The following is a 121,858-nucleotide window of genomic DNA, read 5'->3' on the forward strand; positions in this document are numbered from 1 at the left end:
TTTTTTTATGATTTGCTCAGTGTATTAAAGAAATAAAATGGACAGTAATTAATAGCCCATAAATTGGAGTTATACTGGTCACAAAATAATCTAAAAATGATTTAGATGACTTTTTAGAATTGTCTAAAAGAATTGCTTATTTATAGCAATGTACAACAACAATTGATTCTCTAATTGGGCGTGTGTTTACAACTGCAGTCGTGTGTGGCCAGGCTCTGATGAGTTTGAACCGATTTGAAATAGTAAAACCAGGGCTGCCATGCTCCCAAGGTAGAAGGCTTCTGCTCCTGGTTGCAAATATCCAGTACCTTTCAGACATCATATCTTGAATGGATTTGTTATTCTTAACAGAGTTTGGCTTCAGCTGCAAGAAATGCCTCTACTTTCTCAAGCTGAAAGTCTGAAGCTGTACCAAGAAACAGATTTTGTGTGTCTGACTTTGTCAAACAATCCATTCGCATGTGGGGTATTTTGTTGTGTGTGTGTGTGTTTTTGTTTTGTTTTGTTTTGTGGGGGTTTATGTGTGTATGTGTGTGGCGGCACGGGTGTCTTCTTTGTTCTTTGTATCATAACGAATCTAAAATTAATCAAAATAATTTAAAAAAAACAATCCATTTGTCCGTCCACTGTCTGAACCAGCGGTCACTGAGCAAGATGCAGCGTACATCCTAGGTTCCCCAGGACAACACAGAGACACACAGGACACCATGCACACACACTCACACCTTAGGACAATTCATGGACTAATGGACCTAAAGGTCATGGTTTTTGGACTGTGGCATCAAGCCGCAGTACCCGGGAGAATGCATGCATGCAGGAGAACATGGAACCCACCTGGAGAAAGACTCCAATCGGGGATTTGAATCCACAATGCACCCAAGACAACAGGGTGACCATGCACCTGCTTCACTGTGCAGCCCTGTCAAAGAATCAGTTTGTGGGTGTTTTCTAGAGCTGCTCTGTTTTTTTGTCCTGTGGGTCTTTGTGCTTGGTTGGTTGGGGTTTTGCTTCTGCTTGTTTTTGTTGAATGAAAATAACTTAACTGTTGTTTCAACTAACATAACAAGACTACATTTGTCATGAGATGAAGGACCCAAATACCTCTGACAAACAGTGTACCAGACAAGGTGCAGCTGTCTTATACAATAGAGCGCATCACCCCAGTTCTAAAAACCTTCCACTGGCTCTCTATAGCTCAGAGAATAGACTTTAAAATTCTTCTCTTGGTTGATAAATCACTGAATGGCTTGGCATCAAAATACATTAAAGATCTGTAGTCGCATCAACTTTCCAGAGAACTCAGGTCTTGTGGTTCCAGTCTACTCTGCTTCACCAGAACCAAACATGGACAAGTAAGATTTAGTTTTTATGCTCTTTTAATCTGAAGAAAAAAAAAAAACTTCTAGAAAACTGCTGAGACCCTGAGTTAGAGTTATCTTTGAATCATAATAACTGGAATGACTAGTAGACTAATGCATGATTATTAGTGGATGTTATATAGGTACTTCAAATTATTTTTGTCACTTCCATTTAATGGTTTTTGTTTGTTTCCTGTTATGTTTTTATCATCTGACTCCTTATGTTGCTGCTAATATCGATCTGCTTGCTGCTTCATAGCCTGTACTGTACACTAACTTGGCCAGATGTTTGACCCTGGATTCTTCTTCTGAGGCAACCACTAGAGAAGGAGGGACCGGGGTTCGAACCGGCAACGTCTCTTTACAAAATGTTGTCTTTAAATCAAACAAACACACAAAAAAACAACCAAAAAAATAAAATGCATTTCCGGAGCTCCACACATTTCCATAACTGATGTGATCCCAGTTGGCTGTAGCAGCGCTCATTAATCAGTTGGAGATCAGTTCTTTAGGCAAGCTGTTGGTGAACATGGGGAATATCAAAATAAACGCGCTTTTGATCCCAGGTTGAAGTGATTTTAGCGCCTTTCCGAGAAGCTCACCAGCGTCCACAGACACCGTGCGGGGACTCTCTTCAGAGTAAGGGTGGACAGTAGACGAACGTCCTGCTGCAACCGCCGGCCAAAACAACGGAGCGTGCTTTTAATTTGACGGTTGTTGGCGGAAACTATGCGCGTTCACATTCCGACTTGATCAGTTTGGAGATGAGTTGTAATGGATGTTGATATCGCCGTTTGAAAGTACAGCGTGGGACCGCGGTGAAAAGATGAGGCAGTCGGTAACGTCGTTGTTGCCGGTGTAACGAGGCGGTTCTGCTCGCTTTATGCGGTGAATATTTACCGGCGAGGGTTCCAGCTGGCTGGCCGGTGTTCCTCCCAGCGGCGGGAGCGGAGCAGTTGTTCAGCTTGGAGCCGCTGAACAAAGAGCTTTTCTTCCCCGGACCATTGTTACCGTGCAGGGCGCCTGAAACTGATTCCGAACTGGTTTCGGACGGTTAAAGTAAGCCAACTGTTAGCTTCAGTCCTACAGGCGCGTGTTGGTGAAATGACTTTAGCCTGGTGTACTTTTAACCAACACACGATAAGAAGGCTACATGTTTGTTGCCCAACACTGATTTCTGCTCCCAACTAACTGGATTAATGTCGCCCGCACGTCAATTTAGATTTACTTTGTGCGATTTAGAGTGAGTTAGAAACTTCCGACGCGCTCGGTGGAGTTCAAGCATGAGTGTAAACAAACTGCTCTCTCCAAGGGGAACCTAAACGTAACCAGGAGAGGAAATGTTCCCTGATAATATACGCTTTTATTTATTCCATTTTTAAGGCTTCCTTGTTGTTGAATGCCAAACAACAGCCGCTGGTCACCACAGCCTGCTGCTTTGTAGGAATAGAGCGCCAAACTCTACTCTAAAATTGTTCAGTTTATTTTCGTACTGCTGTTTGTACAGAAACAGCAGAACAAATGTTTAACACACTAGAGGACTGGATATGACATTATAGTCTCCTTCATGTAGCGGCTGTATATCTGCTGAAGAGGTGAAGCTGTAGTACTTCACTATTGTTGAAGAAGTTTCTCTTTTTTAAAGTAGATGGAAGTAGATAGAGTTAAATCTGCTTGAATAGTGTAGTGTCAAATGTTTCAATCCTTGAGTTTATTATTACTATGTTTTGTCTGAAGGATATTGTGGACTGATTAAAAGTGGGTAAGACAAACTGACAGGTCTTCAGAAAGCCTTGAGAAGTGTTATTCTGTAAAGGAAGATGACCGTTCAGACCGATCTTGGCTCTGGTTCTGCTGGAGGTTTTATACATGTTAAGTGGAGTTGTTCCTTTGAGGTATTGCTGCAGAGTTAGTGTCTGGATTAAATCCATCTTTACCAAAAGGCCTTTAAACTGAATTTGTCTGCATTATGTTAGAACTGGGATGCATGTTCTAGCCTGTTTACAGGCTAGAATCTGTTTGCATGCTTGTATTGTATTAAATTAGACATTTCTGTAAGTTAATTGGTTCTGTTTGTTTTTATGAAGAGATTTCCTGTGAATTTGTCGCTTTATAAATAAGCAGAAGTGAATTGATCAAGAAAGTACTGAAACAATATGGCTGCTTGAAAGCAGAATACAGTTGATAAGGCATAGATGAATACTTTCTGATGAATCTGTTTATCTGATAAATAAAAATGTTATATTTAAAATAAAATTTGTTGTCAGCCATGAGAGTAACCTTGTGTTGTTTTTTGAAATAATATTGACATTGATAAAAGTAAAAAAGTATGAACTGTCAGATATTTCAAGGTTGATACATTTCTTTCTATCTATCTAATCTGAAATTTACAGTAATGATGTAGAATATTATCTGCTTACCTTTATTTTAAAAATAGACTTGTCACTGCGAACTATTCCTACTTCTATGAAAATAATTTCCTTAGGTAAAAAAACAATACAGATTAAGATCTTGCTGAATTTTACATAGGCTTTAAACGCTTATTGAGCAAAATATGACCATTTTTGATCTGTAACAAGTATGACAAACTGGCATTAGCTGCTTGGGTACAGCCTACAGTTATCTGGTGAACACACATGCTTGTTAGCTGTAGAATTGAAAACTGCAATGCCTTAATAATAGTGCTGGGTGCTCCTTTAGTTTCCACACCATGACTGTCTCAGTTTTCTTAGAAGGAGGGGAACGGCATTGGGACCCGATGACGTACTCCTGGAGGCATGGGAGTTTATGATTTGGTTGTTGCAACAAAATCTTGAAGACTGAGAAATGGAGGGAAGGTGTTCTGGTGTCGGTTATTGAGAAGAAGTATAGAATTGTGACAAGTATGGAGGAAATACACAAATGGGTTTTCCTCCATACCTCCAGGGGAAAAAACTCCAGGTTTGGAATTTTTCATACCTGGAGTTGTACGAAAAACGACTCCAGGTATGAATTTGTTTTTTTATACAACTCCAGGTATGAGCTGTATGAAAAACAACTTGTGAAGCTGTGGAAAAGATTAGCAGAAGCCAGACTTGGGTCAGAAGTGAGCAGCAGAACAGTTTCATGCCAGAATTACAGATGCAAGTTTTTACTTGAAAGATGCTGATGGAGTGTACAGAAAAGGCCAGCGAGACCTGCACTGTGTATTTCTAGATTTCAAGAAAACTAAATCTAGTTTGACAAGGTTCAAGGCTCTGTGGATTATGATGTATGCAGATGACATTTTGATTTGGAGTTAAAGCAGAGAACAGGTAGAGAAAACGATGGAGGTGGAGTTATGAACTGGAAAAGAGAGAAAAGATGATTCCTCTTTCACTCTTCACTCAGGTCCGGTTTGGACACGTTCAGGGGAGAGACAGTTGGAGTGAAGGTACAGGAGAAGACGGGACTAAATGGAGACATATGATTGGCTGTGGTGACCTGAAGAAAAAAAAACCTGAAAGAAAAGATGGAGAAACCTTTAACTGTATCTAGATACCAATACCTAGATCCATCTGTCTGCTTTTGGAACGTTCTGTGCCTCTGTAGATATGGTGGTAGAGATGTTTCATGTAACTTCGATTCCAGTCCTCCCAGCTGATTTCGGGTTTTAAGCTGGACTTTTCCCAATGTTGCTTCTTGCTTATTATCTGAAGATGCTCAGGTGTGTCTGAAGGGCAACATTTAAAAAGGAATGATCCTGGTTCATCAGCCACCGGACTCATTGACTCTGCTGTATTTCTATATTTGAACACTCTTTCAGATTCATGCGGTTGTACTTTGCTGTTGTGTTGACAGGTTTGGGGCGGCCTGTGCTCCAGTCATGACCTCTGGGAATGGGAGCACTGACAGCAGCCAGCACAATGGAGACAGCAAAACAGCTCAGCAGGCCATAGACAATTCCCACATCCTGACGCACCTGATCGAAGGCTTCGTTATCCAGGAAGGTGCCGAGCCGTTCCCTGTGAGTACCGGGTCGTGCATTGGTCTGTTGGGGAATATCAGCAGTAACAGAGATTTGGGAACCTTTTCTGACATGCAGCTTCACAGCTAAAGTCATTTCTGACATGCAGTAATGAAGGCTGGCTTGATTAGGGGCAAGTCTTTATTTCCAAATGTCATTGGTGGTAATCCTTCAGGGAATTTTTCTTGTTTTGATGCCTCAGAATGCTTTAATCTTCTTTAGATATGCAAAGCTCTTTTTGTTTCAACAATCTAATGCTATTAGCACCGTCTTAAGCTGAGCTCATGCCAGCAGTTCACTATACTTGGCATTTTTATCAATCAGGTGAATCAATACATTTCTTTTCTGTAGGTGGAGCGTCCATCTTTTTCTATAGAGAGCCTCCGGAGACGGGCAGCAGATTCAAAGATGGATGGCCTATCTTCCAAGGGTAAACGTTTTTCTTTGTTTTTGTTTTTAGATCAGTAGTAAAGTTCATTTTCCATCTGACCGTCCGTCCAGACAGACAGACAGACAGACGGGTGTACAGGTATAGCCAACAAATCCGTATTCTAAGAAAACGTCTGTGGAATACATCAGGGAGATGTGCTGGTAACTGTGAGTTCTTCATCCTTGAACTGCAGTTTTGTTCTCCAGTTGTGCTGCACAATGTAAGTAACAGTGAATTGGAATAGAGTTGTTGAAAAGTGTCTTTCCTTGCTTTTCTCCTTGTTTTTCCTCATCTCAAGAAGAGTCTTCCAGTTCAAGAGAAGGAAAACTGGGGAGTCATCCGACAGTGACTTTGTGTGCTGTTTGTGTGTCCTCTCAGAGCTAAAGGCCCAGCAGGAGCCCATGTTGACCTGTGAACTTTGCGGTAAGGTGGACTTTGCCTACATCTTCAAAAGATCCAAGAGGTTCTGCTCCACAGTGTGTGCTAAACGGTGAGTCCGATTTATTTTTCTTTCTGAGGTTTTTTTTTTTTTTTTTTTTTGCTCTGATTCGGATCTATCCACAATTATCCAAATAAAATCTCAACTTTATTGGGGAGTTCTGGCAAACATTGAGTCATAAACATACAACTGTAAGGTCAAAATGACCTTATTTGAACCCTACTAGTCATACTATTACTACAAAAAAAAAAAGTTTTATGACTCTGTTAACTTAGATCTTTTTTTCAATATTCTCAAATATTCCTGTAGCTACAATGTGGGATGCACAAAGAGAATGGGTCTCTTCCCGAACCGCAGAACCAGCCTAGAGAACCTGAAGAGACGACCGTTGAATGGGAATTACAAAAACAGCAGCTTGGACTCTAAAAAGAAGGTGAGACATTTTATTTGACATGTTGCCGTGTGACTGGCAACCCTCCTGACCCCATTGGGGACAAGGGTGAACTGAAAATGGATGGATGGATGGATGGATATATATATATATATGTATATATATATATACATATTGTCTGTGGAACTGTCTGCACACGCTGCTCAACGTACTAATGACGGAGAAACAACTCACCTTTCCAGGAAAACTGTTTATCCGCTGCTATCTGCTGTTGGCCTTGCTAACTAGCCTTAGCATTCACAGCAGGCTCTGACATGGCAGAGAAGCTACTGTTAGCTTCGGACAAACTGTCTACTCTGAAGCTGACCTCTGGTTTTGGTTCACGGTTCAAATGTTGGAATGAGCTGATTTCCACGTTTCTGTCAGATTGCTCCCTCTGCTGGTCACACTGTTCACCCTGCACACGGAGAGTCCAGTCAGTGTTCAGATCTGTCCGGCTATAGAAGAGTCCCGTCACCCCCCCTGTCTGCGGCCCCTCGGGTTCCTGCGGTGCAGACCCCCGACCTCCCGCCGCACCCACACAGCGATCCGGGTCAGTGGAACATCCAGGACGTCTATGGGTTCATATCCTCCCTGCCAGGTGGGTGCGGCACGCTGATCCTTCGGCATGATGACAGGTTTTGCTCCGGTTAGAAGAATTGCTGTGCAACAATTAAGTTCGGTCATATTTTTTATTAAACTAAAACTTGTGCGCACAAATTTGAGTTTATTGAAGATTTTCTTGACTGTAGCAGAGACAGAGTTATACTTACAGGTTCAAATATACGGGGGTATTTAGTCAGCCAATAATTGTGCAAGTTCTCAGAGAGGCCTGTAATTGACATCGTAGGTAGACCTCAACCATGAGAGACAAAATGAGAAAACCTAAGTAGAAAATCACATTGTCTGGATTTTTAAGAATTTATTTGCAAATTATGGTGGAATAAGTATTTGGTCAATAACAAACAAGCAAGATTTCTGTAACTTCTTCTTTAAGAGGCTCCTCTATCCTCCACTCCTTACCTTTAGAAATGACACCTGTTTGAACTTATCAGTATAAAAGACACATGTACACAACCTCAAGTTGTTTGTGTTGCGTCGTTGACTTTACAGCAAACCCTCACAGCAAAGGTCCATGAAGCCACAGTAGACAGAAAAAACTCCCCTATAACAGGAAGAAACCTCCAGCTGAATCAGAACTGGGCTCAGTTCAAGTGGCCAGAAGCAGCCAGAGGTTTGAGAAGATGGAGCAGAATGCACATCAAGAAACAGATCAACTAGTTTTGAAGTCGTTTTCTTTGTTAATGTAAAGTAGGAAGTCATTAGCAGGCGAGGGAGAATCTTTAGCTCCTGAAAGCATCATCTCAGCTCATGCTTTCCTTCAGGAAGACCCTCTATGAAAAGAAAAACAGAAAAACATAAAGCTAACAGTTAAAATTACAGCACACATTGCAAATTGTAGAGTAGTAGAACAAGAAAGTTCCAGAGCGATGGAAAAGATGTCCTCTAGCAACTTAAACCATGTCAGGTTCAAACGGGCCACTGTAGATAGAAAAAAGGAGTAAATTTCAGCAAAAAAAAAATTGAAAAAAAAAAGAAATTAGGATCTCAGGAATTTTCTACAAAACAAGGACATTTCTGAGCTTGAAAAAAACTAAAATATTTAGTTCGATCTCAGAAATCCTCTAGAATTTTTTTTTAGAAATTTCTGAGTTTCAAAATAAGAAAATGTTCAACATTTTTTCTTGAAAAAAGATTGAAATTAATTGTAAAATTTCAGAGGTTTTTGGCAGAAATCAACAGATCGACGTTTTTTCCCCCCCTATCTACAATGGCCCTAATAAGCCTCTGTGTTTCACAGCTGAACAGACACAGGTGAATGAAAAGCGCTACATCGCACCCTGACATGACGGTTGTCATTGTTGTTGGTCGCAGGCTGTCTGGAGATTGCAGAGGAGTTCCGCTCTCAGGAGATTGACGGGCAGGCTCTGCTTCTGCTGAAGGAGGACCACCTCATGGGAACCATGAACATCAAACTGGGCCCAGCTCTGAAAATCTTCGCTCAGATCAGCATGCTCAAAGACTCGTAGCTCGTCTCTGTTACTGCCCGGACACAGCAGGCCTGCTCAGGAGCTTCACATATCCGTCATGACCTCAAAGACTCTCTCAGTGTTTCCTCGTCTCACCTCTTACACGTTCACACTACTTCAGGGACTAAAGGCATTCTCTGCTGGAGACAGATGCTGGTTTCAAGAATCCACGTAGATTTGATGACCATCCAGAAGGTTCACTCCTTGCTTCAGGTCAGCAGCAGTATGATGTCTTCACTAAAGACACTTGCTTGATCAGAATCAGATCGGGACTTTCTCTGTGCTTTGTGTGCAAATGTACTAGCATGACTAATGGCTTAACCTGCACAAGTCACTTCCCTGTTAAACAGCAGAAAACTACTAAAGTAACGCTGCCTTCCACCGTGGGCTGATTACAGTGTACCAGTTAGAACCACCAGGTGGCGGTTGGACCGTCAGCCAGCTGTCAGTCCGGTCCCCGTGTCCCAGCCTGTGGACATGGTGGAGGACAAAGACGGTGGGGCATTTTCTCCCGGCTGTCTTGAGGTAATGTGTTTCCAGCTGTTTGATAATCATTGCTCTGTCCTGCTGTGTTCTCAGACAATGTGTTGTCATGCTCCATGACAACACGCTGGACATTCAGGAACAAAGTCTCTTCAATCACAGTCTGTGTTTTCTCACTGCTTTGTTAAAGTTGCTGTATGTAACTTTAGAACAAAAGTTGTTGTTTTTTTTGTTTGTTTTTTTTTACATATTTGCTGAAGCTGTCAGTATGCTTTGACAGTATGGTATGAGGCAATCTGTGAAAAAATGTTTGAACTCCTCTGCCTTTTCCCAGTGCTGTCTAGGAACAACCAATCAGAGCCAGGTCTCTCCCCACTTTGCTTTGTGCTAAGATGCAGCTCCTGTTCGGTCTAGTTAGCGTGACTATCAATGACGGTGGATAAACGGTTTTCCTGTAATAGCAAGTTGTTTCTCCACCGTTAACATGTTGAACAGCATTGATTGACAGCACTAAGACCCTCCTCCTGGCTGTGATTGGTTGCTTTTAACTGGGAGTGGTGCATTTCTGCAGAGGCAACTGCAGAGGCAACAGTCTCAGGGAAGAGATGGAGAAGATCTAACTTTTCACAGATTATCTCTCTCATACTGTATTTGAACAAATTCCCACATCTGGAAATATTCAGGTTCATTCTGGTTTCGCTCACAATCAGACGATGATGAATCTGACAGCTGTTTTCTGCTGCACTCTTAGAAACTGACCCACAGCTCAGAATGACACTGAACACTGTGACACACAAGCTGTGATTATTTGTTGTTGTATTGATTCTCTACTTCTCTGCATAATGACAGGAGAGCTACCAAAATTCTACGGTAGGACTAAAAACCTGAAGATTTAATGTGAAAATCCTTAAGTTCTGCTTTGCATCTGCTGTTTTGTCGATGAATGATCTGGCTGTAAATGTTCCGTTCGCTTCCTCCGGTGCTGCTCTGACTCAGAGCAAGAAACAGAATTTTTTTTTTTCCCCCCCAGGCAATTGTATGAAAGTCTATGCACACAAATGTGACTGCAATAAGTGCATGTGGGAGTGGAGAGATAAAGCTGCCAAAATCATGGCTTTATTTTGTGTATTCTCTCTTGTGTATGAGAGAATACACAAGAAGGAGGAGGGAAAAAAAGAAAAAAAAGACTGCCTGTTTGTTTGGTCATCAAGCCTTTACCAAAGTCATGTGGAACTGAAGCCAGAGATGCTCTGCTGACATACTGCTAGATGTGAATGGTGACGCTCTCCTCTAGAGTAGACTATGTTTCAGTCCTTGGACATGAACACACTTAAATAAAGTCAGTAGATTTGTTCTTTACATCTGACTTACTGTTTTTATTTTAATGGTGGTGAATATCTGCAGGAACTCTGGAGATTTGTCTAACACTACATTAACTTGCATGCAACTTTTCAGCAAGATGTAGAAGCCCATCTTAAATTAATAATTACTGAAGTGCTAGTTCTGCTGGCAGATTTTTCCCCCATGCCAAAAAATAACTCAGATTTTTGCAGCTGAATCTATAAATACCAAAGATGACAGTTTGACAGAAAATAACACTGGTTCTAGCCTGTATTTTAGGAGCTTTTTGAACCTAAATGACTCAGTTTTCACAGATTCTTATTAATGATTTATTAAAGATTCCTCTTGCTGCTTCTTTTTGCATCGTGAACATTTTACCTTTAACCTTTTTCGTCTGAGGGTTCCCATCAGCAAAGGATTAAACTATGTGCTAAAGAATCACATAGTTTAATGTTCTTTCTTGAAGAAAGTGACAATACAATGCCATATTTTAATAAGTGATTTATTCTCCCCAAAATAAACCCAAATCAAACTTTTAAGCACAAATACTTCAAATACAAAGCATTGGGATTATTGCAAATGTTCAATAAATTAACTTATTTCTTCATTCAGACATATTCAGTAGTTCACATTAAAGAAGAAATGAAAAACAAACCCATAAAGAGAAACGGAGCAAAAATAAATCACCCGGCAAGTGAAAACCGAAGGAAAAGGACCTAAAAATCAGAGTGAAGCCAAGTGGAACTTCCATGTGTGAACACAGGAATCAGTTTTAATGTTCTGGGAAGGGGGAAAAGCCCAAAGAAGATTTAATATACTCTGCGTTCCCAGAATAATCTATTTCACAAATACAGCGAGGAAGCTGTCCATCAGGGTCCAGTTCCTAAGCGAGTCTGATGTTGGGGCTTAAATCCAGACTAGAGGTCAGGAAACCTGAGCGACACGTTCAGAGAAACCTCCAGAGCTCGAGTAAAACTAGACAAACCAGGCAGAACATGACTTGTGAAAGCTGGTGCTGGTTAGATGTTATGAGAAATGCTGAAAAATGAGAAGTAGAGATGGTAAACTGGAGAAAGGTTACATGCTTCAGGTTCAAAGAAAATGATGGAAAAGGCTAAATACGAGCTAACGAGCCATCAGAGGACGGACTTTGTTAGCATGAGAAGCTAAACACAGCGGCTGCCAGTCAACCAAAGGAAGGAGTCGTGTTCACCGACTTCCACAGTCTTGCCTGGGATTCTCCGTCAGAGTCCTGCTTGAAGCACAGAACTACAGCCACAATTCGTCTAGAACTCACCACAGTCACATTTCTTCACATTTTCTCAGCCAGAACCAGATTTTCACTTTTTCTCTCTCTGGAGAAATCTTAAGTCACTCTTCTGCTGTGGTGTAGTTTCACAATAGGCCTGAAAGTTATGCCACAAGTTGGTCATTATCATAACATGCATATTGTAAAGATGTGCAGTGCCAGATTGGATGATATTAAGTGCAGCAGCAAAGTGGTCATAAGGTGGACAAATCTCTGCCTCTTGGTTGATAGGTGAATTTGACCGACTGTTTCACTGACATGCCTCAGAAACGGGAACCGTGAAATAAATAAATGTACATCTGATTAACTATCTTATATTACAAGTGTGTATTTAAATTACTTAATGGCATATGTAATCATCTGATTAAGAGTTTATTTATTTTATGGTGAATTTATTTAATGACTTAATGTATTAATTTTGTCCTTTTTAATCCTCCATAGACGTGCCTGATCCAGCCCTCCCTACATTTGATCAACAGTCCTTTGTCGTGTCTGTAGTGTTTTACACAGAAAAATTATAATTACATATACCAACTTGACAAACAATTAATTCAAAATCATATTTAGGCACTTTAACATCAGCATCAAACTATTTACCCTAATATTTTTTGTTATACTAAAACCAGAAAGATAACTTGGCTTTTAAATATTTTTTTCTGCACAACGCCATTAAAAATCATGCCTGCTTATCACACTGAAGCTAGGTTTAAAGAAGTAAACGGTGAAAGGAAACCATTGCATGCTGCAATGGTCCTAATGAAATGTGTGAAAGGTAAACAGAAGACTGAAATTGCTGGTTTCCACCTGGATCGCCTGGCATAGATTCAGCTCTTCCTGTTTGACCTGGAGGCTCACACCACCACGTCTGAAACAATCAAGACGTTTTTTTTTTAAAGGCTTAATCTAGAGACTCTTCTACAGAAGACCGGTTTCATATTCAATTCTAACTCACAACTTGTGATTTTTTTCAAAAAAAACCCCACAATTTCAGTATACATATACTGAATACTCATGCAGAGTAAAACAAATTATTTTTATGAACGCTATTGTTAATTCCGGCCCTGTGGTTTGGTTTCCCAGCTGATTTCTGGGCAATATTCCGCCATGTTGGATGTTATTTTACATAAAACACAGCAGCTGAGTTGGACGTCAGAGGATTTAGAATCAGAACGAACAGCAAACGAACGAACCCACCCACCATGTCAATATGTCCACAACAACAACAGCAGCAGCAAACCTGCGCTGAAGCTACGGTTAAGCGACCTCAGAGGAGTCGCGGCAGTCGTCTTCTCTTTTGCTGGAGACCTGGTGGAGTCAGAGCGGAGTGTTAGAACAGGTGAGGCATGGCGGAAACTGTCTGCCCCCACCCCTGACTACACACAGACAGAATGGCAGAAGAGGAAGAGGAGGGGGAGGAGGAAGAGGAAAGGGTGTGAGCAGTAAAGAACCAAAGCCACAGGTTTGTTGTTAATTTAATTATGTGATTCAATATAAAACATTTTGAAAAAAGGCAGAAAAAAAAGAGCAGAAAGAGTCCAAGCAGAGAGACAGAGCAGTTCATGCATTCAGAGTCCAGCCCGTCTCAAGAGTGCGGCAGGTCCGCCCAGCTGCTTGGGACCACAGCTGGAAACAGCAACTGACAGCCAGAAGCATCTATGCAGGTCTACACCCTCCTCAGAGAGGAAACAGAAACCTGTGAAGGGCTCCAACATGTTGACCTCAACCTGCCTCCTGATGAATCCCAGAATCCTCTCTGAGGACGTTCCTCCAGATGACTCCCTGATCGCCAGGTTCTGATCCCTGATCACAGTCACTCAAGAGTTACGCTCAGAGTAGCTCAGTGATCACACTGAGCATCAACGGTGTGTGTGGGTGTGTGTGTGTGGGGCATTCGTGTCTAGTTTAGAGGTGAGGAACAAACAGATTTGTCTGCATTAAGACAATCAATATAGTTCTGGAAGAACTATATTTAGCTGTAATAATGATAATAAATTTCACATGTAGTGTTTCCAACATATAATGGAGTATTAGGGCCAGGCCAAGAATGCTTTTTCACTTCAAGAACATCGTATTACAAAAAGTCATATGACATGAAAGTCACGACAATACACGAATAAAGTAATAATACTAACAGAATGTGGTTGTATAGTAGAATGAAGTGGTCATTTTATGAGAATTTCTCCATGAAAAATGATCAAAAAATAAAATGGGGAATGTTAAGCAACTTGTGAAGTTATATTTTAGTATTGGTTTTACAAATGAAGAGATACTTAATCTTTAAACACATCAGAGTTAAACTATTATGAGCAGCAAGATTTTGAAACAATTCTGCAAACAGAGTATATTTTAAAGAAAGAATCGGGGACTGGCTGAGCTGCTTACGTTAGGTCGTAATAGTTATCAAAGCTTTTTTCTCATTAAAACAACTTTTTTAACTTTCATCTGCTAATGTTGCATCTTTATAATACCAATATTATGACTTTGTTGTAATTTGAAAAAAATTAAAAATTGGCCCCAACACTCCGTGGTCCCAACAAGGTTTTAGGTGTCTGATTCTGTGAAGTATATTTGCGCTTTTCACAAAGACTTGGACAGGACTCACTGGAGTAGGACTCTGTACTGGATTATAGAACCGATCAGCTGATTCTGGCACGAAGATGGGAATCAATCAGCCCAGTTAAAGATGATAACCGAACCCCAACCTGGTCTGGACAGATCTGCAGTAATGGAGGATTCTGATCCAGTCCATCCAAGCACTCAGACGTTCTAGTAATCTTTTGAACTGGTCTGGATCAACAGTTCCAAAACCTTCTCTGATAACTTTACTGCTGTTTTCCAACATTTTCAGTCCAGTTGTTCAACATGTCTGAATATCCTAAACTTTGGGGATGTAAAAAATTAGAGCTAGGAGTTCTAAGAAAAGAAAAGAAAAACCTCTCTCTGACGTGTTGCTTCAGAAAGTCTGGAGAACTACAAATGAGGACGTCTTTAAAACATTACAAGAACGTCTGATTGCTGGGAAGAAAAGAGCAGAAAAAGTGGGGTCGACCAGGACTACTGGATGTTCTGATTTACTCTGAAAACCATCAGATGATGACCTTCATAAAAATGTAACACGTCTTCCAACAAACTCAAACTGGCAGAGATGAACAGCAAAATATTGGCAAAGGAAAAGATTTCTTGTGCTTGTTGTCCTTCCACAGCGACCAACGTTTCTTTCCGATCCACGGCGGACGTGAAGAGAGCAGGAAGTGTGCTAACGAGATGCTGGAAGCCGGACGTGTAGCCGATCTTAGAAAAAAAGGATTCAGCTTGGATCGTTGCAGAGCACCAAGTCCTTCCACCCAGAACCAACGCTGACCAAATCACCTCTCAACAGAGGGGGATAAAAAGGAAAGTGTTTAAGGCTATGGCGCCCCGCTCTGGTGTTCACTCACACAAACTCATTTCAAACCAAGAGCCCCAAAGAGAGAGTGAGCAGAGAGAGAACACGCTGGACACAAACAAGAGAGCAGATCAGAGTGAAGTTGGCTTTTGTCAGCACCGTTTATACCTTGCTCCTGAAGAGAGGCTTGGCGCCGGGGCCACAGTACTCGTTGTAGATGAGTTTAAACAGGAAGAGGTGGAACAGGGTGATGAGCGACGCCACACTGAACCAGAACAGAAAGGGCAGGCCGGGGTATCTGTTTGCCATGTGCTCCTCGTGAGCCAGAATGGCCTTGAGGTGCAGCGTGTGGCGCAGGTCCTGCAGGTGGCGCAGGTCGGTGGAGATGTAGAGCAGCGGCGTGATGGGCTGGGTCACCATGACGGGGAACGTGTGGCCTTTGACCTCGGAGGTGAGCTCGACAGGCTCGTTGAGGCAGCCGGCCTCGCAGGCGTACAGCTTGACTGCCGCCTCCTGCTGCCGCACCGACAGGTGCAGGAAGGGCTTCCCCTCACCGTCCAGCAACACGGCCAGGTTGATCAGATCCTGGTTGTAGTGGATCCCCCGCAGGGCGTAGCTGTTGTGCAGCACGTCCGGGTCGGCCTGGAACTGGAGGTGGTTCTCTGTGAACTGGAGGCCGCCGAAGCTGAGCACCATGCCCTGCATGGCCCCGTGGGCGCCGGCGGCAACCAGCACCTTGCAGCCCCTCTTCTGCAGGGTTAGGGTCCACAGCGTGACCAGCTGCAAGATCTGAGCCGTGTTGCTCACACGCTCGGGCCACAGGTTCTCGGCGTGCATGGTGGCGTGGCCGCTGAAGCAGTGGTCGGCGTAGTTGAGGCTGGACACGAGGCGCGCGCGCTCCTCCGCGCTCGGCCGCTGGTCGAGCAGAGGGGCCGTGGAGGAGGACAGGATGTAGTAGAGGGTGTTGTTCACGGTGCGGCTGGATGGCGTGTTGGAGTCCGTAATCTTTCTCATTTCGATACCTGAATTCAACAGACAGAAGTTCATCTGGTCAGCAGCTGGGTTTCCGTTCCAAATGTTTGTTGATATTCTGCTTATGTCAACACAACAGAGCCTATTTCACAGGCTCATTACCTTATTTGAGATTTAACAGATGTACAAAAAATGTTTACTAGTATTTATTCATTTATTTTTTGGCTTGTTGATTTAAAACGCCCTGCGACAGACTGGCGATCTGTCCAGGGTGTACCCTGCCTCTCACCCAGAACGTTAGCTGGTGATAGGCCCCAACACCTCCCGACCCCACTAGGGACAAGGGTGTAAGAAAACGGATGGATGGATGCTTTTAAAACTATAGTTGTGTGATTAAGCATTGTCAACAATCTCTTCCAGTAGTACAGTTAACCAGTAATGTTTTTACAATTCCTGTCAAGGTAACATTTTTCAATGCAAAAAACACGAACTGCTGGTGGACCACCCTGGCACCCCGATCACCGAACTTAGCAAGTTCTCTGGGGGTGGCCCTGAGGAGTGCACTGATGAACTGGTCTTAATTTTCAGAGATTGGTGATCGGAAGACACTTAAATGTGAAGACGATCTTATCCACCTATCTTATCTACCTGAGCAAAGGTCTAAAAATCAACCACTGTCCTCTATTGTTCTGCTGTGAGAGAGGCTTGACTGACGGACCCACACACCAGGTCAGGTCTGTAGTTAACTGCCATCCCACAGTTGCCAACTCTGGGACTTTCTTTCTAAATATAGCAACATTTCAGACAAAAATATTTGAATGGCAGGTCAGGCTTTGTGAAGATTAGTGATCAGCCAGAAAACTGTAACTGGGGCACTTCTACTTGATTGTGCTATAAAATTGGACCATGTGTCTAAAATATATAAAACCTGAGCTCCTTTCAGAACTTCAGGAAACTTGGAAGGAGGGCATAAATGATTGAGTGATGGGCTGACAGTTTAGCATAGATCTGGATGATGTTTGGCTCAAAATAGTAAAAACACAAGAGTCAGAGAGCTGCTTACCTGAGCTAAAGAGGTCCATCCAGGCCTGCTGGTGTTTCTGAACCAGCTCCTTCACGTCAGCCCTCAGAAGTTCCTCCATCTCCTTCTTGGCACCATCCCTGAGGCTGCTGAAGGTCGCCTCCAGCTTCGAGGACTCGATGGGCTCTGAGGTCCAGACCACAGACAGGATGTTGTCCGAGTACTCGGATTTTGCAGCGACCTGGATCCTGTTCTTCAGCTTTCTGGTGACAACCACCACCAGCACGACCTGGCTGTTCTCCACCTGCACCGTCCCGGAGGACAGCTCCACCTCCCTGTCGTCGAGCGTGTCCACGCTGGATGAAAACCTGCTCCTCGATCCTGGGCTGCTGGGTGTTATGTCCACGTTAGCGACCCGATCTGAGGGGTTGTTGATGTGGATTCGTTGTAGGTACACATTGGGTCGGCTCCGGTGGGCGATGAACTCCTCTCGGATGGACACGCAGTCCAGAGCGGACTGCACAGCGGCCGGCGAGGCGCACCGGACCGAGAGCACTGCTCCCTTCCGGTACCCCAGCAAGTAAGCTTCAGCCTCGGCCCGTCTCCCCACAAGGTGGACGTTGACCCTCGGAGAGTGTTCGGTTTGGTGAACCGGGGCTGAGCCCGGCTGTGAAGACGAGGCCACCCACAACTTGTTGGCGTCCACATCGATGAGAATATGGCCGTTCCCCGTCACGAAAGGCGTGTCCAGCGGATCCGAGTGGGTGCTGTAGAGCCCCTCTCCCCGATCAGCTATGGACTTCCACTTGTGGATCTCACTCTGGAGGCACTCCCCCGCCGCACCTCCGGGCACAGCCGAACCGCCCAGGAACGTCCACCTGCGCTCTGCCCCCAGGTACCAGTAGAAGATGAGGAAGAGGAGCAGTCCGATGAGGACCCTTCGCGCCCAGCTACTCGACAACAAGCCCGGTAGACCCTTCAGTCTCTGCTGCAGCCACATTTTATGTTCAAACAACGGAAGCCCAGATGCGAGTCTGCGTGTAAACACGACACCCCGAGTGCTTACGGGTCGCTTTAAAGTCTTGCATTCATTTCAGGTGTCGGATTCTGTTCAGGAAGCTACATTTATGGTGTTAGCTCAGGTTCCGACAGGCAGAGATGAGTCTAAGGAGCTGCATTAACTTTAAGGTTCAGTTTCCTCAGCTGAAGGTAAACTGAAAGTGTTCCATTCAGTTTAGTTGTCAGGCTCCACCGGGGGGGGATAGCTTAGCTAAGTAGCTAGCACTGAGAACCAACTCAGTGGAACATTTCTTTCTCCCATCTTTTTAACTCTGACATTCTTCACCAAGTAAGCACGAAGCTCATCAAAATATCACGTCTAAAATATTTTAGTTGCGTTAGTTTCTCAACCCGAAAACAAATCACCTGACGTTGTAGTAGAGTCCAACGGCTGTCACTTCCGGTGGTCTCTTCTTCCTCTTTCTTCTTCTGTAGCTTTTTCTGGCAGTTTACATACATGGTGCATTACCGCCATCAACTGGACGGAGATGTAATTCAGAAATTCGTTTTATCCTATATATCTTCTAACCTTAAAAATAACTATATAATATACATACTTTAAATCTCACACACACACACATACATACATACTAAGTCCTCTCAACTAATTTTGTATATTTTAAATATTTTATAAGTGCCTGAATTATATCATTTGATTGCTGCTTCCCTAATAAATTATCCAGAGTTACTGAAATCCCCATTATCCTTTCCATTTTATTTCTTCTCTCTTATATATTTTCTAAAATAAATCAACACATGTTCTACTCCTTGTTTCTCAATTCTTCTTTTACTTCTCCTTCTTCTTTCATGGTGTTTACTGGCAGTTTACAGACTTAGTATATTACCTTCATCAACTGGACGGAGGTGTAATCCAGAAATTCATTTTATCCTATATCTTTAATACCCTAAAAGAGGGACGTCAAACTCCAGTCCTCAAGGGCCGGTGTCCTGCAACTTTTAGACGTGTCTCTGCTGCACCACCTGAATAGAATAATTAGGTCGTTAGCAAGGCTCTGGAGAACTGATCTACACATGGTGGAGGTAAGTAACTCATTTCATTCCAGTGTTTTGTACCTGTGGCACATCTAAAAACTGCAGGGCACCGGCCCTTGTGGACTGGAGTTTGACACCTGTGCCCTAAAATAACTACACACACACACACACACACACACTAAAACCTCTCAGTTAATTTTTTTTTTCTTTTAAATATTTCAGTGGTCTCTTCTTTTTCCCTTTACTGTGATTGTAGTTTCAGTGTCTTACCGCCTCCATCTGGAGTCACTGAGTTCTTCAGTTCACACAGTTCTTCAGATGAGATTGGAATATTCCTTTTAAATCCGGATGCGGGATATATGGTCTCATACTAAGAAAAATGTGTTTGCATTATCTCGGTTCTTCTTTTCACAGTTTAAATTATGTTTTAGTTAAATTATTCTGACCAATACATGGAGGTGGGCAGCAACTACATGCATTCACCTCAGTAACTTTTTGAGTAAAAAGAAGTACAGCATTCTGTTGAAATTAGATTTCTTGTATAAATTCAGGCTTTATTGCTCTAAGTTTAGGTTCTTTTCTTTTGGTTGAGGCTTTCAGTTCAGTCAATAAACATACTGTATCTACTGGCACTGTCTGTGTTCTTCTAACACAGTGCAGACAATATTTGACTTACTTTTGGATACGTCAGATATTACTTATTGTAAAGTACTGAGTTCAAAAACTTTAATATATTTAGAAATAAACAGATTGATTTGAAAATGTTTCTTTGTCTGAATTTGTTATTTTGAATGAACACCTTAAAAAAACAACCACCACACCGCTGACTTCACCACTACTTCTCTACTTCAGTTAAACTCCACCCAGTGTTGTGCTGCATCACTATCACTGTCACATGATCAAACGAATAACATAACTTCCTGTGCCCTCCAGCACCCAAAAAAACAAATGGCAAAAAGATGGAAGTAAATATCGGTTCTTAATATTGGTTCAGTTTTAGTCATCCGACTGATATTGATGTGTTAAAATAATTAATATATTGTCCATCCCTACTAAATAGTTCTGTAAATGACCTAATCATTTGATTTTGGTGTCTAAAAGATGCAGGACAGTGGCTTTGGAGGAACATGCCTTAAATATCTCACTCTTAGACTGCTTACTAATGGTTCCTCGAATTCCCAAAAGTAGAAAAAAAGATCAGGGCATAATGTTGCTTTGATTTTAACTTAATTTTTTTGAATATATTCATCTTTCAAAACTCCTATAAATGGTGTGTTTTACTGTTTGTTGTGGCCTTTGGGACATCTCCTAACAATTAAGCAGTTATTGGTTTTTTGGTATGCTAACAATTCACACTAAATGGTTCATATGGTCTTGTTAGCAATATGAGTCTTCAGTTGATGGTGGCACATGCTTTTTTGGTAGGATTTTTAACATGAGTTCTATATCAAAGAAAACAATGAAAAGACAAACTGTCTTTGCAAATGTGTTATTTCCAGCAAAGTAGTTCACACACAGCTTCTTACAGCCCAGAGCACAGAGCTCTGGATAACAAAGATTACACGCTTTCTTTTATACGCTCAATTGCACCAGCAGCAAATTAAGTGTATCTAGATCAGAACACACTGGAAGACAAGCATATTGGGGAAAAACAATCCCAAATATGGGAAGCAGTTCTGAAATCTGAACAGTGACAGGAAGGTAACAACAAGACAGTTAGTCCTCAATCTCCTGCTGATTACACACAGTTCACTCAGAAGAAGAAGTGCTGATCATGGCATCAAGGTAAATGAGCAAAAGTAGTCAATGCGGAAATTAGGTCGTTTTCTTGTAATTCAAGACCAATTTTCCCAGCAAGCTGCCGAGCACAGAAGCCCAAAATTAAAACAATGAGGCGTTCACTCAGCCTTTAGGAAAGTGTCGTACACTGTAAAATGTAAAAGTAAAGTGTACTCAAAAAGAAAAGTGACCTGAACTCATTCCAGCTTAGTCTGTTGACTATACTAACTTAAACTTAGCAAAGACAACTTTCTACTGAGGCAAGTAATCAAACTCATCAGCAGCAAGTAACCCGAACTTGGAGTTATGAGTGAGCAAAACGCATCTACATAACCAGCAAAAAACTCGGCATCATTCGGCAGCTTTCGTTGAACGCACATGCGCATTGGACACTGACGAGTGACGACGTGTTTGTAAGAAGCGCCAAACTGTCAACAATACGGCGGTTGCTGCAGCTAAGTTTGGTCACGGTAAGTCCCACTGTTTTTTAGCAAACTTATATTCGTTATCTCGGCCGTATAATTCATCCGTAAGTCCAGGTTTTGAGGTTAACTTTATGTGTAATAATTTAGCGATGCCTGGGACTAACGTTAGTCGAAAATATCATGTTTATGTAGTGGCAACAAGATGGAGCGGCAGAGCAAAAAATACGGTGGCCGACAGGTGCAAATGCGCAGCAAAAGAGAAAACATGCAAACAAAAAAAAAGACACCCCCGAATGAAATGCAGCAAACAAAAAGAGAGACGCAAATAAAAAAGAAGACGCCCCCGAATGAAATGCAGCAAACAAAAAAGAAAACACCCCCGAATGAAATGCAGCAAATAAAAAGTGTTGAAAACGGAAGTGCTCCAGACCACTAGGGGGAGTCAAAGAAAATAGTATTCATTTCTATGGGACCAGATGCAAGATTCAGAGAAAGAAATTTGAAAGAAAGTAAAGGTACGTATTACTATATTTCTTTTCAGATACGCCGTCTTTTATAAAATACACGTAGCCGCTGTACTGTTATAGAAGGCTTATGATGAGTAGACTGCCATAGGTAGGGCAGCTGTAAACTGTAGGAGAAGCAGCCGTGATGAAGAAGTGTAGGGTCACCAGATTTGGGTTTCTAAAAAGGAGGACACTTCTTTTTTTGTTGGCGGGGGGTAGAATCGGCGGACACACATGCGCCAACGGGGGGTGGAGATTGGGGAGACGGGGGGTGGGGGGGTAGAACCAGCAGTAGCAAGCTAAATCAGCTGTGTGAAGCTGACACCCCACCCACGTCAAAAAATTCAGCAAATAGTCTGAATGGTTAGTGCTCCGTTTGTGCAGGTTTGTGCCGTTAAAATTTTCGTTTGTGCAGTTTTGGTTTCTGAGATATTAAAAGTTATTTTTTAGGTCATCTAGAGTTCACCATCCCCCCATATGCTCCAAAACAAACCAAAGTGGGCTAGTTCGTTAGTGCTCCGTTTGTGCAGGTTTGTGCCGTTGAAATTTTCGTTTGTGCAGCTTTCGTCTTTGAGATATTAACAGTTATAATTTTGGCCGATGACGTCACCATCACCCCATCTTGCGCCAAAACAAACCAAAGTGCGCTAGTTCTTTTAATTCTTCAGATTTTCAGCTGTTGTACAATGTGTACCTTTTGTTTTGAACTTCAATAAAGACTTAGAACAAGAAAAAATGTGTCTCATTTCAAGTAATGTTTCAAGATAGCAATGTTTTCTCACGAACGTAGCGTTCTCTCCACAATAATTGAATCCTGCTAATAAAGGACATGCAGCCCTGACTCTAACGTAATGTGTATAACCTGTTCAACTGTGCTTTGATTTCGGAGGTGGTCTGAACAATTATATTCACATTGTTGACGTACTGTCTGCTGATTATGCAGCAAACGTGTAAAAAATATACATTAGCCTATAACGGTTCAAAAAATAGAGAAAAAAAGTATAATAATAATAATAATTATATAGCAATAATTATAATAATGTATAATTAAATTGCATTTTCAAAACAGTCACTTTCATGGTTCATTACTTCTCAATTAGGATAGAAACCCTTTGCCTCACACTACAGATATTTGGGTGTGTCAATAGCAAACCATGAGGCACATGCAACTTCATAAAAAAACAAAAAGACAATTACCAGATATTGTCTTACTCTAACTGTATACACGATTTATAATACCTTTTCTACCAAAACATAGCAACATCAATTGCATAAAAACGACACAAATTGTATTCTAGCAGTGTCTGCACACTTAAAATAGTCTTGAATTTAAAAATATCTAGTTGGTTTTCCCAGTTTAATTTCTAACATTTAAGCTAATTAAAAATATATATATATAATATTTGTCAGCAGGAACCCTGGAGACCCACAGATTTTAGAGTAAATTAATAACCTGCATGCAAATCAGTTGGAGTTATGTAACCTCTAATCATGTCAGTGTTGCTCTTTTGTTTGCTGAGTGTCTGCATGACTGACAATGTTTCACTTCTGATTTCTACATTCTTTTGTAATGTCTTTATAGGAAGAGTTGTAGCTGGGGGGTTTTTCGGTCAAATTAAGAGTGTTAGTGTTTTGTCCTGAAATCACGATAGAATAGCTACAGTCATAATTGGCTTAAATTGACACAAGCATTTCTCAGCTGTCAAAGTCCCTCTTCTTGGTTGTTGTTAAATTTCCTCTTTGATCTGGAGGTATTAAGTAGATTCCCCACATAAAATGACCTGCACATAAACAAAGGTTGCACTTTATTTATTTATTTATTTTTTGTCCGTAGCAGCAACACAGTACACAACCTGACAAAAAAGAATTTTGGAAGACTTTGCAAATACGCATATTTACACTTTGAAACGCTGACTCCGACAGGTTTAAGATGCATGGCACTCCCAACGCTGCTCACCACAGCTGTCCTCCAGTGCTTAAGTTGTTGGGGCTGCGGAGTGATTCAGAAGGGCTACAATTTGTTCCATGTTGTCACATATAAGCCCAGGGAAGGAAATGGTTAGATGGCTCCGATCAGTCTGCTTGGCCAACACTGAACAACTCCAAATATTCCATGATATATGCTTTTAGTGCTAGGAAGACGTTTAATGCCAGGTGGGAGAAAAGTAAAAGGGAGGGAACATGCCTTAGAGCAGACAAGTGGGCAGTGGATTAAATTTATGCGCCGGAAATCTGCTGAATAATCCACACATACAGTCGATTTTGATCTAATTTGGGTTCATAAAGGTTTCTTATAGTGTGCTTTTCACTCATTCTAAGCATTTTGAGGGTTTTTTTGCAATATGATAACATTGGCCAAAATATTACAGCTTCATCATATTTTCACAAAATGTCAAAGGAAAATATATGACATGATGGAATAGCTTTTATTAAAAATGGAATAGAAAAAGGTTGTTTTTGGGGCCTGCCATGCAAAGGGGTGCTATTATTTTTAATAATGACTCTGAGCAGTTACACTCTGAGAGTCATTATTAGACTGAGGGCAGCCAGACTAGTTTATTTTGCTAACTTATATTTAGCTAATTATTATTGCTGAGGGGCACAAACAGGCCTTCTGACATACAGATTAAAAATAAATAATTTTAAAAAAAATTGTTTTTTGAAAAAGAAATTTTAAAAAGGGCACTAGGGGCATCACGGATCAGGCACTCTGCACGTGCCTGATTAAACTCTACAAGTGGAGAAGATTAACTGTTTAATAATCTGACTGAATCAAACACATTTTAACAATATTCCTTTCTTGATGAATAACAAATCCTGTAAGTTTGAAAATATTTGCTCATTATTTGTCAAATTTATTTGGGATGAATTATTTCAGCTTCATGAATTAATCTGCTCCCCTTCATAACATGGGAACAGAGAACAGATATTATTAACTCTGTTTATTTGAATGATAATTATTTTTCCCTAAAATTGATCACTGAGAGAAGCAGGACTGGATCTTCACACATACACACAGATGTTACTCTGTTGAATGAACGAGTTAGCATTAGCTAGCATGTCGTCAATCAGTTTATCACAGAGTAATTTATTCTAACTCTCGGTTCTGTCTTAATGAGCCATCAGTACTAAATGCAGGTGAGTCCATAAATGAGACAACATGCCCCAAACGTCGGATATTAGCTATAAACTAGCGATATTAAAGCCATTTTGTTCGTGGTAACATCAATGAGAGATATATTTACCGATAAACCGAGTTCCGTCTGCATAACCCCCCACCCCTAAAAAAAACCTAAATACCGCGCTATTCATATTTAGCGAGCAAAGGACAAATAAAATAATTTCTCCCTATTCTGGTCACAATCAGAGGAAAATGAAGCTGTAGCTTCCCCTATCACGGCATTTAACAAACAAAACCTTCAGAAATAATAAAAAATGTAACAAAATAAAAAGCAGCGGGTTGAGGCGCTAAAAATAGACCTGACGGACGCCGCAAGGCTGCGGGAGTTGCGCGGGGCGAAGAGAAGCGATCTGCGGTGGCTCCACTTGTAAATGATTTAATTATCCCATCTGTAAAAAGTTTAAATATAGTCTGACATGCGCAGTAAAGTAGCTCCTGACAGAACGTGACTTCATACTGAGGATATGACGCTGCTGTGTGGGCGGTTTGATGTCTATGACGTATGGACAGACGTCATAGGTCAAGGTCTTTATTTGCTTTTTTTCCCCCCTAAACATCACTTTGCACTCATTCTTCACAGAACCTGCTGTTTTTGCTAGTGTTGAAAATTATCTTCAACCTGACAAATAATGATTAAAAATAGTCAGAGTTCACCATCTGAGACCCACAACGTCACCGTTTTGGATAGATCGCCCTCATTCATGGAACCAGCCGACAGTGAGCCAAAGTCTAAGACTAAAGGTCTGACAGGAGAGATCAAGAGGTTTTTCAGGAATTTCTTTGCTAGACATTCAGCAAAGGTGGCTCCACTGATCATCCAAGTGGAAGACATAAAAATGTCAGAAGGCGAGGCTTCGCTTTCGGACATTAAAGGGTGCGTAGCGCAGCTTGCCAAAGACAACAAGGAAACGACGGCCATGGCAGCTGATATTCCTAAAGAAATCAAGACAACCGCAGAGCTACAGGAAGAGGAGAAAGACCAGTCCGTCTACAAAGCAGAGGAAGACCAGTCCCTCTGCGAACCTGAGGAAGACCAGTCCCTCAGCGAAGCAGAGGAAGACAAGTCCCTCAGCGAAGCAGAGGAAGACCAGTCCCTCAGCGAAGCAGAGAAAGACAAGTCCCTCAGCGAAGCAGAGGAAGACAAGTCCCTCTGCGAACGTGAGGAAGACCAGTCCCTCAGCGAACCTGAGGAAGACAAGTCCCTCAGCAAAGCAGAGAAAGACCAGTCCCTCTGCGAACCTGAGGAAGACAAGTCCCTCTGCGAACCTGAGGAAGACAAGTCCCTCAGCAAAGCAGAGAAAGACCAGTCCCTCTGCGAACCTGAGGAAGACCAGTCCCTCTGCGAACCTGAGGAAGACCAGTCCCTCTGCGAACTTGAGGAAGACAAGTCCCTCTGCGAACCTGAGGAAGACCAGTCCCTCTGCGAACCTGAGGAAGACAAGTCCCTCTGCGAACCTGAGGAAGACAAGTCCCTCTGCGAACCTGGGGAAGACCAGTCCCTCAGCAAACCAGAGGAAGACCAGTCCCTCAGCAAACCAGAGGAAGACCAGTCCCTCAGCGAAGCAGAGGAAGACCAGTCCCTCAGCGAAGCAGAGGAAGACCAGTCCCTCAACGAAGCAGAGGAAGACCAGTCCCTCAGCGAAGCAGAGGAAGACCAGTCCCTCAACGAAGCAGAGGAAGACCAGTCCCTCAACGAAGCAGAGGAAGACCAGTCCCTCAGGGAATCAGAGGAAGACCAGTCCCTCAGGGAATCAGAGGAAGACCAGTCCCTCAGGGAATCAGAGGAAGACCAGTCCCTCAGCGAAGCAGAGGAAGACCAGTCCCTCAGCGAAGCAGAGGAAGACCAGTCCCTCAGCGAAGCAGAGGAAGACCAGTCCCTCAACGAAGCAGAGGAAGACCAGTCCCTCAACGAAGCAGAGGAAGACCAGTCCCTCAGGGAATCAGAGGAAGACCAGTCCCTCAGGGAATCAGAGGAAGACCAGTCCCTCAACGAAGCAGAGGAAGACCAGTCCGAAGAGATATATATGAGAAGGACTGCTGTAAGAAATCTTGTCAGAGCAGTTATCCAACAGATTGTTGACAAGACAGGAAACAGCCATTACCCTTTATTTCAATATAATTATATCTGTGATCGACTCTTTAAGAAACTCTGGGTTGAAACAAAACCCAGAGTTCTGAAAATGAGCCCAGAAAAGATTGCACTCCAGGGGACCACCATCTTTAAAGACCTGATGAAGGAGTGCAAAAACGTAGAGTACATCCTCCTTGTCCTGGAGGCAGGGACCCCAATACTACAAAGAAATGTCCTGGTAACGATGGCAAACAGACTACAGCCGCAGTGGAACCCCTTTAAGTCAGTGAGAAAGGCTTTCAGGGAAGTGGTACAAAACCTGCGACAAAACCTACACAGGCTTATCATTTGTAAATGAGTTACAGCGAAATGTAAAGCCTGAAACTCAGGAAAAGTTAGTATAGTTATTGTTTGTAAATGAGTTTTAGTAGTTATTTAGTAGTTAGATCATTTTATACATGTTCATTTTTAGTAGTTAGGTCATTTTATACTTGTTCATTTCTAGTAGTTAGGTCATTTTATACACGTTCATTTTTAGTAGTTAGATCATTTTATACTTGTTCAATTTTTAGTAGTTAGGTCATTTTATACATGTTCATTTTTAGTAGTTAGATCATTTTATACTTGTTCAATTTTTAGTAGTTAGGTCATTTTATACATGTTCATTTTTAGTAGTTAGGTCATTTTATACTTGTTAAATTTTTAGTAGTTAGGTCATTTTATACTTGTTCATGTTTAGCAGTTAGAAACCCAGAGTAAAGAGTGTCTCATTTTGCTAAAACATCTGCCTCAACATCTGTGCAGTGAATCCTGTAGGACTGGTTTTTATTTCTGGTCCTCCAGAATCGCAATGTGGCAGCTTTCGTACAGCGTAGTTCAGTTTTTCTGTCCGTCTTCCTTTAACTTCAGATCGTCTTCTCTCCAGGGACTCATCCCAGATGTTTCTCCCAGTTCTCCCAGGTCCCATCTCCTCTCCCTGCATGAACATCATGGCGTAAACGTTTCCACCTGAGACTCTTTCCAGGTTCCAAGGTGAAGCCAAGGTCAACTGATTTAGTTTTGCTCTGAATACCTGGATGTCTGCTGGAGTCATTTCCAGGTTTTTCATGGACATCATTCACTCTTCTTGATGTTTTGTCCTCCATTGTTGCAGGAACTGAAATGTTTTCCTTTTATTTTAGCATATAGCTAAAATGCTAAATTCTATTTAGCTAAATGCTAAAATTAGCATTAAAATTTTAGCTAAATGCTAAAATTAGCATTTAAATTTTAGCTAAATGCTAAAATTAGCATTTAGCTAAAATTAGCAAATGCTAAAATTAGTGTTAGCAATGCTAAATTTAGCTAATCTTAGCATTAACAAAAATTTGCTAAATGCTAAATTAGCTAATTAGCACTAAGCTAAAATGCTAATTAGCTCAATTAGCATTTTGACTAATATTAGCCAAAATGCGAAACGTCTTGGCTAATGCTAACGTTTAGCAAAAACGTTAGCATTTTTGCTAATTTTAGCTCATACGCTCATTTTAAGACGCTGAATGGCGCAAGTCCATGTCAGTCGATGTTCTCGTGATTCTCCTCATGCCGTCGATCGTGCTGCAGCTTTCTATGGCGTCGATGTTAACTTTCAGCGTCGGAACGCCGGGTCCAGACTGACGGGCGCACTTTGGCAGGCCCCATTTAATTTTCTTCAGAAATTTTCTAGTTTTTTAATGCTGCTGAAATATGACATACTGATCATTACAGATACAATATTGCCAACTATAACCATTCAAGTGCATAATGTTTACATGTATAACAAGTTAATATTAATTGATCAGTTTGTCAGGTTATCTGCTGAGAAAACCATTCAGACAACAACGGCTTTAAAAACACGACAAGTATTTCCAATCAACTGTCTTAAAATATTATTGATCGGCTTCAGGCAGCCGTCAAGCAGCTAAAGGAATGTCTGGTCGCTCCACTTTCTTTATCATTGTATTAAAATGATTTGAACTAGAAATCTACAGATCTGGCTTTTCCTGGCTGATATGAGCATCTGCTTTTCCCATTTAGACTCCAATCTGCCAATTTCAATTCATGATCTTTACACCATTTAATGCTAAAAACTGAATAGTCCAGTATTGACAATCCTGCTCTGTTTCCTGTCCTTTTTCTGACAGGAGTGGCGCATGCTGTGACTTTCTGCGGCTGCAGCTTATCCTCTTCACCGTTTTATTTGTTGGCCGTTCTGAGTTAGCACTTTACATGATCGCACCTGATTGCAACAAGTAGTTATTCGAGGTTTCTGGAACAATTTGCGCACTCTCTCCCAAGCATAGACATTAAGACAACTTATTTAGTTCCTCTTTTTCTGACTTTTCTATGTAAAGCCCAGAGATGGCTGTCCATGAGAACTCCTGCAGATCAGCAGTTTCTGAAGCACCCAGACCAGCATGACTGGCACCAACACAACAACGCATTTGACGTCACTTAAATTCCCATCTCTTCCCGATTCTGACGCTAGAGGTGAAATCACTGTCATCATCTTAATGCCTAAATGTACAAGGATGCTGCTATTTAATTACTGGATTTGCATATGTCATTGAACTGGTCTACCTAATAAAGTGGCCAGTTAATGTGTGCATCTATTTCATCTGCACAAACCTGCACAAACGGAGCACTAACGAACTAGCGCACTTTGGTTTGTTTTGGAGCGATATGGGGGGATGGTGACGTCATCGGCCAAAATTATAACTTTTAATATCTCAAAGACGAAAGTTGCACAAACGAAAATTTCAACGGCACAAACCTGCACAAACGGAGCACTAACGAACTAGCCCACTTTGGTTTGTTTTGGAGCGATATGGGGGGATGGTGAACTCTAGATGACCTAAAAAATAACTTTTAATATCTCAGAAACCAAAACTGCACAAACAAAAATTTTAACGGCACAAACCTGCACAAACGGAGCACTAACCATTCAGACTATTTGCTGAATTTTTTGACGTGGGTGGGGTGTCAGCTTCACACAGCTCAAGAAGCTGATTCTTTGCCATAGTGGCAATGTAATCACAATGCACTGTAAGCTATGTAATGTGTTTTGAGGCAGTTGACCAAAATCCCTAACGATTTTTAAATTCCCCCCGGACATTTTTTTAGGTCTGAAAAGTAGGACATGTCCAGAAAAAAGAGGACGTCTGGTCACCCTAAAGAAGTGTTATGTTGATATGTAATTGTGGTGTTACTTCTATTGTTGTTAGGATCATAAGACCCAGAGGTGTCTCACACCCCCATTGGGATCCTGACCATCATTCCTGAGGACAGGCAGGCCTCCACTGACTCACTGCACCTCCAGTCTTCAAGAACTGCCATCATTTTGGAAGGAAGTCTTGTCATGAATGATCTTGGGAATCTTCCACATGCCATGTGCTTGCTCTTTGGACTTATTTATACTCTGAATTTGGAGTACCCTCAACAACTGAAGTACACCTTTGACTTCATCCAAAGGGTGCTTCTGTCACTTGGACATAAATCCCTAAAACCAAAAATACAATCACTCAAAAATCTTCTGATGCAATGAGTGAATGTGATGTGACATTATGGATCAACGTTGATACCTTTACCCTTATTGGAAAAGTGATTTTTATTTCTTGTTTGATTCTTTTTTTGTTGGAGAGAGCATCATTGCATTTGCAGACTACTAAATGGTTTTATGTTAATGAGGAGAAACATTACTTCACTTCACTACTTCATTATTTACTTTATCAATGTTATGATAAATGTTGGGCTCTAGTATTGAGAATTGAGTTTTTGTTTCACACCAGTCAACAAAGACATTTAAGCAGGAATTCTCAAAGTTTTAAAGACTGAGGGCCATTTGAAGGATTCAATATTAGATTGAAGGCTACCCTAGAAAAAAAGTCGTGTCATTTTTTTCCCTAAAAAAGTCTATGGAAAACTTTGTTTCCAGGTTAGTGTGTATGTAACCACACTTGAGAACCTTGTATTTAAGGTAAACTTGTTTAATTATTAAACATTTTTTTCCATTCAAACTGTTGTCTGTTGGCTCTTCGTTCCAATAACTTAACACTTTTGGTTCATCTTACTTGAACATATCAAGGCAATTGGTTTCCTGATATTTTGCAAGTAATGTGAACTCTTAAACGTGTAAGTATAACTTATTTTTATGAGTACTGCTTAATTGACATAACTCACAATTTGAAGTAGTCATAATTGACATTTTATAGTCAACTTTACTAATGATTTTGAGTTAACGGCACTCAGGTTTACTGCCTTTATCTGAGTGGTCTAAACATAGTTATTTTTAGCAATAACACCTTAAAATGAATTAGCTACTTTACTTGAAGATTTTGAGGCAATCGGTTTCCTAACTTTTTTTAAGTAAAGTGAACTTATTACATTTTACAGTGTATGAGGGGAAGTCTACGTGCAAGGAATCATGTTTTCCAGACAAGAGGACCAGGTCCTCCTTTCCCAAATGTTTTTATCCCACCCACTCATGGAGAGAGGGTGGTTCATTTACATCATGACCTAGTAGTTTTCATTTTAAAAACGCCACTTCAACAAGACTGAAAGTTTTATAATATTTTTTCACGGATGTGAAGGGACCGTTGGTTGCAAAGACAGGAAGAGTGGAATGGTGGGAAGAGGCACACGGGGGTGGTAAAAAAGTCCAGGCAGCTCTGTAGGGTGTACGGTCAGTGAGGCTCTCGGTCTGGGACCAGGCAGCACATAGGAAACCTTCGCACACATTGGGGTTCTGCTATATATTTCGTAAACTCTGATTAACAATGAAACTCGTATGTTTTCCCATCCTTTCATGGATATGTTTATGTGCACTTTCCTCGCTGGTGAACTGTGGAGATCAGCGTATACCGGAGGGTAAGTGGAGCTTTCCGCCGGAGCCCCCGCTCACATTCCCACCGGGTTACGTCGCTCAGGCTGCAGCTACTCTCAGTCTCACCAGCCTCTGTGGCTCCGGGTGAAGTTAAACTCGCTCGGTCTTCTGGTAGTTGCGGTTATATCGGTTCGCTTAGAGAACGTTCCAGCAGATTCGTTCCAGCAGTTAAAACGCGGCAACGCAGTAACGTCAGTTTGGTTAGAAAAATGTGTTTTAGTCGTTACGGGTTTCAGTTTTGGGACTTCCTCATTCCGAATTATTATTACTATTCATGCTAAACTACTTTATCTGGGGACTTTAATAAAAGCTTTTCAATCTACATATAGTGTAGTTTGTGATAAATATATATATTTTAGCTGCTTTCAGCTCAGAACTCAGTCCTGAAGTTAACATCTGACTCACACGTAATAAAAAACTATTTAACTGATTTTAGTGATTCAACCTTGACAGGTTTAAACATGACTGATCTAGTGTACATTGACTGCAAAATCAGATATATGTGAATAATTTATTTGTTCAAAACAAAAACGAGAGTTGCAATGTTTTGAGGATTTAGCATTAAGACAACATTGTATAGTGTCTTGCTGAAGACAGTAGCCTACCTGCCAAACCCAGAATTGATTACAATAGAATGGAGGAAGTTGTTTTATTTTTATTTTATTCCAAAACACAGTCGTAAAATATTTACTAATCCAGTTTAGTTTCCAGTATTTTGAACTATGAATAGTTGAGGCTCCCTATAAGAAATGGTCCTGGCAGAGGCTAACTTCGGCGCCATGAGAATCTCTTCCATGTCGCTGACGTGGACGGGATTCCGCAGAGGACCGAGGGCTCTGGTTAAACATAGCCTCCGACTCCCACAGCTTCTTCTCTACATCATCAAACATCTACAACGTTTAATAGCATTATGGTCGTTTATTGTCAAAGCTTGAACTATGTAGAAGTGATGCTAAAGAAACAAAGAGACCACACGAAATAGTTCTCAGCTAATTGAATCCGTTTCAGAGAGAAGCCCGTCACACTGACTGTATATTTACAATGTTCAGATATTACAGTTATAAATATTCATATCAAATGCGCTTCTTATGTGCTCCTGCTATGTCATTGCAACACCGGCTATCGTTCTCCAGACGTATCTTTTTTTTTTTTAAATTTAGAAGCAAATGATAAAGAAATAAAAAGACTTTCAAAAATAGATAGGTCTACATTTTCTGCAGTTACATTTGGAAATATTTTAAATTCAGTTCATTTGAGTAAAATAGGCAGTTCTGAGTTTTTAGAGGAGCTGGAGTCGATATCCTGCAATGTTTAGATGTGTCTCTATTTTAGCACACATGAGTAACACTGTCATTAGCAGGACTCAGGAGAACTGTTGGACTAGGGATACATCTAAAAGCTGCATGGTGCTAAGACCATGCTTTGATTTTAACTTCATCTTTTTATATTCATTTTTTAAAACTCCTATAAATGGTGTGTTTTACTGTTTTTAACATGAGTTCTAAATCGTGAAGAGACAAACTGTCTTTGCAAATGTATTATTTACAGCAAAGTAGTTTACACACAGAGCTCTGGAAAACAAAGATTACACGCTTTATACACTTAATCACACCGGAAGTGATAAACATCTACATCAAATCGGACTGGAAGACATGCAAATTGGGAAAAACAATCCCAAATTTAGGAAGCAGTTCTGAAATTTGAGCAGTGACGACAGGGTTACAGGACAGTTAGTCAAACAATCTCCTGCTGATCCACAGGACTTCATCTACTGTCCACCTGGTTACACACAGTTCAGTCAGAGAGATAAATGTCAATCGCAGAATAATTTGTCTGACATTGTCAGAGGATTTGGCAAATTTTTCATGGATTCTTAAGTCTACTGCTCAATTTAATGTGATACCACTTAAAGGTTTCCAACTGTATGACACTCAGTGCTTAGAAGCATTGCTACAACAATTAAATAATGAACCAAATAGACATTTTTGGTATTTTTTTTTTTTGTGCTGACATGAAAACAATTCAAGACTTAATTGCTTCTGTTCTGTAAGTTTGGTTTGTGTTTCCTTCTGGTTCTCTGCCAAAGCAAACGTAGCCCTGTGCTTGTGCCCAGAGTCATTTAGCTCAACAGTTTCTTACTTTGTTGTGAACAGACCCGTTATTCTGTGAAGGAGAACCTATAATTTACACCCAAGCAACATTTCAAAGTTGAAACAAACAAGTTTATATGTTTATGTAAAAATTTTTTCTAGAATCTAGAGTATATATTTTGTAGGGCATGAAGCAAACCATTTGACCGCTCTCCCATCTCATCATTTTTTTTCTTCCAGATAAACTTTTAGTTTTGACTGTTGCAACCAAAGAGACAGATGGCTTCAGGCGTTTCCTGAGGTCGGCCAAGCACTTCAACTACACTGTAAAAGTAAGTCACAGCTTCTCTATATCTTTGTGTAAAACAACAACAAAAAAAGAGAAAACACTAATTGTAACTATTTTGTGTTGTTTTTCCAGGTGCTCGGCCAAGGCGAGACGTGGAGGGGAGGTGATTACATGTCGGCTCCAGGAGGAGGTCAGAAGGTTCGCCTGTTGAAAGATGCTGTGGTGGAGATAAAGTCCGAGGACCAGGTCATCCTTTTTATCGACAGGTGGGACTGACTCTCACATTTAACCTTCTTGCTGATTTGTCTATTATTTCCCTTTTGCTTTTATAGCGGAATGTTTCATAGGTCTAAGTGAAGGGCAATACAAAATGAGAACATTTCTCTGAAGATGGTCAACTTCAGAGAAAGTCCAGCTAAAGACATTTAGAAAGCTTAATTGCACTTGTAAACCATCTGGCTGCTTTGAAGGAAAATGGAAAGGAGTCAGAGGTTGAAAGAGTCCTGCATATGTAAAATTAGCCATGTTTAGTTTTATTGTGATGGTTCTCATTTTCTGTACGTTTTTGACAGTGTGTTATAGCCGAAGTGTGTTATAGCCAATAGGTCAATTTGACCACATTCAGGTGAGGTCAAATCACTCTAGTTTTTTTTGTATTCAAAAAAGCTGCAAATCCCAAACGATCCTTTTAAAAGAAACATTCACTGGAAATGTGTTTCGTTCACGTAAACTACATCTCTGGGATAGCAATAGGAAAAAAGCAATATTATTCAAAAACTCTAGTCTTTGAATCTAAAACCACTGGCACCTTAACTACCTTAACTCCTCACATTTATAGCGCTCTTCTCAGCCTTTTTTTTTTTTTCTTCTTCACACAGTGAAGCCAGAGTCGAGCTTTGAATGTTTCCTTCTTTCTCTCCCTTTTTGGCTCAGCTACGACGTGGTTTTTGCCTCGGGTCCTAAAGAGCTTCTCAGGAAGTTCCAGCAGGCCAAACACAAGGTGGTGTTCTCCTCAGAGAGCCTCATCTGGCCAGACAGACACCTGGAGGACAAGTACCCCCATGTCAGGGAGGGCAACAGGTTTCTGGGTTCAGGAGGTGGGTCACCCCGGTTGGATCACGTGGCTCTTACTGCTAACAACTATGATAGGTGGACAAAAGTAATATTTTAGTTCTTTAAATCAGCTAAACATGGATTGTTTTCAGACTGTGTATCTGCTACACTGAAAAACGACAACAGTTTATCCAAGTAAATGTACTGAGTTTATGAAGTCGCCATGCTAAGCAAATGCAAGTAGATTAAGTTTGACAAACTTAATTTGATTACATGTAACAAATTAAGAAGTGCTGTCAATCGATCAGATAATCAGATTAAACAAACTCTGGCACTGTGATTAGTCACGTTTAATCACCATACCTAAACTTTGTAAGCTTGAAATATAAATATCCACACAGTTGTGCACTTGCCACACTGCAACCAATTAAAATGAAAGAAACTATCTGAAAGCAGGGGCTATAATTTCCCATCACTCAACAGAAACTTACTCCGCTTCACACACATACGAGTAGCAGCAAACTTGTGCAGGGGACAACTGACAGATAAGATATATTTTATTTTCTAATTCTTGTTCTTATGCTGCCCTGGAGAACTGCCCATATTGAAAACCAGTACGCTCTCAAAAAATGTTTAAGAAAATGTTTTATTGTCTCAAACCAAACATGTCTGAAGATTCTCAGTTTTCAGGGATTTAACATTCCTGGACGTGCAGCATAAAGCAAGTCGTTTTGATTTAAACATTCATTTAAAAATGTCCCTTCCCAATAATTTCATATGGAACTTGTGCGATGAGGAAACAGTCACTTGTCCTCCTGCAGCCCAGTGAGCAGCATAATTTGTGCATGTGAAATTTCGACGTGCACACTTGGTCCAATGGCGCAACACAAGAAAGTTCTAAAGTGTTCAACTTTTGTTGCTGCCTGCTGCTGCAGAAAACCACCACCTGTCGTCGTTCTCTGTGTGTCAATGCTCTTTGAAATATTCAATTCGGCGTTCTCTATTTAAACTTTCTGCGTCTGACTGGTGTTCCGTGTGCACAGAAGCTGCTGACGTGGCTGCTGGTAGATTTTACAGTCTGGTGAATTGCTGACTGTGGAGCCTGTAAAACTGTGGCTCCAAGCCCTCATTAGTACCGCCGACGTGGAACTGACACACACGCACCCACACCTCCATCGAGTTGTGACTGAAGTCAGGCGGTGTTTTGTTGACTTTATTTGGTTCCCAGGTTTCATGGGCTACCTTCCCAACATCAGAGAGATGGTTGCTAACTGGACGGGAGCAGACAGTGACAGCGACCAGCTCTTCTTCACAAAGCTTTACATAGATCCAGCTAGAAGGGTAAGATATGTGTAATTACAGAAACGAGCCCCTTTAATCAAAGCACTCAGCTACAACTAATGAGACTCCACATGTCCTGCACGTGTTTGATGTTAAAAAGCTGCCGGTGGCACAACTTTTCCTTTTTCAGTCACAGTTCAGCTTGCAGGACGAGAATACACAAATAAATATTTACATGCAAACACGAAGAAGCTGAAAATGTAAACAATCGACTGATCATTTTAACTCACTCGACTGTTTCTAAATGTATTTTCAGAAGGCCTTAAACATCACCCTGGACACAAAGTGCAGGCTGTTCCAGAACCTTCACGGCGCTCTTGGTGAGTGTTTAAAATGAGGCCAAATAAGGAGAGTCTTTCAACACGTCAACCAGCTTTTCACCATTTAGTTTAGTGGCCACATGTCACTCTGACACTAAAGTAGGATTGAAAGCCCATCCCTTTATATTTGTTGCTCTGTTGGGAGGATATGAACCATCATTCTCCTTCCTGGAATAAATAACTATTGGTGTTTTTACCTTTAGTGAGACGTATTAGTTTTCCAGCTAACAGTTTTGTAGATCAGAGGAAGTAAAGCTAAAACCATACATTGTTTGAGTTTCTCTAGATCTTGCTGAGACATTGGTCCCTGAATCCTGGAAATATTCTTCATGTCATAGAAGGCCTTACTTTATTACTGTTTTTATGTGTCTCTGAAGGTTCAGGTCAGAGTTCATCTCTTCACCCAGGTTTTGAGCAGCTGTAATAACTGGAGCTGTGTGCTGACTCTGGATGGTTCCTCTTTAGGTTCACAGATAATGACTTCAACATTGTCTCAGTTCAGCTGGAGAAAGTTCTATACTTTCTCTAAGCAGTGATTGGGTGGCGTCGGAACGACCTGGTGACATCGTAACGTAGAGCCGTGCATCATATGCGTAGTTATGGTAAACAATCTTTTCGCTTCTGATAACCTGAGCTGGTGGGAGTGTAGATGTTAAACAGAAGGGGCTCCAGAATTGAACTTTGGGGTACCCCACATGTGACATAGTGCCATAAAATTCACACTCATCTGCATAAGACCTCCTTGCCTTAGTCGTATCTTGCTAGAATTACTGCAACACTCTGTGTGCCAGTCTTGACAAAGTCTCACCTCAGCAGGTGTGAACCTGTCCAAGACACAGCTGAATGCTTTTAGACTAGAAACAGACGCTGTCAAGCCTGTGCTGATTACAGTAATCCCTCGTTTATCGCGGGGGTTACGTTCCGAAAATGAACCGCGATAAGTGAAATCCGCGAAATAGAAAACTTTTTTTTTTTACAATTAGCAAGGTGCTTTTGTCGGTCCAGGCCGTTTCGTCGACATTATGGGTTTAGGTGATGTTCGAAATTACAAGATAATTTGGCCAACTTAATGTAAATTTGCTGTTGTTTTATGTAATGCATACATAACTGCACGAGACGACAAAATGATAGTACAATTCGTAGCATGTTTTGATACAAGAAGCGGGAGTGAGTTTTTAGCGAATCAGAATGCAGAGCACAATGCACCAAAAAAAAAAAAAAAAAATGCATTATGAAAATCCGCGAAATAGCGAATCCGCGATAAGTGAACCGCGAAGTGGCGAGGGATCACTGTACTACACTCACTGCCTTTCTGTTCATTTCAGGATCCAGTTTAATTCTGTTACACATCCTGTCAGAACTTCAGGTCCACTATTGAGCTGTTGCCAGACAGAGCTTCAGCGGTGGAGCCAACTAATCCATGGAACCACCTTAAATCTCTGTTTAGAAAAAAACCCATTTTATTTTAGGCAGTTATTTTAACGTGTTTATATTTCATAGTTTTATGGCAGTTTATCATGTTGGTTAGCTGTTGCTGCCTTTAAATGTGCCGTAAACATACCACGCCTGTGAGTTTGTCCGGATCCCACATATGGGTTCAAACTGCAGAGGAGCTTCATGCGGGTTCAGCTGTACAGAGCTGCAGGTCGGTCATAATGTTGTGCCTGCTCGGTTCTATTTATGTTTGTCTTTCCAGATGAGGTGGTGCTGAAGTTTGAAGAGGGCCAGAAATGTACAGTATGACACGCTGTCCTCCATGGAAACGGACCAACTAAGGTACTACAGATATCGCTTTCCCCATGAGCAGCAGTCTGTTGGCAGAAGAAGTTTAGCCTGTAAAATATTTTTTAAGCTGTGACTAGAGATGCACAGATCCAATGTTGATACATGCACTGGTTCTGGTACTGAAAAAAAAACTCTAGATGGGTTTGCCTGATCCATATGGGCAAATCCTATCAGAATTCAATGCTCTGTGCTCTGAGCTATTTATTTTACTGTACATTTAGAATTACTAATTGCACTTTCTGAACCAGTTGACAAAAGGTTTGTTGCATTTCATTTTTTACATGTTTGATCAACCTACTGTTTTTGTCAGTTTCAGCTCCTTTCTTGTTTACATTACTTGGGCTGTTGTAGTCCTAGTTGTCCACTGACTGGACAAATTAAAGTTGTGTTGTTTTTATATGTTTGACCAAGCTTGTGAGGCTATCGGTGTATTTAAGTGTGCTGTGCTGGTGCAGAGTTCGCAAATAAATTAGTAATTACGCACATTTATTTCTGTTTTTAAGAAAAGAGAACATTTAAGTCAAGTCAGCCCTGTTTTTCTGTATCAGAATGGCATCGGCCCACACTGAACAGATATCTGTATCGGCTTGAGAAAAGCAGATCGGTGCATGCCCAGTTGTGACGTGATGACCTACAGGAACACGTTTGTTTTCCAGCTCCAGATGAACTACCTGGGTAACTACGTCCCCAACTCGTGGACGTTTGAGACCGGTTGCACCGCTTGCCTCGAGAACCTGCGTCCACTCTCATCCCTGAAGGTCAGCTCAGTTCTCGACCAGCCACAGCTTTTCCAACAAGGTTTTCCATAAAATACATTAAGTCTGCGCAAAACAGTAGTCGGATGAAGTCTGTTGTTGTTTTCTACAGGAAAGTGAGTACCCTCTGGTGGTGATCGGGATCTTCATTCAGCAGCCAACGCCATTTGTATCTGTCTTCTTCGAACGTCTTCTGAAGCTCCAGTACCCGAAGAACAGACTCAAGCTCTTCATTTCCAACCGGGTAACCCCTGATGTACACTTCTCAAAAAATAACACGTCCTACATCACATTGGATAAAAATACTTCAGTTGAAAATCTTTATCTATTACATAGTGGAATGAGTTGAGAACAAAATAGCATGAAATGGCCAGTGTATTGTTATTATCCTGGATTTAGAATCACATCCTAGGCGGATCCAACTTTTTCCTCACTTTCTGAAGTTAAATCAGGCCTTAATGTTCAGTTTTTGAAGACATTAATACGGTAAATAAATTTCAAACATTTTGTTTCTCTTGCTATTGTGGCATTTAGCAAATAGAAATAATAATTTTGGTGATTATAACTACTGTAAAAGGGGAACATAAAGGCAGATTTTGATACGGATGGAAGCCCAGCAGCCTGTAGACCAGCCAGTTCACTGAAGAGTGGCGTCATTAATGTTATTAAAGACTCTAACAGGTAGGCATGTTTCAGTAGTGAAAGGTTCTGAAGTTTGGGTTAAAGGCAGTCGTTTTTTTTTTTTTTTGGCTTCATTGAACTGAAACAGTAGCTCCACGGGACATTGGTTCTCTTTTTATTTCTAACTCTCTCTCAGTCGTGAAAGTGTTTCTGTGGAAGGAACCACTGTGAAGAGAATCGAAACATTATTATTTTTTGTGTGTCAACACTGTATTTAACAGGAAGAAACAATTGCAGTACTCCTGGTGCAAATCCACATTCAGCGGTTCTACAGCTGCCACATTGCGAACATGAACAGTCCTGTCTCTCCTGTTTTGTCTACAGAGAAAAGAGGTGAATGTCCATAAGAAACACATTAAATCTTTTGTTCTTGCAGGAGCCTCATCATGAGCAGCAGGTCAGCTCCTTCCTGCAGAATCATGGGAGTCTGTACCAGGATGTAAAATCCATCCGGCCTGAGGAGCAGATGGATGGAGCAGATGCTCGTGACTTGGCCTTGTGAGTTTCAGTTTATGTTCAAAACATTTTTTAACAACTTCCAGTGTCATGGCAACCACTTTGGCAGCATAGAAAGGTTATCCTGCATCAATAGACATAGAAGCCCCCCTAGTCCAAGTTGCTAATATACTAAAAGTTACTTTCATTCAACAAGAATGAGTGGGAATAAAAGCAAGAAAGGATGAGTCCCATTTAGTTTTACTGCTGCAAAAGCTAGTGTTACGTGTATATGTGCAGGTGATTTTAATTTATTTCTAAACCCAAAAATTTAAATTAGCCGAAAAAAATTTAGAAAGATGGGAGCAGGTGCAATCTATCAACAAAAACCCTTCCTTATTGGAACAAACGAGGCCTATTAACAGGAGATTCACAAAATTCTGGGTGAGGACGCTGAAAAAAACCCTTCAAATACATGAGACAATGATGCTATGAACCAGGGCCTAAAGCTTTCAAGCTGCTTACATGTAAACCTAGGAAGCAACAGGTAGAAAACATAACCTATAAAATGAGACAACTAATAAACTTGAAGAAATTCAGAAATTATGGGGGCCTGCCATAGCAATGCATAGAGAGAGCAGTGAAATGCTCACAGGAATGTTCATTAGTGCACCGCCTTAGCTGTTCGTCTTAGGCGGTGCACTAATATTAGCCTTTACTGTAAAATAAACATTTTAGCTAACTTTTTTCCTCAGGTTAACATCAGCAGAGATATTAGCATTTCACTGCCCCCCAGTAGGCTTTAGCCTTTTCTCCAAAATAAGCATTTTAGCTCTTTTTTTATGTATTATCTATGTTTAGTACACTAAATGGAAGAAGTCAAGACAACATGCTAGTGACAACATGTAGGCTAACATTATCATTCTGGTTAATTTTAGCTTATACACTACTTTTAACATACTTAATGGAGTAAGTCCATGCTGGTCAACATGCTTGTGATTCTCCACATGCTATTTAGTACATTTTAGCTAAGCTTAGCATTAATGCTAACTTTTAGCATCAGAACCCTGAGTTCCAACTAACGGGCACACGTTGGCAAGCCCTGTTTAAGTTTCTTCAGGAATGTTCTAGTTTGAAGAATATTATGCAGTTTTATTCACACAGCCAGACAAAAAGGATGACAAAAGAAATGTAAAAAAAATCTTCTTTTTTTAATTATTACTGAGAATAGACTAAATGTTTTTCAGTTTGTCCCCCATTTGAGGCCAAATGAATTCAAACGCGACATTTTTACTTTAATGAGGCAAAGAGCTTTGGATCTTCACTGATTTACACAAAACTATTTGTTGATTTAAAGTACTAAATTCTTTAAAAAAAGAGAGCGAATCCTCAGCTTATTGTTGAGTGGCTGCAAGAAAAGTTTAACCAAAATGTGGCCTGCAAATACTCATAACAAAACGTTTTGACACCCCTAAACCAACCTGTATTTTCTGTGGTCTCAATAAATCAGAGCAGATCTGACGCCAACTGTTCCGGGGCCCTGGCTTTGCCTGAGCTGTCTACTCCATTTTACAGATGACGGTGCAGAAAACTTCATTGTAGTTGAAATGTTAAAAACCTGCAGAGGGTTAACCTCCCTGGCACCTCTGCTTTGTCTTGCAGTGACATGTGCCGGAAAGACAAGGAGTGTGATTATTTCTTCAACTTGGACATTGAGGTTGTCCTAAAGAACGAGAACACATTGAAAATCTTGATTAAGCAAAACCTGTAAGTACATTTAAAAAAAAAAAAAAAAAAAATTAATTAATTAAAGATCAGATTTTATTCCTGCAGTGCAAACTATAAGGCTTTATTTACTGCTTGTCGCCACGCCCTCATGCCTGAACTTGTCCCCCAGGCCCATCGTGGCGCCCATGATAACTCGAGCGGGCCGACTGTGGAGCAATTTCTGGGGGGCGCTCAGCGAGGACGGCTACTACGCCCGATCTGAGGACTACGTGGACGCCCAAGGACGGAGTGTGAGTTTGCTGGTGTCCCCCAAGGACTTGAATGCTATCTGACTGGGTAGACTGATGATCAAAAAAACAGAAAATTCTGTTTACTTAGATCGATCCAACCACTGGGAAGTTCTAAAGCTGAAACGCCTGAAGTGGTGATTAAAAAAACCCCAATTAAACAGCGATGCTGGAGGGAAAAGTATCGATGAGAGAGAAGGTCAAAGTTGAAGCCAGCTGTAGATCCAGACATGATCAGAGGGAAGACGAAACAGAACCGGTTTCTGGATCAAACCAGAAAACAGACAGTTTTTACTGTCTGTTTTAAAAATATATTATAATAATTAAAGAATATTTCAGTTCAATTAAAAATATTTTATTCTTAAAGGAATGTGCTTTGCTGTCGGGGACTTGCATCATTCAGGTATTTCCGGAGTCGCTGTGGATGGTGATTCTGTGGGCAGGAGGGATTGTTGGTAGCAGTCAGTGTTAAAGCGAATCCGAATAGGCCTCTGACTGAAGACTGTTGCTCATGATATCATGACATGGCAACAGTTTAATGTATGGACGCAATATTTCACAGGTCATGTCCCGCATGACTTCATCAGTCGGTGTCAAGCTCTGCTAGTCCTTCTCATTTGCCTTTGCTGCTCCTGGCCGTGTCAAGATCCATCTTGATTGAAGAAGATGGTTTGAACGTCCTCCTTCTCTCTCCACAGCCATTATTATGCCTCATTTTCAACTCCGCTGAGATTTGGGGGTCAAAGTTCAAGTATTATTTGAGGTTTTGAGAAGCTAACCAGCTGCAACTACTTTTAAAAACATAATCGTAAAAATACAAGAGCACAAATTCTTCCAGCTGCACAGAATCAAAAACCAGAGGAATAACTGTCCAAATAAAGAAAAAAAAAATTATACAAAGAGCTACTCCAACAGGTTGCAACGATTCTAGAATCAGTAAAGAGGGACATTAATACAGTCCTAAAAGGCCTTTTGTAAAAGCCTTGTTCTGTCACGGTCTTTTAGAATCTGCAGCATTCTGTCAGTCTCTTCCTGATGTCGCATCCTTGTTTGCTTTGAAATTCTTTTGCAGGGGCTTGTGGAATGTACCGTACATTTCCAGCGTCTACTTGGTGAAGGCGAGCCTGCTGCAGGCAGAGCTGAAGGACTACCAACTGTTTACCTCAGAGAGCTTAGACCCCGACATGGCTTTCTGCCACAACGTTCGCAGCCAGGTCTTCAGCACAGCAGAGATTCAAAATTACACTCTGATTCAAGGGATTTGTTAAACATTATTATGGAAAGTTTCTCCATAACCTTAAAGCTGCGACTCTGTCTTGTCCTTTTGCCAGGGTGTCTTTATGTACGTAAACAACTTACACACATTTGGCCGCATTCTGTCGACAGAGAAGTACAAGACAGAACATCTTCACAATGATCTGTGGCAGATCTTTGAAAATCCTCTGGTAAGGACGGACGGCCTGGATGGACGGACGGACTGGACGGACGGATAGTGTTGAACTGATCGGAGTGTGGTCTGTCTTTGTGTGTTTCAGGACTGGCAGGAACGTTACATCCACGAGAACTACACCCGCATGATTAAGGACAAACTGATAGAAAATGTGAGAAGCAACTTGAAGCCAGATTCCACAGAGAACCCACCAAACTGAAATGACTCTCTGACCCGGGCTTGATCGTTTCTGTCTCCTCTCCAGCCATGTCCAGATGTTTACTGGTTCCCAGTGTTCACTGATGTGGCCTGTAACCATCTCGTTGAAGAAATGGAACACTTTGGCAAGTGGTCAGGAGGGGGAAATGTGGTAAGCTGTTGCATGGGTGTGTTCATCCTTCACGTTGCATAACCTGCATCAGTGAGGCTCAGAGTGGACATAGCTGCTAGTATTCACCGTCCCTCAGTGATACATTTGGATTGGTTTATTTCCCAGGACACCAGAATCCAGGGGGGCTATGAGAACGTCCCCACCATCGACATCCACATGAACCAGGTCAACTTTGAAAAGGAATGGCAAAAGTTCTTGCTGGAGTTTGTTGCACCCATAACAGAGAAAATGTTCCCTGGGTACTACACCAAGGTGAGACCTCTGAACCCTAAATGATCTGCTGCTAGCTGGGAGGAATGTTGGACCAAAAGTCCTGATCCACCCTCATTTCCTCATCTTTTGCTTCCTAGCAACCAGAGTAAGGCATTCAACTGGTTATGCTCAGTTGTACCCCTGTAGGAGATCCTGAGATCTGAGTTGGATCTGGGCTGACTTTTACATCATTCAGGCAAAAACTGCTCCTGAGCTCAACGAATGACCTGTTAGCTAACAAACATCCGTCCACCTGTGGTGCTTCGATCTGTCCAGGGTCACTGAGGCCTGATTCCACATAGCCATGCTAAACCAATCCGATTGAAAAAATATCTTTAGACTCTGATTCTTTCACACGTTTGTTGTCATTTCTGACAAACATGTCACAAATCCCAGTGATTTAGAGCTGTCAGTGATGAGGCTCCGCTGTAGAGCAGAATACTACAAACAAAGGCGTTGCCAAGGATTTGGGCTCATACCGTTTGTCTTGAAAAGCAACACCTTTTGGGGTTTTCCTGATAATGCTCTGCAGAAGTCAATCAGAAAGTACTTGCTGTGCAGCGTTTTACTTCTTAATACAGTCTAGCCGTTTTTACCTCTGAACAGGAATCGTTGAAGCGATGGAAACAAAATGGCTGCTTCCTGAGCCAGCCTTTACTGCTGCACTGAACTGTGAAAATAAAGACTTCTTCTTGTTAAGATGGTTTAATAGGGATCTGGAAAGCCTCCAGGTGAACTGAATATTTAGAGTTTAGCATCTTTGAAGGAGACACAATGAACTGGGCCAGCCTTTAGCAGAGCTCCTGGAGCAGCTTCTGTTAGGGTATACATGACATCATGTTGTGGCAAAATTCTGACAACTATTAACTCGTTAGTGAAACTAGTAATTGTTTCATGTACTAATAATGAAGACAACACTAAAAGAGTACAGGACACAGGCTGGGATTTTGCACTTTGCACTGTCCTGTAGCGCCACCTTGTGGCCAAACTACAAATTAGCTTTCAAATTAAACAAATTCATGGGGATTTTCTGCATCGGTCCTAAAGCAATGTGAGGCTCGTTTATTGGCTGTTATTTGTAGTAAATTTCAGCAACAAGTCAATTTAGCATTGACACAGTAATGTCTGTGATTACAAACATTACATTGCTAAAATAAAGTGATGGAATTAATAAAGTTCCAGTTCTTAGTTTGGTTTTAGGCTTTTACGTCTGCATGACTGCTGTGTCTGTGTTTGCAGGCTCAGTTTGACTTGGCCTTCATAGTTAGATACAAGCCAGACGAGCAGCCCTTTCTGCGGCCGCATCATGACGCCTCTACATTCACTATAAACATTGCACTCAATCAAGCCGGCGTTGACTACCAGGTAAGCAGACGGTGGCCCTTCTACTCTGCACCTCATAGATTTTGGAGCAATCACAGTCACAGCTCCTGACAACGAGAGAAAAAAGATGAAATCACATGTAAGTGACTGATTATATTGGTTTTTAAAGTTTGACGTCTTTCCAGATTGAGAAATTCTATTTCCGTAAATCAGGGGTCTCAAACTCCAGTCCTCGAGGGCCGCAGTCCTGCAACTTTTAGATGTGCCTCTGCTGCAGCACACCTGAATAGAATAATTAAGGCTCTGGAGAACTGATCTACACAACGTGGAGGTAATTAAGCCATGTGATTCCAGTGTTTTGTACCTGTGGCACATCTAAAAACTGCAGGACTGCGGCCCTCGAGGACTGGAGTTTGACAACCCTGATGTAAATAAAAAACGGTGTGGAGCTTTGATGGCTTTCTGCATCCTTCAGATCTATCAGAACATATCATTTAGGCTTAAATCTCAAAAGCGTTTCTTTCAAACAGGAAAGAAATACTACTCAAAAACTGAATCTGTTTCTGCCAAACTCCAGTCAGAAACATTTCATTTCTTAATGATAATGCCCCTCAGTGGCCTAATGGAAACCCGGGTTTCCTCTTGAAACATGCTGCTGACATCAGGCCAAAGCTTTTTAAGATAAGTTCTTTATCTTTAGAGACTGTTTTCTGGAGGTGTGTTTAGAGTGAAAGCTGTAAAGTGTTTTATGGATGCAGGGTGGTGGATGCCGCTTCCTCCGATACGACTGCTCCGTCCAGGCTCCCCGCAAAGGCTGGGCCCTCATGCACCCCGGCCGCCTCACTCACTACCACGAAGGCCTGCCCACCACTGCGGGGGTCCGCTACATTGCAGTGTCCTTTGTGGATCCCTGAACTTCACCACAGCATATTCCAGACTGTATGGGACACTGTGACGCCCAAAAAAAAAATCAGACATTTTTTAAAAAATTTTTATCTTTGTCTCCAAAACATTTCTAATTAGTTCAATCACCGATACTCTATGTTGACTGTGAGCTGTAGTTCGTCATCATTTACTAACTGAGTTGGGTAAGTTTCAATTCTAACATGTGAAAATACAACAACTTACTGGGAACGTAAAGAAGATGGGGATCTAAAGATTTCTCAATGAATCGTGCCTTATTTGAAGCAGTTTTCCCAGGCTCTCATGTTTCATTGAACGCACCAAAGGGGCAAAATCATGTTAGTTTGGAAGTGGAGAATGACATTTCACCTCAGCTGTGTTCCAGTTAGAGTCCCAGAACTAAACAGAAAAGGAGTGTGAAACCATCCTCCTGACTCTGATTGGTTGTTTCTGACCAACTGGCTGTTTTTCTACAGATGGCAGTAGGACACCAGGGAGGAGATTTGTTCAGTCTCATATCACAACATAGTGACAGTTTTGGCAGATGTGTAAAAAGCAATTTTTTTAAAATAAAAATTGCAACTTTTACTGGATTTGTGGGGATAAATAAAGGAAGTTGGTCAAATACAAAATTATTCTTCAAGAGGCTGTCCCTGGTGGTCAACTGAGATATTGCATGTAGGCCTGCGGCAGTAACAAACTTTGCTGGACAACACATGTCACAGAAATAATGGCCATGATGGATAATATTTCATGACCATATTCAAGTAATATAATAGTAACATAATGTAAGGTCACCCTCTGAAAAACGTGATACTGCAACCCACAAAATGTCATCATTCCCAGTTCGTCCTCAAAGTAAGTTGTAAAAATAAATTGAACAAATGTTATGGGTGCACATGCATCCTGGGATTTGTAGGCCACTGTAATACAGAAGTTTACAAACAGACATCTGATTTTAAACTGAAGATTTATCATGGATTCTCCAGGGACCACCGAGGCTCCAGCTTGGAGTGGATTTAACGAATCGTTTTATTCTCCTTTCAAGTAACTGATCATCCTCTCTGACATCCAGACATTCATCTTAGCAGCAACAATAGCTCACAGCAGGAGGTGAAGTAGGTCGGGGTTTATGGATCAGAATCTCTCAGGAGAAAATCCTTAGTTTTTAGATATATTTAGTTTGATGTTAAGCTTTGCTTAAATCACCAGTGCCTTTTTCTATATCCTAGCTGTTTTACTGAAATACTCCAAAGTAAGTTTATTTATTCTTTTTTAATATATACATGCTAGATGTGAAACAGCTGGACTACCTGCAGATGCTTGGAGTCAGAGCTGCAGTATGGAAATGATCTGTAACACCGTTTGTCTCATTAAGAAGTTGAATGTGTTTTATGGGAGAGGTTTGGAGAAAACTACAATAAAGCGGGGAAGCCAACCAAGATGTTTCAGGCTCCTCACTTTCCTCTCAAAAGCATCAACCTTAAAGGATGAATGGAGTCAAATATTCATACTGGTGTCATTTATACCAACATCACTACCATTCATGTATCAAGGGGAAGAAAAGCTATCCAAGACAAAGCAGGTGATGTGGAAAAAGTAATTCTCCCTTGTTAAATAAAAGGTTTACTATGATTACATTTACAAATCCTCCAATAACCACTAGTTGTTTTTTTTTGTTTTTGTTTTTTAAACTCAGCATCTATCAGTCTGCTTGGGGTTACCAGTGCATTTGGAAGGATTTGGCTCTGGATTGCTCCAGCAAACCTCAGCAAAAACAACAGACATATGTAACATATGTAGACACAGAATGGCTGTGAACCTTTGTAGGAAATACGAAATTACTCCAGGAATGCCAGAACACCTAAAGCTTTTTACTTATTTTTTAATAAATGTAAATGAGCATTTTCGCTTATTTCAGAAAGGGAAATTTATATAGGTTCACTGCACATAATGAAATATCCACAGCCTTTATTTCTTGTAAGATTGCAGCTTACAGTTAAAAGTCAGAATCCTTTTTTTTTTTTTACCAGTTTGTCCACAAAAGAAGCTTTGTTCTCAAAGATATTTAAAACAAGTATAAAATAAAGGCTTTTTTTAAAGTACATACACACAAACAATGTTTTCATAAAAGAGAAAGCCTATACTGAATTAGTGCAACTATGGCATTGACCTATTGGAGAGTCTGTGGGGAAAAACGACTGAATGAGAGAACCAGAACCAGGAGATGACAGCCCAAACCATTATTGGTTATGGAAACTTCAAGCAATGTCATTCTCTCTATTCTTCCTTCAGACTCCAATTTTTAAATAAAATACAACTTGTTTAGCAGATGCACGCTGTATGACTGTTAAAGGCTCAGGTTTGTTGCTGGACAGAAACATTTTTTGATGCTAAACTGCATCTGCACTGTTTGTTTTGAGCCTGAGGAGAGTAAAGGCTGAATTATAGTCACAGGTTTAGTGCATAGTCATTTTCATATTTGTTGTAAGCCACGCAAGAACAGCAACGTTGAAATGGAACACCAAATAATTTTTTTTTGTGGGCTCTAGTGTCCCTTATATGAAGGTAGGCTGACAGGAAAGGGGGAAGGAGAGAGGGGAAGACATGCGGCAAATGTCATCAAGTCCGGGAATTGAACCCACGACGGTCACGTCGAGGACTCAAGACCTCCAAACACGGGTCGCCCCACCAAATCATTTTTGCCAGTTTTGTATTCTGGATTTAGTGACAAGCTAGGATTTCGAATAAAGGTTTTATTACATAAATGTACTACATGTGGAAGTTTACATGTCAAAAACCTAAAAAAAAAATAAAATAAAAAATAAAAAAATTTACCAAGAAACTCACTAGAAATTCAAGATATGAGAGAAAGGTTAGCAGAGATCAAGTAGAACTATAAACAAAAGCGGTTTTCAGCCACCTCATTGCAACAGTTAAAAACTGAAAACATATTTGCAAAAGATGCTGCCATAAAAGAGATCTTGCTTCTTGTTACCGGAAGCGTTTGGAGAAGTTTGGAGACTCTGGCATTGTGAGAGGAACGTCGCTCTTCTTCACGGCGACAGGTTTATAGTGTCTGATGGGCTGAGCTTTGTGGACCTGAAGGCAGGAGGAAATGTCACATGGTAAAGTGGTTCTAAGGCAAATTTAATCAATGCTTCCCACAGTTAGAAATGGATCAATTTGTAGCATGACAGAGATCTCTCCTAATGGTGGAGTCAACATATTACATTTCTGATGTGCATACTTGTTTTAACTCCAGCTTCTGGAGTCGAGAGCGAATCAACTGGAGCCCAGTTTGTAAATGTTAGTGAAAGTCTTAAGAATTTCCCAGTTTGAGTCAACATACAGCTAGATGCGTCACAAAATATGCCCCTCCACCCCGGAAAGGTACAAAATGATTGGATTCCTAAAGCCCCAGACCCAAGTCAGGCAGCCGCAGAGCAACCCAGGCAGGAGCTCACCTGTTCTTGCCGCAGCCTGGCAATCTCCTCCCGCTCTCTCTGCTCTTCCTCCAGCCTCTGCTCTGCCTCCATCCGCGCCCTCAGCATCTCCTTTTCACTGATCAGATGCTCGTACTCCTGCCACTCTTGGGCTCTGCGCTCTGTGGCCAACTGGAAGGGCTCCACCACTGCGGAAGAATCAAAAGTCTTCTCAGAAGGTGCCCAGAATTATGACGGCGAGTCAACAGAAATGGAGAGTGGCGCCACTGAAGACTGCTTCAGCATCATTAACAAGGCTGGAACAGCCTTCAGGACACATGAGCAGGGTTCCTACACAGTCCTCCACTCATAATACAGATCACTAACATTAAAGTCAATGTGTGATGTAGTAAATAGTGAGAAAAAAAAAAAAAAACACAAATAAACTTCTTTAGAAAATCCAAGAAAAAGCAAGTCTGGACAGTCAAATTTTGCAGACTCAGTTTGACTTTAGTTTTCTATGTCAGGGCAGTAATAGAAAACCAGATGTAAAGACGCTCTTTGCGATGCCATCAGACAGTTTCCCATAGTTTTTTATGTGAATAGCCGGCATGTTGTGACTTAAAAGTCACAACTGGGGTAGTCAGAGTTGCTCCCACTTTACCAGGTTGAAGTCTTATTTTTAGAGGGTGTTCCAACTTCCAGCAGAATGTCCCAGTTTCCTACTAAAATAACGTTTTAGTCAGCATTGTGGATTCTGCAATGATTTACAAATACAAAGTTTCCTCAAATCTTCATTTTGGTCTGTGTTTGAGGGTCCAGTGCTTTAGAGTCTGAGAAATAATCTGACAATATGCCACATGTCCTGGCGCCATGTTTAATGATGCATGTAGATGAAAACTTCTGAAACAGATCCCGTGTGCACAATATTTTAAATGATGTGGTGGAGACACTCAGACACAGCTGTGTGTGAACAAGGACTCAGAACATGATTGTTCTTGGTCATTTTCTACAGAACCTGGTAGTTTAGCAATACGACCTCTTGTAGGCAGTAAAGTAATGCCACATCAGTAGCTGAACTACAAGCCTGAGTCATCATCGTTTCACTACAGGCTTGTTTCTTAACTTACCCACTGATGTCCGGTTCTCCTTCTTGGGTCTAAACGGTTCTTTCTGAGTGACTGTGTTGGGCCTGGCTTTGAACGTAGCCGCCTCCTCCTGCTGCTTCTGCTCCTCCTTCACCTGCAGGACACAGGACAGTCAGTCGGCTAGAAGACTCTGCCACGAGTCCCAGGCACAGTCAGCCGTAGGCGGCCTGTCCTACCATCTGCTCCCACTGCCTGAGCCTGCCTGCTCCTCGCTCGTCGATCTGGAGCCTGAAGGGTTCGGGCTTGGTGGGCTCCAGCTTCTTCTTCTCAGGGAGGACCACTGTGTTGAAGTCTGGCAGTGGCTGGGCCTTGAAGTGCGGCACCTGGAACCAGTGCAGCCACACCATGAGCTATATGGACTCTGTAGAGTGACATTTCCAGTTCTGGATTAACGAAACCCCACCTCTTCGTTTTGCAACTCTGCCAGTCTCTTCTCCTTAAGAGCCTGTCTCTCCTTGTCCCTCTGCTCGAATGAGAAGGGACACACCTCCACCTGGTGGCTCTCAGGGAGCTGCGGCTGGAACGGAACCCCAAAGTGGGGGACGGAGACGGCTTTTGCTGGTGAGGGTGGCTTTACCTGAACACAACAACAAGGTCACCAAACTTAAGCGACAGAGTAACAGGTGGCCCAGAAAAGGCAGCCCTTCCTTACCTCCTCAACCTTGCGCTCCATACGGACTCTCTTCTTCAGGGCAAATGCTGGAGACTCTGGTATAGTTGGACCTGCTACCTTCTTCTCAGGTAAGCCCTGCCCACAGGAGAATGTCTGCTTTATAGACGCTTATAATGGTTTGAAGTTCTCCAGATAAGATTGTTCCAGATGAACCCTCTGGAGGGACTCACCACAACACCATCCAGGACCTTCTTGGGCAGGGGGTTTGCTTTGAAACTGTGAGGCTTCTCCCCGTCCTGCGACTTCTTGTTCAACTGTCTCTCCTGAAGTCGTTTCTCGATCTCCAGCTCAAATCCTTCAGGTACCGTGGGCTCCTTCGCTGCTGGCTTCCTCAGCTCCTCAGGGCCTTCCAAAATCTTCTTGTTCAGCTCCAGGGGTTTGATTTTATACCTGAACACACACACACACACAAAACTTCCTTACATGAACTTGTGGGAGGAGTTTGACGCCTGACAGAACTTCCAGCTCTAATGATGAGCTCTTTAGAGACGGGTTCTTACTTCTGAAGTTTCTCCAGCTCTTCTGCCTCCAGCTCTGCACTGCTCTTCACAGAAGGTTGACGGCTTCTCTGTCGGGTCATCAGCTGGGGGGAGTGAGGCTGGGTGAGGTGCAGGTGCTGTCCCTTCAGTGGAGACGGCCCTGAAACAAGTCCAAGAGAGACTTAACACCCAAGAATGACCATATCTCCATCTAGAGTTGGTTGATATGGTGGAAAGATTTATTGCAGTACAAAGGTTTCATGTCAGCTGACAATTAGTTTTTGGCTTTGCACATCTGAATTACTGCCAAACTGATGTGACCTTTCCCGTTTTAACAGTTTCCTCTCAAACACCTGTTCTCCCTCCTCTTCTTTCACACCACAATGTTTTTATTTTGAAACAGTTAAGGGGCACACTGGTGAAGTCTGAAAATGCTGCTGTATACGTTACTCAACATGTTGCTAGGTAACCAACGAGTGAGTGACGCCACCCACCTTGCCAAGATGGTTGAGCAACTAACCCCATTCCTCTGCCTACACCACCAAAATCCCATGTGGTTCTGGTTCAGTATTACTGAATATTCTACATGATTTAATATCCACTGATATTGATCGCATGTTTATTGCGATCTATATTGCTAAATTGATGGAGAAAGGGCTGGACAATAAATCAATGAGACTAGGATTAATATTTCTATTAGTATTTTGCTTTGACCTTCTGGCTTGCAGCGAAACAGTTCCAAGTTCAAATCCTAGCCCGTTTCTGAAGATATTTTCTGTCATTTGTAATTTCTTTTAAGGAAAAGAAAAGCATGAAAAATCAGAAATCTGACTTGGTACCAAAACAAAAACAAAACTGATTTTATATCCAGTCATATCACCCAGGACTACTCTTGTCTGAACCATCATCCATTTCCTTTTAAAAAGATCCCAAGCTCAAAACGTGAACCACTAATGACTCTTTAGACGATTGCTCCAGTGTTGGCATGGAAACAGGTTCCATCTACAACAATATTGGAGAACAGTGAGTGAGGAGCAGGTTTCTAACCAACACAAAAACATCAGAAACATCTCAGCTCCAAGCTTCAGACTAGAGACACAGCCTGAACTTGCTTCACCTCTCTCTTGGGTCCTGCGGCTGCGCAGGTGGTAGCGGGTGGGGGTCCTCTTCTGGAACTGCTCTACCATCTGAGCCATGGAAACGTAGACACCAGGCCCGTCCTTACAGTTCTTGTGACCTGCTGACAGGTTGAACGGTTTGGGCACCGTGGCTCCTTTCCTCGCCTTGGCCTTTAAAAAGAACATAAACAACTCAGCTGAAGTGTGTCATCAGTTTGTACCCCTAATACATCCGATTAACGACTTCAATCGAAGAACAATCTCAGGTGATAAGCCGACAGGTCTGGACTACTGCCCTTCAACTTCTGATAACTTGGATGTCTTGCTTCAGAACAGGAAGATGTGCCATTACTGGCAGATGTGTATGCGTTGATTGTGTGTGTGTGTGTGAAGGGTCACTCACAGGTGAGGAGGGCTGTCGCAGCTGACTGATGAAATCCACCTCCTTCTGCAGGGCATTTGATGAAGCGGAGGCTTTAATGCGGGACTCCGTGTTGAAGCGGAAGTCTTTAGGCTTAGTCACAGACATCAACACCTTCTTTGGTGGTGGATCTGAAAAGAGAGGCCGTTGAAATTTCTCAAACACTTGTTGTCCGTTGCAGCATAGAGTCGTCTTCACTCACTGCCAGCCAGAGCAGCTTTGTAGCTGGCCTCGTTTTTCCTGCGATGCAGAGCAACTTCCCTCTGCAGGCTCCTGATGCGTTCCAACTCCAGCTCTTCAGAGCTGCTCAGCCTGTGTGGACAAAGTCAATGCAGCTGACAGAAACCAACTCTTACATATTCAGCCTGTAATTTAAAGGGTCAGTATTGTGAGTTTTCCAGGCACATAGTGCCATTTATAGCCCAATCAAGTAACTGTTAACTTCGGTTTTTATAAAAATGCTGTATTTATCAAATAGGACTTCAAAGAAATGTAATATAGTGCCTTGAAATTCGGGCCTCCGTCTCTTTAAAAACTCCTGTTCTTTCTAAATAAACTGACTTCAGACGGTCATCACATTGCTCTTCTATTAAGTCACGTGCAAAACATAATTGGCATTCTTCTCAGTTGCACTGATCTTAGCAGGATATAGTTTGTGTAATGCAGTAGATGCACCGTTCCACCAGGTGTTTGTTAATTGCTGCCACTAGTCTAGAAGAGCGGAGTGGGAGGGCTGCTCTGTGAGGCAGAATATTGGAAACTGTAGATCAGAGGAGGAACTATGTTACAAAGGCAGCGATAGGTTCATCCAGACATTTTCCACAGCTGAGAGGTTCCAATGGAGATTAAAGGATTTCTCAAGAATACATGAAAGAGTCAAAGAAACTAAGAATAATAAAACATACCAAGACAAAAAAAATAAAGGTTCGTTGGTAAATTGAGATGTTTTTCTTTCTTTTAGGAAAGTGTAATAATTTCAGGTGTTTGCTTACCCTTTTGGTTTCTTTAATGGAGGAGCAGCCGCATTGCAGCTCGCCTCTTTACGTTTTGAAATCCTGAAATATAATGCAGGTCACAGTTTAGATCTTTAACGTTATATGTAACACACACACACACAACACACAACAATCCTTTACCAACAGTTCCTGAACAAACTGTACCTGCGAGGCTGTGCATGGTGTTCTTTGACAGGCTCTCTCTTCGCCTGGCCTGATTTTTTGGCCTCCTTGGAGCCGATCATGTTTGATGAGACACATTTAGCTTGGCTTTGACCTGAAACAAAGCGATCACTCAATAAGTTTCCATTCAACCTAAAGAGATCTTTTATTCCTACTGATACAATTCTAATCTTGTTGACAAGCGTACAGAAGCACTGACCAGATTCCACATCTTTCTCAACTTTATCCCCATGAGCTCCAGAATGATCAGCCTCCATCAACCGCTGGTCTGGTCTTGCAGGGGTGATGAGTTGAGGAAATGCTTCGTCAGCATGTTTGTCTGTTCAGGACAGTCCAAAGAGTGTTACAATGAAGTGGAGTCCAGATTCGTAAAACCTCTCTCTCTCACACACACACACACACACACACACACACACACACACACTTGCATAAAGACAAGTATTAGCCACAGCTTTTACTTCACCTCACTGTGTAGTGGGGAGGATTCTGCTAATTGGGGCTCCAACAATTAATCAGATTGAACATAAATGATGAAAATCATCAATAATTTAGAAATCAATTAGTTATTAACTAGAAAATACAAACTAAATAAAATACAACCATTTTCTGAAAGAACATACTCCGCAGTAATTAAGCCAAAACTATGCCAAAAGACATTTAGTATTTAATCAGAAAAATAAAATACAAAACAAAAAAAAAAAACCTCACTCTAAATTCTACCCAGGAATACTTGTGTGGCAGTTTTATCTTCACTTAGTTCAAATTCTGTAAAACTCGCCCACCTTGTGCTGTCCAGTTATCAGTTGTTAAACATAATCACAAGCTCAGTCCAACACAGTATTTCATGTTGAGCAGAAACGGTTTATTTAAGCATTTAGCTGTAGCTGCATCCTTTGCAACAAACGATCAACAATATGCTAGAGAGGAATGCTATGGGATTGAATGTAGGAAATAAGATGCTTATTTTCTTATTTAGAAAAGGGAATGAGTTGTTAATTTGTATTTTTGTTGATGTTTTTTTAAATGAATCCTTCATTTATACAGAAAAATCTCTTGAGACTCATTGTCTAATTTACGAGACATCTGTTACATCAGTAATAACATAAAAACAACACAATCTACTTAACTCTAAAAATCATCATACCTTCATAAAAAGGTTTGCACTGATACAAATGCTTGCAGACATAAACAGGCTTAAGTGTTTAAATAAAATCTGCAGAATGTAGCCATTTTTTTTAGCTGACTAATCGACAGAAGAGACAAAATTCTCCATTGTTAAAATAATTATTAGCAAGAACAATTATAAGAAAATGGGAACAAGTTATCTCTGCAACATATAGAAGAGGTTTAGAACCACTGAAAAAAGATTTTTTACAAAAAAGTTAAATTAAACATGTTCTTCAGGAAAGTTGGTTAATATGCTTTAAGGTCAGATTGTTTTTCCCCCTGTGGCTCTAATCCAAAAGACAGACAACTTAAATTGAATATTATTTCCCCCCCCCAAGTTCTCCTAAACAGAAGGAGTCACTGAAAAAGGTAGTATGGCTGCTGGGGAGAAAAATAAGCCAGGCCTAACAAAACCCCCTCCCCCTTATCAGCTCTAAAGCCATCAGATCTCCACAACACCACATGCACTCAAAATGATCAGCTTTGGTATATATACACCATTCTGCTGACAGATGACAGATCTTGCACAACATTAGAGTTAGAATGTTTAGCATTTTAAATTGTTGTTTGTCTACGAATTTTGAATATCTTTTCACCTATTTTGAATCCGTCCACTTATCTAGCAGATGTGTTTGGATGTTCAAGACAATCATCACGTTTCTGAAAACCTTCCGTCTGCATAAGAAAGTTATATCCCATTTAAAGAAGTACATACATACATATATAACCCACAAAACTGTAGGTGTTTTGTTTTATTTTGTCTTTTAAAATGTTTAGCAACTCCACCGCGTATTTCAGTTCAAACAGGAAGTGGCAAATTATAGAAACAACGCAACAAAAGGGCTTCCGAACGTAAACAGACAGCTAAATTAGAATCGATGCTGGATTCGGGAGTTTCGTAGACACTTACCAAACCAATGGTCGTCGGATTCTGCGTCTAAAAGCTCCTTGAAGTCCACAACATGAGTCGGGGCGTCAAAGTCGTAGAGCCCAGAAGTCTCCCCAGAGTCTGTGTCGGCCATAATCGCGTCTCTCCAAGAGCTACTCTAAAACAGATCCATTTAATAGCTCTTCGTTAGCCTTAATGGAAAATTATTAGACCGAGTTAATAAAAAACGATAAACAACTTTACATGTACAGCCTCTCTCCCCTCCCCCGGTTACCAAAACATGTTAGCAAAAAAAAAACCCCAGAACGTAACACGTCCTCAATATTCAAAAAAATAGAACTCAAAGTACCGCCTAATTGTAACTGGACCACTGGAGCAAGCGTCAAACTGGCAAGAATATCCCAAAACAATATAAAGAGAACTTATTTACTGTCAAAAACAGTCCGAAGAACTCACCGTATTGCTCTATTCCCCAGTATCACAGTGTTAAAACGCAACCGTCGGACTGAGATGTTAACGTTTAAAAAGACCGGTCCATTTCGAACCAGCCAATGTCTGTCAGCGTAAGTCATCGACTCGACTCTCATTGGTTTATACAAAAAACGTATTACGTAGCGAATTCTACGCACAAAACGTCACAGGTCCAGCCAATTTTCACTGAATTACTATAAACATGTTTTCTCAATAAGCAAAGAATAAAAACAAAACTGCCATCTAGAGCCTTTGGATCATAATTTAAACAATGATTTATTTTGCTGTAAAAGTGACTACATTTTCTCAGACAACTTACAAATTTAAATAACTTCATGCAACTGATCATCCATTACTTTCTTACTATCATGCACCGCAGAAGAAATTGCAAAAATGTTCATTTTAATTTCTTCTAAGGTAAGAATTACTATCACTTTTACTGTTAAACTGATTAGAAGCTCCACAAGTTTGCTAAACTTTATAAGTTCTCCTAAAATGCTATATAGACATGAAACCACTGATTTGTCTAGCAAAATATGTTTGAAATTAAGTAGTCTGACAAACAATACTTAATATTGTTGCTATTTTCATTTAGTTGTTTTAGTGGTACAGCAGTACAAACTGAGGGAATGTGGAAAAGTCAATGTCCTTCAGATAGAATAGAATAGAATAGAATAGAATAGAATAGAATAGAATAGAATAGAATAGAATAGAATAGAATAGAATATATCCACTAATGTCACATAGGAAATAGTAGCAAGTTTAAAATAAATGGAAGTATGCAAATTCATCCATGCATCCTTTTTACAGCCCAGCAGGATCACACCCCTGCTCCGATGTCCAGCGGTCACTGGGTCAGGGCTACACCCTGCAGGTCACCAGTACAACCATGAACACACAAATACTCACACCTAATGTGAAATGAGGGGGAAGCCAGAAGTTCCTGGAGAGAACCCACACATACAAAGGAAAAAACATGTGAATGCAGAAAGACCCCAAACTCCAGGCCACGTTGCAGCCCGTATGCAAATTCATACAAGAGTAAAAAGTAAAAGAAAATGAATAAGAGTACAGCAAATATAGGAAAAATATAACTGTAAAGTTATTAAAGAAGAAACAGCCTACTCAGACCAAACAAAATTTAAAATAATATATAAGACGTGTATATGGCCAGGATGGAGAACCAGATTGTGTATTGAAACGAAAGCCAAGCATCGGGGTTGGTATGCCACAACAATGTCTCAATAACATGTCATGTACAATCAATTACGGCTTGACAACAGCGTTTCATGCTGTTCACAAGTCAGTCTCTGCTTGATTAATACTGACCGCTACAAGAGATCTTTCCTGCCAACAATCATCCTTATCTACAGTAACTCTGAAGAATTTGGATTAAACATTTAGTTTCTCTTTGGGGTCAGAAAAGTATTTTTGAATTTAAATTTGAAGGGCAGCTTGCAGGTCATTAAGTTCTGGGGTACAAAGTTACAAGCCTCCAAACAGCAACTCAGCTGATCCCAGAGGCTTTCTAAGGGATTTGGGTCTGGAGAAATTGTGGACCCCTTCATTTGAGGTACCCCCAGACTACAAGTGCCAAACCCTAATGAGGCGATCTTATTGAGCTGGAAAGATTCTAGTCCATGAAATTGAAATTAAGCTTGTGTTGTTAACGCAGGGGCACAATGGCAGGGTCAGTGATATCATTCAGGTAGTGTGGGATTGACACTAACACCTGCCCATATGGTTACACTGCGACCACTAAAGGATCATCTTTCTCTCCAACAATGACTGATGCTCTCCTTGATGTCTCCAACATTGTTGGTAGCCGTCATTCCTGCTCAACACACAACACAACACTGAGGCCCACTGGTCCCCTGTCGAGCATAAATGCTTGGTTAAAACAGTTAAAGTATTTCACCATAAGGGAGTTTTAACAGACCGGTAAATCTTGCATGGCTGATTAGTGCATCATGCAAGATGATGATGATCGTGTGTGGGGGTGTGCTCAAGTACAAGTTTCAGTTTGTCTAGGACTCAGACAATGATGATGTAAACAGGTTGGTTTGACGTGGCACTTGGATACCTCTGATCTCCTTTAAATGCTCCTGACGTTGCCTGCCGTTTATCATCCAGCTTTGTAAGCTACAGCTCGCAATGAAACCCTGAAGATGATGACTGCATTTAGCCAAAGAAAATCCACTACTATGCCTTTTGGTAACTCTTCCATTTTCTCTGTGTCTCTGTTGCAACCTGCTGATGACACTTTGTGACATTCTGAGCTCAGAGGCCACTTCCGTCTGAGAACATCCTGTCTGCAGCCTCTCAATGTTGAGCTTCTGTTAATCAGTTGTTAGGTGTTGTCTTTGTCTCGTTGTGTCAAAATGTGAACAGCATGATGAGGACTGTCTTAACACCAATTCTGATTGAACCAGGACATTCATGGGCGATTCATAGTTCAAACACGTTGTTGTTAACCTCCTTGTTAAAGAACAAGATGAGCAAAAAAAGTGCCAACACACTGAACAGTTGGACATGTGCAATAAAAAAGTATAGAGAGAGTAACTTTAAATTCACTTTTAGAGGCTATTGTGCATTTTAGGTTCATCCCAAAATTGACCCCAAAAGCCAAATAACTAACATTTTGTACATATAATACACAATCATAATATATAACAATAATATAAATATAATGTAATAATTGTTCTGTTAGGAATAAAATTATTCTGGTAAACGGACCTGGGTTGTGCACAGAAGGGAAAATGGATGTACTACAACAGTTCTCATGGTTTTCAGTTTAACTTAAATAACCATGGCACTTTTCATCTTTATAATAGTCTGAATGAAGGATTGAGAAAGATAAATACAAAAGTAAATGTCCTAAAGATTTCACTTTGAGCTTTTGTATTGTGAGTGGATCCTAAAAGCAACTTCACATGGGGCCACACAAGTCTGAGGTTCATCAACTTTTACTTGAACTTGTAAAGTAAAATTAACGCAAATCAGATTAATGGAAAGCTATTCATGTATCACTGGCTTGGATTTCTTATCACGGGACTAGGAATCAACCAAGAGAGCTACACAAAAAACTCAGAAATATGAATTAAATCTTGGTGAGGTTCAGTTGAAACTGAATTCTATTGTACACAATCAAGCTGCGTTTACATTCGGAATAAATCCCGTAATTCAACAAAGTCTGTGCACATTTTTTGCATCCCAATACAATTAAAATAAAAACAGTGATTTACCAACTCAGTACAGCAACTTTAATAGTTTTTGTTGTTCTCAAACAGTAAAAAAACCCAAAACCCATCCTGTATTAGTAGGCAGGTGGAAATACTGGCGAGCGAAAATAGAATAGGATAAAGTAAAACAAAATAAAGTTTTGTTAGCTTACGGAAAACTTGATGATCAGAATCCATGTCTCTGGATGGTCAGTCTACCTATCAGTCTAGATTTCTCTCTGTCCCATTGGGTGGAAGACTCAATTGTAGGCGGGGAACTTGATGACGCATCACCGGGGCGGGACCATTGTGTCTAACAGGAAAACTACAGAAAGGCAAGTATCTCTCCTAAAACCATCGAACTTCTCATAATTTATTAACCAGAAACGCTCTTTACTCGGGCGCTTTGTACACCAGAACAGCAGCTAGACTCGGAAGCGTTTAAATGAGTTTGTTTTCACTTCAGGAAAAGGCCGGCTGCTGCCGAACAACTACCCAAAGTTAACAGGCTAACAGTTAGCTCCTGGTGATTGCCTGACACTTCCGTAAAGAACACAGAAATAGTGTTGAACGTCATAGTCGCATTCAGGTCGGATTGAACTTTTTTCAATTAAAATTCCAGCTGTCTTTCACTATAGAAACAAAGACGACCGCAGCAATCTGCAGCGTTTTCTGTTGCGCCAAATGACTTCACCGGTTCAAAACATTATTCAGTATCTATGTAATACACTGCAGCTCAGTTCATTCCGGAGAACATCTTGTGTTTTCATGAACAGGGAAACTGCCACTGAACTGAGCCCGTTTTAAGTTAAGAAAAAAAAAATCAGATTTTTAGAACTATGTTCAGAACCGTCATCATGATTTACTTTGGAAGAAACAAATTAAAATAGTATTTTTTTTTTTTTTTATCGTTGGTTACATGTATTTGCAATTCTACTGTTCAAATAATAATAGTTGTACAACATAAGTACAAACAATATGACTTTAAATGAAGATTTCTAATTGAGTTTTCCTACTTCAAAATCACTTCTGTGCAAAAGTCTTCATCTCAATTTCTGTAATAATATGTTGTTAACAAGAATGGGAAAAAAAATCCCCCGATAACGACTGACATTCTGGCTGTGCACAATATTGGAAAGACTCCGAACTACAACCCACAATAGCAAAAATCAAAAGCTATTTTTTAGTCGCGGATCAGTCAGTTGGAGCACAAACGGTAGCTCCAGACATGTTCAAATATTTTAGACACACTGCTGATATCTGCAAATGATAATCCAAATGAGTGGGAGCTGAAAATTATATTTCAGTGGGCAGAATTATTGAAGATTTGAAGAATAAATAAACATCTGACTGCTTATATACTAGATATATAACAACAAGACAATTTCTGTACACTTTATGTTAAGACAAAATGATTTGCTAATCATCTGATTCATTTTCTATATTTGTAATACACACAATCTGTCTTGTACATTCCCACTTTGCTGTAAACCATCCTGAGCTTGGTAATCTCAATCACGTTTGTCTTGTTGTCTTACCAGATGGCTGCGATCAGAAAGAAACTGGTGATAGTGGGTGATGGAGCCTGTGGGAAGACATGTCTGCTCATAGTGTTCAGCAAAGATCAGTTCCCTGAGGTCTACGTTCCCACCGTGTTTGAGAACTACGTGGCAGACATTGAGGTGGACGGTAAACAGGTGAGCTGACGATTTGATAAAGTGTGACGGTGTTCATATAGTTTCAATTTAAAAGATGCTTGATTTCTCCCAAAGAGAAATGAAATGGTATTGCTCATAACATTCATGTTTCTGCAAGGGGGGTGCTGTAGTTGTTTGTCCTTTCTTGTAGACGACTTCATTGTTGCATCCAGTCTGTTGTCCAGGTTAACACTCAGGGATTTATGTGTCAACACAAAGCATAAATACCTTCATTATTTTCAGCACCTTCATTATGTGGGATCGTTGGGTTTGTCCGGACTTCCATCCAGCCGATCCTCCTTGTTTTTGAAGCCTGTGATCTTCGTCCCTGACCACACATCTGTGATATCGTTTTGTTGGACCTGGTTCTTCCTGTACGCCTCTTTACTGGCTCTAATCTTGAGTGAAACTTGAGCATGCCCCTCAGTAATTCCGTTTCCCTCCCTGAAGGCTCTTCTTTTTTCCCTGCTTAGCAGTTCTGTTACACAGCCAGCCACGTCATTGATGTCCTGTCCATGTGGTTGGCTCCATGCATCCCCATCTATAACGTCAAAACAACCCAACTTGGCTTCTTCTTCAGCTTCCTGCGACCGTCTTCTCACTGCATCACGTCTTCATTACAGATTGCTTCTGAACAAGGGGTTTATATTCTGAGCAGGCATCAAGATTGTGAGCTAATTTGCCAAGAGGAGGTCTTGTTGTGGGGATGCATGAATCCATGACATTTGCATAAAACCAATCCAGCATTTTGTTTTCTCTAGAGCAGCTAGCAAACCGTTGAGCCATTGGAAGTGTAGCAGAGAGTGAGACATGGTTTAAATCATCAGCTTTAGCCACAAACATATTGAGATGTTTTGTACAAGCTTGAAAGCATGTAAGCTGATGACATCACATGAAGTGTTGGTAGTTGCCAAAGTTACATGGGTAAACTCGCTTAGCAAGTAATATGGATGAAACCTTACTAATTAAAGCTTAATATCTGGGCTGCAGAGACGACTCTTCACAGGATCCTGTCCTGGATTACACAATCTGTGGTCTCTGCTAATTCACCTCCTTTGCTTTTGCCACTCCTCTTTAAATCTCTGTCTGCCTCGATGGTCAGAGAACTGTTGGAGTCTTGGATATGATCCTATAGCTGTGACTCAGTGAAACGTATAATAGCACATATCCGGCATACTGGCTGGATCCTTGTTAGCGATTGGAGTCCATCCAATTTGTTTGCCAAAGATTCTACATTCCCTATTTTAATGGATGGAAGAGATGGTTTGAGCTTCCTCCATCTATCCATCGTCTCCCCATTTGTCAACTCGTCTGCATTTGAGGTATTATTTGAAATGTCTATCAGCTGCTTCCAGTTGTAAAACACCTTGTTGCAATGACTACACATCACAAATGTCATAACAGTAAAAAAAAAAAAAAAAAATTCTGCAAAATCTGTCCAGCGGCACAGTATCCAACACGAGAGGAAGAAAAGCCAGAAAAGGAAGAATTTGATTTTAAAATAGAAATATCGGAGCGAAAGTAACTGAGTTACTCCAACTCCATGTTGGAAAAATGATTTACGATTTATGCAGGATAAACTTCTATCAAACAACTGGTTCAACCCTCCATTAATCACAAACATTTCCAAATAAGTTGATGATTAAATTCATTCAGAAATATCCATATGCTGATAAAGTTTCCACTCAAGTAGTAATAGTCCAGTTGAGTTTGACCAGTTACCAGTCCAAGAATCAACAGACTGAATCAGTCGTTAGCAGGTTTAGATCAGTGTTCCACCTGCCTGACATGTTTTAGGTGTTTCCTCTTTGCCACACACCTGGATTGAATCTGTGGGTGATTAACAGCCTTCTGCAGTTCTGGCTGCAGAAGAGATCATGGAATAGAGGCACATGTAATAAAAAAAAGTTATTCCAAATGATTTAAAGCCCACCTGCATCAGCCAGCCCTAAACTTCTTTGTCCACCACATGCTCTCCCAGACCAAACAGTCGACCCCGCCCTACTTTTAAAATCTCTAGTCCCATGAAATCTTGCATGCTCAGCAGTCAAGTAATCTGTGTTAGACTCAGGTAATTGACATATACCTCAGATCAGAAGAAACACTGGAAGGTCATGCTGAAGATACGGAGGATCTCTGTTCTCTCATCACAAGGTGTAGATATCATCCAGGTCCCAGACAGTAAGTATGATTTAAAAGGGTTTAAAGAGGCATGCTTCTTAATTTAATTAACCAGTGTCTGTCTTTGAACCCAAGGCTTGGACTAATTTTTGTGAAATGTACGACAAAGCTTTATTAAGACAGCTGTGTGTTTGTTGTGTTGTCGCAGGTGGAGCTGGCTCTGTGGGACACTGCGGGTCAGGAGGATTACGACCGTCTCAGACCTCTCTCATATCCAGACACAGACGTCATCCTCATGTGCTTCTCCATCGACAGCCCCGACAGCTTAGGTATGACTTCTCACTCGTTTGTTTCCTGGGTTTCTCCACTCCAAGTAAATCGCAATTCTCCTTGCTCCTCACGTAGAGAATATTCCCGAGAAATGGACTCCAGAGGTGAAGCATTTCTGTCCCAATGTGCCCATAATCCTGGTGGGAAACAAAAAAGACCTGCGAAACGATGACCACACCCGCAGAGAGCTGGCCAAGATGAAGCAGGTCGGTGAAGTGTTCAGTTCATAAAGGTTCTGCTTGTCCAAATTTCAGATATGTTCTACTCAATGGGAACGGTTCAAAGGTCACATTTCCATTCAATCGAAGCACAGCAACAAATACATTTCACACGATGTGTCATGGATTATTGAAGTCATTTCATACAAAAGACAATAATGCCACATGAACAGAGAAGAGCAAAATCGTGACACTACACACACACACACACACAGTGCAGAGTTGAAATGTGGAGTCAAGGTTCTTAGAGCTACACTGTGTGCTTGCCAGGTGAAGAATACACCACTGGAAAGTAGGGAGAAACCAGACAAATGTCTAAAAATCGTAGCTCCACAACTCTCTGAATCAGATGAACAGCATTTAAAATGTGTGTGGCCTGGTATCAGAAAGCTTGGCCTCAGTCACAGGTCACAGGTCACAGGTCATGGGTATTCCAACAGGGTAACACCAAAAACACACAGCTAGAAACAACTAAGAACAGATGAGACCAAAAACGTTGGATTATTCTGAACTATCCGTCTATGAGCCCTGATGTAAATCCGGTTGAACTTCTGTCAAAGAAGCCGAACATGCCGTCTTCAGGCCCGAGACAGCTGAAGCAGTTTGCCCATGAGGAGTGGGCCAGAGTACATGTGGACGGGCGCACAAGTCTCACTGGAAGTAGTAGAAGTTGTTTGATTGCAAAGATTGCCTCAAAACATTGAAAAAGAACATATCAAACTCCAGGTACCATCGTCTTTGTCCAAGCTGGTTTCATTAGCTACCTTTTTTTATTAGTTTCTTGTTTTGAAATCATTCTATTTATTTTGTTGGTTAATTTGCATTACATTATAATTTATTATTGTCTACAATTTTAAGGTATTCCAATGCCATTTTGAGCCTTTGCTTCATTTCGTTCACCCATGTCTCTATGTGCCGAGGCTGTACATCTTTTAGTAGGCCTTAGCTTTTCTAATGCCTAAAGGTTTCCAGGTCAGAATTAGGGTGTTTAATAAACAAACATGGCTCTAAGTGTGTCTTCACACGCCTCTCGCTAAGAGGAGAAACGACTCTTGGTATTTTAACCAAGGCAAAAAAAGAAAACCTCCAACTGCTAACATCTGACGCCTCTCGATTTCTCTTTATGTTTCATGACGGTAGAAGTTGCGCTCAAGTTGCTTTCTTCAGAGGTTTTTATGTTGTTTCCTTCAGTGGTTCTTGTCACAAAGCAGGGGTGCAAAATGCTTTTCAAAGTGGCTGGTTCGTTTGACAGTGCAGTGTGAAAGTGAACCGCACCAGCTGTGTGAAAACACCCTAAAAATAGTTCCAAAAATACTAATTCAAACCCACGTTTGGATTAGTACACTGGCAGCTGCAGCATACCAAGTAACTTATTACTCTTTTTACTTTGACTGAATCAGGTTTTGTTTTTCTTCTTGCTGTTTTGTCCAATCAGGAACCGGTGAAGACGGAGGAGGGCAGGGACATGTCAAACCGGATCAATGCCTCTGGTTACCTGGAGTGCTCAGCCAAGACAAAAGATGGCGTGAGGGATGTTTTTGAGATGGCCACCAGAGCGGCGCTGCAGGCCAAGAAAAGAGGCAGGAAGAGTGGCTGTGTTCTGCTATAGAGAATCCATTGCAGAGTCCACGGTGGGAAGGGAAAGGCCGAGCATTCCTCTCCTCTGTCACCAGAGCAGGCAGACTTAATTTGCTCTAACTGAGATGAGTCAAAAATATGTCGATGTCAGCCAAAGGGAAAAATTAACCAAGATTTAAAAAAAAAAAAAAAGAAGACAAAAGAAAGGGAGAATTATGAACGTAAGGCTATATGTTTAGCTATAAATTCACCATAAATATAAAAGAATATATAAAAGAATACAGAAAAGGGAACATCTCAGATTGTTTCCGTTTCTAATTTTGTTTGGCTTTTTTTTTTTTTTTTTTTTTTAAAGTATCTCATTATGACATAAAGCATCTATTAAGTAGGTCACCATAATACTCCCACCTGTTCTGAATGGGTTTATTTCGTATTCTCTGGGTTTCTTTATTTGGGCCTGAATTTCTGTTTTATAAAACTGTATTTGCTGGCTTGCGTTTGGGCTTCAACACATAACCATGTTAATTCAGTTATTTGAAATGATCTCGGCTTCACAGTCAGAAAATTCTGTTTTTATTCCTGTAGACTGCAGAGTATTAAATGATCTTTTTGTCGGGTTTTTTTTTTAATTTTTGTTCCAGGGCTGTGTAAACACACAGCTCTGTTAGTTCAACTGTTTTTACAAAATGTTGTGTTTAGTGCAGAATCACATTCAGCTGGACTTTACAGATTGCCCCCAGACATCATGCAAGCCTGTATTTCTCAAAGTCAATTATAAACCCCCAAATACTCCAAATGAAAGTCACACACATATATGTAACTTTTAGTTATTACTGAGATATTTCTATGTGTATATTTTCTGGAAAAGGAGAAATAATTCTAGATAAATGTATCAAATCTAGTAAGCACATACTCCGAACTGTGTAGTGACAGCTTTTGGATACTCCGCTTCTTTTTCTGTATTTAAAGACGTCTAAAAATGGCGAATATCATCTAACTCGTGTATTAACCTGTTTATTTTGCTTGAGAACTAAATTGAATGGAATATTAAAGTGTGAGGAGCAGTTTTAAGATGGGCTGGAGAGGCAGATCTCTCCATTCTCTCTGGTCTCCTCACATGTAGTCTCGGTGCTTTCTGTAAAATCTGTCTCCACAGTCAGCCGTCACGCTCTGCAGCAGCCGGGCTGTTTTTCAAAGCGCTTTAGTTGTTACCTTTGTAGGCTTTTCATTTGCGACAGAACGACTTTGACTTTGACAAACCCGGAAACGGGCAAACAAACAAACAAACAAAAAGAAAAACGTCAGTGTTTCTCAGGATGGTGTTGCGCTGATGTGACTCCTGCTCTTCAGTGACAGATTCTACTGAATTGCTGAACCTCATCTACTTTGTCGTTCTCCTATTATTTAAAATTGACCTTTTTATTTTTCAGCTTAACGTGTTTCCTGTCTGCAAGCTAACTCGCCTCCTCTTGGGTTTTCTGTTACTTTATGTGATATTCTACTGGCTTACCTTGTACTTTGCACAAATATTAAACATTAGGTCAGTGTTGTGTACACTCTGGAAACCTTCTGAAATGCACACAGCTCCTGAAGGATTTGTAAGACAGTTTGTTCCTTTATACACAAAACCTTTCTTGAAACTTCTGCAGATTTTAATGTATTTTAAAGGAAATAAAGTCAACAGAGAAAGGCACTGCGGTTCGTTCTCGTTTGATTTGTCAACAAGATGATTTCAAGTGAAGTGTTTCACAGTCAAAGATGTTAATGTTTTCTAAAACGGTAACAGAGCTCTCTCATAAAAACGGATCTAGAAGTGGGAAAGCAGATGAAGTGATCTGGTTATTTCCAGTTCCTGTCTTCCAGTGATTTAAGTGAAGACCACATTATTCGTTTACATCCGAACATGACAAACTGGCAGAAAAACAAAGACTTGAAAAGAAGTACAAATGTGAGGTAAAATATTTGTTCTGTGGATGTTTTCCACCCATTTGTTCCTGTGCCATACAGAATATCCATGTTTAGAGGAGGCAACAGGTTTCATCCAGTTTTGAAGTAGAGAATGAAAGTGACATGGTTGCCTTTACATACATACACATAGATTTATACTTTAAATTTATGTCATATTGATAAAAATCGGTTATCAGCCCCAATTTTCATGTTTGTGCATCCCTATTTAATAGGTTATCAAATAATTGTTGATAAGCAGCTCATTGCAATACAAAGTTTCCCCCATTAAACTAGCTAAGCCTGGTGATGGGGCGTCTGGGGCAGTTCACCAGCAGGCTGACATGTTTCTGTATTTAAAAAATTCTGTATTGACAGGAAATGTGAAGCTGTACCTGGTTATACGTTACTGGAAGTCCTTGTTGACTATAATTATCACACATCTATAGAGTCTTAAAAGCAGCAAACCAAAAATACAAGTAAAATATGAATCTTTTCCGCTTCTGTTAAATCCCAACTAAGCAGTCAGCCAGTGGTCTAAATGTAATGCTGGTCACATTTATAGCTGAACTCGGCAGCTGCTTACGGTCCTCCAGATCTTCAGGGCACCTGTAAATGCTAACATTTTAACATTTAATAGATCTAGAATTTAGCAATTGTTTATTGAGAATTACAAAGTTGTTAAATTTTACTTCATGGTTTCAGAATAGACAAATTAAAATATTTTAAATTCCTTAACATTTAAAATTTTAAGGAGCTAGCAACGTGAGGTGATTAAGGACGGTTCTCAAGCCACGAGGCTCTTTATACTGAAATTTCCCACACTCCTGGAAGGCCTCGAAGGACCAAAACAGACTTTTTGGTCCCAAGGTGAGGAACCGCTTTGGGTGGCTGCCCAAGTCGCCCGTATCAGAAACCGCCACGGTCTTCAGATGAATCTTCCTTCCACTATTTAAAGGAACCCCACAGGCATTATAGTTTACTGCCAAGAAGAATTATTCCAACAATCCCTGCCTCAGTGAAGGTGAGCCAACAGTTTATCTCCGATGTTTGCGTTTATTAATGTCTGATAGTCACAAACTAATCTCTCATTTAAGGTCAATTAATGCTAATGGCGTGTCCACATACGCCTGCCAAAATAAGCAATAAGTCAATCATTTCTGTACATGCTTGTTTAGTTTGATTAATCTTTAAAGAGATTCTAGGTGCCCTTAAATATTATTGAAAAGCTGCCATTTTGACAAACGCAGGAAACATTTGACAAAACTCCTGTCTGAGCATAATTATTAATATGCTTTGAAGGTCAATTAATAGTCCATTTAATTTATTTTTATTATTGAGTTTATTTATTTTGGATACTTAAAATGTCTTCCAGTTCCAGTGTTTTATGTTCTTTTAAAACTAAAGTTTATTGATCTTTGAGATCTTTGCGCTTGCATTATTTATCCATTATTATTCTGAAAATGGTCTCAAAACGACAGTATTTATCACAATCATTTCTAAGACAATTAATCATCCAACACAATTAGTTATTGTGACGGGCCTGTCTTTGGAAACATTTCATCATCCATTTCCAGTGTTAAAAACAGAGAACATGACACAAATTGAGAAAAAAAAACAACAATTGGCTTTTAAACAGCTGGAACAAAAAAACCAAAACAAAACAAACAAAAAACAGGAGGTCATTTCATTCAGATAATGTTAAACATTTATGATTTACAGTAACTTCAGAAGGCTGTGTTAAAAGAAGGATGAGTCATTTCAGAGATGAGGAGCGCTTTAAGAGATCACAGGTTGAGGAGGAGAAAGGAGAGCTGGGTGAAGTCTGGTCGATAGGAGATCTTCCTCAGGTTAAGTTCTGCTCCTACTCATTCCACCTTTAATTCCTCGTCATACAGATTTGGAAAAATCCCTTAATAATGAGCAAAATCTCAACTTCACGGCTTTGATCCATTATGTAAACATCTCTGAGGACTGAGATTATCCAGTAAAATTCTTACTAGAACCCATCTGATATCTTCTCTCTGTACGAAAGACTTCCAAGAGTTGAGGTAGACCGGATCCATCCCAGTTCTGACGCCCAGTCTGCTGTTATCAAGTGACCAACTCCCCTAAATACTCGACTCCGAGTTACTGGACTCCAAGATGGCCTCTGCATTTACAGAGGACGTGAAAACTGCATTTTTGGTCTACAGTGTTTGATGGAGTCCCGTTACAAATTCCTGATAGTACGGTTCTGAAATGAGAAGCATCGTCATGTGTCAAATACGTGGCTGATTTCATTTACCGCAGCGGCGGCCATTAGCCACAAACCTGTGTCCGGCTCGATGAGCGAGTGTCGAATGAGAAAGTCCAGGATGACCATGGCAGAGTTGGGCTTGAAGTCATCAGAGGCCAGCAGTTCCTTCACCTGAAACAAGACAAAGTGAGCTGAAGAGGGTCTGGGAACTCTGGGAATGCTGGTAAATTAAAGACCTGACCTTCTCTATGGGCAGCAGGTAGAAATCCTGAACTTCTCCATCTCCTACGCGGGGCACAAAGTCCAGGGGAAGTTCTAAATCGAAGACAAACTGGCTCTCTGGGAAGACCCCCTCTTCATCCTCATAGGTGTAGCTGCCAGAGGCATTCCAGTAAGTAAAGAAGGAGATTTTAAATGTCTGGGAACCTTCATGAAAGTAAGCTACTTGAAAGATAAAAAATGGAGAAATCCTGGCAGGAATACAGGATGTGTTTCTCAATGCTATGTTGTAATCAAATTGACCATCAGGAGTTTTAATCGAGTCAATAAATTCAGCTCTATTCAGGTTTTGAACAAGTAAACAGGCAAACATGTATTCCTCTCAGAAAGCCCCGGGCAAGACAGGGCAGGGCAAGGTTGCCTGCTGCACATCGGTCTGTCTGTGTGTCTGTGAGGACTGCAGTGTAAAGCACTTTGAGTGGTCAGTGTAACAGGAAACTAGGGCTGCACTGACTGCAGTCTTCTAGCCGATCACCAATCGTTAAAAAGACCTCACCTGCCAATTTGTATTTTGGCCTATGCAGATTGTTTTGTCGTAAAAGTCACTAAATATAGTGACCAAGTTGGCAAAAATGGGGTCACTGGTTCATTCACGCATGTGCAGATGTGACCTGAGGTGACCTGATGTGACCTCTGTCAATCAGCCCCTCCCACTGCCGAGCAGAAGGGACAGCGGCTGATCGTCAGACATTTGTAGAAGTGAATAACATCAGTTTTTTGCGTTTTGGCCAATCATCAATCACCCAAAATGAAGGAAATCTGAACCCATGTATCAGTGCACCCTTTAATTTTTCTTCAGATGAAAGGTTTTAAACCCTTTTTGTGTGGATGTGTGCAAATTAGAAAACTCAAAAGCAACAAACAGGAAAAGTCAAAAGTCAGTGAAATCTTACAGGACTCTTTAGTTGTTATTGGGGAAATCAGTCAAAGGGATGATGGCATGAACTCATAACTCCTCCAGTTTACTGCCAATAATCAGTAATGATCCAACATGTAGACATAGCTACTCCTTTAACAATTGTTTTCTGGGATTATTTGGAGAATAAAACTCACCTTACAGTCGATACTGGAGACGCCTTCGCAGCGATGTCTGCTGGGATACAAGCTTCCTCCTCACACTCTTTGATCAGAGTGTGTTTGATTCCAACATCAGCAGCCAGACCACCAGCCGCCTGGGGAAAGACAGGAAGAGACTACTCAGTAGAGATCGAGTGCTCTAACTTTAGAGGAAGACCGCTTTTCAATGAGATTCTAAAGTCTCTTTATCCCTATGTCAGATCTTAGTCAGTAAAATATTTACATTGTGAGTCTGTGGCTGGTTAGAAATATTTTCCAGTAGTCGGTACAGAAATGTTGAGTTTAGGTTGGGATAAAAAAAGCTTTCCCAAATTTGATCTACTTATTTTTTCCAAGACAAAAGAATCAAGGCCATAACTGTCACTATTATAAATCCTCCCATTTTCAAAGTTTGGGTCTGGATTTAACGTTAGGACTTAGTTATTATTCTTTAATATTACTTAAATATCGACAAAAGCTTGGATCCAGTCATATTACCTTTACTGCATAGATATCTGACTTGTATATCAACATTTGTTGAAAAAGGTGTTTTTTTTTCCAGTTCACAGTATTGATTGCTGTTTAAGCCTCCTTCTGCACCCACCATGTTGTCCAGCCGTCCAGGAAACGTCTGCTTGGTGACGGACCGTCGGGCTAGCCACATGCTAATCTCCCCGCTGCCATTCACAGTGTATCCATTAATATGAACTCCGTACCTTTTAACACCAAAAATACCTGCAGGACAAGAGCGCAGTCAGTTCAGGCAGCAGCAGCAGCCGGGTCCAAACCTCGGTCTGCTGAAACGTACTTGTTGCTGCTCTTTCCATCCACATCAGCGGCACGTCGCAGAATCTCTGTTTCACGCTGTACCTCTGAAAAATATTACCGCTTTAGAGTTGATTATGTGATTAGATGAATCAAACTAAGACTTTTCTGTTTAAGGTCAGATAGGATGAGTCAGTGTTTTTGCTAAACGCCAAGATTATACGATGAGTTTGTGTCCTAAAAATAAAGGTGTTGGTGTGAAAATATGTGCATCAACGCCAGAACTTGAAGCAAAACAAAACAAAACAAAAAACCCAGAAAAGATGCTAGTGGAATAAGTGAAATAAGTCCTGTACTGACATAGACTAAACGGGCTCTCATAGAGGACGAAGCTATTAGTTCAAAATCAACAGAAAAGCCATAATGCAATTCCTCAATATAATACACTGGGGTTCCCCCCCCGTGTATTATAAGCCTGGCGGGCCACCAGGCTTAGCATTGCTTATTTATTTAAGTGTTTTTTAAATGTTTGCATTTTTTTAGACTTTATAGTTGGTGTTCAGGTATTAATCTTACAATCTTTCAATAATACATAATTATCAATTGATATTAAACTGAAAAATACGACAGGCTGCTGGATGAATGACTGCCCTAGCACCCCAAACACCCGGCTTAGCAAGTTTTCTGGAGGAAACCTTGTACACACAGCAACAAAGACTCTCCATTTTTGAAGATATTACCTTTTTAGATTAACCTTAAATTTAAGTATTTGGCCACAGAGGCTTTCAAGCCTGAGAATACCATCCATTTGGGGCTGGCAGCATCATATTTTGCTGCAGGAAGAAATGGAGCACTTCATAAAACAGGTGGCATCAAGCAAACTATCAGAACCAAAATGTTTGACCAAAGTCATTCAGTTTAAAAAGCAATTCTACTAAATGCAGAGGAAGTATATGCAGACTTACCTATTTAAAGATAGCTTCAAAAATATCTCACATTATTTTAATAATATGCAAATAAAAATTGTACGGGCAATTCTATCTGACCTAAAACGAGAAATGTTTACTCTGATTTAACATTTAACCGTGTGGGGAATAAAATAGGTTATATGGTTATGTAAATTTCTGGACATTTGGGTTTTTTATATTTTAGACAGGTGAAAGTCATCACAGAGCACATCCTTTCCACGTGTAGATATAACTGAGATTTATTCCAGTTTAATGTAGTCATATTGGTGATTAGAAAGTCCTCACGTGCTACTGCAATAATAATCAAGGTGTGTGAAGTCTGACCTCATCCCTCCATCCTCTGAGGCAGGTCAGAGAGCTCTCCTGTCTGAGGGCCTCTAAAACATCGTTCACCGCCTCTGACCTCTTCTCGTAGCAGTCGAGGCTGGGACAGAGGGAAACAGCGCCCCTTTGTGGCGGAAGGAACACATCAGTGTGTGGCGTGAGCAGCGAGACTACATGGGGAGGAATCCAGCCAACCTGCGCTCCGTCTATCTCAAACCTGAGGCAGCTGGACCTACTGGAACCTGCGAACACAGCTTTTTAAAAACTGCCCCGTGTCGAAGAAGTGAATGTGTGGCGCTTTACTTGAATACCTGCTGAATAAAAGTTGTTCATTCGTCGGAGGAGCTGCAGTATTCTTTCGGACCAGGCGCTGGAAGCCATATTAAACACAAACGTCAACATGTGTTACGTCAACAGTCAGCTGTGCAGTGCGCATGCGCATATGTGTCGGAGAAGTACGCATGATCTTCTTCTTTTTCTTATAGCGATTGGCAAGCAACGTATCAGATGGATTCCATTACCGCCATCTAGCGAAGTGGAGTCTAGGCCGGGTTGCTACGTATATATTACCCCACCCAATAATAATAATAATAATAATAATAATAATAATAATAATAATAATAATAATAATAATAATAATAATAATGATAATTAATTCTATACCCTTTTTATCAATTTCGTTTTCTTAAGGTAAAGAACAAAAATATTGATAAGTAGAAATTTTGTTCAAAATATCTTGTATATTTAACTATGTTATTTTCTTGTAGTTACATATTACCTTCCCTTCTCTCAACTGAATATTTGGAACAGAACAAGAAATCTTTTACTGTCTCTTCTTGAAAACAAAAATCACATTCCTCTGTTGGATGTTTTCCCATTTTAAATAAAGCACTATTTAACCCTGTATGACCAAAACATAATCTGGATATTATGGTTTCCTACTTTCTATTTCACCCTGTTCTCTTCATTACACCAACTTCTCCTTGAATACTGTAAAGCTGCCAGCCAGTTTTATCTTCTTCCCACTGTTTCTGCCATCTTTCCTCAACTTTTTGTTTAATAACTGATTTGATTTATTCTTTACTGAATAATACTAATATATCAAAAAAACTATCTATTTTTTGTTGCTTGTTTTTCCGTATTTGTCTGCCAACTCATATAATGATATGTGATGATATCCATGTAAACATAACTAATAAATCCATTGCCTGAATTCTATAAATTAATAACTGAATCTCTAATAAAAGGTCTGGTCTACTAATAGAATGATTATTTTTAATGAATATAATGATGAACATGAATCAGAATATTATACTTCTTAGTGGACGAACTTCCTCAATCCATCCTAATCAAGCCATCCTAAAGCTAAAATGATTCCCATCATCTCTCCTGTATAAACAGATACTCCATCAGTAATTCTTTTAAATTTTTAATACTAAATTCTGGAACAATGAAAGACACCCTATTATTGCTATTTGAGTTTTTTTAAGCATCTGTATAAACTTGGACATATCCATAGTACTTATTGTCTAAATATGATTGTGCTGAATATAAATCTGAAAGGTTTTCTTTTTCCCTTTTCTCCAATAAAGTAAAATCCACCACACTGTTAGGAAATTGAACAAATCAGACAAACTGGTGACAGAAGAACTGTTTGATATTTATATGAGATAAATCAAAGTCTTTAATAATGTTTTCTATCTCCCAGCCAAAAGAATTTAAAGTCTTTGTTCCCTTTTCCCAATTAGGTTTTAAAATTTCTTGAAATGATGATTTTCATTAGTATATAGTGTCCTCTGGCAGCCACTCCTCATCAGAGGAGTCAGAGAGACTTTTCAGGACTATTCTAGTGTTCCTTATGCTTTGTTGCACTTGTGGTCTAATTTTACTAACACAAACTACAACTGATCTGCACAAAAAAAAGATTAAAACTAACTTATAGATAGATAAATTGCTTTATTCAACAGACTTGTGGTTCACGAAGAGATGATACACAACATATAGAAAACAAGAAAAAATAAAATCTTACAAAATACTTGCATACCAATATTTACACAGAGCCGACTGGTATCATAGCACACTGAGAGAGGGATGTGAAAACATTACAATAAGACTGTTCAATGAGCTCCGCTGAGTTGGACATATAGTGAATCTCAGTTTCCTACCTATTTGAAATACAATTTTCTAAACTAAATTAATAATATTGTTACATAAAAACTCCTGTATATCAGCATGTTTTTACTTCTAGGATCCTCCTAAAACAGAAGGACTGACAGGATGTTCCAAGAGAAGTCAACAAATATGCCTGTCAGCCATCTTGGATTCCAATTACATTGGGGGCTAAAGGGTTGCTTATGCTGCCCCCTACAAAATGCCACCCTGGACGGTTTTCCATATCAGACACAGCCACTGCTCTCGTCAGACTTAAGGCAGGACTCTGGCTGGTCCGCTCCAAAATATTAACTTCCAGTCAAAAATTACTTTAAACATAAATACAGCAGGGCTGAAAAAAGTTGGTGCTGGACTCTGTTGATGTTGACTGCATAGCAGACTGCAGTGTGGAGGCACCTTTGAGTCTCCATACTGGACATACAATCTGTGTGTGTCATCAATAAATACAATGTTTTTGTTATCAGGTTTATTACATTCAACACTATCAGAATCTATAATTCACTAGTAGCCAACAGCATGGCTAATGTGTCATGTTGTTGATTTTTTTAATTCACAGGTTTTATAATGACTTCCACAGAAACATTGTAGCTGTTAGCTATTTATTTAGCTTGCTCATTAATATTAAGTTTGTTGCTTAGAGGTGGCACACTTCAGCCAGAAAAGCAAGGTCAACAAGATTTTAGATAAATCTATAAGTTAGTTTAAATATTCAAAATATTTAAAATATATTCAAAATATAAATATTTTAAATATTCAAAATATCTATTTTGAATATTTAATGACATACACACACACACACACACACACACACAAGTCAAAACCTGACAATATTATTATTACAGTCAGAAGCAGAAAATTCAACACAGCAACAACTCCAGTTTCAGGTTTTCTTCATCTCTCAGCTGGCATCTAAATTAACTTCTTGTCTAAAATTATATAATCTATAGTCTCTACTGAGCAGAACAAGTGAACCAATGAATGGCCCTGGTAATTCATGTTTTCATCACTTTGCTACAACAGTCACTATGGTGAATGTCTTTGTGACAATAAAAGCATAATGCTATTTTAAAAAATGAAATTTATTATGTACAGTTGTGCATTTCTTTTTTGCAAGAAATATTTTTATTGAATTTTATAACAAAAGAAAGAGCAAGTGACAGTGATACACTTAACACAGATTCTTATTAAATAACTTGGTACCCAAAGCAAACAAACACAAATAAACAATAATGAACAATGAGAAAAAGAAAACAAACATACAAACAAAAAAAACCCAGCCTCTCTGCACAGTTCTCTTAATCTCCTTTGTAACGTTTCAGAAACTCGGTCAACGGTGACCATGTCTTTTCAAATTTCACTCCTTTTCCTCTGACAATATAAGTGAGTCGCTCCAGAGCCATACAGGATGACATCTCCTTCACCCACATGTGCTTTGATGGTATATCTAATTTTTTTTCCAGTATAGAGATATTAATCTCCTGGCCTGCAGGAGTCCAAAGTCAATCAATTTTAACTGTCTGGAATTAAAAGCACAGTTCTCTGAATAAATACCCAAAACACACAATTTGGCCTCAGCAGGTACATTCACTCCAATGATCTCTGACAAAGTTTTTGTAACCAAGTTCCAGTATTCTTGTAACTTTGGACACTCCCATACACAGTGAAAGAGAGTACCCCTTCCAACCAAACATTTACAGCAGATATCTGGGATGTTAGGTGTCCAGCGGTTCAATTTGACTGGAGTTATGTAAGTTCTCATCAACCACTTGTACTGAAGGAGTTTCATGCTTGTATTGATTGATTGCTTTTGGGCCTTTACACATGCAGTATTCCAGTCCGATACTTGTATCTCTTCTCGAATGTCAGCTCTCCATGCATCCAATTTATCAGCAGTGGATTCTTCATCGTGCCTTAGTAAAGCTGTATAAAATAAAGAAATATGACCTCTCCTCTCTAAATTTCCTAGTACAATATTCTCTAGGTATGATAGTGGTGGTTTGGATTCAATCGTTTTATGTTTTGACATAATAAAATGTTTAATTTGTAAATACTTATAAAAGTGTTTCTGTGGAATGCTATATATTTGGCATAACTGCTCAAAAGTCAGAAGCCTGTCATCCTTATAAAGATCTGCCAGTTTCTGTACACCTTTATTTGCCCAGATTTTGAAACCTCCATCAACTGTCCCTGTCTTAAAATATCTGTTCCCCAGATGGGTGAGAAAGAGGAAATGAAAGGGTATCTCCATATATTGATGGGTCCTATACCAAACATCAATTGTATTTTTCAGAAAGAGATTTTTTGTCATTTTTTATCAGTTGCTTTGGTCTTGCGGAATACAAATACAGATTTAATCTAAGGTTTGTTATTAATTGTTCAATTTTTATCCATGCTGGGGGTGTTTCAGTTGAAAAGTAAAACATAGCTGAACGTAGCTGGGCGGACCAATAATACAATTTAAGATTAGGAAGTTGCAACCCCCCTCTCTCCTATGGCAGGTACAACAGGCGAAGTCTTAATCTAGGTTTTTTATTATTCCAAATAAATCTACTGAAAATACTATTTAAACCATCAAAAAATTGTTTTGGAAGAGGCAAAGGAATTGTCTGAAAAAGATACAAAAACTTTGGCAATATATTCATTTTAATCACATTTATTCGGCCAATCATTGATATGGGCATTATCATCCAATTATTCAGTGACTCGTTTACTTCACTGACCAGAGGATCATAGTTTGCTGATACAATTGTTTTAATGTCTGGGGTGATCTTAACACCAAGGTACACAAATCCCTCTCTTGCATTGATAAAGGGGGTTTGTATAACCGGGTTCAGTCTTTCGTCCCTGTTCAAAAATAGAATAGAGGATTTTGAATCATTTATTTTGTAGCCAGAAAACTGACCAAACAACTCTATTTGTTGCATTAGGTTTGGGATGCTAATGGACAAACTTGACAAAAAAACGATCAGATTATCAGCATACAATGCCAATCTATGCTCTTGGTTTCCCAACTGAATGCCAAATAGATCAGTTCGCATTCTTATCATCATTGCCAAGGGTTCTATAGCCAAGACAAATAACATCGGAGATAACGGACAACCCTGGCGAGTGGAACGTTCTAATATGAAAGGTTTGGAGGCTAAATTATTTGTCCAAACACTGGTTTCAGGAATTGTATACAAAAGTTTAACCCATTTGAGGAAATTGGAACCAAATCCATACCTCGGAAGAACGTTAAATAGATATGACCATTCAATTCTATCGAAGGCCTGACGGGCATCAAGTGATAATAAAGCAGTATCTTTAGCATCAAATCTCTCATGATATTATATTCAGGACTCTTCTTATATTGTGAAACCCTTTGGCTTTGGTATAAAGCCATTTTGATCATTATGAACTAAATACGAGATAAAGGGGTCCAGTCTGTTTGCTAGAACTTTGCAAAGTATTTTAGTGTCCACCCCCATCAGACTGATTGGTCTAAATGAGGAGCACTCCTCAGGGGGTTTACCAGGCTTTAACATCAGTATGATCATTGCATGTCTCAGAGTAGGTGGGAACTTCACTTCTAAATGCTTCTTCATACATATTGAAGAGCGGGGTTATAAGTTTTTCTTTAAAAGTTTTGTAGAATTCAATAGGGAAACCGTCTGGCCCAGGAGCTTTACCACTGTTGATACTTTGTATGGCCTGTGAAATTTCTTCAATCGTTAAATTTGTATCCAATTCCTTTTTTGTCTCTTCTGTAAGTGTCTGAAACTGAAGTTGATCTAAGAACATAAATTGTTCTTCCAAAGCGTGGCTGCACTCCGATTTATATAGATTTACATAAAATTGCCTAAAGCTATCGTTAATTTCAGCTGGATCTACTGTTACCCTACCAGAGGGGGTCTTTATGGAATAAGTTACATGAAGATTTAAAACAAAGCAATAGTTTAACTCAATTCAAAAGAAAGTACAAAGAGGTAATTTTCAATAGATACACACATGGGGACAGAAAGCAATAAGGTGTGTATTGAAGATAACAACTTGGTGTAAGGGTTTAGAAAGATAAACCAGCATAAAATGGGAAAATGTATAGGTAAATATTAGTAACTGTTACTTCTGACTGCCACTTTGATTTTGATTTTTTTTAATGACAGTAGGACTCTAAAGTCTCAAGTGTTTAGGGGTAGGAGTTTATAAGTTCTCACTTCTTCCTACCCCATTTTGAGCATGATATGTTAACTGAAACTAAAAATCTGTATTTTCTCTTCTTTCTTATGCACTTCTTGTTACTGTGCACTATTTTATTTTTATATTTGTATCATGTTCGAATAAATTTCATTTCATTTCATTTCATTTCATTTATGCTATTAATTGCTCTTTCACTTTTGTTGAGGAAGAAAGTTACTAAGTTAGCTTAATTTTGGAAAAAGCTTGGCTCTCTTCCTTATGGTCCCGGATACCGGCTCTTCCCCGTGTGGCAGCAAGGAACAACGATGCGTGATGACGTCACAGAATTACAAAGTTTAATCTCACAGCAAGCAACATATGAGTTAACAAGAAAACTGCAGAGCTACAGAGACATACATTCGTTTCCTGAGACAAAAGAATTAAAAGACAAACAGAAAGAAGGGCAAAGACGCGTCTTTGGAGAGAGCTGATGCAAAAAGGCAGAATATGACCAGCAATCTGAATTATTAACATTGTGCACTAACTTTTATAGTGAAGGCGTTTCTCTCCTTGTTAATGTATTCAATTAAGGCGTACCCCTGGTTCGACCAACCAGGAGCTCCCCTGGACACTCAGAGGAACTTAGACCTTCCCTTAATTTCACGCCAGAGATCAAAGGCCATTTGCTCTCTGGAAGAACAATGGAGCAAGCAGTTGCATCCTGGGCTCTAGGACCATTTGGGCAAATAAAAGCATAAAACAAGACTTCACAGATACCTGTGAAATTCGGAGTGTCTCCTTCACAAAGTTAACTCAGTGATTTAATTTAAGAAAAGATTATCTTCACAAACCTAATTCTGGTCTACTGCATTCAGCTTCTCAAAAGATTTGAATCTTTGCCTTATCACATAAATCCTGAACAACCCTAAACAACACATTTTCATTGAAACAATTTCCATTGATTCAGAAATTATCATAGACAGTACAATTTTCAAATACATTCAGCATTCACCATTCTAAACTTAGATAATACACTTTGGTTAAAAACTTGCTATTAATACTTAGAAAATGTCTTAGAAATTAAATGTTAATGATCTCAACATTCTTTGTTGTATTTTAGTTTAAACCATGTTAGATGTGGTTCTGGGAAACCTTTGATGTTCTGTGAACCCTGCAGGCTTCTGCCCTGCAATAGATGTTAATTTTATGGCTTCCTCCTGGGCCCTGATAACACTCCTAAAGAATCTTTTTGATGTAGTTCCTGACCTCTGATAGTTTAGTTGTAAATCCTTGACACAAAATTAAAAAATGTTTTCAAAATCAGACTGTTCATTATAACCTTTACACCTGGGGTAAGATTAGCTGTATTAAGCACTAAAAATAATTATTTTCTTCAACACTTTGTATTTTCTTAATTCTCCACGCCAATAATTTCCCAGCTTTCTCTCCTTGGTCATAATAAGATTGTTTTAACCACATTAAACTTTTTGCTGCTGCTTCATAAGATAATTTACTAGAAAATTCCTGAAGAAATTTAACTGGGGCCTGCCAAAGTGTGCCCGTCTGTTTGGACCCAGCGTTCTGATGCTAAAAATTTGCATCAATGCTAAAGAAAGCTGCAATGTAATTAATAGCATATGGAGAATCACAAGAATGTTAAGTAAGCTGGGCGTGCAACATTCAGTATGATAAAGTAAGTGTATTAGCTAAAATGAGCAAATATGCTAATGTAAGCATAAATACTTTCAGTAGCATGTGGGGTATCATTAGAATGTTTACTGTCATTTACTTACTCCATTCAGTATACTAAACATGGGAAATAAGTCTGAAAAATAGATAATAGCTTATTTAAGCTAAAAGGCTAATGCTAATGAACTGCCTTGCTATGCAGAATGATATCATTGCACCGCCTGCGGCGGTGCACTATTCAGAGGGGCATATTGAGGCTTTTATTTTGAAATTTTCAGTAAGCTTCATTTCAAAGGGCCAAACTCATCCCATGTGTAACAGTGACTGAGTTAAATGAGTTATTTACAGCCCATAGCAGCAAGTAGTTCTAAAGGCCAGCTCAGTCCTCCTCTGTTTTAACTGAACTACTAGTTAGAACTACAGTGATGCGTATTTGTAGTCCTGAGCAGCTCTCCCTGCTCTGGGTTCCGTTGCTATGGTAAATAATCCTCTCTGCCAGCTGTGAGTGAGACATCCAGGGGGAGACAATTCTCTGTTTGAGCCAGCCAGTTTGACTAAAAAAAGCATTGTAAACAAATCTTTCCCATTCGGGAACCGTAATACATATTCGAAAACCGTTGGAAGTGTATGAGAGGGCTATTTGTCGTCTCTGATAGTCCTGCGATTCATATCTCTACCTCACTCACAGTATCTGTCTGCTACCCTGGCGCATGACTTTGCTCTGAAGCACCTGGAGAGAAAACTGTAAGCGCTAGATAATTTTTGAAAACATTTGACCGGAGCAGGCACGCGTATCAATGTCATGACCAAGTTTGATACCAATCATGCAATATTTGTGAGCGTGAGGGCGAGTTAAAAAATGATTTGGGGTCAAAATGTCGCTCTGACTCTCACTCTAGCGGAGCGGCCTTGGTTTGTTTTGGAGCGATATGGGGGGATGGTGAACTCTAGATGACCTAAAAAATAATTTTTAATATCTCAGAAACCAAAACTGCACAAACGAAAATTTTAACGGCACAAACCTGCACAAACGGAGCACTAACCATTCAGACTATTTGCTGAATTTTTTGACGTGGGTGGGGTGTCAGCTTCACACAGCTAGCTCATCTAGCTTCAACATGCTCAACGCCCTCAACGCGGACGTTAAAGACAAAACCTTGGTGCCCCTCAGCAATAAACAACAAAAGCAGCATATTAACCTAAGCAAATATACTATGACAGGTTTCATGTCTACCTCTGTAGACAAAGATAAACAGTTTTAATTAAACTAGCAACACTAGTTTTCATAACTTTGTTTCAAACTAATCCATGAACTACAGAACAGAACTCCGCTCCATCAAAGTTCCTATTTTCAGTCTGGGTGGGTTTCCACCCAGTCCTTCGGCTTACAGAGGAAAACTACTCCCGGCGTTTATGAGCAACTGACAATGTAAACTAATGTAAACTAACTAATGACAATGTAAACTAACTAAACTAACTAATTACCTTACGTCTTATACCGCGATGAAGTTAGTTTTCAGTTGAATGGTCGTCATCGTCAGATATTCACTTTATGATTTCCTTTGGTCAGCAACGTCATAAGATCCGTGGATCTTCTCCTTCTTCTCCTTGTTTTTTTATGGCGGTTGGCAAACAACTTTTAGGTGCATTACCGCCACCTTCTAGACTGGAGTATGGATCAGATGTAAAATCACTATAATCTTCCCATAATACCTGTTCTTCTTAGAAAATTAAAAATACTATTAAAAACTACATCCCCCGATGATCTTTGAAGCAAACTTCTAATATCTAATTTATTTTTATTCCTATTTAAATTTCTAATTAACTCCTCCCTTTCTCGAACATACTTACTACATTCTAAAAAAAAATGTTGTATTGTTTCTAATTTCCCACAATAACTACAGAAACCTGTATCATGTTTATTAATTATTTTAAGAGTACTGTTTAAACCTGTATGTCCAAACCTTAATCTAGATATAATATCTTCTTCTTTTTTATTCCTGTTACATTTCCTAAATTCTCCAACTTTTCTTTGGATGCTATAATAAAATCTGGCATTGCTTCCTTTATCCCACTGTTCCTGCCATTTATTCTTAATATACATTTTACTAATATTTTTAACCTCATTTTTACTCATTTTAATATTTAAATCAACAATACACTTTTGGCTGCATTCTTAGCAAAACTATCTGCCACTCATTTCCTATTACTCCAATATGAGCAGGAACCCAAACTAATTTGACCAGAGATCCATAACTTTTAATCCTAAACATTAACTGATTAATATCAACTATAATATCTTGCCTTGATTCTGAATTTTGTTCTACAATACTTACTAATGCACTACTTGAATCTGAACAGATTACAACCGCTCTCTCTCTTGTTTCCTCAACCCATTCTAGAGCCATTAAAATAGCCATTAGTTCACCTGTATATACTGTCAATTTGTCTGTTATTCTTTTATTTCTCATAATATCTAATTCCGGAATTATAAAAGCTATTCCTATATTATTATTTGACATTTTAGAGGCATCTGTATATATTTGTATATATTCCACATATTCATTTCAATATAACTTTCCACCTCTTTCTTTTCTAATTGTTTTCCTTTTTCCAGTAAGCTTAAATCAACTTCAGCCTGTCCAATTATCCATGGTGGAATAACAGGAATAACAATCACAGGACTAATTAAACTATGATTTAATCCTATCTCTCTTATTTCATTTTTTATAAACCATCCAAAACTATTTATTTGCTTTTTTTCTTTTTCTTGACAAGGTTGTAACATAATATATGGAGGATAACTTTCTTTATGTCCTTTAATATTTGCCCAGTAAGTTATGGCTAATTGTTTCCTTCTGAGCTCCAACGGCATCTCACCCATCTCAACTTGTAGAGCTGAAATTGGGGTACTTTTCATCGCTCCACAACAAAGTCTTAATGCTTGATATTGTATTCTATCTATGGTTTTTAGTAAACTATTTGAAGCTGAATTATATAAAATACATCCATAATCAAAAACTGACCTGATTAGACCAGTGTAAATTGTTTTTAAAGCTTTCCTATCAGCTCCCCATTCTTTTCCTCTTAAACACCTCATTATATTTAAGATTTTTTTACTTTTTCCAACTATTTTATTAACATGAGTCTTCCATGTAAGTTTCTTATCAAACCAGAATCCTAAATATTTAATTTGATCTATCCTTTCAATAACATTCTCATATAATTTGAGATTTGTAATAATATTTAACTTTCTATTAGTAAAAACAACAACTTTAGATTTAGATACTGAGATTCTAAACCCCCATTCTAAAGCCCAAGCTTCTACACTATGTAACGCCTCTTGTAGTTTCCTATTTACAAATTCAATATTTCTTCCCCTCTTCCAAATAAGGCCATCATCTGCAAATAATGAAACACCAAAAGATTTATCTATATTATTAAAAATATCATTAATCATTATAATAAATAGCATAGGACTTATTATACTACCTTGGGGAGTGCCATTTTCGATTTGATGCCTTGAACTTAATTCGCCACCTACCTTTACTTTTATATTTCTTTCCGTTAAAAATTTTTTAATCCATCTATATATTCTGCCCCTTATCCCCATTTGTTTTATTTTAATTAACAATCCTTCTTTCCATAACATATCATAAGCTTTTTCTATATCTAAAAAAATTGCTATTAAACTCTCCTTATTAATCTGAGCCCGTCTAATTTCATGTTCCAGACATAATGCAGAATCTATTGTACTTCTACCTTTTCTAAAACCAAATTGATAGGATTTAATCTTCTCTTTCAACTCTAAATAATAAATTAATCTATTATTTACCATTTTTTCCATAATCTTACCAATACATGATGTTAAAGCTATTGGCCTGTAACTCTCAGCTGAGTGAGGATCTTTACCAGGTTTACAAATAGGTATAACAATTGCTTCTTTCCACTTGTCAGGTAATATTCCTTCCTTCCATACCTTATTATACAATTCTAATAATATTTTTTTACTCAATTCACTAAGATTACTTAGCATACTGTAACTAATTTGATCATTCCCAGGAGTTGATTTACTGGAATTTTTCAATGCTTTATTCAATTCTATTAAAGAGAAATTTATATTAATAAGGTCCTCATCATCTTCATCATTATACAATAATTCATTTTGATTCTGTAATGTAATTTCCGTCCTTTTTTTCTTTACTATTTAGATTCTCTGTGCTATGTATCTTTGTAAATACTCTTGCTAATAATTCTGCTTTACTTTTACTATCTACTATAATTTTATCATCGTCTTTTAATACTGGAAAGAAATATTCTCTTGATTTACCGGACATTTTTTTATAGTATTCCAAACCTTATCTAATGCAGTATTTTTCCCTAAGGACTCACAATATTTCCTCCAATAATCCCTTTTAGCATTTCTTATAATTTTCCTGACTTCTGCCTGTCTCCTTTTGTAATTTATTAAATTTTGGAAACAAATAATTTTTTTAAGAGTTTTAAAAGCCTTATTTCGCATTTTAATTGCTACTGAACATTCTGATGTCCACCAAGGAACTATTCTCTCTTTTTTAGTACCATTACTTCTAGGAATGGCTATTTTTGCTGCGCTAATAATGCTTTTACTAATTTCTAAATTCAATTCATTTATTGGTTTACTTGTATCTATATTTACCATATTAATCTCATTTATTATTCTAAATTTTCCCCAATTTGCATCCCCAAATCTCCATTTTCCCTCACTTTTAACCTGGTTTTCCTCTATATCAATTTCTACCTCAACAAAAATTGGATAATGATCACTTCCTATTGTACTTTTTTTGCATACCCTCCAGCTGCAACTATCCGCAAAAGATTGCGACACCAGAGTCAGATCAATAACTGATTCTTTCCCTCTTATCAAATCCACCCGAGTGCCTACACCATTATTTAACACTACCAATTCTTTTTCTTCAATCACTTCTTCTAAAACTCCTCCATTATAATCATCTTGCTCTCCCCATAAAGTACTGTGTGCATTAAAATCCCCACACCAAATTATCTTCCCTCTCCAATGTCTTAGGATTGTTTCAAGTTTTAATTTTTCCAATTTTTTAGAAGGATTATAATAATTTATTATTTTGATACTTCCATTATTTGTCCAAATTTCTACAGCAATAAGTTCTAGGTCTGTTATTATTTGAAGCTGAATGAATTTAATATTTTCTTTTATAAATATGGCATTCCCATTTATTCTATCTTTACGTAAAACTGAGTAACCATGAATATTAAATTGCAGTTGTGGTTTAAGCCATGTTTCTTGAATACATATTATGTCTGGTTTTGTATTTAAATTGTTTATGAAATCTTTAAATTCCTGTCCATTAGCTATTAAACTTCGAGTGTTCCATTGTAGAATTTGAATTATGCAACAATTAGAGAAGCCTCATTTTCAGATGATCCTTCCCCATGTCTAAGTTCATCATGAATTTTTTCCCATGACAGATCTTTGACATTAAAAAACTTTGTAGCTGCCTTAACTATAATTTTTATTTTTTCAGTCTTAGTTCTTGCTTGTTCTGAGCAATTAATGATATCATAAGAAAGCGGAATTAGTTTTTCTAACGTGACATTACACTGATTTTTATTTATCCCTTCTTCTTTTCCATAATTTGTTTTTGGATCATTTCCAATATTTTTCACCTCTTTCACTGCTTCTTCCGTGGATTTTTCGTGCAAACCGGCTTGTAGATGCCCGAAACATGGGTGTAAACATTCCGTGTATGTTTTCAAAATAAAAGCGTGATGAGCCACTGCTTCGTGGGTCATTGTATTTGATCGCATCAGAGGAGTATTTGTCTTCAGCAGTGGCCGAAATAAAAGGAACATTTTATAGTTCATGTGTATTAATGATTTTGATGATGGCACTCATCAAAATGTAATGGTTGTTACCGATTTTCTCAATTCCTGATTATGGTATATTTTGTGACTTTATATTTGTATGTTTTTTATTATATAAAGCACTTTGAAACTACATTGTTGCTGAAATGTGCTACACAAATCAACTTGGAGCCAGCAAGAAGAAAAGAAAAAAATCTGGAAAGACTTGGAGAAGATCTCTCACAAGATTCTTAAATAAAAATAATTAAACCCTTCACCTCCAAAATTCGCACCTTCTTGAAATTTCTTCAATGTCTTTGTTCTGCAAAGATATATCAGTTTGCAGAACAGAAGCAGACTAAAGCTGTTTTTACTGCCATAATTTTAGTTGACATGTTTTATTTTGTAGTTTATATTTTTGCTATTGCGACTCTTATTTTGAAAGGTTAAAGTAGGAAGCATCTTCTTTTTTTTTTTTTTTTTTATTATTATTGAACAAATTGTATACAAAGTCTCGATGAGGTGCAAGAACATTGCAACATAGGTAGAAAAAATAAACAAAAAAACAAGGGGCTAAGACTAAAGACAAGCACATAAAACAGTAAGGCAAATGAATAATAATAGAGCAGGATTTTAAAACAAAAGAAAAGTTGAGATACTGGCAGTTACTTTTCTTGCAGAAACAGATTTCAAAAGTTTCAGTGAGGTGAAATAAAGTTTAAATTGGTTAAGAAAAAAATCAAAACAAGGAGTAGAACCTCTCCATTTACAGCAGTGTATGTGATATTTAACAAGTAAAAAGATAATATTAACCATGTCAGATATTTTACTATCAAGGCCATCAATATAATATAAAATATGGGTGATGGTTATCTCAGGAATGTCATCAATTTTAAGGGACAACCAATTTTTAATGTCGCTCCATAGTTTAAAAGAAAAGGGACAGGAAAAAAAAAGATGATTAAGGGATTCTTCTGGACAACCACAAAAGGCACAACATGCTGAATCAAATTTAAATCTTTTGTGCAAAAATTCAGCCACTGGGTAAAAATTGTGAGAAATTTTGAAGTGAGTTTCTTTAACCTTTGGTGAAATCGGCCATTTTACGTACTTGGAGAACGCATTCTCAATTATAGACAGATTGGTTGTTATCAAGATATTATTATTGTAATCATTAAATAATTTAGATTTGAAGGCAGTCACAAGCAGAACATTGTTGCACTTTGTATCAGTCACACTATATTCTCCAATTTTTAATTTGGGTAAAGATGAAGTGACATTTGAGTATCTTAGGGTGTTTTGGATGAGATGGATCAGAGCTACAGGGATAGCTCTACATACTTTTAAATATTCATTACAAGAACAGTTCAGATCAAATTTGTTAGTGAAATCTCTATGATTTAACAACATACCATTACTATCCATTAAGTCAGTTACAAATAAAATACCTTTTTCATACCAGTCAGTTTTAAAAATAGATTTTCTATTTATCAATATTGATCTGTTATTCCACACTACAGATCCATGTGGGGTAAAGTTGTGGGTAAATATCATTTTCCAAAAATGTAAAACTTGCTTGTGAAAATTAGACAGTGTAATATTAATCTTGGTTAATTCAAAATCACATTTAAGCAGGAAATCCAAGCCACCGAGCTTATTAAATATAGATTTAGGGATATGAAACCACATTGAGTTGGAATGAGACAAATAGGTCTTCAGCCAATTTATTCTAAATGAGCCAATCAAAGCCTCAAAATCTAAAGCTCTAATTCCTCCTTTATCATAATCTTTAATAAGATCAGATCGTCTTAAATAGTGAGTTTTGTTTCTCCAGATAAATTGAAAGATTATTGAATTGGCTTTCTTAATATTCTTGCCGGAGATAAAAGCAGATTGGCACGGGTAAATTAATTTGGACACTCCTTCAGCTTTGGACAGAAGTGTTCGTCCAAAAATAGTCAGATCTCTAGTTAACCAATGACTCAAGGATCTCTTCATACCATCCAAGCAACTACAAATGTTTTCCTCCTCTCTTCTAATAATGTCTTTTGAAATCAGCATTCCCAGATATTTAACCTCAGACTTAACTGTAATGGAGGCAACAGACGTCTCAGAGCTGGAATGGATTGGCAAAATTTCACATTTATCAATATTGAGAGACAAACCAGATGCCCTAGAAAACATTGAAATAGATTTTAGTGCAACATCTACCATAGTTTTCTCTTAGGAAAATTGTTGTATCGTCAGCAAATTGACTTATCTTGAATTCCTTATCAAATTTTGATACCATGCAAATTAGAATTTTTCATTATTAGTAAGGTAAGCATTTGAGTTGTTAATATAAATAATTTAGGTGAAATTGGGCAGCCCTGCCTGATTCCCCTTGACATAGAGAAACTAGGGGTCAAACTTGTACCCAGGGAAACGGAGCTACTTATATCAGTATAAAATAATCTAATTATACTACAAAATTTTTCCCCAAAGCCAAAATAATTTAAGGTTTTTATTATAAAGCAGTGTTCCAGTGAGTCAAAAGCCTTGAAGAAATCCAGGAATAAAATAAAACTCTCACCATCAATAAAGCTACGATAATCAATCATATCAAAAATCAGTCTAGTGTGATGATGGATATTTCTTCCCTTTAAAAATGCTGATTGACATTCATTAATAATTGTTCCTAATCCACTGTTCAAGCGATTGGCATAAACAAGAGCTAAAATTTTATAATCTGTACATAACAGAGTGATGGGTCTCCAATTGTTTAAAGATAAAGGATCTTTGTTGGCTTTGGGGATCAGAGTAATCAGACCTCGTTTCATGGTGGGAGAGAGATTATTGTTTGAAATACATTCCAGCAGGGCCTCAAATAAAAGTTTTCGTAAATCTTTCCAAAAGAAAGTATAAAATTCAGTGGTTAACCCATCAAGGCCTGGAGATTTACCCTTTGTCAGTTGTTGTATTGCTACGTCAAGCTCTTCGATTCTTAAGTCATCTTCCATAAGGTTTTTAAAATCAAGGTTAATTTTTTCATCAGATTCCTGGATTTCATCAAAAAAAGATTGGCAATTGGATTCTGAATACTTAGAGCAATAAAGATTACTATAAAAATTTCTAATTGCTACATTTATTAAATCCAGGTCTTCAGTGATGCTACCATTAATAATTAGTTTCTGAATCTTCTTTTTGGACTGTCTCTGCTTCTCAAGATTAAAAAAATATGAAGAGTTTTTTTCACCGTCTTCAATCCATCGAGCCCTGGAACGAATGAAAGCCCCCCTTGCTTTATCTAAAAACACCTCATCTAGTTGAGATTTGAAACTATCAAGCTGACTCAGCTCTTCAGATGATAAAACTGATTTTGAACATAGAGAATTTATATTGCTTATAAGTTGGGAATGTTTCTGTCTCCTCAGCTTTGAAGCAATTTTTCCTGCCTTTATTGCCGTTGTCCTAACACAAAATTTAAACCACTCCCACTTATTTAAGGGCGACAGATCCATTACTGAAATATCTTCAATAAGGTCCAGGACTTCTGAACAGAAGGTTTTATTATTCAGTAGATTACTATTAAACTTCCAAGTTACATTTGAAGGTAGTTTTGATTTATTCAGAGAGAGAAACAAGGTAACTGAACAATGATCTGTTAAAGGAGCTGCTGAGATTTCACAACTTGAAATATTATTTACCAGATTATGAGGGATTAACCAGTAATCTAGCCTGGAGCATTGGCCATTTCCCGAAGGGTTGAACCAGGAGTATTGTCTGATATTAGGATTTCTAATTCTCCAGCAGTCTGTCAAATTTGTATTAGAGATTAAATTTACAAAAATACCATCATAAATATGGTGTTGTCCCCGAGAGGGCAGACGATCAATGGATCCATCTGGAGCTACATTAAAATCTCCTCCCAAGATAACCTGATCAGTGGAATATTTTATTTTCCATTGTTTTATCTTCACTCCGAGGTCAGTAAAAAATATACTATTCATTGCTTTATTGTTGTATCCATATACACACCAAAATGATCTTATTTCCATCAATCTCCACTATTACAGTTACCCAGTGGCCATTTGTATCACTGATATGCTCCAACAAAGAACCTGGGAATTTATAAAACATAATCACAACCCCAGCTGAATGCGACGTACCATGACTAAAATAAATTTGATCAAACATTGAAGTTTCCAGAATTTATTCCTCACTTGATGAATGAGTTTCTTGCAGAAAACAGTTTGCCTTTTGCTCTTTGCAATAAAGATAAATAGCCTTACGTTTGACAACATTTTTTAAACCCCTAGCATTAAGTGAAAGTAAGGATAACATGCAAAAAACACAGTAGTTGTGCAAAAACTATTCAGGAACGATGAGCAGGAACGAGATAACATAGCCAATAATAGCTAAATGGAATAGTGCAATAGCCCTTTAAACAAATACAAACATAATATACCATACCAGTGAAAGTCCGGGTCAACTCTTCGATTATCGATCAGGGCGAAACCTTCCTTCAGGTAAGCACGTTTGCCTCTGCTCCTGGCTTCCTGAACCAGGGGCCACAGTTTAGCCCGGGCGATCCTGTCCTCCTTAGAAAAGTCCTCCTTGAAACTGATGTGCATTTCTTTACAAACTTTAGCATCTTTTGGACTTCCTCCAGACCTCATCCCGCATGGTTCGCATCCCGAACTGAATGATGACGGCTCTGGGACGGTTGTTGGGCGAAGCAGCGCCAGCTTTTTTCCCCAATCTATGAACGGTGTCGACTGTATCACGCAGCCGATCCACGGAGACAGGAATGATCCTAGTGAGAATCCCAATGATGGATTCCCGTACATCCTCGTCGTCTTTCTCGGGCAGTCAGGTGTTACCCTCAGGTTCCAGCGTCTCTTGTAAGGAGCCTGGTCTTCACAGGAAATCCTCAGCGCTGCGTTTTCTTTTTTGAGAAGGTTAACTGTAGCTTGGAGCTCTGATATGTCTTTCTTATTAACCTCAATGGCGACAGTATTAGCTTCTATGCGTTTGTCAATGCTTTTTAAAATTTCAGTCTGATTGTCCATCTTTGTGTTAAGTTCTCCTATCGCACGAAGAATGGCGTTCGCTGTGTCCTCCTTACATTCAGCCTCTTGTAGCTTCATTTTTTTCTTGCTTTTGTTTTTTATAGGTGTGTGATCCCAATTCACCTTTTGTTCTTTAACAGAAGGATCGGACGTTGCCCCGACCGATTCAGTTTCTTCCATAATATCTTCGTCGCAAGCCTCTTGAAGAGCCGATAGATTGTAGTCGTGGTCTGACATGCTAACTTCCATCGATAAATTGCAAGACGGAAAAAAGGAGTAAGAAGGCTGAAAAGGTTTCAAAAAGTTGTTGAACTAAGAATAAAAAACCTAAGACGTTTTAAAACAAGGGCTAGAGCACAAAATTTGGGTTAAATCTAGGCTAAATAAAAACTGTATATTAGAGCCTGCAAAAAACAACACCTCTCACTCCGCCATCTTGGGACCTCCAGATTGGAGGAAAGGAATGCTGATGTTACTGTGCTGCTGAGCAAGTTATGAATAAAAGCTGTTCTTTGTCTACTTGAGTTTCTACCTCGTCCTGGCTTCCAAACATAACAATTGACATTAAAGCTGTCTTCCCAGCTTTAATGTGAAGTCAGCTTCGCATTAAAGCTGTGATGATGATGATGATGATGATGATGATGATGATGATGATGATGATGATGATGACAGGATGTCTGTTGTTTCATGAGGGAGAGAAGAGGAGAGTCATCAGGGTGCAAGTGTGGGTGGTTTAAAGAGTCCGGTCTTTCTGAAGTACCGAACAATGAGAGGTACTGACACCACTGTGATGATGATGATGATGATGATGATGATGATGATGATGATGATGATGATGATGATGATGATGATGAGAAATGAATGAACCACTGAATAATGAACCTTTGGGCAAAGCAATGGGCCGGGAAGCTTCATTGCTTCATGAGGCTTAATTTGGCCATCATTACCTAACAGAAAGCTCTGCACATGTCCCAAGCTATACCTCAAACTGAGAAGGGGCAGGGAGGGATGTCCCCCTTTCTGTAAACAGATTTCAACTCTTTCAGCACCTTTTCCAGCCACAGATTTTAGCAATCTTTTCAATCTCCGCGCTTCACCACCACGTATGTTATCTTTTCCAGGAGATTATTTTTTTGATTTACTTAGAGAGCATTGGTTAATTTGAATAAAGAATAAGGACCATTTAATAAATCATTATATCATACATTTTCTTCTAATAAATTCACATTTTCATTAATTGTACAAATTCTTCTCCGTTTTCCTTCTGCACTTAAATTACTGCAACTATGAACTTTAACAAATTTTTTAATCAACATATTTGCCTTCTCCCCAGTCACAGCAATAACATTTCCATCTTTCAGAACTGGATATTCATATTCATTTCTAATTCCATTCATTCGTTTGATCACTTCCCCAAACTTGTGAAATTTCTGTTTCCCTACCGACGGAATTACAAAAGTTTCTCCAATTAACCTTTTTTGCATTTTTCACAGTTCTTTTAACAAGAGCTTGTAACCTTTAATATTCAATAAAATTCTGATTTCTCTTTAACAATCTAAAAGCTTTATTTCGAGATTTAATTGCAACAACACAGTGCTTTGTTCACCATATTACAATTTTCTTCCTATATTTTTCTCTTTTCCTTTGTACAATTTCATGTGCAGCACCTAAAATGGCTTCACAACTAGAAACATTTACATTATCAACATCCAAATCTACATTAACCTTTGCATTTCTTTATTATTTAATATTTTTCCCAATCATCACTAATATACTATCGATGAATCGGAACCATGTGATCACACGTGCAGAAAATCAGCCAAACACAAATAATCAGACTTTACTTATATTATTTCTTTTAGCGCTAAAAGAAAGAGACGCTTACCCTCACAGGCTTAGATGAATGTGAAGTGTGTAAAACCGAATCTATACAGCATCTGATCAAAAACGGACAATCCATTGTTTATATCTGAGACACGCCTCCAGGCCTGCTGATGTATGACGTCCCTCAGGGTCCTCCCAATGGTCCTCCGATGCTCTACCTTGACTAAAGTTAAGTTTCGTTTTTACAGAAACTTTCCATTAATACAAAAGGCTGTTGTGAAGAATCTCATGTGTCAGTGCTTCGTGTGTACATGTGTGCGTGTCTTGAGTAAGCGTCTCAACACAATCTAAAAGCTTTATTTCGAGATTTAATTGCAACAACACAGTGCTTTGTTCACCATATTACAATTTTCTTCCTATATTTTTCTCTTTTCCTTTGTACAATTTCATGTGCAGCACCTAAAATGGCTTCACAACTAGAAACATTTACATTATCAACATCCAAATCTACATTAACCTTTGCATTTCTTTATTATTTAATATTTTTCCCAATCATCACTTCTAAATATCTATCTTTCTGTACTTTCTTTATCATTTTTTTCCATTTCTAAACCAATTTCAATAAGTATAGGATATTGATCACTTCCTATCTCTTAATATTTTCCAATTACTAATCCCGGCAAAATTCACTGAAACTAAAGTTAAATCTAACGCTGATTCATTTCCATTAATTAATATTAATCCTTGTCCCTTCTCCATTATTAAGGCAAACCAATTGTTTTCTATCCATTATTTCTTCCACCACTTCTCCATTGGCATCATTCCTTTTACCCCACAAAGTACTAAAAGCATTAAAATCTCCACAACAAATTAGCTTTCTTCCTGTATTTTTAAACATTTCCTCCAGTTTTTTTTACACGGATTATAAAAAATGTATAAGTTAGTACTTTCTTTATTAATCCAAATTTCGACAGATAACCATTCTAGTATTGTTCCTTTTCCTAAAAGTCTACACTGTATTCTTTGTTTTATAAATATTACACATCCTCCTCCGCTGTCTTGTTCCCTATCTCTTCTAATGCTGTCATATCCTGCTATCACAAAATCTAACTCTGGTTTAAACCATGTTTCTTGAACATAAATAATATCTGGTTTATTTTCCAAATAATTTAAATATCCTTAAAATTCTTGACCATTTGCTCATAAACTTCTTGCATTCCATTGTAAAATAAACATTAAAGTCTTCCTCCTCCTTGTTTTCCATCTATTTCAAGCCTTTTATTTTTCAGCTCCCAAGATAAATCCATTTTTCTGCACATTTCACTATAATTTGGATTTTTCTCAGTTTTCTGCTTCACTTGATCAGTGCAATTAATAACATGTGCCATGAATAAAATAAATTTATCCATTGTGATTTCCATTCCTGACATTGTACTTTGACTGGACCCAGGACTTGGATAGAAGACACTTGTTGACTTCTCTGAATTGTTCTTTTTTCTTGAACACTTTTTGCTGCCTCTGCATAAATAATGTTTTTAACTATTTTCAGCTGTTGTATTTTTGCTGCCTTTTTCCTTGCTTCACACCCTCCACATGCTACATTATGCAGACCACCACAGTTACAACATTTCGATGATCTGCACCACATTTAGCACATTTTTGCAAGAGTTTAACTGCAGAAATGTGTCTAGCGGAGCTCCACAGCCACGAGAGTTTTCAGCAGGACGGAGCTCAGATCATGGCAGCGCAGTTACTTTAGTAAATGCAGTTCAGTTGTACAAGAGCAAAAACATGGCCTGTAGCAGGCGGTTTTAACATAAAATCGATCTTAGGTCACTTTTTAAAAACTATATTTATTTATTTTTACATTTTTATTGAATATTTATTATGGAAGCACGTTTCCGCCACTCTGAATAAAATGAAGGAAAGATGGTGGATATTTCCCTAATCTGCTTTCCTTACAGATTAATTAAATACAATTTAATAGACGTAAAGTAGTGTTGCTACACACTCTTGTACAGTAAGTGGCGGTATACACCTCAAATATGATTGCTATCCGCCATAATAGAGAAGAAAAAGTACAATAGCAAAGGTTTTTATTTTTTTGTCATGTGGTCCACACTCCTTACCAGTTGGTGGCGGTAATGCTCACCCAACGTTTTTTGCCAGCCGCCAATAAAAATCAAGAAGAAGAAGAATCGCAAAGAAGAAGAATAGGGCCGTAAACCATTTCATGCCTCGTTTCCGTACTCGCCGTGTTTTTAGCTCCAGTGTATCAGAAGAATCGGTGTTGTGTTGAACTCTTTCCGTGGTTCTGCAGCGCCTCCGCCATGAAGAAAAGCAGCTCGGAGAAGAGGCGCCATGTGGTGGCCTGGGTCAACAAGGCAGAGTGGGACCAGGTCCTGGACCACCTCTACTCCAAGGATCCCGCCCTGCAGAGGTTCGCTCTGCAGAGGGTCTCAGCATGGAGGGGTCGGTATGCCCACAACACGCCCGTGGCTGTGGACTGCACGGCCGACCTGGTGCGTGGCCAGGTCCTGGACCGGTCCGGACAGCTGAGCGGAGACGACCTGGTCCTGCTGTATGGGGCGGCCCTGGTCCGGTTTGTGAATCTGATCACCGAGAGGCAGCAGGGGAGGAAAGCCCGGCCGCTGAGGCGGCTGGCCGGGAAGCTCAACATCCCGGAGTGGCTGGTGGACCTGCGGCACGACTTCACCCATAAGAAGCTGCCCACGCTGAAGTGGTGCCGGAAGGGATGCAAGGTGGTTCTGGAGTGGCTGCAGCAGGAGTACTGGTCCAGGCAGCTGGGAGGGGGCGCAGGTGAGGACTGGGAGTCAGACTCTGATGGAGAGGAGGAGGAGGATGGTGAGCTGAGGCAGCAGGAGAGCAATCTGCTGAGCAGGCAGAAGGAGATGGAGGCCTACAAGACCACCGGGACCTCCTGATCTCCTATGAGAGAGAGCGGTACCAGAGTCTGGATGGGGCTCAGGGGGACCGGGGCATGGCTCCCCTTGCAGACATGAGCTGGTTGCTGGGGGAGATCAAGCAGTTGTCTTTGGACTCCAGCGATCTGCTGGTCGATGTGTTGTTGGAGGACGGGTTTCTGGTACCGACAGCCGAGCAGCTGGAAACGTTAGGCTGTGATCCGTTTGAGACCTCCGTCTCCCCTGAACCAAGAGTCCCTCAGCCCATCCAACGGTTCTGGCTGCCCCTGCTGAAGATGCTCAACTCACCCTCGTTCATCCAGCTGCTCCTGGAGAAGCTGTTCGTGGAGCTGAAGGTGGCAGCCACCGAGCAGACGGACCTCAGGGTGTTCTACCTCTCCGCCTGGGCCTCGGAGATCCTCCTGTGCAACAGCAACAAGTTCGTGTTCCGCTTCGAACGGAAGACGCAGAAGAAGGCCCGGATGAAGGACAAGATCTTCATGAACCGCATCCAGCTGCGGTGGCAGCAGCTGCTGTCGGCCTGCCTGGACGCTCCTTGCGGCTCCACGCCTCACCTGCTGCAGCTCATCCTGGACGACATGGAGCACCCGCTGCCTCAGGACACCCAGCAGAAGCTACTCCAGCTCTGCTCCATCTACACCCAGACCCCCGCCGTGGAGTTCAGCCTCCCCCGGGAGCAGAAGCATCAGCCCATATACACCCTGGAGAGCCTGCACGAGAAGCGGCGGCAGCAGCTGAGGCGCAGCGGGGAGACGAGCGAGTCCGGTGACCTTCAGCAGATAGATGTTCAGGCGGAAAAAGCCAAAGTGCTCAGAGGTTCTCCGTGGCAGGTGTGTTCCGATAAGGTCTTATGGAAGAACTTTCCTCTCGGGAAGGTTCCTGGACAGTCGGACGACCCGTCGTCCCTCATGGTGGAGACCTACTCAACGATGACGGTCTGTGAGCAGCCGGTAGAGATGGAGAGCAGCCGGGGACAGAACGCCTGGGGTCCCTGGACCGCTAGGGCCACAGAAGGTCTCATCTGGAACCAAAGTGATGTCAACAGACTGAAATGTGGACTGAAGCTGTTTTGAGTTGTGCTGTTCAGCAGATAAATTAGCTGGGGAATCCACAAATACCAACTTGGTACGCAGAATGAAAGTATGTTGTCAGTTATCAGTTCAGTTCATGAATAACTAACTGGATGTGAGTATAGAAAGCTGTTAAAGTGCCACCTTCTGTTTATGGTTCACACATCAAATATTCACCTTTTAATACGGTGGCATAATTTTATTCACCATGAAAAGCCGCTGGCTCTGTTCCACAATTATAAAATAACAATTTCTTGGTATAAATGCTGCAACTGTGCTGTCAAAATGACTAATCAGTTAGGAAAAGACAATGTTGCCAAATATACCGTATTAAACACAACACAGCTGCAACCCTGATGGGAAAACTCCTGATGCTTTTAATGTGTTTAATGATGCCAACAAACATTGAACATGTCCTTTATCTAGTCTCTGGTTTGGATTATTGTAGATCCTGGAACTGTTGGGTCACTGACGATGATCTGGACTTTGGTGGGGAACACAAGTTTTTATTTTAACTTTTTTGTATTAAGTTCTTTCACATGATGACTTGGGTAAAAACAAGTAGTGTGGTATAGTTCACTTTCTTTTGTACACTGTGGAATAAATGCTGTTTTTATACAGAGAAAAAAATTGTGTTGCCAATAAAAGAAGAATGGTGGTTGATCTGCTTCCTGGACAAACTTCTCAATATGGTGGTGGGACAAGACAAGAACAGAAAGGAGTTAAATGAATATGTTATGGAAAGAGAGGGCTGGGATTAAAACTGAGAAGGTAGATAAAAAAATTATTAACCCAAAGAATTATTAGTTTTAAAATAGGAACATGGTCCAGTTAGGTCATCACATGAAAAATGGAACTCCTCATAGCTGCATTTTTAGTCTGTTATTTACAGTCATATTTTAGTCATATGAACAACTCCATCACTTTCTTGATTATTCAGCGGTGATTGTTATTTGGATGGGGGAAGAATTGTTAGACATTACAGAATGTAGAATTCCTTATAAATATTCATCCAAAATGAAAGTTGCTGTACATAAGTTGTTAAGTCTCCAAATTAATTAAAAAATCATGGGAATGTAATGAACTAGAAAGAATGGATAGTTTTAAATATTTGGGTCTCTTATCGTTTGATAAAAGACTCACATGTACCCTTAATATCCTGTTTTGTCACAATGTGAAAATTCAGGTGGAACAACAGTAAGTTACAAGTGGCTCTTTTGGTTCACTTGACATATTAAATGATGAAATATTGTCCTGTGTTTTGTTAGTTTTGTTTCATTAGTTATTTTTTTCTGTGCCTTGATAAAAAAAACAACCACTGGCTCTCCAGGTAAATTTGGTCTAGGACTACTACAGTGAAGATGAAGGGGACAAAGTTTTTGTAAAAATGAAGAATGGAATAGGGATTAAAATAATTTGGAGTGCATGTAAGTGACACCTTTATCTAGTCTCTGGTTTGGACACCACTTACATGCACTGGTGTCACTTGTCATGTTCTTGTCAGTACATGACAAGAATTATGTCCAACAGTGTTTTGGCCTATAAGATCAATATAGACTTTTGGATCCATAAATATAAATGTGATTTCAGATTTTAAAAGAAAAGAGGCAAACAACTGATATTTGCCAAGAGATTCAGAATCATATCAATAATAAAAATAGTAATCATTTGCAATTTTTCAAATTTACATATATACTTTATTATTTATATTTTTATTTAGAAAGACAAATTTCCATCACATTCATTGATTACAGCTTTTCCCATTTAAGATCGTACATGAGTATACCGGAATGTTTAAATGAATTTTTCCATACTGTCTTTCTAGTATTTTTACAGACTATTTCTAATTTTAATTGTAAACAATAACAAAAAATGAACAGAATTGAACAATAATGGGGATTGCACCATCTCAAGCAATAAAAAAACAACAACACAAGAATATACAAGGGTGGGGAACATACTTCTCAAGAACAGTCAAATGAAGTCAGATCTAGTCGGTTTTACATACTCGGTCCATTTGGTCCAGATCTTATAAAACTTTCCCTTTTCAACTTGGAGGCAAAAAGAAATCTTTTCCATAACATAAATCTGGTGAACAATTTCAATCCATTCATCGATAGTGGGTGGATCTGGTTTTAGCCATTTCCTTGTGATGGCTTTCTTACTGGCTGCCAGAAGTATTGCCAGGAGTTTTTTGTCTGCATTTGTCCATGTGTCCAAATGTAAGTTACCCAAGTACAACGTTTCACATTTGAATGGCATCTTTACATTAAATACATTTTCAATATGTTTGTGGAACTCTTCCCAGTATGGTGTTATTACTTGGCACTCCCAAAAAACATGGAAGTGGTTGGCTCCTTTAGACCCACAGAGCCTCCAGCAGGCGTCATTGTTGTTTTGATATCGTCTCTGAATGGGTGTAACAAAAAATCGTGCGACATTTTTCCAACAAAACTCCCGCCATGTGTTCGATCCAGTTGAGACCCACTGCAGTTGACATATTTCTTCCCAGCCTTCTTGTGAGATTTTAACCTTAATTTCCTTTTCCCATTTCCTCTTTATGTATTCTGTATTCTCATGTTTAGACAACTGTATGGCATTATATAACTTAGAGATAATTCTACTGTCTGAACTGGGTTTAATTAGTGATAGAAATGTCTCCATGAAACTTGAATCACTCTTTCTCAGCCCCTCTTTAAAATTACTATTAAAATAATATCTCACCTGCAGGTACCTAAAAAAATCATCTTTCTCCAGTCCATGATCCTTCTGTAGGGTTTCAAAACTCTGAAATATCCCATTATGGACAAATGAATAATAGGTAGTTAATCCTTTTGAGATCCATAACTTAAATCTATTATCAATCCTATTAGGTGCAAAATCTGAATCGTAGGCACACCACCTCATAATTTTAGATGTTTTTCCTATTCTGCAGATTTTAGCCAATTCCTGCCAGGACCTGAGAAAACTACCTGTAATGGAGTCTTCTGGAATCTGCTGTTCCTCTTGTAATTTATGATCACCAAGTAGGGCTGTTATTGGGATTCCTCTTATTGTTGTGCCTTCTATTTCCTTCCATGCTGCGGTGTATGATGGTGAGCACAGGCAGACTAAAGATCTCAGCTGGGCTGCGTGGTAGTAATCCTGCAAACAGGGAAGGCCCATTCCACCCTTTTCCTTTTTTAGTTGTAAAGTTTTAAACTTAATTCTGGCCTTTTTACCCTGCCATAAATATCTCGCTATTAATCTATCCCATTCTGAGAACTGTTTAGGTGGGATTCTGACGGGTAGAACTTTGAAATAAGTACAGTAGTTGTGGAAGGAGAGTCATTCTGATGGATTCTATCCGGGAGCTCAAACCCAAAAGGAATAACATTCCATCTATGTAAATCTGATTTTATTTTCAAATTTAGTGGGCCATAATTTATATCAAACAGTTTTGAGAAGTCCCTCGGTAGTGACACACCCAGATATTTGATAGACTCAGCCTCCCACTTCCAGTTGTACACAGTCTTAATTGAAGACGGTGGATCATAGTTAAATGTTAATACTTGAGTTTTATTTATGTTAATTTTGTAACCAGAAATTAAACTAAACTCTTCGAGTAACTTCATCAGTTTTGGGATTGTTTGTGTGGGCCTGGGCCGGATTTTAGCAGGGGCTTACCGGGGCTGCAGCCCGGGGCCCCGGCATTTCGGGGGCCCCGAAGGATGTTTTATATTTTTGTGAATGGATAGTGTCAGAATTTAATCAATCACTGCATGATTTTGACAGCACCGATGAAAAATGTTCCAATTTGTTCTGGCAAACGTCCGTCTTGAATGCTTGCTTGTTATTGGTCCACTTTTGGCGCATCTTACGCATTGGGAGGAGGAGGCGTCAAGGGAATATTATTTTACAATGGCGGACAACCGAAAATATGACAGCGGGCAGAAAAGAAGGAAGAGAAAAGAAAAAGAGCATCGCGCCAAAGAGGCGACAATCAAAATGCCTAAACTGACAGGCTTTTTTAAACCTGTTAGCGGAGATGGAGCAGAAACCTCATTATCCCCGCTCCTCAAACCCTTAGCTATGCTAACACCGGCACTAAGATCCCGCCAGAACCTTTAACCGTGACTGAGTCGGTGGCTGGACTGGCGTCTGTGGAGTCAGAGTCGGTGGGCGGGATCTTCTTCCGCAGATGGAAAGGCGACTGTGGATCCGTACAGTACCGATCCGGCGCATTTGGGGAAATTGGCGAGTCCGCGAGCTTACTGGGCTGGCGAGGACCGGAGAGCTGTCAAAATATGAATGTTGGCTTTCAAGCATCAGAACGGGTGTACAAGCATCAAAAGCGTCACTTCTCCAAATCTCACTTTAAACGCAAGATGTTAAATGGTGAGTATATCGAAAGACCGTGGCTGCTCTACTCTCCATCCACCGGAGCTGCATTTTGTTTTGCATGCCGCATTTTCAGCAATGCTAATACTCAGTCAAACTTTGAAACTGGTTTCAGTGACTGGAAGCACGCAACTGAAAGCAAATGCCTAAACTTTAAAAAATCCTTCAGAGGGCAGCACTTTGGACTTACCTGGGTCAGGATATTTTCTGAAAACTACAGTATGCCTGATCTCTTTTTTCTAGGAGATATTGTTTATATCCATGTTCTGTCTGACTGGCAGAGAAGCACTTTTTTGACATTTATTTCCTCCACTATTTACCAAGAACTTTAAAACCAAAGAAACAGTTTGAGTTTTGATATATTCCACTTGTACTTATATGAACTTGTAAATGCTGGGGATATTTGTATAAATATTGTTTTACTCGCTTTGCTTTGTAAAAGTATATTTGAGCATTGCACTTTCTTGCACTCAATCTGTTTTATAGTTTGTGTTGAAGTCCAGGCAACAATAACTATTCAGTGATTTTATTTTGTGATGCAAGCATCATATTCTAGTTTCAACCCCAACATGTGGTTTAGTCTTTCTAGAAAAGAGTTCAGAGTTGTTTGTAGTTTGTGACAACTGGCTTATTAAAGTTGTAGGTTGTCAAAACTTACTGTCTGGTCATTTTCTGCTCATCCTCTAAAACAAAACAAAACATATATATATTTATATATATATTTTTTTTTTTTACTCTAGCCCAGGGGCCCCCATCCTGACTCCAGCCCAGGGGCCCCCATCCTCCTAAATCCGGCCCTGCCGTTAACCATAATTCTGCTGGAGATGTCTCGATACAGCAGTCCCACCCACTCTACAAACCTCCCGGTGGGGTGTCATATTTAAATATGCATGGCATATATTTTTTCTTTCGAAAAAGGTTTATTGTTACTTAGAACATTTTAAAATACATGGCATTTTACAGTTATACAGAAATTCTTTTTTCATTTAAAAAATACAATTCTCCAATTTAAGCTAAAAGAAGTTGAGAACACAGGTATAGAAAACACAAAATCTCTGGGTTTTAAAAGTTGGACAGGACCGGAGTGACTCCTTACAAAGTCTGGAGCCATCCAGTTCTTCCAAACAGCGCTGGGGCTCAGAGGGGAAACCTGCCCTGAAGCTCCTTCCCTCCTGCCTCACCCGGAGAGCCAGGCCGCCGCTGCTTGGACCTCTGTTCGTGGTGCGCCGACTCCTTCATCCACGGAGGCGCAGGCGATTCTTCTCGGTGGCTGTGTCCTTGGCGCGCCACTCGATGTTTCCCTCCTTGCTGCCGCCATCCGGATCACAGCCACGGGGGGCATCTGCCTGCGCCTGCTCACCAGCAAGTTTCTGGAGGTCCAGATGGCGTCTTTTATGGTGGCTAGGGTGAGCCACATCTCCTCAAAGTCTTTTTTAGTCCTTTTCTGGTGGCTCACCCCATACAGCACTAGCTGTGCGTGGAGGACCTCCCTTGCTGGCAAGTGTGGGAATTTCAAGGAGTCGGCCTTCGCCCACAGGTCCACAGCAGCTGCACTCCCACAGCAGGTGCCTCACCGACTCGGCGCGCCACAACCGGTCGAGGGGCAGATGGACGTCGGAGACATGCAGGGAGTGCATTACGGCTCTGGCGGCAGGATCCCATGAGCCACCATCCATGACAGGTCCTGGAGTCTGTTTGGAAGGACGGGATGGCTCACGTTGCGCCAAACAGTGGTGGCGTCTCCATACAGGAGGCCGCGCACTGGAGTCACTGGTTCCCGGTCCTGAACAACAGAGATAATAAAACGATGGTTAGTTAAAATTCTGCTCTCCTCTCCTTCCAGTTTAAAATGTCTTAAAAATTTCTGTATAAAAGCATATGCGGTGGGAGGTTAAAAGCTACAGGGTTCTAAAATCACTTTTTATCAGTTTGAGTTTTCTTAAATAGGAACCTAGCCAGAATCTGCTCATTTTGTTTGTTTTTGGATTTGTGGAAATGTTCAAAGCTTGTTTTAGGTGAATGCTTGTGTAGTGGCTGCCTAAAAACAAGTACAGGTCTGGGACTCCTTTTCCTCCTTTGTCCTTTGGTCTTTTCATGATGTCCCTTCTCAATCGTTCCCATTTGGAGCCCCAAAGGAAATAAAAAATAGCCCGTTGCAGCTCTAAAATCACTCTCCTAGGAGGAATAAAAACAGAACTGATTAGTAAAAACACTGGTAAAATCACTGCTTTGACTATTAAAATCTTGCCTTCCAGCGTTAGCGATCTTAGTCCCCACAATCCCAATCTTTGATTTACCCTCTTGATTTTTTCTGTCCAATTTGTCTCTCCTTCCCCATTCTTGTCAAAGTTTACACCAAGTATTTTTTGTTCTTGTGTTACCTGAAACTGCAGTCCTGTCTTTTCGCTATTTTTCCATGGTCCATAAAATTGTGCTTTCGTTTTTTCTTTGTTTATTTTTGAGCCTGATGCTGTGCTGAACCAATCTGTTAGTTTAAAAACTCTGTCTACTGATAAAAGGTCTGTACATAAAATGTTAAAATCATCCATATATAAAAGACATTTAGCTACCTGGCCTCCACTCCCCGGTATAGTTACACCTAAAATCTGTGGGTCCCTTCTCAAGATCTGCGCCAGCGGCTCGATGCAGGCCACATAGAGAAGAGCGGATAACGGACAACCCTGGACGGACACCGCAGTTCACTTTCACTGCTTTTGTCAGAAACCGTTAACCATAATTCTGCTGGAGATGTCTCGATACAGCAGTCCCACCCACTCTACAAACCTCCCGGGAAAACCCATTTTTTGCAGTACCTGGAAGAGGTACTGGTGCGAGACCGATCAGCTTTCTCAAAATCTAGATTTAAGACTATCAGCGAATGTTTCTGTCTCAAAACAGATGGTGTCTCGGATCAGTCAATCTGAGGCTGTCCGTGATCCTCCTTCCCGGCACGGCGCGGCTTGATCCGGGTGGATTAGATCCCCAACACTCGCGCATCCTAGCTGCTAAAAGTCTACTAAAAATTTTACAATCGACATTTAAAAGGGTAATAGGTCGCCAGTTTTTAAGGTCTGTTTTGTCTTTGTCTTTGTATAAAAGGGTAACTATTCCCGTTCTAAAAGTACCGGGGAGTGTGTCTAGTTTGCTAAAATCATTAAAAACAACAATTAAATCAGGTGCTAAAATGTCCCAAAATGTTAGATAAAATTCTAAGGGGAGTCCGTCCGAGCCCGGAGATTTTCCTCTTTTAAAACTCTTTACTGACTGTAAAAGCTCTAAAAGGGTAAAATCCTGCTCTAAAAAACAACTTTCTTTTATACTTTTTTCAATAAACTCCAAAGTTTCTTTTATACTTTCTTCCTTTACTATTTTTTCTGTATATAAATCAGTGACGTGCGGTCAGGGGAGGCAGGTGAGGCAGTGCCTCACCAGCCATCATGAAAAGAAAGAAAATATATAATCATAAAGTAATTTAAATTGTTATATTCGTCCGGTGGTTTGTACTAAAAATATTTATTTTTCATGTAGCTTCACCAATTTCGATTTTTATTTGTTCAAAATCGCTGAATTTTCTTATTTTCCCATTCAAATGCTTGAAGGCGATGCGGTGAGGCAGCAGCGAGCTCTGCCTCACCTTGGATTCGCAACCCCTGGCTCTGCGCTGCTGCGGAGAGCATGTTGCTTCTGGCGTCAATAAAATGGTTTAAACAAATTTAATATGTGAACTTATTTCCAATAATTTAGCTTATGTATATAATGTACAGTGCTGTTTGTCACCAACTGTGTTTGTGTAACGTGTTTCGTGTAATGAGCGATTATAAACGGCAGAGAACAGGTTCGAGGTGAGGCAGGCAGTTCTCTTGCCTCATGGCAGGGGGCGCTCAAGATCCCAGACGTTCGTCTTGTTCACTCCTCAACTGCCGAGTAAGTGACAGCGAGCTAGGCTAAACGATTCGGGAAGCAAGTCAAGTGCAGCGATAGATTATAATAGAGATAGTGATTTTTTTCCTCTCGCTTATCCCGACTTTCGACATGGATGACTACATTACAACACTAAAAAAGTTTTCTCAAGTGAACTTTCAATCGAAGCAGGAGATAATATGTGTGTTTTGTGAGCTACAGTTTGTATGTGTAAGGATGCAGAAGTGAAACATAACCTGTAAACTGCTGTCAATCTATGCATCTATTTGCAAATCTGATTCTGATGACGTCAGTGCCTCACCAGCTATGAACCTCACCGCACGTCACTGATATAAATCTCCATAAAATTGTTCTATTACTTTTTTCTTTTCTTCTATATTACAGACAATATTTCCATTCTCCGATTTTAGTTCGGAAATAAAACTCGGATTATTTATTATTTTCTTAAAAAAGTATCTCGTACATTTTTCTCCTTCTTCTATTTCTCTCTCCCTACTTCTTAAAATCACTCCCTTACTCTTTATTTCCGCTAGAATGGACATTTCTTTTTTAACTTCTCGTATTTCTTTATTAAAATCCATACCCTGTTGATTTAAAAAGTGATATCTTTGCAGTCTTTTCTGCAGCCCCATCATGCATCTTTGTTCTTTTTTCTTTTTATCTTTCCCTGCTAGTCGGAAGAAAGTCTGGGTCCTACCTTTCACCATCTCCCACCACTGTGCTCGTGATTCGTACAGGTCTTGGAGGGTCTGCCACTCGCGGTATCGCTCCCTGTACTGGCTGACCAGAAACTGGTCTTCCAGCCGGGAGCGGATTAGCTTCCACAGACCTCTCCCGGTCGTCTCACCTGAAGTGAGTGAAAGCGTGCAGGACAGAAGGAGGTGATCGGAATAGAAAGCCGGTGACAATCTAGCATCAGTTAGGGCGCAATCCCTTGTGAAGAAATAGTCTATACGAGGCCATAGAGCCATCACCACTGAACCAGGTGTAGCCCTCCTCTCCGGGATGCATAGTTCTAAAACAGTCCGTTAATTTAAAATCCCTAACTATTTTCCTTAATAAAAGCGATGTCTTATCTATTCTAAAATCTTGTCCGGTGCTTTTCCCTGTCATTCCTAGTTAAAATACAGTTAAAATCCCCCCCTATTATAAAAGGTTTTCTTCCTAGCATGTGGGGCTGCAGGTCCTCTAAAAAGTCGAACCTGTCATGTTTATCACTAAAACCATAAATATTCAAGAGGTTAAAATCCTGTCCGTTAAAAGTCAAATTTGCTAAAAGTGCTCTTCCCTCTTTTACCACGGTGCTCCCCTTCACCAAGATGTGCGGGGTGTTAATTAAAATGGCCACGCCGTCATTTTATTTTCATTCGAGCCGCTCCATATGGAGGGCGTGGCCACAAATCCTGCCACCAGGCGTAATTCTTTAAAAACGGAAGTGCACATTCTTGTAATAAAAACAAGTCAGACTGTACGGAACTTAAAAAGGATAAAACACTCTGAGCTCTAAATCGTGACTTCACGCTTCTAACATTTATAGTTGAGAGGGTGAGAGTCATGAGTATTGTGGTTAAAGACAAGTACGACATTTTAAAAGATAAAGACAAGATAAACCAAAATTAAAACCGTGATAAAAAACGGGCGGTCATTAAAATAAAGCGGATTCAGAGACTGTCCTGTGAACAGAGCTCCTCCTCTCCACCAGGTGACGAGGTGGTTTTTGGAGCTCTATTCCCCTACGGACCCTTGGTATAGGCCGTTTTTTCTAAAGCCTTTACCTTATTGGGGTCCTCCGGGTTGATTGTCGAGCAAAGTGTAAAGAGGTGTCACTGGATGAGCCGGCAAGGAAGACTTGGGATTCCTCCCGAAGGAACCAAAAGTTCCTCCAGTCTTCCCCGCTTCTCCGCCGTGGTGGTGACGTCGGAGGAGGACTCAGGTGCTGGCCTCTTTGACAGCTGGGCGTCGGGGAGGGAGGCATCATCGCTGCTCTCCGTCTGTTCCTCCTCAGGGTCCGAGCTAGCTCCGCCTTCCTCACTGGATGCTTCGGTCTGAGGGGGTGCTTCCTTCCCCTCCCCGCTTCCCGCCTCCTCCTCTTCCTCTCCTCCAATCAGAGGATTTGGCGGGAGATTTGAATTTTCTGGCCCAGCTGCTTCCACTTGCTCATTAGCCATATCCGTTACGGTTCCTTTCCTTTTTTTAATTTGTTGGCAAAGACTTTGGACAGTCTCTGAACAAATGATTTTGTCCGCCACACAAATTACATTTCATCGTTCGTACACTCATCAAAGGTGTGTCCCACTTCTCTACATTTTCCACAGAAAATCTTATCACAAGTTTGCCAGATGACCGTGCTGCTTCGCATTTCCGGCACAGTTTGGGTTGACCTTGATAGTGAATATAGCCTCTGTTCTCCCCAGGACTATCATGGATGGGAGATGTTTCCAGGCCCTGGAAGCCTTGGGGGTCCTCCCATTGTTTGATGGGGACCCGCCAAGCGCAGTTCCAGATGCCGTCCACATCCCGCACCTTCATAGCCTGGCCTCTCACAGTGCAGTATCTACCCAGCCACATACAGATGTCTTCAGCACTGACAGTCTCATTGAACATCCTGACAATCACCGTTTTCAGGGAGTTGTCAGTCAGTTTCTCAACGTCAAAAACTGAAAACTGGGTCTTAGCATTCTCAAACCGTGTCCAGAAGTCTTTTAACAGTGCGGCAGAGCAGAAACTTACGTCGTATCCTTTGTTGAAAGGCAGGGAGAGGATACAGTTCAGGTCATCTGGCCGAAACTTGAGAGTCTGTTGAATCAATTTTCGTGAAAAATCGAGTCTTGTCAAACCATTTTCTTTTCCTTTTCAGTAAATAAAAACACTGTGGTGCCTCTCCGCGTACCGGCATGGCTAGCCGCCATGGTGGAGGCACCACCAGTTAAAGGCTAAAACCTTTACTAAAACCAATAAATAATTAAGACCAAACACAGAAATAAATACAATAAAAGGGAGAGATATTTTCCACTATTTAGTGGTCAATATCTCCACCAGGGACAAGTTTAATAAACCTCAAGAACAGTGGTAACAGCCAAGTCACACAGACTACCGCTATCACCACCCAATGGAGGCGACCGCTGTCTTAGCCAAAAGGCCGAGAAGCGATCATGTATATATATATGACCGTGTGTGTGTTTTCATTGAGCCCTTAACAGAGGTTACAATATATTTTAACAGAACATATATATGCATGGCATATATATGTTCCCAAAAGGGAGAAGGCAGGTATCAGTAAAATATAATGGCGAACACACAGGTCTTTTCATTCGGACAGATAGCCTTTTCGCTCATGGTTCGCTCTCTTCTCTGCCGCTAAGCCTCATGGGAAAACACATAACAACATAACAGCACCCTCTAACCGCTACAATATTTTAGTAAATACGCTGAAGAACGGCAAACACTTGGAAGGCGACGCCTAACAGCTAAAGGCACTGGAGCCTCATCATGGTGGGTTCGTCCAGCTGAGTTTTGATATATTCCACTTGTACTTATATGAACTTGTAAATGCTGGGGATATTTGTATAAATATTGTTTTACTCGCTTTGCTTTGTAAAAGTATATTTGAGCATTGCACTTTCTTGCACTCAATCTGTTTTATAGTTTGTGTTGAAGTCCAGGCAACAATAACTATTCAGTGATTTTATTTTGTGATGCAAGCATCATATTCTAGTTTCAACCCCAACATGTGGTTTAGTCTTTCTAGAAAAGAGTTCAGAGTTGTTTGTAGTTTGTGACAACTGGCTTATTAAAGTTGTAGGTTGTCAAAACTTACTGTCTGGTCATTTTCTGCTCATCCTCTAAAACAAAACAAAACATATATATATTTATATATATATATATTTTTTTTTTACTCTAGCCCAGGGGCCCCCATCCTGACTCCAGCCCAGGGGCCCCCATCCTCCTAAATCCGGCCCTGCCGTTAACCATAATTCTGCTGGAGATGTCTCGATACAGCAGTCCCACCCACTCTACAAACCTCCCGGTGGGGTGTCATATTTAAATATGCATGGCATATATATGTTCCCAAAAGGGAGAAGGCAGGTATCAGTAAAATATAATGGCGAACACACAGGTCTTTTCATTCGGACAGATAGCCTTTTCGCTCATGGTTCGCTCTCTTCTCTGCCGCTAAGCCTCATGGGAAAACACATAACAACATAACAGCACCCTCTAACCGCTACAATATTTTAGTAAATACGCTGAAGAACGGCAAACACTTGGAAGGCGACGCCTAACAGCTAAAGGCACTGGAGCCTCATCATGGTGGGTTCGTCCAGCTGAGTGACTTCCAAAACGCATGGTCCGCCGCCTGACCTGTTGGGTCTCCTGGACTCTATGATCTTGTCTTAATTCATCTGAAGAACTTGATCTCTCTAATAAACAAGTCGAACAAATAGGCTCAGAAGGGATCCGTTGGTCTTGCCGATATTTGTCAAACACATCGTCCTCAGTTTCTGAGAATGACAAGCCCAATGATGTACTCTCTGTTACCTCATCAGTTTCCTCAGATTGGCCAAAAGAGATGTTATAAAATTCACGATTGATGTCACGATTCTCTGCCTCAATGACAGCAGTCTCTTCTTCTGGAATTATTGTTTCCGCAGCAGCATCTCTGTCTGTTGTAAAAAATGTGTCTTGATTTTGCTCGTGTTGCTCCCTGACAGGAGTAAGGACTTCAGTAAGAATCCTTGTGTTGAGACGCTTATCCAGGGTTGCACGTGTACTCATGCACATACAGCTGTATTTCACACATAGTATGTTTCATTTATGCACAGAGAGCTTTTGGAGGAATGGAACCTGACCTTGCATGTTTCACTTTCAAACAAAAGGCTTTCAGTAGAAGTGAAACTTAAGCTGACACCATGATATCATAACATTCCTTAGCTGACGTAGTTCATCAGACGACCAGTAAGGCGTGTCTTAGATATAAAGAATGGATCGTCCGTTTTTGACCAGATGCTGTTTAATCCCGGTGTATTCACGTCACAACAAATTAGCCTGTGAGGGTAAGCGTCTCTTTCTTTTTAGCGCTAAAAAGAATAAAATACTTAAAGTCTGATTATTTGTGTTTGGCTGATTTTCTGCACGTGTGATCACATGCTTCCGATTCATCGATAATACATATAGATCAACAACTTGGTAGCGTAGAGGATGGTTGCATGTTGACACACGTGCAGAGTTGTGCAGATTTGGCCAGCCGTTTGGGCTGCTGCGGCCCGGCCGGACAGTGTAACAGCGTTGGGCCCAAAAAATCTAGTAAGGAAACTTTTTCCTTGAACGCATTTGCACTGTCTGTTGTGGGGCTGCCTAAAGTTAAATATCAGACGTAGTAATTTCTGTGGGGTTAACGGAGTAAGCTGATTTGTCGATGTGTGTGTGCGTTCGTACTGGCGTTTGTTGTGCTTCCGTTTGTTAGTCAAAGTCTCTCATATTCATAGGAAGTTAATTAAAAACAAAATCAAATAAAAATAATAAAATATAACAAAAAAAGTTTGGCGACTGGCTGTCCGCGAGAAGTGGCGATCTCACCTTTTCGTCGGACGCGGCGGAAGGTAAACGCTGGGTTTTGTCGGTTTTAGCCCTGAGATTTAGCGAATCTCTAAAAAGAACGCGTAGCCAGTCTGTGCCCGTTAAAGAAACACAAAAAGTGGTGATAACTGGCCATCATAGGAACAGAGAAAATTAAGGTTTAAAGTGATCGCGATCTGTTCCTGGGACGAAATATAAATGAAAAGAGAATAAGAGATTTCTTCTGTGTGGGAAGAAAAGACGTCTTCTGTGTGGGAAGACGATAAAAGAGTTCTTTTGTGTGGAAAGAACCTAGAACGTCCAGGGCTAAAATAGGAGCTGAAAAGCGGGGATCCTTTTATGTGTACTTCTCTGTTTGTTTGTTAGCTCCGCCGCCGAGCGGAGTGTGTGTGTGTGTCAGCTGTGTGTGTGAGAGCTGCAGACATTTTTGCTCTCATGTGTTGCTTCTTTGCTTGTTTAATGTTGTGATGTGTTCTGGTGTTTGTGAACTGTAATTTAAACACGAAACAACAGATCGTGTTTGGGTTATCAATTGCGTGCCGTCCCGCCGCCGTGCGGACAGTAAAAGGGGTTTGACTTTGTCTGTGGTGTTGTCTCGTCGCCGTACGAGCAGGTGCCGCCGTGCCCACTAAACAAAACATAAGGTGATTTCTGAATTTGCAAAATGGAGAGTGACTCCAGGGATGAGGGTTACGACTCAAAGTGGGGCACAGGCCCTTGGGTGACTCTCGGGGAACAAATAGACGGACTAATAACTTATCTGGCGGAGCAAGATGAATTTCAAAATAAAAGGGGAAGAACAAAAATAAAAACAGAGACACAGAGGCTCTCCGCCGTGTGTGTGAGTAATAAAAAAAAAAAAAAAAGAGGCAGGGAGGAGAGAAGAGGTGATTCTGGCTCCAGGCATGGCAGACGAGGTCGACAGGGAGAAATTTGATTTAAAATGGGGTATAGGACCTTTGTTTATGGTTGGTGAACAAATAGACGGAATAATAGCATAACTAGAAGAAAATCTACAATCACTAAAAGTTCAGCAAAAGATCTAACAAAATTTATGCTACTAAATTTCACCCACTTAAAATTATCAGAGTCGAAGCTAATAATGATTTGTAAAACTTTCTCTCCTTTATTAAAAAAAGAAAAGAAGGAATATTCTGGTAATACATGCTAGTTTGAAATTAAATTGAACAGTTTTAAGGGCTGAAAATAATTGAGACTGAAGTGTTTATAAAGTATTTGTTGCATTTAAACTGAACAGTTAATTTAGAATTTCATTCTATAAATGAATTTACATTTTATTAAAATGGTTGAAGTGCTCTAGCAGCAGGTAGTTCAGTTACTGCTGGATTCTAACATATGTCTGAGATAGTTCAAAATAAATACATGTGCATGTTACCCAAAAACAAGATCCTGACAACTAAAAGATAAATATTAACATATTAAAAATGTTAACTAATATTGGAAATTTTATGAAGCTTCAATAAAATTGATAATTTGAGCACAGAAAAACAAGAAAAGCAGACTGAAAATTTGTGACTAACTGAAAATAAGATAAATATTTATGTTTCTGTTTGTGCTGCTTTGGTTGATGAAAATTAGTGTGATTATGAGAACAAACAAACTGTACTCAAGCACTGAGTAACTGATGAAGTTATTAATTATTTAATAAATAATAATTATAAAAAGATGTCTACTGCTATAAAATAAAAGATTAAAGGAAACTTTGATTTAAATAACTGGTTACTTCAAACTGATGATTGTGAATATGAATAACGTTTTCTAGACTGAAATTTAAACTAGGTTTGATTGATTGATTGATGATTATTAAATTCATAAAGAAATATTGAATTAGAGGATTTTAGATTTGGTTTAAATTTAGGACGATAATTTTTGTTTAAAAAGTGTAAAAACCCAAGAAAAAACAATGTTCTGCAGAGGAGCGAACTTTGGGTTGTGTCATCTGTCAGGAATCAGACAGAAGTGTTCCACCTTGATGAATTTGACAACAGCTACATGTAAGATTTCTAATTAATTGCTTTTTTGCTAACAAGACTCCTACAAACAATATAACTGCCAGGTAAAACTAATAATTTGTAAGCGTGCCATGCACACCACAGGACAGGATGAGGCTCTATAAGGGACATAGGTCAGCTGATCAAATGTTAAATAACAAAAGCAGCAACAGGATAACATAGAACTGGAATCCTCTTAAATTAAGATCAAAAAGAGCAAACAATAGATAAAATTGTTCTAGCTGACATGCAGGCAAATGCTCCAATAGCAAGATCACAAATGAGAATAATTAAAAGAGGCAACACTGAATGATTATAAAATTTTTCAATTAAAATAAAAACAGAAGGAGGCAGGAGTTTTCACTAAAAGAGGCTGAAGACAAAACAGGGCAGACTGCAGAGACAGAACTCAGGCAAAATGAAAACTATTGGGTCCCTGACAGGGACAATAACATAGAATAATTTTTTTTAAAAAAAGGGTCATTGCCACCAGCTCTGAACACACTAGCATAAAAATACAGACTTGACTATTTTCGTTTTGGGCAAAATCAAGAAGATGACTGCTCTTAAAGGGCCAGTTGTACCAGAATGTATTGATAAAAGCCATTCACAAACTGTTAAAATATCAAGCATTTCTTAAATATCATTGAATTTCCGTGATTTTTTGTAATAGAAAGTGTTTGTGGTAGTTATTTGGAAATATTTGCACTTATTTATGACGGTAAATTTGACTTTTTATTACTCGCTGTACAGGTCATATAATGGGACATCAATTAGGTTTGAGGCAGCTGTTTAGTTCAAGTAAGGAAGTTTCAAATTTTTTTATTTGCTCAGAAAAGTGCAGGGATTTGTTGATTTTGGTGAATTTCCCTGATAATTCTAAAAGAAACTGGAGCGACTGATGGATATAATTTGGCAGTAAACGGATAGAACTGCATTCATTTGATTGATAGCATAATATTCAGTCTAAATCCCATGTTTGGTCCCAACTAAATGACATTATATCTAGAAACCTGGCTCAGAAAAACTACAGTTAATCTTAAAGGTCCATACTCAAACTTAATTGAAATGCTTAAAGAAGCAGTTTTAAAAGGCGTCCCTGGATATGTTATGCAGTCTATAAAACACAATCAAGATCTTGCAGGGTGTGAACATGTGAGATGGAAAAGACACCTGCTTCATCACCTCTTAAAGGCGCAGGACGAATAAAATAATAATAAAAAAAAAAAAACAGTCTTAAGGGCTTAGACACTCAGACGCTGAAACTCCAATTGCAGGAAGCAAAACAAAATTACATTAATTAAATAAAAGTAAACAAGAACATGTGTTGGTTGCAGCAGCATCTTCTCAAAATAAATCTACACAGGGTAAAATTCCAAATTACTGGCAAAACTCTAATCATACTGGGGGGGGAACTGGTTCCTCCTCCTGCTTTTTCTTTTTTATATCCTCAAACAGATACAGAGCGTTTCCTCGTGGACGGGGATGGCGTTTGGCTGGATGTGGATGGGGAGCCATGGGGCAAGGTCACGGAGCACGAGGCCAAGGGCCAAAGGAACTTGACGTGCTACCAGTGCGGACATTTTGGACACTGGGCAAAACACTGTGTGAACATACCAAAGACTGCCAGGTATGATCCCCAACAATCCTTATGTGATTCCTGGACATTGCTTTCAGGGGAATACTGAGGCCACACAGAACATCTACTGACACACTGCTGAGGACCCCAGAGACAATGTGGGTACAGCAGACCCCATGTTGTCTGCAACAGTGGAAGGAAAACACACAGACTTCCTGGTTGACACCGGAGCCACACATTCCACTCTGAACTCTGCTCCTCCTTTTCTCTGACATCAAGAACTGTGTCTTTAACAGGGTTCACATGGACTGAACAGAGTCAGCTATTCACGATGCCTCTGACCTTCATCTTGGGTAATCAGAATATGAAACATTCTTTTGTAAGTTCTCCTACGACTCCCGTGAATTTGCTTGGGCGACACTTGCTGATAAAGATGGGAGCAACAATCATGTGCTCGGGTGATGGAATAATTGTTGCTTTTCCTGATGGCACCTCCCTTCTTTGTGGAAATTTCCAAACAGAAGGACAGTATCTGATCCAGCCAGTGGTGTCTGAGTTTGCTGACATCTATTGGGGACTTTTAACAAATTTACCCTACAGCAGCCTAATGTCAACGTTCATGGCCTGGAAGCCCTGGCTCCTGTGTCTGCGCTTCTGTGTCCCTCCTCCGGGTCCACCACACGTGACCCTGTTCTGCGACAGAGACGTCTCTGAATGGTACCAGGAACCTTTCCTTTCCACTTTGAAGGAAACAACCTGGCAGGTAAAAGTCTCGGACATTTATGTAGCCCCTGTTGGTGTAGCTGCTGCTGTCTCTTTCGCAAAAAAAATACAAAAAAAACAATCAGAATGGTATTAAATGTCTCACATTTCTCTCTGTTTGCACCCTGAGCACCAAGTGAAAAAATTGGGCGTGATGATGAAACGTTCCCTGGCAGCCACAGATTCGATTGCCACAGCAGCACTAGGTTTGTTTTCCTCCCGTACTCTTTACACATGTAATATCTGTTATTCAGGGTCTGATCACATAATAAATTTTGAAGTAAAATGTAATGCAATTTTCCATAAATTAGTGACCTTAGACATTCTGATGAGGCTCCTTGCTTTATAAATTTAACAATCTTCAAACATATTTCTCAGCATATCTACATTTCTTAATTAAATGGTTTTCTTTATATTGTTTGGTAAGATATTCAAATTTAATCTGTCATATTTCCATTAACTGTGAGCATAAAATTATTATCATTACTAGAATTAAAGACTTTAGTTAAAATAAATTAACATCTGATATGCAATACATATAAATATTTTTAAGATGGACTATTCCCTCATAATAGAATTGATTTTAGTTTAATCAGGTTTTGCAAGATATTTTGCAGGACTGCCCACTAGACTTTTTGTTTGCTGCACCAACTACGGAGACCTGCGTTAAAGCCACCTCTCTGGTTTTGCAGCGCCTGCGTCAAACAGGTTTTAAGGTCAGTAAAAACAAATTGCAGATTGCTCGAAAACAGGCTAAGTTTCTGGGTAGAATAATTTCAGCAGGAACGACTGGCATGTCCCCATGGAACAAGCTTTTGCCTCTCTCGAACAACACATGGCGTCAGCTGCAGAGCTCTCCATCCTTGACTACACTACAGTTCTTTTTGGATATTTCTGTAACAAAACAGGCTGTTAAAGGTGTTTTGTTTCAGAAAAAGGGGGAGGACAAGGGCATCACCCTTGTACGCAACAGGCAGCTGGGATACCTGATACAAAAACTGAACATATAGTCATGGGACATTCACTGAGTTTCACCATGACAGCGTTGAGACAACAAACACTTTCCAAAGTCCTGAAAGCTCCAAACATTTCATTCACACACCAAGACATAAATATGGCAGACTGTTTTTCAGAAGGAGAACCACACGTGTGTGCAGACCTGGTGGCAAAGACAGACAAGGTAACACCAGAACTTCAGCAGCTCCTCTGCTGGGACCAGAGGTGAGACAGTTCTTTACAGATGGTTGTTGTTTCAGAAACAACACACAAGGGTTAAGAGCCTGGAAGAGGTGGTAAGATGTCAAAAGGGGGCGTCACCTGAAGAGAAAAACGTGAAACAAATGGGTGCTGGAGGGGCCCAGATGGCAGGTTAATTCTGCCTCCTGGGAAAATAGGAGAGCTGCTCCAAGAGGCTCACGGGGTTGGATATGTTGGGACGAAGCAGATGATGCACAATCTTAAAGAGTGGTGGCACCTCAAATGATCCACATGGTGAAACATTTTGTTAAGAATTGTTTGGTGTGCGGACAGTTCAACCCTAAGAAAACTTTGAACCCACATCAGGGACAGTTTCCTCCAATCCCATGTCCAAGGAAAGAAATTGTGTTGGATTTTACTGACATGATAAACCCGGTGCAAGACAAAAATATTTGCTGATTTGTGTTGATGCTTTCACAGGATGGCCTGAAGCCTGGCCAGCAACGACAGAAGATAGTGAAATCATCATAAAATGTCTAATCAATCATTACCTCCCAAGGCACAACAGAATGAATGAATCAAAATTTAAAACAAAATTGGCTAAGGTTTGTGCACAAACAAAATTAAATTGAGTCGATACATTACACAGGAACCAACTTGTGGTTAGACTGATTAACTGCAACAGCTCAATAATATCAAATGTCTAACTGTGTGGCCTGCACAGCTGGACGACCCAGAATCTATACTGAACCTGCTTCTTTGATTCCATCTGACATTTGGGGTTTTAACTGCATGCTTAATATGACTAAGTTTAAACAGCCCTCTAGATGTGACACTTTAACAGCTTTATTTCCAGTAATCAACAGCGGAGCCCGGATGGTGCCCACTATTCCAGTTAAAGATAACTATGTCTATTTCAATTTTACAACAGGTAACCGCAGTGTGGGCCGGATCCCTGAAAGTTGGTGTAACATCAAATTCCCAGTCCACTTAATAGGCTAGAGATGGGATATTTTATCTATGCAGGGGTAATAAACTAATTGAGAGAATATAGACTGGTGTGACAGGTGTCTGTGCTATGGTGAGACTTAGAGCCTGTGTCATCATGGTAGGTGAACAACAACCTCTGAATCACAGCATCTTTTCACAGGTCAAGTGCAGCGCAACTGTGGAGCTGCAACTTTCCAGATTTTAAATGTAAAAAGTCCAATCCTTTCTCGGTGTGCCTGGATGAAAATGAGGCATCTGGACACACGTAGAAACTGGTTGACATTAACAGATACTAGACGACACAATTTTGAATTAAGTTTGTAGATCTCATTAAAACAAATTAATCCTGTTGACTTCTTAAGATTTGGCCAGTATCATTGCATTGTGTTAAGACTGAATTTTTATCTAAAACATTGATTGCCAAGTTTAAAATGTGTTTTCATTTTGTTCACTAAACATATTTCTTTTCAGTTGGTAAGTTTGCATCTCTTTATGACCACTAACTACTTTCACATTTTGAACTTAAAGATTTCACCTCTCGAGTACAAAAAGGGATCTTAACAATACTTTATTTAGGATTTTATTTGTCAGTATTATATCTAACATTTAATCATTTATCCTATTTTCATTAAGTTTTGGCTTATTGAAGCTTGCATATTGACTAACATTTTATTCATTTTGCATTTTTCAATTTATAGGTTACCGGCATTCACCATATTAACCTCACATTGTATTCTATTTACATTTTATTGTTCGTTCAAGTTTATTTTTGAATGTACTCATTAACTCATTAATTTCAGTTTATTGTGCAATTTAAACTGGTTTGATATTGATAGGGTTTGCTAGAAGACATTGTCTTGATTAAACTTTGTAGATTGCATTACAACTCAATACTACTGAATTTTAATGATTTTTATAGAATAATTACATTGTACTTCTACTGAATTTTTGCTTATAACATTGATTTGCATATTTCAAATGTGCTTGTCTCTTATTCTGTGCATTGCACATGGTTTTCATCTAAAAAAAGGGATCTGAAAATTTCTTTGTTTACGTTTAAAATTTTTAAGCATCATCTAACAATTATTCATTTTAAGGTTTATCTTCTTGACTTTTGGTTTAATAAATCAAAATTTTCACTAATGTTTATTCATTTCTCATTTTAAATTTATTTTTAAATAAAATCTAATGTTTTATTATTTTCTTCATTTTGCATTTCTTTTCAGGTATTAAATAACATTTTATTCATTTTACATTTCAGTTACCATTTATCCATAAATTTTTAAAATAATATTTATTTATTTTTTATTTATTTTTTGTTGAATGTTCTTTGTTAGCCTGTAAGAGGAACACTGTGGTTTCTTCCCGCCGCCCAGGGCCAGGGGGCGCTCTGTTCGATTTTTACCCCATAAGAATGAAATGAAATGACAACAACAAACATTGTAATGGGCCCGGGGAGTTTTCCGAACAGTGGGCAGTGTTTCCTCAGGATGTGTGATGCTCCCCAAGCTGTTTGATGTTCTATTTGTGGTCTCTTAGAGACCAAAAGGGGGAGTTGTTGAGACGCTTATCCAGGGTTGCACGTGTACTCATGCACATACAGCTGTATTTCACACATAGTATGTTTCATTTATGCACAGAGAGCTTTTGGAGGAATGGAACTTGACCTTGCATGTTTCACTTTCAAACAAAAGGCTTTCAGTAGAAGTGAAACTTAAGCTGACACCATGATATCATAACATTCCTT

At 39.9% G+C, this 121,858-nt stretch overlaps 6 protein-coding genes, 1 long non-coding RNA gene and 1 pseudogene across 12 annotated transcripts; 5 read left to right on the forward strand and 3 right to left on the reverse strand.

Moving 5' to 3' along the window:
* Positions 1 to 1,560: 1,560 nt before the first annotated feature.
* LOC122822143 (polyhomeotic-like protein 2) lies at positions 1,561 to 10,574 on the forward strand. Its single transcript, XM_044100628.1, has 7 exons — positions 1,561 to 2,417; positions 5,178 to 5,343; positions 5,695 to 5,773; positions 6,152 to 6,263; positions 6,522 to 6,645; positions 7,030 to 7,243; positions 8,578 to 10,574. Exons 2-7 carry the CDS (start codon positions 5,203 to 5,205, stop codon positions 8,730 to 8,732), a joined length of 825 nt encoding a protein of 274 aa, XP_043956563.1. The 5' UTR covers positions 1,561 to 2,417; positions 5,178 to 5,202; the 3' UTR covers positions 8,733 to 10,574.
* A 466-nt stretch (positions 10,575 to 11,040) lies between these two features.
* LOC122822219 (uncharacterized protein KIAA2013 homolog) lies at positions 11,041 to 18,779 on the reverse strand. The gene is made up of 3 exons (XM_044100743.1): positions 17,286 to 18,779; positions 15,419 to 16,272; positions 11,041 to 13,170 (listed from the first exon to the last, which is right to left on the reverse strand). Exons 1-3 carry the CDS (start codon positions 18,241 to 18,243, stop codon positions 13,120 to 13,122), a joined length of 1,863 nt encoding a protein of 620 aa, XP_043956678.1. The 5' UTR covers positions 18,244 to 18,779; the 3' UTR covers positions 11,041 to 13,119.
* An 8,368-nt stretch (positions 18,780 to 27,147) lies between these two features.
* On the forward strand, positions 27,148 to 29,992 carry LOC122822284. 2 transcript variants are annotated; one of them, XR_006369128.1, is made up of 4 exons: positions 27,148 to 27,651; positions 28,183 to 28,300; positions 29,420 to 29,527; positions 29,630 to 29,992. It is a non-coding gene; the product is annotated as an uncharacterized LOC122822284 (long non-coding RNA). The 2 variants fall into 2 exon arrangements; XR_006369133.1 differs by having other exon boundaries at positions 28,183 to 28,289.
* A 1,750-nt stretch (positions 29,993 to 31,742) lies between these two features.
* Positions 31,743 to 48,779, forward strand: LOC122822346 (procollagen-lysine,2-oxoglutarate 5-dioxygenase 1-like). Its single transcript, XM_044100996.1, is given in 20 exon segments — positions 31,743 to 32,141; positions 34,488 to 34,579; positions 34,669 to 34,802; positions 35,470 to 35,633; positions 36,818 to 36,930; positions 37,187 to 37,250; positions 38,947 to 39,026; positions 39,692 to 39,793; positions 39,903 to 40,034; positions 40,848 to 40,969; positions 42,569 to 42,673; positions 42,804 to 42,922; positions 43,289 to 43,292; positions 43,994 to 44,135; positions 44,253 to 44,366; positions 44,457 to 44,522; positions 44,616 to 44,720; positions 44,847 to 44,993; positions 46,233 to 46,358; positions 47,075 to 48,779. Coding segments are annotated over 20 exon segments (2,178 nt in total). The 5' UTR covers positions 31,743 to 32,050; the 3' UTR covers positions 47,231 to 48,779.
* Positions 48,780 to 49,960: 1,181 nt separating this feature from the next.
* Positions 49,961 to 58,294, reverse strand: LOC122822415 (targeting protein for Xklp2-like). Of its 4 annotated transcripts, none has more exons than XM_044101274.1 (16): positions 58,174 to 58,294; positions 57,739 to 57,874; positions 55,861 to 55,980; positions 55,644 to 55,755; positions 55,476 to 55,538; positions 54,686 to 54,795; positions 54,466 to 54,614; positions 54,062 to 54,233; positions 52,966 to 53,104; positions 52,636 to 52,855; positions 52,445 to 52,540; positions 52,196 to 52,369; positions 51,969 to 52,115; positions 51,775 to 51,886; positions 50,687 to 50,853; positions 49,961 to 50,321 (listed from the first exon to the last, which is right to left on the reverse strand). In XM_044101274.1, the coding sequence occupies exons 2-16, from the start codon at positions 57,848 to 57,850 to the stop codon at positions 50,214 to 50,216; spliced, it is 2,001 nt and encodes a 666-aa protein (XP_043957209.1). In that variant the 5' UTR covers positions 57,851 to 57,874; positions 58,174 to 58,294; the 3' UTR covers positions 49,961 to 50,213. The 4 variants fall into 4 exon arrangements, with proteins under 4 accessions (XP_043957209.1, XP_043957038.1, XP_043957123.1 ...); XM_044101103.1 differs by having other exon boundaries at positions 57,739 to 57,869; positions 58,174 to 58,217; XM_044101188.1 differs by having other exon boundaries at positions 57,739 to 57,908; positions 58,174 to 58,207.
* A 3,362-nt stretch (positions 58,295 to 61,656) lies between these two features.
* LOC122822611 (rho-related GTP-binding protein RhoA-C) lies at positions 61,657 to 68,640 on the forward strand. Of its 2 annotated transcripts, none has more exons than XM_044101488.1 (5): positions 61,657 to 61,744; positions 62,951 to 63,106; positions 65,436 to 65,556; positions 65,633 to 65,763; positions 67,211 to 68,640. In XM_044101488.1, exons 2-5 carry the CDS (start codon positions 62,951 to 62,953, stop codon positions 67,382 to 67,384), a joined length of 582 nt encoding a protein of 193 aa, XP_043957423.1. In that variant the 5' UTR covers positions 61,657 to 61,744; the 3' UTR covers positions 67,385 to 68,640. The 2 variants fall into 2 exon arrangements, with proteins under 2 accessions (XP_043957423.1, XP_043957474.1); XM_044101539.1 differs by lacking the exon at positions 61,657 to 61,744 and adding an exon at positions 61,873 to 61,998.
* A 2,015-nt stretch (positions 68,641 to 70,655) lies between these two features.
* LOC122822745 (nudix hydrolase 20, chloroplastic-like) lies at positions 70,656 to 75,349 on the reverse strand. Its single transcript, XM_044101665.1, has 8 exons — positions 75,240 to 75,349; positions 74,929 to 75,170; positions 73,680 to 73,743; positions 73,476 to 73,606; positions 72,869 to 72,987; positions 71,778 to 71,910; positions 71,611 to 71,707; positions 70,656 to 71,533 (listed from the first exon to the last, which is right to left on the reverse strand). Exons 1-8 carry the CDS (start codon positions 75,328 to 75,330, stop codon positions 71,487 to 71,489), a joined length of 924 nt encoding a protein of 307 aa, XP_043957600.1. The 5' UTR covers positions 75,331 to 75,349; the 3' UTR covers positions 70,656 to 71,486.
* Positions 75,350 to 97,850: 22,501 nt separating this feature from the next.
* LOC122822809 lies at positions 97,851 to 100,161 on the forward strand (annotated as a pseudogene).
* The last annotated feature ends 21,697 nt before the right edge of the window (positions 100,162 to 121,858 follow it).

This window comes from Gambusia affinis, linkage group LG01 (assembly GCF_019740435.1).
Source record: "Gambusia affinis linkage group LG01, SWU_Gaff_1.0, whole genome shotgun sequence".
NCBI classification, from domain to species: Eukaryota; Metazoa; Chordata; class Actinopteri; order Cyprinodontiformes; family Poeciliidae; genus Gambusia; species Gambusia affinis.

Bases quoted from the DNA above. Each gene is read 5' to 3' on its own strand.
- LOC122822143 (XM_044100628.1), top strand. From the start codon at position 5,203: ATGACCTCTGGGAATGGGAGCACTGACAGCAGCCAGCACAATGGAGAC. The intron at 6,646-7,029 runs GTGAGACATTTT...CGTTTCTGTCAG, and splicing joins GCTTGGACTCTAAAAAGAAG to ATTGCTCCCTCTGCTGGTCA. The intron at 7,244-8,577 runs GTGGGTGCGGCA...TGTTGGTCGCAG, and splicing joins GTTCATATCCTCCCTGCCAG to GCTGTCTGGAGATTGCAGAG.
- LOC122822219 (XM_044100743.1), bottom strand. From the start codon at position 18,243: ATGTGGCTGCAGCAGAGACTGAAGGGTCTACCGGGCTTGTTGTCGAGT. The intron at 16,273-17,285 runs GTAAGCAGCTCT...TGTTGAATTCAG, and splicing joins GATGGACCTCTTTAGCTCAG to GTATCGAAATGAGAAAGATT. The intron at 13,171-15,418 runs GTATAAACGGTG...TGACTCCACCAG, and splicing joins AGCCTCTCTTCAGGAGCAAG to GTCTCCAGCAAAAGAGAAGA.
- LOC122822415 (XM_044101274.1), bottom strand. From the start codon at position 57,850: ATGGCCGACACAGACTCTGGGGAGACTTCTGGGCTCTACGACTTTGAC. The intron at 54,615-54,685 runs GTGAGTGAAGAC...CTCTCTTTTCAG, and splicing joins CAAAGCTGCTCTGGCTGGCA to ATCCACCACCAAAGAAGGTG. The intron at 54,234-54,465 runs GTGAGTGACCCT...TTCTTTTTAAAG, and splicing joins TGCGACAGCCCTCCTCACCT to GCCAAGGCGAGGAAAGGAGC.
- LOC122822611 (XM_044101488.1), top strand. From the start codon at position 62,951: ATGGCTGCGATCAGAAAGAAACTGGTGATAGTGGGTGATGGAGCCTGT. The intron at 63,107-65,435 runs GTGAGCTGACGA...GTGTTGTCGCAG, and splicing joins TTGAGGTGGACGGTAAACAG to GTGGAGCTGGCTCTGTGGGA. The intron at 65,764-67,210 runs GTCGGTGAAGTG...TTGTCCAATCAG, and splicing joins AGCTGGCCAAGATGAAGCAG to GAACCGGTGAAGACGGAGGA.
- LOC122822745 (XM_044101665.1), bottom strand. From the start codon at position 75,330: ATGTTGACGTTTGTGTTTAATATGGCTTCCAGCGCCTGGTCCGAAAGA. The intron at 75,171-75,239 runs GTATTCAAGTAA...CTGTGTTCGCAG, and splicing joins GAACAACTTTTATTCAGCAG to GTTCCAGTAGGTCCAGCTGC. The intron at 73,744-74,928 runs GTCAGACTTCAC...AATATTTTTCAG, and splicing joins TCAGAGGATGGAGGGATGAG to AGGTACAGCGTGAAACAGAG.